At 36.3% G+C, this 125,555-nt stretch overlaps 3 protein-coding genes across 4 annotated transcripts; all 3 read right to left on the bottom strand.

The window, feature by feature from the left end:
* Positions 1-3,921: 3,921 nt before the first annotated feature.
* On the bottom strand, positions 3,922-64,752 carry LOC145684294 (uncharacterized). Its single transcript, XM_081756462.1, has 9 exons — positions 64,276-64,752; positions 52,298-52,867; positions 47,786-48,001; positions 25,651-25,843; positions 21,979-22,229; positions 19,150-19,272; positions 12,289-12,528; positions 7,349-7,429; positions 3,922-4,597 (listed from the first exon to the last, which is right to left on the bottom strand). The coding sequence occupies exons 1-9, from the start codon at positions 64,399-64,401 to the stop codon at positions 4,214-4,216; spliced, it is 2,184 nt and encodes a 727-aa protein (XP_081612588.1). The 5' UTR covers positions 64,402-64,752; the 3' UTR covers positions 3,922-4,213.
* Positions 64,753-81,600: 16,848 nt separating this feature from the next.
* On the bottom strand, positions 81,601-116,534 carry LOC145684279 (queuosine 5'-phosphate N-glycosylase/hydrolase). 2 transcript variants are annotated; one of them, XM_081756426.1, is made up of 7 exons: positions 116,391-116,534; positions 107,676-107,780; positions 99,852-100,079; positions 97,177-97,450; positions 91,377-91,491; positions 88,674-88,744; positions 81,601-81,975 (listed from the first exon to the last, which is right to left on the bottom strand). In XM_081756426.1, the coding sequence occupies exons 1-7, from the start codon at positions 116,424-116,426 to the stop codon at positions 81,743-81,745; spliced, it is 1,062 nt and encodes a 353-aa protein (XP_081612552.1). In that variant the 5' UTR covers positions 116,427-116,534; the 3' UTR covers positions 81,601-81,742. The 2 variants fall into 2 exon arrangements, with proteins under 2 accessions (XP_081612552.1, XP_081612562.1); XM_081756436.1 differs by lacking the exon at positions 116,391-116,534 and adding an exon at positions 115,392-115,529.
* LOC145684288 (uncharacterized) lies at positions 115,393-116,384 on the bottom strand. Its single transcript, XM_081756448.1, has one exon. It carries the CDS (start codon positions 116,225-116,227, stop codon positions 115,583-115,585), a length of 645 nt encoding a protein of 214 aa, XP_081612574.1. The 5' UTR covers positions 116,228-116,384; the 3' UTR covers positions 115,393-115,582.
* Positions 116,535-125,555: the final 9,021 nt, after the last annotated feature.

Raw genomic sequence — 125,555 nt, 5'->3', positions numbered from 1 at the left:
TAAATGAAAACCCGACAGTTGACAGAGGTCTCCAATTGGTCTGCTCCTCGAACATGAAGCAGTTCAATGAAAGGAATGAGACGAGTCAGAAAGCTGTTCAGGTGCATTGTTGTGGTGTTACATTTTGGATGACTTTACAGGGTGGAAGGATCATTGGAAAACGAAGTGTCACGAGTGTGGACCAGAAGTTTGGTATTGCCTACAGCGTTGTTTCACTTGCCTGAACAGCGTTCCGAACTACAGTTAATGCTGTGCGAAGGGTAAGTGGTAGTCGTTCACGGTCAACTACAGCAACGGACGACCGCTACAAATTGAAACAGGCAAGAAGGAACCGACATCAAACAGCGGATGCACTTGCACACATTTAGCAGAACTGCAAGACACCTAATATCACACTTCACAGTGGCACGTCGATTGCGTGAGGGTAGTGTCTTTGTCCGACAGCCATTACGTTGCGTTCCGTTGATCCTCGCACATCGACGGTGGTGCCAAGAACATCAAGACTGGACCAAGGAGGAGTGGATTCGCGTTCCCTTCTCCGATGAGAGCAGATTCAGTTTGAGTATTGATTCTGGAGTACACCTGGTGAGAAGTAGGAACACAATGAGCCAGAAACATTGTTAAACATGATCGTTTTGATGGTTCAGATGTTCTTGTATGGGGAGGCATAATGTTGCATGGGAATACCAACCTCCAAACGTTTGAAAGCGGTACAGCCTACTTATTGTGTCACTGTACTCCTTCTCCACATGCATCTTTTTAAAGATGCAGTCGGCCCCGACTTCATCTTTATAGATGATATGAGCGACCACATCGAGCAGCGCAGGTGGCGGAGTTCTTGGAACGAGAGGATAGTTTGCGAATGAACTGGCCTGCCGACTCCCCCGATTTGAATCTCGTTGAGCACGTGTGGGATGCTCTGAAGCAATGACTTCCAGCATGTCCAGATGCACCGAGGACTATCCAGCAGTTATCAACAGCGCTAGTGGAGAAACGGAACTTCTGATCAGCACGTCGCAGAGCACGCACCTTAGTCCGTAGTGCACAAACTTCTAAGGGCCATTCCACTTCTTCTGTAATGTCGGGAGGGGGGGAGGGTACAACATGAGTCGCAGTGCCTTCAGTATGGCTTATTGTCTGTATAAAAGTGTCATTTTTGTTCTAATCACGCGTTTTTTCTCTGTGGTTTTATTATCATATTGTAACAGCAGTTTCTGTGTATTGTTCGTTTCACCGATCTATGCCATTTAGGAGAGACACAGCATGCGAAATTTATTGTCGACATTAGATTTGCACACTAGTTTTCATACATTCCGTAAGTCAATTATTGTCAAGAAAAGTTTTTTTAAAAATATGATAAAATATAGTGTGTGTATAGAGTACAGATAGTACTGTTGAATGAAAAAGTATTAACTTTAGATCATTTCACTGGCATTACGTGCGCGCCATTACCAAAGTCGCGCTGGTCTAGTGGCTAGTACCTGCGCCTTTAAAGCATGTGATCTCGGATTCGATTCCCGATATAAAAGCATTAAAATTTGAAAACATCATAGTAATTTAGATTCGTCGTCTACGTCTGGTATAGTCTCGGTGCAGAAAAGGGACACTACACTCAAACAGCCATATCAAAGGCAAATGCACGAGGAAATCAGGTCAAAAGAGGATCATTTGAAGACAATAACACTTATAAAGTACAATCCTAACTTACTTTAGTTTTCACGTCCTTTTTACTCTTAATAATGACGACTTTCGAAATGGCTGTAAGAAAACAACCAATACAGCCAATAGATAGTACAGGGTGTCCATAAAGTCCTGCAGGAAAGTAAAACTCTATAACTTGGAAACTACGTAATGTACTAACAAATACTTTTTGGTGTACTCACGGAAAGGTTCAAAATTTTGTTTCAGCTAGTTAAGGTTCATCGCCAAACCTCCAATTGTGAACCATTCACGTCCAAACACTCTTGCCGTCTTTTTGGGAAACCAAGAATTGCGTGTTTGCGGTGCTCGTCTGGAATGTTCAACATCACATAAGTTATTTTGTTCTTGAGATCGTGCAGATTAGCTGGCTTCTGCGAATACACCTTGGTCTTCACGTGTCCCCACGGCCAGTAATCACGTAATCTGGTGATCTTGCAGGCCAAGGTGTGGGTCCTCTTCGGCCAATCCATCTCTTCTTAAATACTTCGTTAGCAAACTGTCGAACTTGAAGGACATAGTGAGACGGTGCCCTATCCTGTTGCATGTGGACCTCATTAAGGATGCCTAACGTAGTAAGTTCTAGCAAAAGGAATGTCTGTAGCATGTTCAGATAATTGTTACCATTTACCGTCTCTTCCTCGAAGAAAAAAGGGCCGATAATGTGGTCCATTGGAACAGCACATTACACATTGACTTTGGAACTACCCTGCTTGGGCTCCTCGAATTCACGTGGATTTTCCACCCCCCAAATTCGGCAGTTTTGCCTGTTCACTTTTCCCGACACATGAAATGTGGCTTCATCTGAAAACAGAAATCGAGAGGTCACCATCTTGTAAACGGGTAAGCATTGACTCACAAAATTCCATTCTCATGTCACAGTCTTCCTCTATCAGCTCGTGCACAAATTTTAACTTATAGGGCCAGACCTTCAAATTCTTGCGTACGATCTTGTGTAACGTTGACTTCGGTTTTCCCAGTTTCAATGACCTACATTTAAGCGACTTCATTGGACTCCTGGCTACGCTGTCCTACAACGTGTGAATCACATCGTCACTCGTTCCTGGCCTTCCACTGCGTGGGTAAATCTGACACACTTCCCGTTTCTTTGAACTTTTCGTACCACCTCTTGATACTTGTTTCTGCTGGGATATTTTCCCATATGTTGTTTGGAACTTTCTCCGCACTGAAACGCAAGGCACACATTGTGCCTTTTCTTTAATGGACGCCATCTTAAGTCATGTGATTACCAGCGCAAACGTCATTAAGCATTGTGGCCAGAACAAAATTTTAAACTTCCCTTCTTCCAACCCCCAAAATTTATACATTTAAACGTAACGGTTTCGGAGTTTTAGTTTCCTGCAGGACTTTATGGACTCCCTGTACATAGGTTAGGTTATTTTTCGACATAGTCTCCATATCTGCTGAAGTACTTACTGTATCAAGGGATGGGTCTGAAGATTCCCTTCTGGTAAAAATCCTCTCCTTGCGTATTCAGCCACGTTGTGACGAAGTGTTTCACCACCTCGGCTCAAGCGAAGCAATGGCCTCCTAGGTACTCATTCAAGTGCGGGAACAGGTGAAAGTCGCTCTGTGCTGTAGAGAGGGTGGTCGATTATGTCCCAGCGACACTGCTGCAACAGCGTGGTGGTCTTCTGGACTGTATGCGGGCGCGCGTTTTCGTGAAGGAAGATGATGCCCTCGGTGAAAAGTCTTTCAGTAAACCTCTACCAGCTGCCGGTCGATTTCAGCCACAGTTACATGTTTCGCCCACAGAAATCGAGTATCTGAGCGGACTTCTTCGCGAGACCAGTTTTCCAAACGAACTTACAACTAGCACCGCAGGTAGCGGTGGCTGAAACTGTGCACAGTTGCCAACTCCATGTATTACAATTACCGTCCACTCCTCATTCCTCTATAACAGACGAAACTCCAGAAATATCGGCCTTGTAACCCTTAGTTTCTGATCCTCTCTTGTATTTCCTTCTTTACTCAACGAAACTGTTCAGTGCTATCCTTCATCTTCGATGTCTCGTCCGCATTTTCTCATATAACAAATACAAGATATTTATATTTTGGTGACTCATTTTCAGCTGAAAATTAAATATCAAAGAGATTCTGCCAATATTTTGACAACCTTTAAATGGCTTACCACATCTTTTAGCTAAAAACAAGAAGGAAAAGTAGGATCATCAACAGTTTTATTCCACCAGTTTAAGGAATTAATAAACAGTGAAATTTTACGAATTGAGATCATTTAATGAACAAATATAATTGTTTTCCAAAAAATACGGCATTTATAGTACGTTTTCTGTTACAGTTACTTGTACGACAAGATCCATTATATCCGTGAAACTAACGTTTCTTGATATAATTTTGTAAACGCTGCAATATCTGCATTTCTTTATTACACAAACAATACTTTTTTTTATTCGACTTAAATTAATATTTTAGATAAATACAACAACGTTAAATATTGTCTCTGAACACTGATTCTGTACAAGAAATCAATAATCTATAATATGGTGCAAGTGCTTCTGGACGATTCCATTTCGTCGTCCATCTCCAAAGAATCTTCATCATCTGTGTACACATCCGCAGGTAGTGACTGATGGGGAAGTGGCCAATGGAAATCACTGTGAGATGAGGTTGGGAAACGTCCAGGGTACGGTGACGACTGCGGTATTATTCCTTGCCTCCACACATCGACAGACTGAACATAGTAAGAATGGTTTCGGCTTCCATCACTATGAAAATGTCCGCGTCCACATGGAAAGTTGAAGTGCATATGTCCATGCGAGTTACCACCGTACATTTGGAATCGTCGCTTCCTTTGAGATGCATTATGTAACCTTCTTGCTTCCGGTTCCCAGGGATCAGGGTCTGGTAGTGAATAATCCTAAACGAAAAAGTCAAGTAGATAAACTTCTTGGCGTTAAAACACATCAAACTTATGTATATTAACTGTAATCAACAGTTAGACATAGACACTGATGTAGTCAACTCAAAATAACCGAATTTCGATATGTAGAGTATATTTGACCAAGCAACACAAATATATATTAGAGAAAAGGAATCCCGAAAGGGGTTACAAAAATTACTTAGAAAATAATTAAACCATAATTACAAATATTCAAAAAATACACTTAAAAGTAATTCTTTAAAAATTTACCCCAAAAGCAATCGAATTCTCATTCTATTAAATCAAGTAACAATTACACTTTAAGTTCTTTCGCTAAACTCTTCATCATATAGAGAAGGAAAGAATTAAGGACATTCAAATAAAGAAAGAAATAACAAAGAAAATGCTATGAAGCGTTTAAGTGGGCGCCATGTGTTGGAATTTGGGGTCACCTAACAGTGTTACTAGGCTGAAAATAAGTAAAGTTTAGTAGAGGAAGATAAACTAATACAACGGGTGGGTCGGTAACAGTGCAAGAGAGTAAAGGAATAATAAATCAAGACGAAAAACGTATAATACAAGGACAGACTTGAAAAATAAGAATTAATGAAAAAATTAAATAATAATTGAAAATATAATGATATAAATGACAAATGCTGTAGAATGAAAAATATGTGAGAGAGAAAATTGTAAATAATAATACAATATGCAAAGATAAAGAGAAGATGGTGATTTGATAATTTCTCGGAATGACCACAAATGGCAGCATTAGTTCCAAACTGAATACGTTATTACTGTAGGCTATTTTTCGTTATAAGAACTTTGATTTTTGTCTGTATCAGCTGATATCACCTGAATTTCTAGGTAATTATGCAATTGCAGTGATTTTTTTTTTTTTTTTTTAATTATTCTTTTATGACAAACTTTGAACCCGAGAGGTCAATATTTGGTGAAGGACGCTATTAAAGCAATAGAAAGACATATGAAAAGTAATCTGAGAGACTTGTCTCCATCATTCTGAACTGCTGCCAAGTAAACATCTGGGTTTAAAAGCAGTTATAAAACCCTGGAACATGACCTGCGAAAAGAACGAGCAAAATTTGACACTATTCCAAATATTCTTGAAACAGTAATAAGTGAACTTCAGAATTATACGTTAGCGGTGAGTGACGCTGCAGAAGTTCTAGGCATTTCATGTGAATGAATATTTCATATTTTGACCGAACAATTATTGCTGTTTGTTGAGGTTTAACGTCCCTTTTCAGCAACGAGACTGTATGGGACGAGGTCCTACGGTTTAAGGTGGAATCCGAACACATGCGTACAATACTCTCCCACCGGAAATCGAATTCGGGACTATGTGCAGCAAAAGTGCACGCGCTAGCTACAAGGCAAGCGGAAAGGGACAAAGAATTCTTTATTAAGAAACTCTCTGCAGGATGGGTGCCGTGCTATCTTTTGCTTCACCAAAAATGAATTAGGAATGAAAATCTTCAAGGACAACTCCGTCTCCTAGAAAAAAAGTCAGTAATTTTATGCGTTTATTCATAACCATCGATGAAACATGAGCACGCTATATAGTTTTCAAAGAAGACCACATATATGAAGTCAGCTAGAAAGATCACAGGATTTTTTTTTTTTTTTTTTTTGGTGGAAAAATATCCTTGCCATTCTCCATCTTCTATTTGGTAAAACCATCTGAACATTATGCGAAACTTTTAGATCAACTACAGCAAAAATAACGGAAAAAGGGTGGTTGTCGAAGAAGAGACTCATCTTACATAACGACAATTCTCACTCCCACACGGATGTTGCAAAGATCACAATCTATGAATTGAAATATGGTTTGCTGTCATATCTCTCTTATTCACCATACATGACTCCATCTGACTGCCACCTATTCCCGAAACAAGAAATACCTCGGCGGAATTCGACTTTCTTCAGACGAAGAGCTTAAGCGTCAGTGGAGTATTTTTTTTAGACCTAGAGGAATCTCCGCGATGTCATAAAGGCTTTAAAACACCGATGAACCAAGCGTATTGGTCTTAGGGAAGACTATGATGAAAAATAAACAGTTTTCAAGCTGTAAATCAATATTTTGTACGTCTTTCCGAGAACTTTTCACAAGACCCTCGTAACAATAAATTTGTATTCAAGTAAAACGAATTAATGTTTGCCTTCCTACACCTATGTACACTCATGTCCAAAATGATTGTCTTCTTGTAAGAATATAATTTGATAATGATTTTGGAGGGTACTTTTAATACTGTAACTATGTGTATAATCGGGAAATGTATATTTGTGGTAAATTTCATAGGGAAGGAATTATAAATATGAAAATTAGAATGAGTAAAACAAAATATTGCTAAAGGACAAGAAAGTTTTATTTTCGTTTTATTGTTTTTATTTACTGCTCTTTTGACATGAAATTTACCACATACATGTCTTTGCCGATTATACACATACTAACATTATAAGAAATATCGGGCGAATTCGTTATCAAATTATATTCCTACAACATATCTATAGACACGCGACAATAATTTTAGACATGAGAGTGTACATATATTAAAAGGGTCGTTCACACGAAATGGAATTGATCAGAATATGAAGTAAAAGATGCACTTCACAGACTCTGTCAAAGAATCAATGATTGAGTTTAAACTTTTAAAAAAATAATAATAATTTTGAAAATTCTTAATGAATACAGTCTTATATGAATTCACAAAAGAATTTAAAAATACAAACCTTATTTCTAAGCTTCTGAAGCAGTGCTTCCATTGCTGGACTCCCTTTGGTATCTCTAAAATCAAGGGGTTCTTTTGCATCCTTAAAATATATAATAACAATATATGTATATGTAAATAAAATAAATATGTATTACATAAAGACATGTGATATTACTAAAGGCTAAAAATTCTAGCTTTATCTGTCAACTAGTAAATTTTCATCAGTGTGGTATGATGACGAAAAGAGAATACTTAACGACATACCTAATCCTCTAATAGTTGACAGAAAGGTATTAAATACATACCTATTAGAAAAACACATCTCATCCATTAGACCACACACGCCACCACAATTACCTGAATAACTCTTTCAGGTAGTGAGAAAAAATATGGAAAGGTCAAGAGAGAGCTCATTCGATTCGATAAATATGTTGGTGATTATCGAAGCTCTTCAAACTATCGGTATTGCAGATATAAAAGAGGTAAGAATGGAGAAGGGAGGAACTTCGGCCGTTCTATTTCTGACCCTGAAGCTAGACAAAGAAGGTGTACTGTCCAATTTTTCCCCTGTAACTAGTATTAATAATAATATTATAAATGTCTCATTATAAAACAAAGATATTTTGCAATTCAAACCGAAAGGTTTAGAGCACGGTGGCTCAGTGGTACAGTGCTTACCTCTAGTGCGTTGGGTCCCTGGTTCGATCTCCGTCCAAGTAAGGTTTACAACATCGTGTCCGCGGGTTTTCTCGTGGCACTCCCGTTTCCTCCCACATTCTCATTCCACCCAATTCTTTCATCATCATCATTCACTTGCCCTAATCGTCGTCTCCGTTAACCTAACGGGCGTAACCGTGGGACGTAAACTGAAAGATTGATTTAATTTCCTTAAAGAAAGATTTAGAGTGCTTTAGCGGATTACTTACTTTTCATAACCAGAAATACTGTATAGCAGCCACGTAGATTTCTTTTGCCAGTCTTTTTACAACCAGACTTAAATACGTGTTTCGATTTCTGAAGTTAGAGAATAAAAGGATAAATATAAAGAGGAAACATCTGAGCCAACTTGTTTCGCTGATATCATTGTTCTGTTTGCAAACATCATTAAAGCAGCAAAATATAGCAGTACAACTTAGTTTCAATAGGAACGAAATCGAGTAGAATTATGATGTGGAAAACACGAAAATGATATTGGACAACTTTGCAAGGGTATCAAGGATAACATGAAATTAGAGGAAGTAAATACCCACGTCTACCTGAGCTAAAGACTTACAGACGGTTGCACTACAGAACAGACAGAATAAGGTAAGTTGGATGGCATTCAGAGGAACAACTCCATATTAAAAAGTACCTGAAGACGTTCAGAATATACAAGATACACAACCAAAGTATGGAGATGTCTGGCAGGAATAACATGCAAAGATAGGGAAAGAACTACATAAATCAGGAACTATATGGCATTGCAAGGTAGAACCACCAAGTCGAAAATGTTTATTTTTTTGTTCCCCTCTAACAGTGTTGTCCTAACAGTGTTGTCGGACCTCATAACAACTCTTGCAAACGAAACGACACATTTCTTGTCACATTTCTTGTGAAAAGCTTGATTTACACTTGTGAACGCACAGAATTATTGATAGTAAAACTGATCTTGAACGAACCATGCCCTCTCATCTTGGGACGTCGTACCATAGGAATCAGCTGTGCTTGATAGAATAAACTTCACAGAAGTGTATCCAGTTTTCGCATTAGAAGAATATCAAATTACATTAGTTATACAGTAATTTTCTGGTTTATGAAATGAAGTATTTCAGTTTAATGTCCCATGATTATGCCCTTTTAAGCTAAGGGAGATGATGATTATGCCCTTTTAAGCTAACGGGGATGATGATTATGCCCTTTTAAGCTAAGGGAGATGATGATTATGTCCTTTTAAGCTAACGGGAATGATGATTATGCCCTTTTAAGCTAAGGGAGATGATGATTATGCCCTTTTAAACTAAGAGAGACGATGATTATGCCCATTTAAGCTAAGAGAGACGATGATTATGCCCATTTAAGCTAAGGGAGATGATGATTATGTCCTTTTAAGCTAACGGGGATGATGATTATGCCCTTTTAAGCTAAGGGAGATGATGATTATGCCCTTTTAAACTAAGAGAGACGATGATTATGCCCATTTAAGCTAAGGGAGATGATTATGTCCTTTTAAGCTAACGGGGATTATGATTATGCCCTTTTAAGCTAAGGGAGACAATGATTATGCCCTTTTAAGGTAAGGGAGACGATGATTAAGGCAAGTGAATGATGATGGAAAAAATGAGAAAATGGGAGGAAACGGGAGTACTCCGAGGAAGTCTACGGACCCGATGTTGTCCTCCACAAACTTATTTGGTCGGGAATCGAACCAACGACTCCAAGTACCAGAGGTAAGCGCTCTACTACTGAGCCACCGTGCCTCCCCCCCCCCATTCTCTGTTTTAATTTCGAGCAGGGCGAAGATCATGTCTTCTTATTACAGTATATCATTTCCACTTTACTGACACCACTTGTGCTTTTAGATCTAATTTAGAAACAGACTTAAAAAAAAAAAGTTCCCTCGTGGCTATATTGTTAGCACACTAACCTTTGGCGCGGTAGATCCAAATGCGGTTGCCGGTGGAAGTTCACATGGTTCTTAAACCTATTTTAAGCTGAACACAAACAAAAAGTACATTGTGATGAAGTGGGTTGGATATATTGAAAGAAGAAATGACAAAAGAAGTACAAAAGAAATCTCTTGACTAAATACCAAGGGACAAAAAGTGACCTACGAAATTATCATACATGATGGAGTGATAAAATCACGAAACCATGCATAGTAACGTGAAAAAGAATTGCCCAAGATGATTGGGGAGAAAAGTTGAACAGACCATTCAGCAATGTATTGAAATTAACTACGATTAGTAAATGTTGTCAACAAATGCTTGTCTGCGTGCCATCAACAATCACATGACACGGTTGCTAGCTCATGCTTCAAGTGAAATATTGGGAAGGAGCACAAAGACGAAAAAAGAACGGAAATTGAAGAATATTGACTTAAATTCGACTAACCTAAACAATATTTTTTCTTTAAAAAACTAATAACGGGGGCGATTATTCATGGTGTTGGTGATGCACAAGATATTCGTTGCATGAGAGCGCTCGTGCGATAAATGCCTCTTACTTTATCGTATTTAAATGTAGCTAACTTATTTATCATTATGTGGTATACCATTTTTGGAAGGGTTTTATTCTAAGGATTTGATTTTAGAGATTTGCTTCTTTAGCTTTCATCAATGTTATTAGCTTTTTTTCTCTTATTATTTTCTACTGGTTTAACTGTTTGCTACCCAATTCCTCTCAGATTTTACCTAACTGGTAGCGGGTTTGGTGGGTCTATCAGTCTGAGTACATCACACTTTCCTTTTATGTCAATATCTTGTAATGTTTTTCATATTAACTGGCTCTGTTTTTTATCGACTTAAATTTGGTTAGACTATCCGCTGGATAAAATAATGCTTTTTATTTAAAACCTAATAACGTGTGACTATTTTGCCAACTCTCATGCAACTCTCATGCAACGAATATCTTGCGTATCACCAACACCATGAATAATCGCCCTCGCAAAGTAATGCCTCAACTAAAGCGTGTGTGAGTAAATGACATGAAAAAAGGAATCCTATTAATAAAATTATCATTATAAGACCAAGTAGACTTAATGTAGATAATACCCACCATGAATATAGTCAAACCGGCTAATAGCAATAGTAAATCCCCACCATAAACATTTAATAAAACATCATTAAATCGAATTAATAAATAAACTCCGGCAGTTACAAAAGTAGAAGAATGAACTAACGCAGATACGGGACTTGAGGCAGCCATTGCCGCAGGTAGCCAAACAGAAAAGGAAATTTGAGCTCTCTTCGTCCTAGCAGCTAAAATGCTTATGAATATATGAATGGCATGAATTATTATTTCATTATTTCTTAAAACCGTATGAAAGTAAAAAACATAATTTCAACCATCATAATTTAATATTCACGCAACAGCTAACAGAATGGCAGCAATTTCTCACATTGTAACTCAAGAAAGTAGTAAAAAGGAAGCTCTCGGTGTACTAGTTTATGCAATCGGATATTATATTAATTTAAATTTATGCAATATTAGCAATCGTATTCTTAGGATTCATTGTATGAGCTCACCACATATTCACTGTAGGCACAGATGTACACTAATGAAGTAATCTGATATATTCAGATCACCGGTGAAGTCCTTGCTCTACTCAAGTCAGTGAGTATGTCCTGGTCCACTCAGAACCTTGAGAAATTTCAGAATGCATTCCATAAATGAATCATTAATGATATACAAAAAGTAAAGAAATGCACGACTGGATCAAGATTTGAACCTGTGTTTCCAGTCTGTCATGGCGATACGTTGATTACTACCTTACCCAGTCCGCTCGTTTTTCAGTCACTCAGACTGTATCGACTTCAAGAGTGATAAAATTTATGACTGTTTAGGGTGAATAGTGGTTAAAGCATCGACACATAAACTGGTGGCTCGGGTTCGAATTTTGAACCAGTCGTACATTTTTCACTTTTTGTATATCATTGAATTCACACCTATAATGGAATTGGTGCGATATAAAATAATATATTTTATCATACATTACGTGAATATTTCTAATTTATATTATGTTACTTTGTTTTATAATGCACAATTTATTTATTTATTTATTGTGTTTCTGCATTGTATATCACCTTGTACCCAATTGTATCTATATACTGTTTATCTTCGATAATTCTGAAATAAAACTGCTACTTGTTCTATCAAATTGACGTTCAGGTTATGTGTAGCAGAACAAAACAACTACGGTTTACAAAATATTTAGAAAAAATATCATATTGATTGAACTACTATATACTGATACTCATTTACCTTGTCCAAAGTATGCTCAGAGCACCCAGCACTTAAAAGAATGTTGCAAATTTTCCTCCCATCTGCCAATCCATAGGCATAATGCAAAGCAGTTCTTCGATATTGGTCCCGAATATCGTCTATAATAAGCCGTTTGTGACTGCTTATTTTCCCATCGGTCTGACATGACTGAACGATCAACTCAACTATTTCAGGCCTATTATGAAGCACAGCTCGGTGTAAAATCGGCATTCCACTACCCTGCAGAGAAAAACAAATAGCAAATATGAATCAGATGTCAAAGTAACAAAAATTGTACAGTCGTCAGCGAAAATCGATACCTTCTATGCAATTCTTTTCCTCGAAAACTTCAGAACCTTTTTAGTTTATCGTCCCATAGGCTGACTTGAACAACAACACTTTAACGTTAAAAAAATAAATAAATAAATAAATAATAAAAAAATAGCGTTTCAGAAGAAAAAAGTAACTCAAATCTCATCACCTATTTTGAACTTATTGGACACAAAATTGCATAAAAGGTATAGATATTTCTTGACGATTTACATCCACCTCTTTAAGAAGCTAACTCTTGTCTCTGAGTAGAATTGCAAAGGAACATATTCTTCGCTTCCTTAGAACTTGGTTTACAAGATCCTATCGTAATATGCTATTACCTGACCAGGATATTAGTGCGGTTTTTGGCGGAGACGCTGCTGTTGTGTTTACATCAGTTTCATGACAAGCGCGGTGGGACAAGGGGAGCAGACAGTGTCACTCTGCACGGTATCCAACTGTTTTTAAAACTCACACTCCTAATCTGTTTTCGCTTAATAAAGAACGCCATAAGTTATATAGTTGTTATTGAATGCAGGAATGGTTCCCCATTTCTGCAGTAATGCAGATGTATTGTGAAAATTAGAATGTATGAAAATCAGCAGTTTAAGAACATAGCACAATTAACAATTCAGTGAGTTTCTACCGTGTATTAAGCAGCTTATGTAAAAAATTGATTATGTTTTATTTGATTTCATTATAAAACAGAAGCAACCTGTAAAACGCAGGAATTACAATGTCAATGACAAGAAGATTAATGTAGGATTGATAGCTTAGCGACTTGTACAATGCTTTGTAACTGAAAGTTGAAATCAAGTTAAATCAAGTTAGGGTTAGGGCTCACGATGCTTGTGTTTATCTTAAGTGTATGTTTATCGGTTGACAAATAAATTATTTTCTCAAGTTTCGGCCAGAGAAGAATTCCAATATGTTTCCACTCGAGAATTATGGAGTCCTCTCCGTTGGTCTATTGGCTAGCGCATGTGCCTTTGCTGTACGTGGTTCTGGGTTCGATTCCCAGTGACAGCACAAGAATTAATTTTACAATCCTTCACTTTCACTACTCGTATTATCGAAATCCAGCCCTTCGGTAAATTTGTAATAGAAGTACAGGGTCTTCCAAAAGTCCTGCAAAAAAGTAAAAAGCTGTAACTTTGAAAGTACTATTTACAATTTTGTATTTTGTTTGTAATGTTTAGTGGAAACGTTAAAATTTTTGTTGGGAACAATGAGCGGATGTAAACGTTGACGTCATAACCGCAAATCACGTGACAAAGACGGCGTCTACTCAAGAGAAAGCGCAGTGTGTGGCGTGGTTTTGTGAGTTAAAATCTAGTGTTTTGGTGAGAAGAAAATTCCGACAAAAATATCAGAAACAACCACCTGCAGGTTCACGTATCAAGAGATGGTACGATAAGTTCCTAGCTACCGGAAGTGTCTTTGGACTTGCCTCGTAGCGGAAGGCCAACAACCAGTGTTGATGTAATTCAGTCCGTGCAGGAAAGCGTGTTGCGAAGTCCAAAGAAATCGTTGAAACGCAGATCCTTGGAGCTGCGAGTGCCAATGACAACGCTACACAATATCGTTCGTAAGAAAATAAAGAGCCTTAAAAGTTAAAGCTTGTACAGGAATTGACGGAAGAAGACTGTGACATAAGAAGTGAGTTTTGTGAAATGATGCTTCCACGGTTGAACAGTGATCCAGGGCTTCTTTCAAAGTTACTGTTCTCAGATGAATCCACGTTTCATGTGTCTGGTAAGGTAAACCGACACAATTGTAGAATCTGGGAAATTGAGAATCCACACGAATTTGAGACACATGTTCGTGTTTCTCCAAAGTTAAATGTGTGGTGTGCCGTTTCAATGAAACACTGCATTGGACCTTTCTTCTTTGATGAAGACACGGTGAATGGCGCCAACTACCTCGATATGCTAACAAACTTTCTTGTTCCGGAGCTTCGGAAGTTAGGCATCATCAGAGGTCCACCTACAACAGGATGAAGCCCCTCCACATTTTTCCCGAGACGTTCGAGAATTCCTTGATAAGCATTTCCCAACAAATGGATCGGCCGAAGAGAAGTAATCAATTGGCCTGCGAGATCGCCAGATCTCACGCCTTGTGACTACTGGCTTTGGGAACATGTGAAGACAGAAGTTTACAAGCAAAAACCGAAAGATGTTCAGGACCTCCGGAAGAACATATGATGTGATTGGGAGTATTATGGATGAAGCACGACGAAATGCCATTCTTGGATTCCCGAAAAGACTTCAGCAATGTTTGGACGTAAATGGTGCTCAGCTGCAGGTTTGGCGTTGAAAAAATGCTTGGAAACAAAATTTCAGACTTTCTTACAAGTCCACTAAAAGTTTTGTACAAATACAATAAATGGTTACAAAGTTACAGCTTTTTACTTTTTTGCAGGACTTTTTGAAGACCCTGTATTGATAAAACATCGGTGTGTGGGTAGCGTATCATTGCTTCAGCACATAATAAATTCACAACTTTTATTTATGAGGACAGGAATTCCCCTTTAACTTCTGAATTTCTCTCAGATTCTAGCTCTCAGGTGACAAAGAATTAATTCTACTAACTTCTTTCACACGCAACATAATTTTGAAACTTGGGAGTCTAGTGTTATCTTTGTGTCCGTAATACATAAACATTTGTCGATTGATTTCAGAGGACTGAGTGTAGTCTGTAAGCACAAGTTGCCTATAAGTCAAACATATCAGAGGTACGGTCTTGTTTAATAAAATCCAGCCCTCCCCTCCCTTATCTGAAAAGCCCTGTATTGTTATGAAATTCAAAGACAAAGGCAATTGTCTTTAACCAATTATATTTTTATTTCAAATCTAAGCATTAAAATGTGCTACGTGTGGTTTCGAGAGGTTGGGTGGCTTTATTTATTTATTTATTATTATTATTATTATTATTATTATTATTATTATTATTATTATTATTATTATTATTATTATTATTATTATTGTTGTTGTTGTTGTTAGTACTGAACTTAGGTACCTAATATTGCTACTCATTTTATTCGTGAATTGATGTAAGAAACGGCCGCGTGATTCCCAGCCAATTATTTTATCACCAGTATCTTTGAGCAATGAGATAACAGTGGAAAACAAACTTCGTTCTTCTCAAACTCAATCCTTTGAAAAACTTATGCAAATCGTTTTGTTATTCAAATATATATTCACTCTAATCAGTTTCAGAAGTAGCATTAATCTTAAAATAACGTAATGGCTATAAGAGTTACCCTGAAAATGTGTTTTGTATGTTTTTTTTTTTTTTTAAATACGTAGGTCTAATTCATTTTTTTCTGAATTTCACTGGTTATAAGGAACCTTCAATTGTCAGGTATCCCACTGCAAACTTTAATCGCTCCCCTCCCGCCCCCATGGAGCCGCGGTGGCTCAGTGGTAGAGCGTTCACCTCTGGTGCCTTGGGTTTCGGGTTCAAAACCTGCTCCCGCCAAGTGAACTTTGCGGTACACAAACACCATGTGCGTGGGTTTCCTCGGGGTCCTCCTGTTTCCTCTCATTTTCTTCATTCCACCATTTCATTCATTTCTCATCATCACCGTCTCCTTTAGCCTAGCCAGCATATCCGTGGGACGTAAAACTAAAGATTTCATTTCATTTTTCCTTCCGCCCCAAATGCAACATTGGGTATATTTCATTTAAATAAAGTTTTCAAAATGTAGCAGAAATACTGGAATTTATTTATTACCAAATCACGCTAAATAATGACAGGTTAGACATTAGAGAACGTTATCGTTATCTCCTATATCAATCAGAGGCGGATCCAAGACTCCATCGGAGGAGGCTAGGAGTGTGGCGGTGAAAGATTATCAGTTTCTCTCTCACCGGACTTCGCAGCACATTCGAATATGACCTCAATGCAAAAGCATTTTGTCACTCAAGACTACTTAGACAATCGATCGGGGTTCACATGGTCTGACTTGGTCGCAATTTCGATGACATCTTATCTCAAAACTACACTGTAGAACTTGCTTAAATAATGAAGGCGCAGTTGCCAAATGTATAACTTTGATTCACAAAGATGAATTTCGAGGTTTTGTTAATAGGAAGAATAGAAATTCCTACATTCGAGTGCTACAAAGTTCTTAGTTTCTTTGTACAACACTGAGGTTAGTTTATTCGCAAGTTATTGCCAAATTAATATGGAGGGTTTATATTCTTTTTTTTTTTTTTTTTTTCCACGTCATTTAAAATGTTCTGGAAATAACTTCCATAACTTTTGAGACTGTGTTTGTCTTAACTTGAAGGTATGCGAGAAGTGGTTTATTCTGAACAGGACAGAAAGAACTGCGATAGATTGATTACAAGTAACCCAGTTAGAAACACTGCTGCTTGCATTTTAGTTACAAAACCGGCTGCCCGCACTCGTTTGCTGGTCAGGTAATACTACGGGTAAGAGTAGAGCTCTTGAAAGGGAGGCGATCATTCAATTTTGAAAATGATTTATTTAGAGTTATATTTTATTAATTTATACTAATAAATAAATTAGTATAAATAATGTCAGATAATTTGAATATGCACGGAAGAGCAAAGCTGACCCAAAGTAACATAACTAAAGAGAAACCCAAAACAAAAAACGTCTAGGCAGTGAACAAAGTGAAAAATTGCAGAAGTAATATGTTTTACTAAAATTCTGCCTAGAAACTGGTGTATTCGAATAGAGGATTTCTGGGTTTTAATCCCCCTCCCCCCTTGAATAATATATGACAAAAAAAAAAAAAAAAACATTTAACATATTAAGATAATATACGAAAATCCTAAAACGATATGAACTTGGGAGTTTGAACCTCTACTTCACTCATAAATGAAAAAAAATGAAATGAAATCTTTCAATTTTACGTCCCACGGTTATGCCGGTTAGGCTAAAGGAGACGGTGATAATAAGAGATGAGTGAAATGGTGGAATGAAGAAAGTGGGAGGAAACGGGAGAACCCCGAGGAAACCCACGAGCACGGTGTTTGTCCACCACAAAGTCCACACGGCGCGAGCTGGGATCCAACCAGGGACCCCAAGCACCGAAGGTGAACGCTCTACCACTGAGCCACCGCACCCCTCACTCATAAATGAAATTCTATAGATACAGAGCAGATATGCGATACAGCCTCACTTCGATGTCTATATATGTGGACTTTCCAAAGTCAAAGCTGCTTTATGATAGCAATGTGTGGCATAATATACTCTCCAAACATAGTGCTATACATATGAATGCCAGTGTCCGTGGGTTTTCTCGTGGTACTTCCGTTTCCTCCCACATTCTCATTCCATCAATCCTTCCATCACCCTTCACTTGCCTTAATCATCGTCTCCATTGGCCTAACGGGCATAATCGTGGGACGTTAAACTGAAAGATTTCATTTTATTTCACATACGAATGTCAGACTCAGCACGCAAATGGCAAAGTAATAGTAATAATGATTAAAATAGAATAAAAAGACATTTTTAAAAAAACATGCTTTCCTTATAAGATGAAAGAAAATCATACTACAAAGTAAAAAATAATATAAATAGTTATAAAAAGTAAAAGAATAGTTCTGTTGTCAAAATCTATTTATGGGTAACTAAAGGAAAAGCATGGGAAGCGCTCTCATATACAATAAGTTTATAAATTCTCCAAATCTGACGTAATAATAATAGATTATTATTATTATTATTATTATTATTATTATACCTGATACCAATAAAAATTTTAAATCTTAGCACTTTGTTATATAACGTAGTATCATATTATTGACCTTATTTAAGTTTTTGTATATAAAATAGTTCATAGATACGTATCTTACTACACTACATAATACTATTATAATATACTGTAACATTCTTTTTTATTATTCTAACAAGTGATTTTCTTGACAAGAGAGTTTTTCTTTTTCTTACTTTTTACTACGATTTGTATTACTTTTTTTTTACTTTTTAGTACAATTTGTTTTATTTTTTAAGAATAGCATGTTTCTAAAAATGTATTTTTTATTTTATTTTATTCTCTACTTTTTGATCATAATTAAATACTTTTCTAGTTCGCTATAATCCACTACAATCAATCGCTTTATGGAATCGAAATCGTGAATGCTAGAAATACTGTATCAATGGGTGGAAGAACTTTGAATAAGTAACTTTGCATTGAAACATCAGTATTTGTAATCGATTACCTTACAAAGTCAAATACGGGGGGCGCGGTGGCCCAGTGGTAGGGCGTTCACCCCTGGTGCTTGGGGTCCCGGGTTCGATCCCAGCCCCCGCCAAGTGAACTTTGTGGTGGACAAACACCGTGCTCGTGGGTTTTCTCGGGGTTCTCCCGTTTCCTCCCACTTTCTTCATTCCACCATTTCACTCACCTCTCAACATCACCGTCTCCTTTAGCCTAACCGGCATAACCTTGGGACGTAAAACTTAAAGATTTCATTTCATTTCATTTTACAAAGTCAAATACGAACTTTATAAACAGAATAATAATAATCTAAAAACCTAAAATATACATGCAAAAGTTTATAAGTAAAATAATACCTTTATTTGCCCTTCTAGTATCATTTGGGGCATCAAATGGCTACCCGCTTCGAAACAACTGTATTGAAGATATTTCTCAACATCACCCTCTTCGGCTGCTTTTGTTAACTGGCTAATCTGTTGCTGCATAATAAAAAATAAATACATGTGAAATTCTGATGTTAAACAAATTTTAAATAGCAGGAACGGATACATCTCATTAACGTTAAGTTAGTCGGAAACATTTTCTGAGAATAAGTTGTTGATCCCTTTCCTGCATTTGCTCAAGCACAAAAGAGAAAAAGCTAAATCCTCAACAATTTTTATTTCTAGTACGTTTCAGACCTTTATTGGGACCTTTTTTTTTTTTTAATTATGCTGGAAACCATTTACCAGAATCCACACTGAACTTTTTTTTCCAGGCACTTGAAAAATGAGCTCCAATAAAAGTTAGAAACGTACAAAAAAAAAAAAAAAAAAAAAAAAAAAAAAAAAAAAATTATTGAGGATTTAAGTAGTTCTTTTTAACTAAACATAAACTATCTATCAAAAGTTTTCGAACACTCCGGATTTTTGTGGCAATCTACTCTGAACCTATTATTTTGGCACGAGAACTCTGTTACCGTGTGTCAGTGGTACTTCTGTCTAAACCATAGAGTGTGATGACAATTGAGTCAAAATCTGAAAGATACTGCAGATGATCTGCCTAATTACAATTTTAAAAATAGGAACAAAAAAAGAGCAATTTGATATAAATACTGCAAAGTACAAATATAACTGTGAAAGGTGAGGCAACATATTAATTTTGTTTAAAAAAAAATAGAGGGCAATGAAGTGGCAGAAGTTTGAAAGAAAAACAAGTTTTATATATTTTCTATTCTTTATACCTTTTAATATGTTAATGTTTATAAGGTCAAAATTACAATATTTTGAAAAGTATTTACGGAACTCTGTGCTCAATTTCACTCAGTGGGTGCTATATATAGTGCTCATCGTTGCTATTCCAACAAGGAATAACTGAGTAAACGAAACCAGAGTAAACACTTTTCAAAATATGATTATTTTTTACTTTTGAAAGCGGTAACATTTAACAACATCCGAATTTCTGTCGCTGCATTGACCTCGTATGTCTAAGTCTTTCAAACGCACGCGCGCGCGTGTGTGTGTGTGTGTGTGTGTGTGTGTGCTCATTTTAAGAATTATAATTAGATACTCTTATACATCTATATCACCTTCCCATTAGATAGGAAAGTTATGGGATGTTGAACAGCGAAGGATATAGAATGTTTTACTTACAGTAGGTAATGAAAAGGGCGGTCATAATGGTGAAGGAATAATTCTTGGTAAGCATTTAATAGAGAAGGTAGTGAAAGTAGAATATGTTGATGATAGAGTTATGATGTTAAGACTTAAAGGGAAAAAGAAGGATCTAGTAGTGATACAAACATATGCACCAACGACTTCGCATCCAATTGAAGAGATAGAGGAAAATTATGAGAAAATAGAAGAAATTATAGACAGGGAGAAGAGGGGCGCACGTATAATTGTGATGGGATATTTCAATGCAGTTGTGGGAGAAAAACAGCAAGACAGTATCGTAGACAAATATGGCAACATAGGCGAAAGGAATGAAAGAGGAGAGGGACTGGTAAATTTCTCTAGTCAGAATTCACTAGTAATTGGGAAGACGTGGCTCAATCAGCACAAGATAAGAAGATATACATGGAAATCCTAACAGACAGTAGAAGATATCAGATAGACTATGTTATGATTCAGGACAGATATCGGATTAGCTTGAAGAACGCGAAGATCCTTTCCGGGACTGACATTTTCTCTGATCATAAGCTTGTGCTGACTGAAATGGATATTCAATCCAAAAATGTAGGCAGAAGAAAAGTAGGCAACAAGATGTTGAATACTGAAAAGTAGAAAAACGAGGAAAGGACAAGTGTTGGTAGTAACCGATGGTGGGAACATATTAAATTTTGCATACAGCGGCTGAAGTAAAAGTAGTAGGTTACCGCGAACACAAAACTACTAACAAACCGTAGGTTACAGAACAGATGTTGCAGAAAATGAGGGAAAGGAAGACGTGGAAATAGGTTGATACAGAAGAGGGCAGAAAGATGTACAGGAAGTTAAACAACGAGTTGCAAAGGGAAACAGATAGAGCACGGGACGAGATTTACAAAAGAAAATGCGAGAACATAGATGCATTAGAACGAGTTGGGAAATATGAGGAAATGTACAAGGTGAAATCTATGAAACTTTGCAGAAACAACGGGGTATTACGATGGCAGTAGAAAATAAGAATGGAAAGGTAGTCAGCGAGAGAAGTGAAGTCTTAGAAAGATGGAAAGAATATGTTGAGGAGCTACAAAATAGTAGGAATACACCATGTGGCCATGAGCTGAAGTAGAAAATGAAATAAGCGAGGATGATAAAGGGTTTAGTATTCTTTTTAATGAGTCTGGGAAAGCTATATTCAAGATTGAAATGAAAGGCAAATGGGATTGATAATATAACAATCGAATTCATTAAGAATATGAGGGACAAGGGCAAGAAAGAATTGTTCCCACTCTGCAGTGAAATATATGAAACAGGAGAGTGGCTAAAAGACTTCCTGAAGATGATCATGATGGCTAAGAAACAGGTTGATATATACTGTATGTACTACATATGAAAAATATCTACTGTTAAGTAGCACTTCGTTCCTATTATTATTTAATTTCTTCTAACGGTGATGCCCATACTACTCGTAAATCTATCTGGCTAGACCATTAACAAGGACGAAGTAACAATTAAACTTAACATCGGTAGAATGTGGTGAGACAAAAATGTAGCACATACCTGATACAACGGCACAAGCTGCAAAAATTTGTGTGCCTCTTCTGACGAACTTATTTCATCATTTATGTAAATATGCTCATAGCCTCTAATCGCCAAGGTCTCTCTGTAACCTGGATAGTCATCTGGATTGTGTACCCACTTCATCACGTGGCTGTCTATCAGATCAACATATTCTTTTTTTCCCAAAGACTCAGCCATGTCACGCGCTGTCTGGTTACGAGAATTGCGATCACAAATAAGAGCTGGTCCGACTGTAATGAAACAACCATTATCAAAAGTAATCAGATCGCAAAAAAGCTAAAACTTTATATCTTACCTAAGAACTTGTAGTTATGTTTTACTTAAATACTTAAGTATTCCTTTTTTCTTTTCCATATGACTATAGGAGAACTAGAAATGAAACACAGTCAGAATCAGCAATGTTGCAAGTTCTACTGAATTATCTGATATTATTGCTCAACATGATTTTTTTTTCTTCACAAAAGAAGTGAATGCTGAACCTGATGCAGTTTGTTCTCCAAAATTCAAGAATGCAATCAGAATCTTTCCATCAGGCAAGGTTTTGTTGTGACAGTCACTTTCTTTTCACCCTTATAGGTGAAATGGAGCATATTTTCTTGAAACATGCATGTGTTTGGAGCTGCATAGCTCTCTTGTTTATTAACGTAGAAGAAAATTTAGGTATCAGATTATTGTGGAAGAATAAAGCTTTTGCCTGGTATCGAGTTTCTCGTTATCGATCCCATACGAAAGTGGGGTCATTGGATTTTGGTAAAATATAGTGAAAATTGCATATATATATATATATATATATTTTAATTGCGCAATCTCCCTTCCCCCTTTTGCCGCACCTTAACAAGGGGCGACAAAATTATAAAGTTAGATAGTTTATGAGACACACGTGTCATATAGGTATTCGATTTGCCGAACGCATTCTTCTTGCACAGTTTAAAAAAAAGTTTGTTTCTTTTTGGTGTAACCTGACAAAACTAAATATAGGTCAAGGTCAGGTGTGTTTCGCAGGCAGCCAGTGTTGATCGTGTAGTAAGTCCGTCAGGGTTTGTTTCTGTGGGAGTGTTTTTTTCTTTTTCTTTCTTTCTTTCGTTTCTCGTGTTGTGTAAGAACTCCGTAATGCCAAGAAAGTGTTTGAAACATCTGGACAATTTGTGTTGCATTTATGGTGGACTAATCTTTAAATACCAGAAGCGAAATTTTACGCCACTTGTATAAAAGTGTTACGAGCTTTACTTTAGCTCTGAAGTTGGTGAATTTTATAAAGCATGGGCTCCGAATATATCCTGTGTGTCACGTATGAGGCTTTTCACAGGAAGGAAAATTGACACATATTATATACCTTTTGCAATTTCCATGATCTGGAGGAAACAGAAAAACCATTTCAGTGACTGGTATTTTTGTTTAACAATCATCAAAAGAAACACATCTGAAAGTAAACATACTGTTACATATCAAAATTTGCAAACTGCAATGAGGCTTGTATTACATAGTGACGAGTATCCTGTGTCCAGATTTCGTAACCTTAATTGATGATTCTGACTACGACACAGTGCATACTGTGAAAGAAAGGCAAGACAGAAATGATCCTACATTTGACGCTTCTTCATCAGAACCGTACCTACTAACTCAAGCAGATTTCAATGATCTCGTTCGGAACTTACAGTTGTCTAAACAATAAGTTGAACTTTTCGGTTCGAGGATCAAAGGCTGGACAAAGATACAAGAACATGCATGTATTATAGTCCCGAGAGTAATTTCAAAGACTATTTCTTAATAGAGTATGATGTAGTGTTTTCTAATAATGTTACTGCAGTTCTGGAAGCTCTTGGACATGAACAACAGTCATAGGAATGCGATTGTTTACAGACTCCTAGAAAATTAGTTTGAAGGCGGTACTTCTGCATAATGGCAATGAATTACCATCAATACTTGTCGCTTGCATCTGACATGAAAGAGACATGAAAATATGCAATTGCTGTTAGATAAACTCTAGTACATAAAATAAAACTGGAAAACCTGTTGCTGTTTAAAGGACACAACTTTAGTGCTTGGCTTGCAACTTGGATACATCAAATTCTGCTGTTTCTTTTCTGAATGGGACAGGAGAGATAGTAAGGCTCATTACATTAAGCAATGGCCTAAACGAAACGTGAAACTCTTACTTCTGGTAGCAAAAATATCTCGCACCCCATTACTGAATCTTTACGTACCACTGCTGCATATCAAATTGGGCCTTATGAAGAATTTTGTAAGAGATCTTGATAAGAATTCTCCTGCATTCATTTATTTGAAATCTAAATCTGCGAAAGTTAGAAATGCAAAACTGAAAGTAGAAATATTTATTGAGCAACAAATCTCATCATTATTGGATGTTGATAATTTTGCAGAACTGTTAAACCCCCTGGGAGACAAAGCGTGGAAAGCCTTCGTAGTTACCTGTAGTGGTTTTCTTGGAAAACATAAAGCAGACAACTATCATAAAATAGTGAGTGATCTTGTGAATTCATACCAAACTATGGGATACAACATGCCTTTAAAAGTCTACTTCTTATACTTTCACTCAGATTTTTTCCCAGAAAACCTTGGCGCAGTAAGCGATGACCATAGCAAGCGATTGCATCAACAAATTTCTACAATGGAAAAAAGGAACAAAGGCAAATAGAGTTCTAGGATGCTAACCGACCACTGCTGGACATTGAAGAAACATATCCCAGAGGCTAAATATAGCCGAAATCATCATTTACAACTTTTTAGGTAAGCAACAATGTTGTTAATTTTTTTATTTCTTTTATTCTCTTTACTTACAGCAAGAACATATCCGGCAAATCGAATACCTATACGACATATGTGTCACTAACTTATAATTCTGTCCCCCGTTGTTAAGGTGCGGCAGGGGAGGAGGGATTGCGTAATTAAAAATACACCGTTTCCATAATATTTTACCGAAACTTAATGACTCCCGATCTTACTATGGGATCAATGACGACAAAATAAACACCACGTGAAAGATTTATCCTTTCACAATAATTTGATCCCTAAATCATTCTTCTGCGGTAATAAACAGGTGAGCTATGCCACTCCGAACACACGCATGTTTCAAGAAAATAGGTCCATTTCGCTTATAAGGAACTAAGTGAAAAAAATAACTATCACAACAAAACTTTGCCTAATTGAAAAATTCTGATTAAATTTTTGAATTTAGAATGAAAAAGATACTTAAGACTTGCAATTTTTTTGTAGACCAGTGTATTTTATTGTTTTTCTACTTTCAAAGGAAGATCGCTTCTACTATCATACTTATGACAAATTGTAGAAGGAAAATTTTTCTTAAGTCATCAAACTTTCGATCGGTTTGACGCAGTTTTCCACTCTTCTCTATCTCGAGCCAGCTTAGCTTTTTCATTTCCATGTACTTAACCGCGGTCTTCCTCTAGGTCAGGGATGCAAATAAGCAACAAAATTTTACTCGCCCAAGGAAAAAGCTACTAGCTCACATTCCACAATAGAAATAATTTACTTATCTTCGGTATGATATTAAATACTCACCCGCACCGATGAACCACTAGCCCCGAATGAGTGGTTATTTGCATCCCTGCTCTAGCTGCTTTTACAAGGAAAATATAAATTTCTAAAAAAATAAAGAAGGCATATACTTACCTGTATCGATCATAGCCGATACAGCCTTTAAGTCCAGTGAATTCTGGATTGCAGTATGAAGAATATTAATGCCCCTGTACCAAAGCTTCTCCAAGCATTCAGCTTGGTTAGAATTTTTATTCGGCAAAAGTTTTAAAAGCACTTCAGGATTCATATCTCTTTGAAGAGCCGTAAAAAACACTGGCATATCTGCCTATCATATGGAAAGAAAGAAAAGAAAAGAAAAAAATAGTCTTCAAAATATAAGAGTATTTTCCTTAAATTTTACAAATGTAAGAAAGCATATTAAATTCCTTATGTAATTAGAAAGAAAGAAAGAAAGAAGTGCTCGTATTAATGTACTATTTAGATACTTTCGTTTGCTTGAAGTTGATTTTATCGTCGATGCTACTTTATATATATACAGGGTGTTAATTAAATATACCGACAAACTGTAAGAGGTGATTCCTCACATCAAAATAAGAGAAAAAGTTCATATGAACCTATGGTGCAAAGTGCATAATTTCAGAGCTAGGGCTGTCCAAAATCGCGAAAAAGCCAAATTTCAATAGGCCCTCTTTCGAATTACAGAAATTGTGTATGTGGTTCTTATCAGCGTAAAGGAAGCCAAGCATACACAATCCAAAAGTGCATATTTCATCAATTGTCAATAGGTGTAGAGGGTATTCCCTACAGGGTGTAATTCTCAGATATGTTTTCAATAGAGTTTTCAGATATACCTTCATTTCAAGAATGGTCCAAAGTAGGCAGGTGGTAAGCCCTGACAACAATGGACGTCCAGTCCTTCGCAGGGAAGGCGGAAGTGTTGGAACCGGCAGCTTCATGTTTCTTTGTGTTTGGAATAACGTGTGATGATATGTATTTTGTCACGGTATAATTCACGTTTTCTTTACTTATAAGCGTAAAAGAAAACATCACACCATTCGTTTTCCCGAGTACGAGAGACCGTGCTGCTGACGATCCTTAACATTTCCGATATCGCGCCAAAGGATTCCGTGTTCACTGCTATCAAAGCTTATCGTTTGCCTACTTTGGACCAATCATAAAGTTAGAGCACATCTCAAAATTCGGTTGATGGCATGTTTGGGGATTTCAACCTGCAGGGAATAATCTGTACACCCAATGAACATTAATGACATATGCATTTTTGGATTGCGTATGCGTGACTTCCTTTACGACGATAAGGACCACCATCCACAGTCTCTTGGAATTCAAAATAGGGCCCCTTTAAATTTGGCTTTTTCGCGATTTTGGACAGCCCTAGCTCTGAAACTATGCACTTTTCGCCATAGGTCCATATGAACTTTTTCTCTTATTTTGATGTGAGGAATCACCTCTTACAGTTTGTCGGTATAGTTCATTAACGCCCTGTGTATACTTCGACAAAGTTTATGCTTTTTTTTATTATTTTTTGATGATGTCATAGAACTATTATCAGATGGGCCTGCCTCGCGAATGGGAAGCTGGGAATCAGTGAAACCGGAGATACCCTTGTAAGTTTGTTCGAACGTGGAGCAGGGGAGTGTCATTAGATTTCTGTTAGATCAAGTGCTCAAACCACTCGTAATTTACCGTCGGATAGCAGTGCAATATGGTAAAAGTTGTTTTTGAGTCGAACACAAGTGTACGAGTAGGCACATGAGATCAAACGGGGTTGTAACAAGTGTTGAAGATGCACAGAACGCTCTGTCTGTGCAGTCACAGAGAACAACACTGCGAGAGTTGATGAGTTGATATGGGAAAATAGGCGTAGGACACCACCAAAAAATAAAGAAGCACAAACTTTGTCGAAGTTTTGTTTTGTTTTGTTTTGTTTTTTTTTTTTTTTTTTGGTACAACTTTCCAGTTATTTATTGAATGGATCTTGTACAAAGTCCTTATAAAACAGGGCCGTGCCGTAGGGGGGTAGGTGAGCGGCCCCGTGCGCCGAAGTTAGGGGGCGAAAAATTCTGGAGAAAAAAGGAAAAAAAATAGGAAAAATTGCTTGGAATATATGTATGGGGGCGCCGTCGTATACTCTCGGCCCGGGCGCTGATTTTCCACGGCACGGCCCTGTTATAAAATACATAGTTTTAGAGGTAAATCATACGATTATAACGATAAAATATCAAGTACAATTTAACTTGAAAAAAGCTCTTAAAGAAAACCAGTAAATTATTACTGAATCGCATAAAATATTTAGGAAAGAGCACAATATTGTAATTATAAAAGTTCATCCAAATGCAGATTAGCTTAAGTGATTAGGAATCGAATTCCATTCTCTTGCTTGCCAAACGAGTGTGTAGAGAATATTCTACAACTTTGTGTTCAAACTTAGTTTTTATATTCATCTATAGGTAATCACTGATAGATATTTGGTTAGTTGAATAGGTGAATAAGCGATTCAAACAGGAAAGCTGACGTTTTGTGGCTGGTCAGTCGGTAATGAAGTATACATTTGATAAGTGAAAGACCAGGGCTAAACTGTCCGCCAGTAAAGGAATATTTCCTCCTCCTTCCCTCTATCCTCTTAATCTTTTCTCCAAATATTTGTTTTACTAATAAAATATTGTAGCTTTCATGAGTACAATGTACGCTTTTTCATGAAATATGCTAATATTTATTTCTATTTGTTCTGGATGTACATTGGAGCACAAACAAACAATAAAAAACAGGAAGTGAAGACAGTTCAATCTATTTTAGCGAGTACGCTGTATATTCCACTATTTCAACTGACAATCATCCTGTATTCAAAGAACGCCTATAAGCTCTAGAACTAATTACTGCAACCCGTTATGCAGATATATATACGCCGCTGTTTGAATATACAAAGCCCTTAAGTTTCCTCAACAGCTAGTTTACGAAGAGGATTTTTCTTTTCATTAAATAGGAACTATGGTCTCTCAACCTCGACCTAATGGCCTTTGCCTAGCGAATAATTGTGAAAATCCATGATATTGATCAATTTCAAGACAGGATAAATGCTGCAATGTCTTCCATGAATCTTTGCATGTGAAGAGAATTCAAAGAAGTATGGTGGAACATTTGAAGAAGTACACTGAAACTGGTAGTAAGCACATGGAGTGCATTTTGTTGCATGTTAAATATTTAAAATTAAAATAAAAAAAATCACGTATTAAATGTTTGAGTGGAACATGAGTTGATAACACTGAGAAGTTTGTAACAGTGCCATCTTGCGACTGACAAAAAAAAAAAAAAAAAAAAAAAGCTTATGCGTGAAATTTTGTCTGTACGAATTGCGTCAGATTTCAGGGAAAATTGGAACCTGGTCGAACCCTTCTTGACCAAGTGTTGTAAAAGTTATAATATCTTTAATAATGTTCATTCTTGATCATCAGATAGATAAAATTATTATTTGTGATATCGAGAAATATACTCAGTGTTATATGTCATCGAAATTTGTTGAGTCTGTTCTATGATTTTGTTATTAAACTGTAATTAAATCTGTTCATACTGTTAAAATAGGTCGCCATTCAATATAACTGGTCATGTGTATGCTGAATATTTAAGTGTGATTAGGGTCCACTTATTGTTCCAGCTTTTGTCTAAAATTAAGATATTCTGATATTATATAATTTTCAGAGATAGAAATCAGTACTAGAATTGTTAAAATTAATTCTATCTGAATTAAAAAGATTACACCTTAAAGCTTATAGGGTAGTCGATTACTGTGTTCGATTAATTACATTGTTAATTTTCTTATATGTTGTTGTAGTGTTCTATAATTATCTTTGAAAATAATTACTATTTAAAATATATATTCACGCAACTTGTTATTCAACCTTGCGAAATTAGAATTTTAGATATTCGTGAATATTACAGTATCTTGTGTAGGATTGAGAATTGGAAGCAATTTATTTAAATCGCCTTGCAGATTTATGCATATATTAATAAATTAGTTGTTTGTATCTGTTTAAACACACAATTTCTATATGTTGATTACTCTCTCACTATAACATTGGGGGTGGCGTTCTGTGACCCTGACCAGTGACGATGAGTTATTATTACTCTATTTTTTTTAATTTAAACATGCACGTTACAATTTTCCATTAAGATTATATCGTCGCTTCCATGACAGAGGGGCGTAAGTGATTTTTTTTTTATTATTTTTTTATTTTTTTTGAAAATGCATTTTTCTCTCTTGTTGAATCACTTATGTTACATTCTTGCACCTGGTAAATTGATGTACGTTAATTCCCAATAAAAACAGATTTACAGTTCAAAGTTCGAAAGACGTAACAGAGTGTTCCACTAAGTTGTTCATGACAGAAAGGCTTAAGTTTACTTACGCCTTTATGTCAGAAAAATAACATTCACATTGTAGTAAATATATTTCTGGGCATACATACAATGGATGAGCGTAAGTTGCATTCAGATCCATATTAAAGCAATTGCGACTTTAAAAGAAGCCGCATTACCTTATATATTTTTTCTTTCATTGCTTTATTGTTGGCGGTGAATAAGTAAACTAAATAATGTTGCAGTTTGTGGCATTATTGGCTTTTTCTTTAGTTTTGTAGTGTGTATATATATCTTGTAGTTGAGCGGAAGAAAAAGATCAAGATGGATGGTGTTTCTCTATCTGATCAGGAAATATCCAGGCTTGTGGAGGAAGACGACTCTGGACACTCCATTACTGATATTAGTGTATCGTACGACAGTGATGACAACCCGGAATTTAAGATGGACAAAGATTATGTGGAGGAAGACGACTCTGGGCACTCCATTACTGATATTAGTGTATCGTACGACAGTGATGCCGACCCGGAATTTAAGGTGGACAAAGATTAAAGTACTTCAATTGTTGAAATGCTAATAGAAACAAGTGTGGCAACAAAATCATCACGTGTACCCAAAGCAAAAAGCATACCATCGAATTCCATGTACAAAAATAATTGTAATTTGGGTAAGAAATACGTTACTAGTGCTGAAAAAAATCGTGAGGCTCGCAGTGTACGCAATGTTTCATGCAGATGTGTGTACAGTTGCAAACAAATTATTAATGAAGAAAAACCGAAATTTGTACTGGGAACTGGGAGATATTCATAGACAGAGATTATCTTCTGCGTCACATGAAACGTAGGTTAGTCACGCGGAAAACATAACATCACGTCCAGAAGACAGTATACAGTTGACTATTATTTAACTATCGATGGGAAAATGATACAAGTTTGCAAGCAGTTTTTCCTTTGCACTCTTGACGTTACTGATAAAGTGTGTTGTTTCGTTTTGAAGAAAGGGTTTTCTTCCGGAAGTACAGATTACGAGCTTCGAGAGAAACACAAACTGAAACACAGTTTAAACATTAACAGCCAGAAATATTTCAAAGGAGCATGTACTATCGATGCCCCGGGTTGAATCTCATTATTGTTGATCTTCATCAACCTGCTATTACTATGTTGAGCCAGGACTGTCTTGTGAGAAGCTCTACAACCTTTATAAGGAATACTGCAAGAAGAAAGTCTGAAAGTGTAACAGGCCGTATTTCATACTGGAAAATTCTGAAAGAAATGAACATCAAGATACACAAGCCGAAGAAAGATCAATGTAAAACTTGTGTCAGGTTCAAAAATTTGTCTTCGGAGGAAAAGGAAAGAGAGAAATTGGTTTATAAAGAACATTTGAAAAGAAAAGAAGCAAGATCAGAAAAGCAAAAAGACAAAGAAGAAGCAATAAAGGACCACACTCATGTAGCTATCTCTTTTGAGCTCCAGCAAGTCTTGATAACGCCGTCATATAAAACGGGTGTTTTGTATTATGTTCGTAAACTTAATGTTTACAACCTGACCATCTACCATCTAGCTACGCGCGAAGGGTTTTGTTAGATATGGGATGAAACAAGGGGTAAGAGAGGTCATGATGAAACTGCCACTTGCATTCTACTCTACTTGCGAAATTTGCCTCCTCGAGTAAAACAAGTTATGGTGTATTCAGACTGTTGTGGTGGACAGAATTTGAACAAGAAATTTGCAGCAATGGGTATGTATGCGGTCCATAATACAAGTGTAACCTGTATTGACCACAAGTTTCTTGAACCAGGACACACTCAGATGGAAGCTGATTCCATGCTCAGCGTCATAGAACGCGCAAAGAAAAACATAGATAATTATATACACCTTCTGATTGGTGTATAGTTGCTAAGATGGCAGGACGGAATCCGCAGCCATTCACAGTACATACGATGACAACAGAAGATTTCTATAATTTTGATGCCGCAAAAAGCTATTATAAGTTAGCTACAATCAAAGATCAAAATGGTGTTACTTAGCCATGGCAAAAGTTGGGATGGCTGAGATTCACATAAGACGAAAATAAGATTCTTTTCAAGGAAAGGATGATAGAGCCTTTTAGAAAATCCTCACATTCAAGATCATTACGAACACCTGCAAAGGGATACAATCTTCCTCAGCTGCACTCAGGACTGCTACCAATTTCCACGGAAAAGAAGAATGATTTGATGAAACTTTGTAACACTAAAGTAATACCGCAAGAGTATCAAATTTTTTCGAAAGTCTCGTTACATCCAATGACGCTAAGAACTACTTAGAGATTTCCTACTCGGACACTCAGTAAAAGCGCTTGTGCATAATCAGTAATATCTAATGAAGATTGGAATTAATTTTGTTATGGGTAAAAATTAATCAGCACTATTGAATCTCACTATTCCACCTCTATGTGTAAAAAAAAAGTATTGAATTCTCTTTCGTTATCTTGGTTGTGTACACAGAACGTGGTAAAGTCTAATCTAGAAAAATTACTTTTCCTCTGATAGAAAAAATACTGGCAAAAGAACTGCTGTTATAATTGCATTTTTAATTCATTATGTATAATCAGTAACCAGTTTTATACGGTTTTATTATTGCGTAAGTAAGCAACACTGGTATGTAGAAATTCATTTAAGTACTTTGTTGGAAATAAATTGTTTATGACATAAGGGCGTATGAACGACACTAACATGTAGAAGTTCAGTAAAAAATGTTATGTATGAAAATGTACATGATAAAAGGCATAATAAATCAGTGGCGGCTAATGTTAGTGTTGCAGCGTTGCGCAACGTCAAAGTATTTCAAGAAAAAAATATTATTAGCAATAGTAGTAAAGAACAGAAAAAATACTTTCTAATACTGTTATATATACTTGAAATAACATTTTTTTTTAACTTCTGCAACTGTCCGTTTCGTTAATCCGTTTTAAAAAGCGAAAAATAATCCGTTACAGAGTCTCTAATTTATATTGTGTTGCAGCGAGCATACAACGACAAGATTCCTTCAGCGCGGGAATTGGAACAAATGAAACAGGAAAGCTGACGTTTTGTGGCTGGTCAGTCGGTGATGAAGTATCCATTTGATAAGTGAAAGACCAGGGCTAAACTGTCCGCCAGTAAAGGAATATTACCCCCCCCCCTCCCTCTATCCTCTTAATCTTTTCTCCAAATACTTGTTTTACTAATAAAATATTGTAGCTTTCATGAGTACATTGTACGCTTTTTCATGAAATATGCTAATATTTATTTCTATTTGTTCTGGATGTACATTGGAGCACAAATAAACAATAAAAAACAGGAAGTGAAGACAGTTCAATCCATTTTAGTGAGTACGCTATATTTTCCACTAGTTCAATCGACAATCATCCTATATTCAAAGAACGCCTATAAGCTCTAGAACCAATTACTGCAACCCGTTATATATATATATACGCCGCTGTTTGAACATACAAAGCCCTTAAGTTTCCTCAACAGCTAGTTTACGAAGAGGATCTTTTTTTTTCATTAAATAGGAACTATGGTCTCTTGACCTCGACCTAATGGCCTTTGCCTAGCGAATAATTGTGAAAATCCATGATATTGATCAATTTCAAGACAGGATAAATGCTGCAATGTCTTCTGTGAATCTTTGCATGTGAAGAGAATTCAAAGAAGTATGGTGGAACATTTGAAGAAGTACACTGAAACTGGTAGTAAGCACATGGAGTGCATTTTGTTGCATGTTAAATATTTAAAATAAAAAAATAAATTAAAAAATCGCATATTAAATGTTTGAGTGGGACATGAGTTGATAACACTGAGAAGTTTGTAACAGTGCCTTCTTGCGACTAACAAAAACAAAAACAAAAACAAAAAAAAAAAAGCTTATGCGTGAAATTCTGTTTGTACCAATTGCGTCAGATTTCAGGGAAAATTGGAACCTGGTCGAAACCTCCTTGACCAAGTGTTGTAAAAGTTATAATATCTTTAATAATGTTCATTCTTGATCATCAGATAGATAAAATTATTATTTGTGATATCGAGAAATATACTCAGTGTTATATGTCATGCAAAAATTTGTTGAGTCTGTTCTATGATTTTGATTATTAAACTGTAATTAAATCTGTTCATACTGTTAAAATAGGTCGCCATTCAATTTAACTGGTCAAGTGTATGCTGAATATTTAAGTGTGATTAGGGTCCACTCATTGTTTCGGCTTTTGTCTAAAATTAAGATATTCTGATATTATATAGTTTTCAGAGATAGAAATCAGTACTAGAATTGTTAAAATTAATTCTATCTGAATTAAAAAGATTACACCTTAAAGCTTATAGGGTAGTCGATTACTGTGTTCGATTAATTACATTGTTAATTTTCTTATATGTTGTTGTAGTGTTCTATAATTATCTTTGAAAATAATTACTATTTAAAATATATATTCACGCAACTTGTTATTCAACCTTGCGAAATTAGAATTTTAGATATTCGTGAATATTACAGTATCTTGTGTAGGATTGAGAATTGGAAGCAATTTATTTAAATCGCCTTGCAGATTTATGCATATATTAATAAATTAGTTGTTTGTATCTGTTTAAACACACAATTTCTATATGTTGATTACTCTCTCACTATAACATTGGGGGTGGCGTTCTGTGACCCTGACCAGTGACGATGAGTTATTATTACTCTATTTTTTTTAATTTAAACATGCACGTTACAATTTTCCATTAAGATTATATCGTCGCTTCCATGACAGAGGGGCGTAAGTGATTTTTTTTTTATTATTTTTTTATTTTTTTTGAAAATGCATTTTCCTCTCTTGTTGAATCACTTATGTTACATTCTTGCACCTGGTAAATTGATGTACGTTAATTCCCAATAAAAACAGATTTACAGTTCAAAGTTCGAAAGACGTAACAGAGTGTTCCACTAAGTTGTTCATGACAGAAAGGCTTAAGTTTACTTACGCCTTTATGTCAGAAAAATAACATTCACATTGTAGTAAATATATTTCTGGGCATACATACAATGGATGAGCGTAAGTTGCATTCAGATCCATATTAAAGCCATTGCGACTTTAAAAGAAGCCGCATTACCTTATATATTTTTTCTTTCATTGCTTTATTGTTGGCGGTGAATAAGTAAACTAAATAATGTTGCAGTTTGTGGCATTATTGGCTTTTTCTTTAGTTTTGTAGTGTGTATATATATCTTGTAGTTGAGCGGAAGAAAAAGATCAAGATGGACGGTGTTTCTCTATCTGATCAGGAAATATCCAGGCTTGTGGAGGAAGACGACTCTGGACACTCCATTACTGATATTAGTGTATCGTGCGACAGTGATGCCGACCCGGAATTTAAGGTGGACAAAGATTAAAGTACTTCAAGTGATGAAATGCTAATAGAAAGAAGTATGGCGACAAAATCATCACGTGCGCCTAAAGCAAGAAGCATACCATCGAATTCCATGAACTGGAGAAAAACATAAGCCAAAAATAATCGTAATTTGGGTAAGAAATACGTTACTAGTGCTGAAAAAAATCGTGAGGCTCGCAGTGTACGCAATGTTTCATGCAGATGTGTGTACAGTTGCAAACAAATTATTAATAAAGAAAAACGGAAATTGGTGCATCGTTTGTACTGGGAACTAGGAGACATTCATAGACAGGGAGATTATCTTCTACGTCACATGAAGCGTAGGTTAGTCACGCGGAAAACATAACATCACGTCCAGAAGACAGTATACAGTTGACTATTATTTAACTATCGATGGGAAAATGATACAAGTTTGCAAGCAGTTTTTCCTTTGCACTCTTGACGTTACTGATAAAGTGTGTTGTTTCGTTTTGAAGAAAGGGTTTTCTTCCGGAAGTACAGATCACGAGCTTCGAGAGAAACACAAACTGAAACACAGTTTAAACATTAACAGCCAGAAATATTTCAAAGGAGCATGTACTATCGATGCCCCGGGTTGAATCTCATTATTGTTGATCTTCATCAACCTGCTATTACTATGTTGAGCCAGGACTGTCTTGTGAGAAGCTCTACAACCTTTATAAGGAATACTGCAAGAAGAAAGTCTGAAAGTGTAATAGGGCGTATTTCATACTGGAAAATTCTGAAAGAAATGAACATCAAGATACACAAGCCGAAGAAAGATCAATGTAAAACTTGTGTCAGGTTCAAAAATTTGTCTTCGGAGGAAAAGGAAAGAGAGAAATTGGTTTATAAAGAACATTTGAAAAGAAAAGAAGCAAGATTAGAAAAGCAAAAAGACAAAGAAGAAGCAATAAAGGACCACACTCATGTAGCTATCTCTTTTGATCTCCAGCAAGTCTTGATAACGCCGTCATATAAAACGGGTGTTTTGTATTATGTTCGTAAACTTAATGTTTACAACCTGACCATCTACAATCTAGCCACGCGCGAAGGGTTTTGTTAGATATGGGATGAAACAAGGGGTAAGAGAGGTCATGATGAAACTGCCACTTGCATTTTACTCTACTTGCGAAATTTACCTCCTCGAGTAAAACAAATGATAATGTATTCAGACTGTTGTGGTGGACAGAATTTGAACAAGAAATTTGCAGCAATGTGTATGTATGCGGTCCATAATACAAGTGTAACCTGTATTGACCACAAGTTTCTTGAACTAGGACACACTCAGATGGAAGCTGATTCCATGCTCAGCGTCATAGAACGCGCAAAGAAAAACATAGATATTTATACACCTTCTGATTGGTGTATACAGCCGAGTCTCTTTAATTCGAAGTCCAAGGGGACACGAAAAATATTCGAATTATCCAAAATTCGAATTAATCAAAAACACTCATTTTCAAGTAAAATCAAGGAAACAAAATAACTAATTAACATGCGATCCAATGTTGCCGCACACGAACAAACATTTACTGTACTCACATAAACTCTACGGTACTCAAACATATTTACTGTATTGTACAGTTTCCACTTCCCGTAGAATTTCTACTTTTTGCTCTAACGTTAAAGAAGTATATGCAGCGCGCTTCGACATTGTGCGTAATGCACGCCTAGATCACAAATGAAATATGCCTACCTTTCTGACATTGCTTGTAGTTCACGTAAAAAGAATTGCATAAATGTCTCGTTCTTACAAGTCATTTGCTAGTGGAGGAAAGGCTTCAAGATCGTTCACGCTTCTACAGAAGGGATGGACACTTCCAGGTTATTGAGAAGAAGGAGAGATGCATAACAACCACCTTCTGTCGGATTCCCTTTAGCGGGAGGGAGTCCAGCGGAGGTGATATCAATAAATATAAGTTTTCTCTTTCTCACGGCCACCTTTGGATAAGATAAGCGATAAACAAACACAAGTTGAAATTGCAATGTTCTGTTTGCAATCTGTCGACCACTGCAAAGGTTCCACTGTAAATACTTCGAATTATCCAAACAGGAGGTTCAAAAGTTCGATTTACCCACGATCTTTTACCATTGCTTTTAACACAGTTTTCAAGGGGAACAAACTTTTGTTCGAATTAACCAATAATTCGAATTATCCAAGTTCGAATTAAAAAGAGTCCGCTGTAGTTGCTAAGATGGCAAGATGGAAGCCGCAGCCATTCACTGTACATACGATGACAACAGAATATTTCTATAATTTTGATGCCGCAAAAAGCTATTATAAGTTAGCTACAATCAAAGATCAGAATGGTGTTACTTAGTCATGGCAAAAGTTAGGATGGCTGAGATTCACACAAGACGAAAGTAAGATTCTTTTCAAGGAAAGGATGATAGAGCCTTTTAGAAAATCCTCACATTCAAGATCTTTACGAACACCTGCAAAGGAATACAATCTTCCTCAGCTGCACTCAGGACTGCTACCAATTTCCACGGAAAAGAAGAATAATTTAATGAAACTCTGTAACACTAAAGTAATACCGCAAGAGTATCACAATTTTTTCGCAAGTCTCGTTACATCCGATGACGCTAAGAACTACATGGAGATTTCCTACTCGGACACTCAGTAAAAGCACTTGTGGATAATCAGTAATATCTAATGAAGATTGGAATTAATTTTCTTATGGGTAAAAATTAATCAGCACTATTGAATCTCACTATTCCACTTCTATGTGTTAAAAAAAAAAAAAAAAAAAAAAAACCCTCTTTCGTTATCTTGGTTGTGTAGACAGAACGTGGTAAAGTCCAATCTAGAAAAATTACTTTTCCTCTGATAGAAAAAGTACTGGCGGGAAGGACTGCTGTTATAATTGCATTTTTAATTCATTGTGTATAATCAGTAACCAGTTTTATACGGTTTTATTATTGCGTAAGTAAACAACACTGGTATGTAGAAATTAATTTAAGTACTTTGTTGGAAATAAATTGTTTATGACATAAGGGCGTATGAACGACACTAACATGTAGAAGTTCAGTAAAAAATGTTATGTATGAAAATGTACATGATAAAAGGCATAATAAATAACCTTTGTCCTCTAAATATCAAAATAACAAAAAAAGATTTCAGTTTGCTTCTAATCTGAGAGAGTACCGAGAGATTCAAATCAAGCAAAATCTTTTTTCCTCTCTAATGTAAAAAATTAAAAATGCAACTTACGCACCTCTGCCATGGAGGCGACGATATCATGTTTATCAGCTCAGAACAACTGGTTACGTTTGACAGAGTAGCACTGCTGATAACTTTCAATGAATTACCGTAGTTCACGGACTAGAAGATGCACCTGTATTTTTAAGTATTCTTTTTATACCGTAACATTTTTACCATTTTTATTATTAGCGGCAGGGAGATAGTGTTAGCAAGCTTGTGAATCCCCGCAACTCTTGTTCGTCGCATCGGTGCACTGCTGCTGCCAGTTGAATCCAATGTTGCCAGATAGAGATAGGTTTACCGCGGCATCAATATATGGCCAATTTTAAGACTTGGGGAATTTTAAATCAAACACTAACTCTAACTAACTCTATGGCCTATGGAACCCGGAGGTTCAATGCCGCGTTCACAAAAGCTCTCCACTGACTTCTATCCTTAGCTAACTGCATCCAGTTTCTACTTTGTATTCCTATCTCTGCGAGATCCATCTTAATATTGTCCTCCCATCTGCGCCTAGGTCTTCCTAATGGTCGTTTTCCGATGGGTCTTCCAGTCAAGACTTTGAAAGCGTTTCTACTTTCTTCCATTCTAGCTACATGACCTGCCCACCTAAGCCTCCTAGACTTGACGACCCTAATAATGTTGGGTAAACCGTATAAATTATGTAGTTCCTCGTTATGAAGTTTCTGCCATTCCCCATTCCCGTTCCTCTTAGGTCCGAATATTCGTCTCAGGATCTTGTTCTCAAATACTTTCAGTCTATGTTCTTCCCTCAGAGTAAGCGACCATGTTTCGCAACCATACAGAACAACAGGCATGATTATCGTTTTATATATTTTAAGCTTCAAATTCTTCGACAGAATTCGCGACGACAAGAGATTTTGAACCGAATAGTAACACGAATTCCCTGCTTTTAGTCGACATTTAATTTCTTCGTGAATAAGATTTTCGTCTGTTAATATCGATCCTGAATATTTGAAAGTATCCACTGGACAATGGACATTTTACTATTAATTTCGAGTATAAGACACACCTGGATTTTGGAGGCAATTTTTCGAAGAAAGAAGCGCGTCTTATAGTCTGTAAAATACGGTACTCATCTTACACTTATTTTCGCAATAAATAAATCCAATACCAAACCATGAAAATAAGTTGTTAATGGCCCCTTATCTTCATTCATTGCTAGTAATGTTTCTCTTGGTATTCCTTGCTAACATTTAATACGAAATTAGATACAAGTGACTTGTTTTTTCAAACAATAGACTTAATTCTCAGCAACAACATAAGACAGCTTTCTTGCTAATTAGATATCTTTAGTTATCAGTTCATAGCAAAGACGGGAAAAGTCCATCTGTAGAACCTTTTCTCACTCTGGTGTGTTTATTTTACTTTAGTCATTTATTAGTTTCCTACGGACATTGGTATCCTCTCAAAAATATTTATCGAAATGATCTTAGGGCAATTTTCATACCGACTCGTGGACCTCTATTCCACTTCTGCATCATCCATGAAATGTTTACCGAATCCTGAAATTTCCTGGAACCAAACACGTAAAAATCACTTAAGGTCGTACAGCGGCTAATGAAGTTGCTATTCGAAGTTGTTCTTCAGTTGTTCAGGCCACATGAGGCCTGGCATTGTCGTGATGGAAGAAGACCCCTCGATCCAGCAAAATCGGACGATTTTGGTGAAAGTCATTCTGAAGTTGCAACAAAACATCACAATATAATGCAGAATTCACTGTCTCTTCTCCCAACTACAAATAGATAAGCAGAATACTCTGTCAATTTCAGAATATGCAAAGCATAACTTTACCAGCGGAGGGTGTAACTTCAATTTTTTGCTGCTAGTTGAGACGGGTGTTTCCACTGCATTGCCGCATGCTTTGTTTCAAGCTATAATGATGTACCCAAGCTTCACCGCATGTAATGACACATCTTCTCCTTCCTCGCTGTACTGACAGAGATTCGAAAGCATTTGTGTTCCTCAATTAAATGTCTGTGTACCTACCATGCACACACTTTTCGGAAATTCAACTGTTTGCATACTACATTTGCATTCATGTGAACAAAGAACTTCAGATGCAATGCGGTCAATTGATACACGCCTGAGCTCCCTCGTGGATAAGTGGTTAGTGTATGTGTCTTTTGTGTGGGGCATACTTGTTCGATTCCCAGCAGGAGCTCACGTGGTTTTGATTCCACGTTAAGCTGTAGATCCACATCTCATATAGCTTCGCTGCTGAAGGGACGCCAAATTAAATACAGTCTATCTTCGCAAACCATATAATTGAATTGCCACAGCATTTCCTCTGACGCAAGGTTGTTGCTTGTCAGCACACTTTACACTCCCTGCGGTGGATTTCGCGACTTACTTGTGCACCACCTGTCACAAAAAACATTTCTCCTCGTACACAGGTAGCTTTCCTTATGGATTTCTTGACAGGAAGGTATTTTGCCCAGAAAACGCACTGCAGCCCACTATTTCTCTAGCGTATATTCTTCCAGCTCAAAACTAAGACTGTGTTAAAATCTTAATATTCGTGTTATAATAGAACTACTATTTACGTATTTATAACTATTTGACATGTTCGTTCTTCGCATGGTGAAAATATGTTTGTGAAATAGTATTTGAACCATTCTTCCTCTTTAAGATATGCATTTCAAGGAAAGTGTAATGATAAGACTCTGTAATGTCACCCCTTGTCAGTCCCACCCCTATGCTAAACTTTTAGACTTAAACGCCACGGCAAAGCCACTATCCATCTCAGTAATGCTGAAAATTTCAGATTGGAAACTAATAAAGGTCATTTTTAATTATTTTTACATGTCACCACCTTTCCACTCCCATCCCTCACTTCCTCTCCTCACTCATGCCGAAAATGTGACAAAAAAAACCAAAGTTAGGCCATGGCCCAGTCACGTACTAAAAATCATCGAATTCGCTGCAGCAGTCTGGGAGGAGATGGTCGTTTACCATACTTACAATTTCATTTTTATTTATATAGGAAATGCTCCCTTAAAATGGAAATTTTCAAAAAATGGTGGGATATGTATCTCCTTATTTTAAATGAGGAGTTTATATACCGAGTTTCGTCTTCCTAATTTGACAGCTCATGAGATACTCAATTTCTCGTATAAATGATGACCCCCCACCTTAGAAGTCCCACGAATTATACCAGCTGGGTTAACGAAGACGGTGATGATGAAATAATGAATGAAATGGTAGAATGAACAAAGTGGGAGGAAACGAGAGAACCCTGTGATAACCCACGTACACGGTGTTTGTCCATAACAAAGCTCACTGGGCGCGAGCTAGAATCGAACCAAGGACCCCTTGCACCAGAGGTGAAGGCTCTACCAACTGAGCGACCGCAGCCCTTCGCTCCCCCTATAATACGCATATTAATCAAAGTAACATGATAAAATCCCAGTCCGAGGTACCGGTAGTTTATAACTACATCCAAAAATATAAAATAAAAAAAAAATAAATAAAAAAAATAAAATAAAACGGTTCAGTAGTTTTCCCTTGATTACAAAAAGATCAGTTTCTCTTTTATACGTATTAGTTATTCAATATTCTCAAAAGCATTACTGCAGAAATTATTTTACTGAAAACAGTTACCAATTGAAAGATAAGAAGGAATGCGGCCAAGGAAAGCCATTTAAAGCTTCAGTTTTAGGATTAGCCTAAGACTATGTTAAACAACGGTATAAAAGTGGTTAGATGCGAATTTGAACCCAGGACCTTTGGATTACGAAGCGAAAACGCAAAAAAATAATCTTCCAGCTATATTATTATTATTATTATTATTATTATTATTATTATTATTATTATTATTATGCGAACACATACTTACCTAGAGATGCGAGGGCTCGGAAAAAAAACGGCTTTTTTTGGAAAAACTCGTTTTTTTCTGCTTCGCTTTTTTGCTTGGGAAATTTTGGGCTTTTTTTCAAAATTCTGCTTTAAATTGATAAAGTAAATTTTGTTTCGCTTCTCTATAGCACAAAAAGTCATTTAATTAGTGGTTAGTGTCGATAATAATATAAAACCTCGAAAATAAACCATGAATTTCGAAAAGATATTCGAACAATTTTACTTCGTCAACATATTTACATTATGAATTCCAAAGGATTAACCAATGTATATAATAAGATTTTTTTAACCTCCTATGTACAAAAGTAAGCAGAGTTGGCAAGAACCATGGTTGTTTTTGAAAATGCCAAAAACTCGTTTTTTGGAGGGAGTTTAAACTAGGTTTTTTGGGGTTTAGATATTTTGCTTTATGTATTTATATTACATATTGACAAATAAGTTTGTTTCGCCTTGGTATTGTTATGCAACAACGGGGTTATGCCGGAAGAGGTCACATAAGCTTAAACAAGTCCGGTCAGTAAATTTCTTAAATTGGAAACTCCCGCTCTAACCATCGGGAAAATCCCGTCATTACTCTAAATATAAAACAATAACGGAAATATCCTGTTATTGCTTTGCATGTAAAATTTAAGGGTCAATATATCATAATCAGTACGCTAAAACTGAGGTATTAAATTACAAATTTAGTACGTACATATCATTAAAAGTCCAATCCAAGCTAATGTTGGAAGCCACGTAGGCAATCGATAAATTTTGCCAATTTCTATCAATATATTTAAGCAACCTTGGCTTCTTTATAAAACAGGCATTCAGGCTTAACATCCTTACGTAATACCGAGGTTATCGAGGAGAAGACTTTCGCTTAAAGTTACATCCGAACCGCTACTTTGTGTACGCATGAAAGAAAGGTTGTGGTTCGACCGAGATTGAGCATGGAACACTTTGATTAAAAGGTGAAAAGGAAATAAAACTAATGCAGATGGTTTGATATGTGCAAACGTCACCATGAAGTTCACACGATTCGTATTTTTCGTTCTTTTTTTTGGGGGGGAGGGGGGTTAAACCAGTTATTAATAATTAAAAAAAAAAAAAAAAAACAGCTGGTGTAAACCAGCCAACCCTAAAAGTAAATACTTCTTTTAAAAAATACACAAATAACTAGCAAAATTCTATGTAGTATTTTTACTTCAAAATATTCCATACCCTCTTTTTGGAACAAAATAAAATTAAAATAAAACATAAGAGAAATACTTAGATTTATATGATACACTTAAAGGCTGCACATTTAGAGCTTTTGATTCAGTCCTTAAGTTTTCTGAATTTTTAACAAGAGGGATTCAACATATGAAGGGTGTGAGGCAAGAACATGGTAACCCACAATTTTACTATTTTAAGAAATTAGAGATTTTCTGCTGCACAATCCATTTTGAAAGTCGGAAAGCTGATTTTTCACATAAGACTATACATGAAGGATTAAACGAAGCGGTATGAGTTGCTGTCTATCTGGTGCTGCATAACTCAACAATTGAAAATTTGTTAGTTACTATGTTCTTGGCTCACACCCTTCATATCATTACGGAACTCTCCTCCCCCCTCCACCACCACCACAAAAAAGAAAGACTATGGAATATATTTAAGTTAAGATAAATACAACTGCACAGCAAACATGACTCGGTGGAGCTGTTGCGCTTCTATCCGGAAGTCCGGGATTCAGTCTAGCATCCGACCATTCTGACAAAGCATTTCTTCATTCCATCTGTGAAGCAGAAATAGTGCGTGTACTGTGAGTTGGCCGACTTCCTTTCTTATTGTTTTTAAATCGTTATTATTACTCATTACCAGCAGTGACGGTTTTGCGAAGGTTAGGGGGGGGGGGAGGTGGTCTTTCAGACTGAAGCCTGTTCCCCAAAATTACGGAATGTCTAAAACAAACGAAATATCTATTACTTATGCCTTTACTCATAAACTTTAAGCTCCCGTCAATAAAAATTATGAATGTTTAGTAAAACTAAACATTAGTAAGAAAAACTCCTCCCAAAATACTTTTCTAAATCCGCCACTGATTCTCAGTATAAAATGATCTTCAAGGTTGTATCCGGAAGATTATCGCTAAATATATCAACCAAACGAAACATTAGTTATGCCTGTACTCATAAACTTCAAGCTCCTCCCAAATAAAATTAGGACATTTTAGAAAACGAAACAATCAGAGAAACCCCTCCCAAAGTACTTTTCTAAATCCGCTACTGATTACACTGTTCAACAAATTTTGATCGAAAGTATGTAAATTCTTTGAAATTGCGACTTTACATTCATTTAAGCATAATATGAAAGGAAATGATAATAGAAAAATTTTCTTAGCTCAGGTTGTGAAAAAAAAAACGCCCTTGTACAACAGTAGCTGTATATATACAAATGTATTAATATTTATAGATAATTTAAGCAAAATCCTTGTAAAAACCTACATTTCACTTTTTTTTAAAATCTATTTCACTGTGATGTGATAAGCTGGGGAGTTAAGAAGTACCCTAACCTATAGCTTTCTATACCCTTGTACTTCCTTTTTCAAAATTGAGCAAATGCCAGTTTCACAGCGATACAGAAAATAAAGTAACCGTGGTCAAGTTAAACATTAACAATTCCGTAATAAAAATCAGTACTAACATCAAAACATGAAAAATATGTACAAATACCTTTTTGTGCAAGAACTACACTGCAATGTAGACAAAAGTTTCAAGTGATCCCTTGTACAGGATTATGTTTATTTTATTTTAAGCGTCTTCGCTTGGCTTGCCTTTTGTAGGTTACATCTGGAGCATCCCTTGCAATAGTCCAACAGTAGTCGACCAATATGTTAGAACTCCACTTTCCCTCATATCTCTTCTCCATGGCCGCAATATCTTGATGAAAACGCTCACCATGTTCGTCACTTACTGCTCCACAATCTTCGGGAAAGAAGTCTAGATGTGAATGAAGAAAGTGGAGTTTCAGAGACATATTGCAACCAAGATTTTCGTAGCACAATAACAACTTTGCTACCAGTTGTTTGTAATTTGTTGCTCGGTGTCTTCCCAAGAACTGTGAACAAACACTCTTCAAGCTTTCCCACGCAGCTTTCTCCTCACCTTGGAGAATTTCGTCGAACTTGTGATCTTTGAATAGTTGCCTAATCTGTGGCCCTATGAAAACACCCTCTTTAACTTTGGCATCACTTAATCGAGGGAACTGTCCTCTTAGGTACTTATAGGCCTCATCCTCTTGGTTCATGCTCTTAACAAAACTTTTCAAAGACCTAATTTAATATGTAGAGGGGGAAGCAAAATTCGGTTACGATCTACCAGTGGTTCATGCTGCACATTTTTCATTCCCGGCTGAAGAGTTTCTCTGGTACTCCAATCACTTTTGCGGTAATGAGATCCACGATCTCTACTGTCCCATTCACATATAAAGCAACAATACTTTGTATACCCTAACTGCATACCTAGCAATAGTGCTATTACTTTAAGGTCACCACAAATGAGCCACTGAAAATCGTAATATTTAATGGCTTAAAGTAAACGTTTCAAGTTTTCATAAGATTTCTTCATATGAACTGCGTAACCTACAGGAATTGAAGGAAGCTCATTTCCAATATGTAAAAGCACTGCCTTTAAACTCACCTTGGACGAATCTATAAAGAGCCTCCACTCCGTAGGTTCGTAATTAATTTTAAGTGCCCTCATGAGACCATTTACATCTGTACATGCCACAAGTGTGTCTTCCATAGTAAAAAATGAAGTGAACATCTTCTCCCTATTCCGATACACTGAAATATTTACTGTTTCCTGCAATAAATTCCACTGCTTTAAGCGTGACGCTAAAATTTCGGCTTTGCTTTTCGAGAGGTCCAAGTCTCTGATTAGATCACTTAGTTCCTCTTGAGTAAGTCTATGTGGTTCACATGGAGGTTCTTCTACAACAAACGTAGGGTCCTTCGAAGTACTTGATTCAGGAGCTTCAACTTCTTGATCATCATCAGAAAAAAGATCGTATTCTTTAGGTGGGTCAGGAACAGATAGTCCTTCTCCATGTGGAACAGGGCGCATTGCAGAAGGAATGTTAGGATAGATCAAGGCCCGCTTCTTCTTCGTGGAAATTCCCTTCTTGACGGAAGGAACCATACAAAAATAACAGTCTCTGATGTGGTCGCTTGACTCCCTCCAAATCATGGGCACTGTAAAAGGCATTGAGCGCCCCTTCCCATTAATCCAATTTCTTAGATTGCTGGCACAAGTGTTACACACAATGTGGGGTACCCAAGATTTATCTTGGTCTCCAATTTTACAACCAAAGTAATATTGATAGGCTTTTCTTATTAGTGGTGTTATAGTCTGCTTTTGTGAGGAAAATGTCACTTCCCCACACACGTAGCAGAAGCTATCCGCACTGTTTACACAATTTCGCGGCATTTTTGTTTATTGAAATCCTCAAAATGTCACTTGAAATAGTTCCGACACCTATTTAAAAATATACATTCGAAATACCAGTATTTTTGCGTACTTGTAGTTGTATTTTTATGTCCTGCACTACACAAACGTCACACCCAAAACGCTGATAACTGCACTAAACCTGTCTTTTCTAACAATAGCAGAACACTACGGAGATAAGGAACACAATGAAACCAAGCGTTCATATAGTTTCTCCAGTGTTGCCAGATCAGTGTAACATTTTACCCCAAACGAAGCGAATATATTTATTTTTAAAGTGTTATTATTAGACATGCCTGTAAAACGAAAAGTAGAGCTAATATTCGAAAATAACTTTCAAACTCGTGATCAGCACCACAAAATCAATAAGAATTAGCTGATTTTGTTCAATTTACATTTTCGTTGTTGAACAGTGTTATCTGTATAAATTAGTATTCAAGATTGTATCCGGAAAATTATTGTTAAATCGTTGCAGTTACAGTATAACAGAAATGCGGAAGTACGGTTTGACGGATATATTGAAAAACATACGCTTTGACAGATATATAGAAAAACATAAGTTTAACTTTTGGGCTAGAATATAGAGTACTAAGCTCTTAGAAATGAAACACGGATGAAAAACTACAATATCTATAGAAGAAAAAATGTCGATAACTTAAAAGTTAAAATGAAGTTAAATAGCCTCTAAAACTGCCCTCATATTCTTCATGTTAGCTTTAATTCGTAAACCATGTGCTCCATCCATCTTGATGGTGAATTTCAGAGCGAAATATGGCATTCAGATCATGGAATTCTTATCTAACTATAGAATATACTATAAGAAAGCTCTTTAGATAGAAAAATCATGAAAATGAAAAAAGCCAAAATTTCCAAAATTCTAGTTTTTTTTTTCAAAAAAGCCGGCTTTTTTATGTAAAAAAAAAACCATCGATTCAAAAAAGACGGCTTTTTTGCATCTCTACTTACCCCATCTTCATCTCTGACATGTGTAAAAAGACAGACGCCATGAAGGCTTAGTTCTTCAACCATTTCAACATGTTGCTTCATAAGAATGAAATAAAGAAGCGGCGCCCCTTTGTGACCTAGCTTCCGCATTTCCAAATTAATTTGTTCTCGAAGATCAGAATTCAAAAGCTTCCGCATGCCTTGGACATCTTCTGCCAGCGAATGATGAACCAGTCTCTGTGTAGGAGACAAAAAGTGTATAGCATCAGAATTTCATATTTACCAGCTCATGGAGTACGAAAGTACATCGTAAAACATTGAATACTACATAGGACATAATAATTTTGAATAAGCAAGTATAGAAAAAAATTAGGAAGTCTTTTGATCGCATTCAACTGATTCTTTCTCTCTCCAAATTTAAGTCTATACGTAAGAGTAGATGAGTCAGTATACTCAAGATTTAAAAAGGAACAAAAGAAAAGAATAAATTTTAACATACTACAATGTAAGGGATAATTTTCTACTTTAAGACAACTAACTCTATGTTTAACCGCTTAACGGTCGAATTTATTTTACAGAAACGTCTTAAAAAGGTCATATTTTTTTATTTCATATTTTAAATCTATCATAAATGCGTGCTAACACGATCTATTTTAATTGTCATTCAGAATCAAATTTCGAAAGTTATAACCCCTCAAAATACTACTTCTGGATTATCCAGAGTTTTTTCGGGCACAATTGAAAGTAAAATAATTGTAAGATTAAATGAATTTGCGTGCTGAAAAAATGTTTTATTTAAACAAAAGCTTTATCTGCTAAGTCCTGAACAGAATCATGGCAAAATTTCTATCGTCTTATAAGTTGAGGCTATTTAAAACGTGAAAACATTCAATCGGGATTATCCCGAAATATTTCGGGCACTGCAGGAGTAATACACTGCCGCCTGGTGTAAAAGTCAATAAACCAAAACAAAAGACGGTTAATTTGCTTCTTAAGATTTGCTGCCTGCAGTTTTTCTTCTCACAACGAAACATTTCGCTTAAATACAGATTCGAACGGAAAAATATAGTTTCAACATAATAACTCGGGATAATCAAGATTTACATATTACCCTTGAACGTAATAATTCGGGTAAAACCGTTAAGCGGTTAACCCTTTAGGGACGACCAACAGTCTTTCTTCAGAGATGAAAAAAATATGGACGCTCTAAAGCCATGCCAGCCTATGATTGGGTATTAAATAACTTACTTGACAAATGATGAGGCTTATAAACTATACTCGTAGTCTCCATCCAGATGTGTTTATATACCACACCCGTCCCGAAAGGGTTAAAATAACTGAAGGATCATCACTACAGAAACAAGAGTTCGTCATTGCATTTTATCATATGACATTCAACTCACCCAAAATTGTCATTACCTATCTCCCATACATCCTACTTTATTTTATTCACTCCTTATTCGTGGTATACACAAAAATTCTTTTTCTCAGGTTTCCTACCTATATTTTTCTGCACCCCACGTATACTTCCACGTGAACAAACATATCCTTCTCATATCTTATTATATGTGTGATATTCAACAATTATTAGATTTGTAAAGTTCCATACTATGTTATTTTCACCATTCGGTCCTTTTGCTAATCTCTTTCTGCACCAAAAATTTCCCTCAAAACTTTGGTTTCAAAAGTGCTAGCGTCTCTTCTCTGGAAGTTAACGACCCACTTTTCCGTCCACGACCCACTTTTCCATACAACGGGTAGATTTTATGGTTTTATAGTGTTCTACTTTTATTTTTTTCAGTTTCGACGAAAAAATAATAATAATACCGGCATGCTAAAACATCCTGGAAGATAATTAAGAAGTTCCATTGTTATCTTTCGTTATCTTTCTTCGTTTTGATGTGTTCTGGTTATACTTTCAAAGTCATACTTGTTAATCAGTGCTATATACAATCCTAAGTGCAGATTAAATCATTTAGTGTTATCTTTTGGTAAATTAAGGACATAAACAACACTATGAATATATTCATTTATATAATATAAACTGACATTTTAAAAATTTAATTTGGTATTTTGTCTGCAATTTTTGATATTTTATTTTGACACAACTGACAATCTTTAGTCATTATAAAAGGCTCGATGGAATATGCTGTTTGTAGTATAAAAACGTCTCGGAAATCCGGGATTGTCGCGGTTTATACTCTGTATTCAGGAGTTCTGGTTGTGTGAGCACAAAGGACGATGTAAGACCAGGAAGGCCGAAACCAATGAACGAAGTACGCAAATTGTGGCAGATGGACTTAAACAAGATCGCTGTATAACATGTGAGGAACTTTCTGACATCACAAGGATTCCATCTGCGTCAGTATACCGAATTCTAACAAGTGACTTACAGAAGAAAAAAAAATTCTACCCGATGGGTCCCCCACACCTTGACTGCTGAACAGAAGCAGACACGCCTAGTCAATGGAACGGTATTGAAACAAAGATTCAACGTTGAAAATGAGAACTTTCACCGTCACATTATTGCTATTGATGAAATGTGGATCAGCGACTTTGATTTGGAGTTGAAATCACAATCCAACGAGTTGAGAGCTCCATGTTCTCCAGAACCAAAAAAGTGTCGCCGATCTTAAAGATTAAGTAAACGATGATTTTTGCTTATGATCAGCAAGGCATTATCATAACGGACAGAGTTCCATGTAGAAGAAATGGCACAGCAGCGTATTATTGCGAATTTCTGCTGAAACTGTGCAGAAAAATGCACAAAACCCGATCGCATTTGCTCAGGGCGGGTCCACTGATTATCCTCGAAAACGCTCGTCCACACATGGATAAATGCTGTACGTACAAATCTCGGAAATACGGTTGGGAAATTTTACTTCATGCTCCCTACAATCCGGACATGAGTCCACCAGACTATGACCTGTTCCCAAAGTTGAAACAATGTATGCGTGGACATAGGTTTCCGAGTCTGGAAGAGCTTTCTGCAGCCGTTATCCGAACCATTCGACAGCTTCACAAAGATGGCGTCCTTGATGGAATACAGAAGCTACACGGATGTTGGGATTCCGTCTTTGCGAAGCAGGGCGATTATATTGAAGGTATGTAAAGAGATCCTCTCCAAACAATAAACGAGTTAAGTCACAAAAAATTAGTGTGCATTATTTATGAAATGACCCTCGTATATCAGTACATGAATCTTTTAAAGCAACTTAAACCTTAATAAAATGTCAAAGATATATTCACCTTAATTTTAGTAATTTTTATTGTCCCTGATGATACTTCAGTTAACTAGGCTTTCATTTGCATCTAGTCAGTTTTTAAGTGTAGAACTGAACAGGAAACATGTCTTCTATAAGTAATTAAGTGTTCCTTAGAACAGGGTTTCTCAACCTGGTGGTCGCAAGAGGATTTCATCGAGGGGGTCGCTGGCAAAGGGATGTAAAAAAAGGGGGTCGTGATAGGAATTAGGTTGAGAACCACTGCTTTAGAACATTCTTCAATTTGTAACAGTTTTCTGTTCAATTCTACACTTCACAATTGACCAGACGAAATTTGGAGCTTGGTCAACAGGGTCGCAATTATCGTTGTTTGAGCCCTCTGAAGTTCATTTTCCCACTCTTTCGGCAACTTATATCGCCGAAACTATCCCTCATTAATCTAAATTCAAGACGCCTATTTTACTTGTTTCGGTGTCAGCGATCAGCTACAGATATATATATATATATATATATACAGGATGGTAAGGAACTATTTGAACAAACTTTGGGAGCTGATTGCTGACACCGAAACAAGCAAAATAGTCCTCTGGAACTTTGGTCAGTGAGGGATATTTTCGGCGATATAAGGTGCCGAAAGCGGGGGAAAATGAACTTCCGAGGGCTGTAATTCAAAAACAACGATACGTAGAGAGTGCGGTTTAGAACATGACACTCAAAGTCATACCTGCTCGATTGAAAAATGTATGTTTCAAACCTCCGCAAGATGTGTGTGAGAGATTCCCCAAAGGAACGTAGAAATCCCCTGTAACCTGGCAAGTAATCCAATATATTAGCAATCCCAAAAACTATGAATTTCACACTAATATTCGGCGCTCCTTTTATGCATACATTTTGACACTTCGTAACTCTCTACCCATCGCCCGTTCCGAAATTCAAAAAACGAGCTTCGAAGTAATTATAAATCCGGTGAAAATCTATATGTATGCAAAATTTGGTGACTCTATAAGAAAAGCTGATGACAGAAACACACACACATTATCCTATTATTTTTAAATATAAAACCAAAGTACTACATCAATAATAATTAGCAGCTGCATTAGGATTGCATATTAGGTTCTATAATAGTTTTTTTTTTCTTTTCAAAAATTATTTATTTTCTGTAAGTTAGCCTCTTTCCCATGAAACTGATGATGGTCAAACTGCACTTATAAAAATTACGCAATAAGAAGGTGAGCAAAACTTATACCCTTCTTACAGTACTTAATTGAAATACAATAAAATCTAGATAATAATAATGTAAAGAACCTACCATTGTAGGCGTTATACCGACAATTAAACTTATAATCGCTTCATTGCCGGTCTCTTCTGCTAGCTTACGTAAAGATTTTCCATTCTTTACAAGGTCGGTTTTGCACCAAAGATTAACCAATTTCCGCACGTCTGTCACACTCTTCGTGGCTACTGCCCGCCACAAGCCAGGTTTGTATGTTTCAAATACTTGAAACATTGCTTCAGGATTTGACCCAGGACATGTATTTCCGTCTGAATCTTTCTTCAAATGCGCAGCATTTTTATGATTTCCTTGACCACAACAAGAACGATTAGATTTTTGGTAGTGTTTTCCTTGCCTCAGTTCATTACGCACTTCTTCATATATTGCAACGCCATTATGCTTAATGAACATATCAGCACCACACTGTAGCAATGCTTCACACAATTCTGCATCGCACCGCTTCAACGCATAATGCAGTGGAGTTCGACCAGATTTATCTGTCTGGTTAACGTCCATTCCAGCATTACACAGCATGTATAGGATGTCAAGTCGTGCTTTGGCACATGATGGAATCGCTGCTAAAGTATGTAATGGACTTCTCCCGGTCTGAAACAAGGAGAGAAAAAAATATTAGCAGAATATGAAATAATAAAACGGTAATAAGATAGATATGAACATCTAACAGAAATCTGCAGTATTAGTTATCGTTACAGGTATTTGTAAGATACATTACGAATAAAGTCAAAAAAGTTTACGCACATATATCCTTATCTGGCTAGGATACAATGTTATCTACAATTTCCGAACAGCTGAACACTTTTGTACAATCAAAATATCTATCTATCTAGATTTCAGATACAGGCTAGCTACAAAATCATAGAAATGGGACGCAAATAAAAAAACTGAATCACAAAATGCGATGTATCTATGATCATACATTATTAACGATAATGGTCCCCTCGAAAACCCAACGTTTGCCATTAGGTGCATCTCAATAACATATATCAATCCACTATGGACCACAATCCATATTACACGCTTTCCAATGCTAATGAAAAAATATATAGGAAATCACGACGAAAACTATATAGGAGATTTCGTGAAGCTGTCAAAAACCTTCACTCACACCATATTTCCCTATGTTATTCTCAAGAGTGGAAGTAGCAATACTACAAAAATATAAGAGGTTTCGTTAAAATGTAGGAAATATAGGAGTTTATAGGAAGAGACGCAAATATTTTAATTACCCAACAGGTGGAAATAAAATAATAATAATAATAATAATAATAATAATAATAATAATAATAATAATAATAAAAAATGGAAATTACACCAACTGTTATATGAACATACATTCTACTCTAACTACAACTAAATGGGTAATTATCTCGTTGTAAAATTTTATACGAATTTCTTGGTGTTTTCGTACGTAGCTCACCAGTACAAAGCAACGACCATAAGGAAAGTGTAAAAAAGGATCTACATCAGAAAATCAGTGTTTTAAGTATACGTCTCAAATGTGAAATAAAATCTAACCCTTAACGGTTCACTACCTTTTCTGTCTGCTTCCGGCACTGGTTCAAAACAACATATCCGCCGACTGCTCCCAGAGTAAAATTCACCAGAATATTCACTAGGGGGCAATAGCTGCTCTACCGTGGCGGAAAGTATGAACACAAATAACCACAACGAACAATACCTGAAAATAATACTCTTCAAACGCAATAGCCAAGATCAAAAAATGTGTAGCCAAATGGGAACGAGAACTCGTTAAGGGCTAAAATGTAAACATTCTGCATATGGCGCTTTTAAGGTAAGATTTGACTATGTATAACGTATTCTGTAATTATTTGACTACAGTCAGTGCAAAACGTATTGATACACCTAAGTAAATTATTTATAAGCCTTTAAAATCACTACCCTATAGAACTTTTTAATGAATATGACGAAACTAGTTTATTTTTTGTTCAATTAATTGTACGTGTATGAACACTTTTTGCGCTTACTGTATATTGTTTGGTGTAATTGTCTTTAGACAATAAGCAGGAAAGGACGAACAATTTCCATTCAACCATCCTACTGTGGAGACCCTCCAATCACTCACATCTTATTTCCCTACATTATTTTCACAAGTGGAAGTAGCAATGCCACAAAAAATATAGGAGGTTTCGTTAAAATATAGGAAATATAGGGGTTTATAGGAAGAGACGCAAATGTATAGGAAAAATAGGAGCATTGGAAAGCCTGATATTACTGGAGACTGAACTTAGAATCGATGACAAAGGAATAATGTGCACTTCGACATTTTGTAGCATATTAAAAATTAAGGGTCTCAATGGGTTTTCATGGATCACTAGCAGAAAATAAACCTTTAGCAGAGCTCCTTTTCTTCTCCCGTTGATTCAAGCTCTGGTAAAGGGTTCATATATTCCACATTTACATCGTTATTTCATTGCATTGATCCAGAAATATCCCTTTGGTATGTCCTCTTGTTTTTGCTTGAAATGGTAAAGAAAGGTAAGGCTTGGTTTACAACTTAAAAAAAAAAAAAGATAAAAAAATGTATTCAGACATTATTTGCGTACAATGTGAGTTAATAAGCGAATATTTGTGCGAAATTAAGTTACTTTTTTTTATTTCTCTCCATAAAAATGAAGTTCACTTCGTGGCTGTGTAATGCCAATTTCCCGTTTCTAGATGGAATTACCAACTCAACAAAAAGATCCATATCGACATATTTAAAACCATCTTCCACCAACGTAGGCGATTAGTATAATGACAAAGTTAGCTCTTCTTTATAAATACGACTGTCTTTACCTTTTTTTTTTCTACTTTGCTTTTCGCTGTCATATGTGTATTATTTCACGTTCACGTAAAACAGTAAAAATAAAAATCAAATCTTTATTCCCACTGCTGCCGAAAATGCTCTATAAGATTGCAAACGCAGTGCAAATCTACGCTCATTTTGCAAATTGCTACCAAAAACCAAAATCTAAATAAAAAAATCTGAAACTCTCATGGCCAACTTATAAAATAGTATTACTGTTATAAACTTTTTTCCATTACTCCTACAAAATTAGTCTATTTTCCATCAAACAAATGACACATGATAAGAAAAATCTTGAAACAATCAAAGCGAAGTTCCGACACTCATTCGACGTCACATTATCCCTGAGGTGTCCACCTGCCACCTCAAACATTTATTAACTTCGAACAACACATATGGAAATGCAAGAATCCATATATTTTTTAAAGTTTTTCCCATAGTACTTCTGATTAATTTTATATTACCTCCGAAGATTACTGTGCTTGAAGCTTCCGTGAACGATGCCGTGAAAGAACGGGACAACAAGTCTAACTCCAATCAAACAGTATAAGACTACGATTCAAGCAGTATTGGAATTTATCTTACTGAAACCACTTACTGGAAATTTGATGTAGATTTCAAAACTGGCGTAAAACGTATTAAGTAGTGATAGTCAATTTTGAAAGCGTATATACACATTAATTTACCAAAATCGCTGTATACTTTTTCTATTAGGATGTTAAAATATCGTTGGATATATGTTAGAAATCTACAGAGGCTATAAAGTACAGGGAGAGTCAAAAGTCTCAGCACATCATCCATTCTCCTAGAAGCAAGAGATGTGGGTCATTCCGAATTCTAGGAATAGGGATTCTTCTTCAAATTTCCTTTCAGTCTTACCCATATCTTCACAATACTAACACCTGTTTGCGAAAATTTAACGTTTGTGTTTGTTTGAACGTGACTATAGGATACAGAAGAGCAAGAATTTACGTTTCTTCATAAGATTGTTCTTCAAGTCGCTTATATGATAGTGGATAACTTTCTTTCGCTACATTTCCAACGTCTTTCTAGTGTCTATTAGTCGCCAAGTGCTTAAGGTGCATGCTTTCTGTGCGTGCGGTTTAGGTTTGAATCTTGCTGGAGCACTTGCCTCGGATATAAACTCAAATAGTTGATTTGGTTTTCAGTTTATCGTCCCTTTCATCAGCGAGGCTATATGAGACGTGGATCTTGAGACCGTGATTTGGGAGGCTCAAATTCAAACCATAAAGAAAATATATGAACGCTTTTATTAAGATTATTTTCTTCAAAATCTTATTTCTTGAAGAACTAAACATACAGCTTTTGCGTCTCACGACTTTCAGTAGCGACTACTAGGAGCCTTCATTTTGATAACTTCTGCAACACGTGCAGTGGAAAATAAAGACTTTATTGTTCTATTAGGTACTGAGAACTTTGTTCCCATCCGGATTCTCATGAGAACAAACTATAGTGTCACGCGTTTTATGAAAATTGATCAATCACCGAGGAACTGACCTTTTGCAGAGCGGGACGTGAGACTTTTGTCCCTTCAGTTCTTCCTGAACTCCGCGGACTCCTTCCGCTTGTTTCAAGAACTGACGGTTTTTAATGTTGTGATTAACGCATTGAACAATAAAGAAAAAAGAAGTTTACACAGTCTATTCACGGAAATTACATTCTCACACAAAGTGATTTTTCTGTTATTTGTGGAGTCACATAGTCGAAGCAGCTGGCCCGTTTGCCATTTGAATGTGAAAAAAGTATTTAGTAAGCAATACTTTAAAGTGCGTAGGCGACACAAGCTGATTGGAGTTCTTAGTAATATCGTCCAAGTGTGTTTGAAGCGACGGGGAATACTTTCGGATGGCAGTTGGATTGTCTGAGGAGCAGTCGGAAACGGAACCTTGCGCGGTAGAAAACTGAGAAGAGGAGATGCAGCCGATCTTAGTCCCCTTTCCCTCCCTCTGCAAGTGAAGTGTCAAACCTTAATTCGCGAGTATTGAATACTCCCTTTCCCCACTATCATAGGCGTCATAGAACAAAAGACGTAAGTAAAAAACAAAAATGCTATGAAAAATAGCTTTTCCTTAATCGAAAAAGCCATCAAGAGTATTAGTATCAAATTTTGAGCATGCATGCACAAGTACAAAGGTATAAGTTGTGACTGATTGTTAGTACTGTTGTATTTCTCTGTTTGGTATATTGTAAAAGTTCATATTACAAGCTTTACAATATATTTTTATCAATATCTTCATGCGCATAAGTTCGACTCCAGTCAAAATTTAACTTGCATTTCTAAAAAGTAACGCAATTTTAAACGATTCATATGTCTTTTACCTTAATTTAATTTTGTTCATTTATATATCTACAGTGAGTTCATTTCTCTTTCTCCGAATTATCCGGCTATTGGTGAAAGAGGAAGGTACTAATATGGAATATGACAATCCCTACAGGCGCCGGAATTTACTAAACTTCAGGTTGGAACAAGCTTAGAGAGAAGGAGAGGTAGTCGAGAATCAAACGTAACTACAATTAAACAAATGTTAAATAATCCCATACATGGGGAAAACTTGCAGAAATGGGTCATACCCTACAGTTAACGTGAGTTCCGAACAACATGAGCTCCAGCCGGGAATCTAACCCAGGTGTCCCACGCCAAAGACGCGTACGCTAACCGCTTAGGCACGAGGGAGTTCTAAATCCTAATAGTGTTTAGAATTCCCGCTTTAAACTGTAAATCCTAATTCATTTTAGTCCAGTGTTGAAAATGAATGTTTAATGCGAATCAATCAAATTAATGTCTGTGATTTATGGTTTCACTAGAAGGTTTATTGAGCCGCGGTGGTTTAGTGGTAAAGCGTTCGCTCACTTTTGGCGTATGGGATCCCTACTTCGAGCCCAGCTCCTGTCAAATAGACTTTGTGGTAGATAAATACCGTGTGCGTTGATCGTCTCGAGATTCTCCCATTTCCTCCCACTTTCGTCATTCCGCCATTCTCTTTCATCTCACCATTAGTCTCCTTTAGTCTCGGTGCATAAGCGTGGGATATTATACTGTAAAAACGAACTTCCAATTCCTCAGCAGCTTATTAAAAAACCTAACCATGAACCATTATAAAGATAAATTAAAGAAACGGCAGTTTTTAAGTGACATCAATTCCTAAATGAAAATATACATTTGAATTCACACTTATAGAGGAATTAAAATCATATAAAATAAGTTATTTCTTTTATTTATCATATAATGCAACTGTCAGTGGTGTTAAGTAATATATATCCTATTTTTTTCAAGTTGAAAAGTTGTAGTACAGTCACGAAAGAAATAAGTCACCCAGGCAAGAGGAGAAAATATTCCCAACCCTGTTCACGTGAGTTAACTTCTTCGAAAGACTTGCTGCTTTCACATGAGGTCTGTAAGCAGCTTTTTCAAACAAAGCCAGTGACTGCTGAAAACCAATGTTCTTTTCGACACTAAGCTTAGTGCTTTTAGACTGAGAAGGAAAACAATACTTGAATTTGTTTTCGAGGAAAACAAATAATTCATGCATAGTAGTTTACAAGTGCCAGATTACCTATTATAATTAATTTAGATATCTAAATACTCATGATCTACTCACAGGTAATTGAGGAGTGAATAATGAAAAGTGATTTCGGAAATTCAAGACTGCATTATTGGTCTAATACTATAAAATAGAATGGGAATTTTTAACATCGCACGATTATGTCCTGGAGGCTAAAGGAAACAGACGATGAGTGAACAAAATTATTAAAGACATTCAACACAAATTTACACAGCATAGCCTGGAATCGAGCCTATGACCTTGAAACCAAAAGTTAGCGCTCTTATCATTGAGCCACCGTAATCTAAAATTATGATGAAAAGGCGCTCCCGATTCCGACGTCGATTGGTTGGGTGGTGGATTGATTTGGGAACTTAGTATCCTGTTCAGCGCCGAGGCAATTTAAGACGTGAACCTATATCTTCACCTGAAATCTGAACCACATAAGCTCCCACCAGGAATCGATCCCGGGTCTCCCGTGCCGAAGATGAGTACTTTGTGATTTTTGCTAGTGTTGTTCACGAAGGGGGTCTCTTTCGTCTCGTGAAGTATCATGAAAATTCAATTTCGTTTTTAAAAAGGTTTAACTTTTTTATTGGACGATGTCATCTTGTCTCGTTTCCTCAGCACGGTACGTGACGTTTGGACGCCGCCGTTTGGGCACGGACGTTTTGGCCCCGCCGTTTGGGCGCGAAGCCATTTGGGCGCCAGACGTTTGGGCGCGAGTTAAATTAAAAGGTCATTATGTTAGGCGCTGAGTACTAATTTCGAATCAAGATATCACAAGGTGTCTACTGTAGTGGAAGTTCTTGAATTATACTGGATTTTGTTTTACATACTAGAAATACTGGTGTTTCAAAATTCTAAAAACTGAATTAACAAGTACATTTTGTAAATTTAAGTTTCAACCAAAGTTAAGTGTGCTTTTTATTTGATAACTTTTCAAGCCAAAGGTAAGTAGACCAGACTACATATGATTGATTGCATTACATACATAGTGAGCCTATTCCATTAAAAAAAAAAAAAACAGGCCTTCTACTGTAGTTATGCAATAAGTGTGAATGTCAAACACATTTCTAGTGGCTAAATGACCAATATATGTACACTTAACTATTATTTTTCACTTTGAAATCATTCTTTTTTTTTTCTTTCGCCACTTTCTTTAATGCGGATTAAATGCTTACAATGGGACGAAAAAAACGTGTTCAGTTATGATTTTTATATTGGAATGTTAATAAAAAAAAAAAGTGATACCAGAAATACGGGATACTGCAGATTCTAAACTCAATGTCTTGGACACCCTGTATTAACATCTTTCACTCAACTTGATTAGGATTTAGGATTTTTAGATTTCTGGGCTCTCCGCATTTAAGGCCATTTAGCCCGTCACGTTTGAGGGAGCACACTATCCGGGGAAAGGGAAGGAAGAAGGCGGCCTGGACCTATAAATTAGGTACCACCCCGCCCGGCATTTGCCTGGTGTGAATGAGGAAAACCCAGAAAGACCTCATTCAGGGCGGCTGGCCTGAAAGACCGTGTTACACTTTTTCGACCGAGTGCCCCCACCGGGAATCGAACCCGGGGCCGCTCGCACCGAAAGCGAGAGCGTTAGCTACTACGCTTCGCGGGGCCACTTCTCTTAACTCGAATACGCGGAAATCTTTTATTGGTAGTTCTTTATTGGACTTAAGGAAGAGAAGAGTTTGGCAAAGGTAATACGAAAGAAAATGAATGTTAATATTCATAAGTATGTAATTATTAACTTCTTTAAAAAATACAAAAATTAAATAAATATGTTTTAATTAACATTAAGAAAATTATTAACAGTTAGTCTGATTCCTTCATTTCCTAGCTTTCTTATATAATATAAAAATTAGATCAGAAATACAAGAATCGTGAACAAGCGAAAAATCAATCCATGACGAGGTTAGGCAACAAATGCCACAAACGCATTAAACTAGTTAATTTAGATGAATAAAATATAGATAGAAAATATATAGATAAATGAGGTGAGATAAAGATAGAAGTGTAGGAAATGTATATATCTTGATTCGCGCTTAGTTTTCAGTGCCTAGCTTACTTTATATGTCGTAAATTGTGATTTTGACTATGTACCTCGCGCCCAAATGTCTGGCGCCTAAACGGCTTTGCGCCCAAACGGCAGCGCCGAAACGTCCGCGCCCAAACGTCCTGTCCCGCCTCAGCAACATTACTTTCTGCACACAATAGCAGACACAAGAATAAATAGCATGTGTATCAGTTTTCATTATTATAGCGTTTCGTTTACTTGTCATACATTTCAATTAAAAGATCATATAATTGTAGCATCTGTACTATCGTATAGGTTGTGTTTTAAATATCCTAATCATCTATTGTGTAATTGCTGGTCGTGAAATTTTCACCAATATGTTTCAAGCGCTTAAGTCAACAGGTTTCATTATTTCTCTTTGTTAAGGGGTAAGTTTGGATCACAAATTCTTTATAAGTGAGATTAGGAGGTTAAGGAAGAATCGTGCTTAGTCTTGAAGTAGAAAAAAAAAATTAGGTAACAGGAAGAAGACCCTTAGGTTCTTTGTAGTTGAATATTATGCTGCCCACACTAAACAAAAAGTTTTATTTTCAGATGGACAATGACCCAGACATCATCATCTATTAAATAATCAAGAATCAGATCTCATATAAAACGCTCCAACAAAACTGTTGATTAAAAGTGTTGAGAAATAAGATGTTTCATTCACTACGTGTACGGGGACACTTGATCCAAAGGGTGTAACAGCTCTTTCAGTCCAACCATTCTGAGTGAGGTTTTGCTTCGGTTTTCCTCATTCATACCAGGCAAATGTCGGGATGGCACCTAGCATACAGGTCCCAGTCCACTTCCTTCCTTTCCTTTTCCTGCCTTCCTTCGTCACTAATTGATTCTATGCCTCGTCGAATAAATGCGTGATAGATAATCATAGTTCGTGGACAGGCTATTAGGTTTAAAATTATAACACGATTTTTATGTTCATTGAAAAGTGTTTTGTTCAAGACTAATATTACTTGGAAGATATGAAGTGTTCACGAGCAGAAAAAAAATACTTCTAAGCATTTGGAATTGCCAAGACAGACTGAAATATTTTCTTTTTTTAATAAGTGTAATTATATTTTTCTTTCTATGGGAATTAACAATTCCTTTCATTCCTTCATTTTTCTATTGGAATTAGGAAAAACATTCTGAGCAATTTTGAAACGCTCAACGACAACGCGTAGATAAGTAGAATATTTTATTTTGTTATCTGTGCCAAATATATTATTTTTTTCTTTCTTCCTATATATTCAGAACAGTTTTGGTTTCCAAACACTTAATGCCAAGAAGTAAGCATATCTCTATGAAATAAACATATCTTTTTCTTTCTTTCTTGACTCTTATCTATGTAGTCGATCGCCAGTAGTTCGCTTGAAGGCAAAACATGGCACAGCAAACAAGTTGATTCGTCACGTGCCAATGTACCTTCTGAACAGGGTTGGGCGTGAATTTTTTTATTTTTCGTGCTTTCATGAATATATATATATATATCTTCGCTTCTCCACAGTCCATGTGATCTGATTGGCTCAGCACTTTCTTTAAAAATGGAAAAAATGTGTAGTTGGTAGCGTAGTAGTTAAAGCAGCGCCATGACAAGCCGGAGACCCAGGTTGAACTTCATTCCAATCATGCACTTTTTCACTCTGAATATTTAACAATGAACAATTTTGCATAAAAAAATGACGTTAAAATGGTACAACTCTGAAAGTGAAAGAGCTGATGTACTTATTTATCCGGTAGCTAGCTGGATGTGTTTGATGTAGCATCACACAAAAACCGCTGACTAGCTTCAAAGATTCTCTTGCATGATTATAGGTCTCGCTCTGCAAATGTTAATTTTAAACAATATACCCTTCCTTGAATATTCACCCACCAAGGAAGAGTATATTGCAGTGCATTTATCATATTGTTTGTGCATATGATAGTGCCAAACATATGGGCACGACATTCGCTATTAGGAGTTTTTTTTTTCATTGATTTGCAAGAATTTAATATGAGACGCAGTAGGGGGGATTTCGGTTTCTTCGGACACAACAGTACGAAAATTATTCTTTGTAGCTTTTTGTTTCAGGGTATAGCAATCGGTCACCTATTTTTACAATTCAACCTAAATGACTGTAGACGAAGTGTTTTGACTGTAAATTGTGTTAGAAGTTTATTTTTTTATTTTATTTTTTTTTTTTTTTTTCAAATTAGTCGGTCCTTGTATTGTACAAGAAGGATCTATTCTTCTGATTTGCATGTGAAGTTATTTAGTATTTCATAGTTCACAGTCTGAGTGTAGGTTGAATGGACTTGATAACAATAAAACAACTGAGCTAAACTAATCTCAGTTCAGTCGTGCAGCCACCTTTAGAGGCCATGGGCTACAAGCCAGCTTGTGACACTCATGCTTTTAGGGTGATATTTATGATCAGCACATCACACTTTCGTAGTTTGTAGTAGATTCTAATTAAAAAGTGCCTTTATAACATTCCAACAGTTCAGCTTTGACTATTAGATTAGATTAGACTATCTTTATTGGTTTTCGAATTGGTATTTCTTTGGTGGCCAGCAAATGTAAGGGCAAGTCTTTGCTTTAGGCAAGGCAGTGACAATAACCAAGTCATCTGAACCGGTTCCCACAATTATAGTTACAGTTCCCAAGAAGGAAAGACAGAAAACAACGTGCCCTGCGGGGCTCTAACCCGCCTTTACTCGCTGACGCTCGTTCGGCACTACTATGTACTGACAGGATATCACTGCCTTGCCCAAAGTAAAGAGTTACCAATGGAAGTTACAACCCAACATATGACTAGAGTCGTGCTTGTAAACGCCATACATAGCATTTAGTAATTCCCCCAAATTCATCGACGGCTCCGGAGCCGGTACTGTGACATAGGGAGCTGTTGTAAACAACCACGTTTATCTGTATACCGACCGTCGCTGACGCGCCTGCTCCCTACGCACGCAACCCTTTACCAACACTTGGGACCTCTGCTCCGCTCGTGCCCTGATTTGGTTAGATAGCATTTGTGCTTTTTAGTAGCCACCTATCACAAATTGGTTAGTGTTTTATGCATTGTATGCCATACGTCCACACTCAAAAATAATTGCACTAAAATTTGTAAACGTCCTTACGAATGAAATTTTCTACAGTATTGTGATTCACGAATGATTCTATCATGTCTGTGGATGGTCATATGCCAGAGTAGTATATCTACCTTTTTCACCAATTTTCAGTTAATTAATGCTTGTTACATTTAAAAAATGCGCTTTTTCTTATGCCAGAATGAGCCAGGCAATATCAGCATTAATTTCAAAATAAAAGGGCCACTGGCTCATTCTGGCATAAGAAAAAGCGCATTTTTTTATGTGATAAGCATTAATTAACTCAAAATTGGTGAAAAAGGTAGATAGACTACTCTGGCATATGACCATCCATCCAGCTGTTTTCATGCAATAATATAGTGGATACCCTATTATGTTATTTTCGTTAACGTTATTTTATCACGCATGTGATGTTAATTTTTGAAAATACGAAGAACAGTATAAACAGGGTTATATGTACACATACCTTTCCATGTCCATCTACAACTAATCCTGCACATCTCCATTCATCCAACAAATATCTAACTCTCTTGGAATCTAGAGATAAAATAGCATCTTCGAGCTGCGTTGCCTGTTGCGATGTAACCTGCATGGCTCTCCTGTTGCACGGGCCAGCCTACTCATTAGGATCAATACAAATGGAATGTATACATTTTCACCACAATAAATTGTCTTTTTATTTTTGTATCTAACACTTTCATTATATTCAAAATTACGTGTCGCCTTCTTTTTCTTTATCAAAAGCCAATGGGGTTCTGTCATTCACCACAAGTAGGGTTGTATCGATCATGAACGATTGGATCATTATGAACGAATCATGGCGTGAATCAAATGAATTATGATTCTTGCCAGAAATAAATCGATTCTTCTAAAGAATCATTTGTAGTTTTCACTGAATTGCTTGCCGTGATCGAAATTAATGGAGAATCACAAACTGGCAGCTTGTGTGGCGCTTGCAGTTCGCGGGGAGTGAAAAATGAAAGAATACCATACGCGCGCTTTCTCTTCGTAGATACATGCGTTTTTTTTTTCTGCGTGGTAGGGTTGCTTCCTACGAAGAAAGGAAGTCGCGTTGTTAGAAGCAGACAGTGGTTAAATACAGCCGGGCCCCACCGGGGCTCGGCCCCGGTAATTTTTTGGGAGCCGGGGCTGAACTCAGGATATTTTCTCATTGCTTTTTTTTTTTTTTTTTTTTTTTAACTTTCTCCGCATCTGAAATAATGTTGGTAAAATCCGTACTTTAACTTTTCTTTGTCACTGTTTCGGCAGCTTGGTGGCTCACATAATGTCAGGGGCGTCGTTTAGGGAGGGCAGGAGGGGGCAATTGCTCCCCCAAGAGTTTGAGGAATATATATATACTTTAATCGAATGTCTGTTAATATACTAGTACAAAACGTGAAAGTCTTATGTCGCTGGTGCTCTTGCCCCTCCCAGGCGAAGTCTGAAATGACGCCACTGCATAATGTAAAAGTCAAGTGCATTATTGAGGCAACCGGAGAGTGAGAAAATAGCAGAAACAAGGTTCTTTCTCTCCGGCCGCTGCTGGTAGTTTTCTTTTTTCTATTTGTTTTTCAACAGGGGTATAGCTGAGCTATAAAATCCTTGGGGGGGGATAGAGACAGAAACTCTTTCTTCTGCTGTCTTCAAACGAACTACAAAATAAAAATAAAAAAGAAATAACAGTACTCATTACCTTTCTTCTTTTTCTGAAAGCTATCGAGGCATTTCTCTTCTGTCAGCATCCTATAACCCTTTGGGGATCCCATGGTACAATTTGTACCATACGGGGTGTTTCATGGTACATTGCGTTATAACTCTCCTATTTGAGCTTTTTCGTCCGTTTTTTTTTTTCAAGTCCAGAGGCATTGTAGAAGACATTACGTATAATTTCACACCTTCCTGCGTCGAGACATAGGAGGTGATGACGTCATAAGTCCAATATTTATATTTTCGTGTAATACTTTTTTGGGGGGGTATGTAAAATATTTTTGCACAAACATGCAGTCCACCGAGTAGTATTTACCAGATTTTTTTTTTAGATTTCTGCGTTAAAACAGGGGGGGATCCAGAGGGTCAAAAAGTTGAAAAAAGGGATATTTTTACCCAAAAACCCCGTTTTTCCTCATTTTTCCGCCTTAGATGCATGGTGGAGACAAGTGAATGGTACCGCCTGAAAGGCAGTTCTATTCTGAAGAGAATGATGTGCGACACATGGCCCTAGGGTAATTAGGGAAGTGTCAGGGAATTTTTATCAAAATATACTTCTGTATAGGGGAATTTTGGACATTTTCGGTATTATTTTTTGCGGGCTTATTTTTGCACCTAGAAGATTGAAATTGTGCACAAACATTCAGTCCACCGAGTAGTATTTACCAGATTTTTTTTCAGATTTCTGCGTTAAAACAGGGGGTCCAGGGGGCTAAAAGTTGTAAAAAGGATATTTAGACCCAAAAAATCCCGTTTTTCCTCATTTTCCCGCCTTAGATACATGATGGAGACATGTGAATGGTACCGCCTGAAAGCCAGTTCTATTCTGAAGAGAATGATGGACGAAACACGACCCTAGGGTAATTAGGGATCTCAGGGAATGTTTAAAAATTTCCATCTGTATACGGGAATATGGGACATTGTCGGTATATATATATATATATATATATATATATATTTTTTTTTTTTTTTTGTCGGGTTTACTTTTGCACCTGGAAAATTGGAATTGTGCATAAACATTCAGCCCACCGAGTAGTATTTACCAGATTTTTTTCAGATCTCTGCGTTAAAACAGGGGGGTCCAGGGGGCTAAAAGTTGTAAAAAGGATATTTTGACCCAAAAAATCCGGTTTTTCATTTTCTCGTCTTAGATACATGATGGAGACACGTGAGTCATACCGCCTGAAAGGCAGTTCTATTCTGAAGAGAATGATGGGCGAAACATGACCCTAGGGTAATTAGGGATGTCTCAGGAAATTTTTTACCTAAGATCATGGTGTTTTACGGTAATTTGGGGCATGGTGGGAATTCCTGATAAAATTTCTCCCGTCCTTGGTATTCAAGATAGAAACTTGAAATTTGAGCATGCAAGTGGTATCATTTGAAAGCCAGCTCTATTCTGAAGAGAATGAGGTATGACCCATGATCCTAGGATAAATAGTGACGATGCAGTAGCTGCTTGACTGAAAGTCTAAAATATAGCCCAAAAAACCGGGTACCGGAAAGGGATAAAACCCTTTCAAATATTCTATTAGCAAGATTGACTCAATATGCAGATTTATCAGTGCGAATTTAGACGAAATCGATCAACTATCGACCAAATATTTACCATTCGCCAAATACTCACAACAAAGTGGGAATACAATACCCCGGTACATCACCTATTTATTGATTTTAGAAAGGCGTACGACTCGGTTAGAAGAGAAACATTATACAACGTTCTTACAGAACTTGGAATACCGAGAAAGCTAATTCGATTAATTAAGATATGTTTAAATGGTTCCCAAAGTAAAGTTCGGGTAGGAAAATTTTTGTCCACAACCATTCACGTCGAAAATGGCCTGAAACAAGGAGATGCGTTGTCGCCATTATTATTTAACTTCGTTCTGGAATCTTATATATAAAAGAGAACGCACAAATCCTTTGTTCCCTCATCACGCTAATACGGCTGAACCAATTTCTTTCATTTTTGGGGGGTTATTAGGATTTGGACCCTAGATGGTTTTTATCATATCACTTTAATTTTTAATTACCAGTGTCTTGAGATAATTGACCATTCAAGTGTCCATAACGTACAAATCCTTTGTTAGTTCATCATAGGTAAAAATAAACGTATTTATATGCAACCCGCATGACCGTGTCACTCGGCGGGTTAACATAAATGACAGGCGATATAATGTTAACATTTACTGGAATCTACTATGGTTTTTATCATATCACTTGAAAGCGAAAAAGTAAAAATTATCTAAGTAACAAAGTTTATTGCGTTCCGGGGTGACCGCAGCGAAGCGGGGCGGGTTAACATAAATGACAGGCGATATAATGTTAACATTTACTGCAATCTTCTATGGTTTTTATCATATCACTTGAAAGCGAAAAAGTAAAAATTATCTAAGTAACAAAGTTTATTGCGTTCCGGGGTGACCGCAGCGAAGCGGGGTGAACGCTGCTAGTACGCTATAAGGAAAATCAAAGATAGCAACCAGAGCCTAGAGTTCACGGAATTCACCAGGTTATGGCATATGCTGATGATGCAAATTTAATACGGGGTGATAGGAGAGCAATAGAAAGAAATGCAGAGATCTTACTAACAGTAAGTACGCCAGAAATTTTTACTTGGGGGTGTGTTCAAAATAAAAGGGGGGGGTGTGCTCTCAGAATAGTGATATAATTTTTAAACAGACTCAAACAAGAAAACAGTATATTTTGTTACGCAACTATTGCAATACTACTACTACTACTACTACTACTACTACTACTACTACTACTACTACTAATAATAATAATAATAATAATAATAATAATAATAATAATAATAATAATAATAATAATAATAATAATAATAATAATAATATCAGCTCTTCGCAGTGGTAGGTTCAATAAAGTAAGTTCACACATTTGAGCATTTATTATTATTATTAAACTAAGTAGGCCTACTACAGTGAAACCTCTCAAAACGGACATCGGTGGAACTGATAACTTGTCTGTAAATGAGAGGTGTCCCTAAAAGGAAGGGTTCTCTCTCCTAACACCACACCACACATATTTATGACATGGAAGAATAAAAAAGTTTGTCCTCTTATGAAGATGTCCATTATTGAGAGATGTCCGTTAAGAGAGGTTTTTCACTGTATTGGGAATTAACCTCTACTATTTTACCCAATAATTCCCCTACATATGAATTGATTACATACGAATTATTGTAATTATTTTGCAAAATTCTGCTATTATTTCAATTTATTCACCCCCAGCAAGTTTTAGTGGATGATTTATTTTCCAAAATATTAATTGAGAAAAAATTCCCTCGACCCATGCTGAAATCACATTCGTTTAGTAATTAATACTGTACATAGTTCCAATTTCATTATTTTAATATTCTAACCCTGTAGTTAACGTTAATTGTTGTAATATTATTTGATCTCTTAATCTCCGTTCCTACCCTTCCTGACTACGTTATTCGCTCTGAATATCTTTCATAAAAAATATTCATTGATTTAGTTGTTTTCCAGAAATCCAGTTTTTCAATTTACAAATATTTTGTATCTTACTATTTTGTCTTCTTTAATATACCCTAATTTTAATAATCTCAGGGCTCATAGTGGTCTGGTCTCTTGTAAATATTTGAAAAAATGACCAAAAAATGGCCAAAAGCACACAAAATCTCATCATGTCCCTTTTTTCCTTTGTCAATTTCTCGCTCTCTTTGTTGTTTTGTTTCTTCTTCTTTTTGAGCTTCCTCCTTTCTTAGGTTTTCAAAAAATGCTTTGTAGTTACGGTAAGCAGACTTAGCAGATGTAAACAGCTTCTGAGTAAGTGGAACCAGTTCTGGCCTATTTCAGAATTTCTTCGTCCCAGACATTATATTTAACTTCGCATTAAGAGTTCTCAAAAACGTGAAATATTCAAATTCATCACCTACTCACCTACATCACCTACATCACTTGGCGTGAGCTGAGATCGAACCGGACACCCCATACACCAGAGGTGAGCTGTCAGAGATATCGAGTAATTTTCGGGAATTCATACAGCGTCTCAAGAATATATTATCTTTCTTCCCTTAACCTTGCATTCAAACCAGAAGTGGAAGAAATCAACCGTTTACGGTTTTAACATTGATCACCATAAAACTAAATTGGTAGTAGATAACGACAGTTTTCGAAAATCGATTGAGCATCTGAAGAAAAATACCATCTTCACCTGTACCTCTCTACTGAAACAGGAAATGGTAAAACAATTTCACTCTTCCGGTTTCAAGCTCCATAGAGCCCGTCGGAGCTATGTGGATAGTGTATGCGTCTTGTTGCGGGTGACCCGAGTTGAATTCCAAGCGAGTTGAAGCGAGTTTGCTATTCAGTTCACTATACAGTTCAAAACTATTTTTATAAGATGAACACTTCCCTCACTTGAAAGCAACACAGAGAGCTTTTCTGAAACTTTCGTACGTCGTTAGTTCCAATATGCCTCTACAGCTAACGATTCGCAGAGATGTTTACGCGGAATCAATGAAATCATTATGATCTATGAAGAGAGAGAAAACTGACTTTGCTCTTATCTACTGTCAATCTGCTCTTATCTACTTCCATTGGTATCTTCGTCTGCGGGGACAACCCAAAGTTCACGCACGTGACCTAGTGCGGGGAGAGAATGAAAGAAACTACCTGCTTAGCCTCCTATCTGCTGTTCTGCGTTGTTGCAACATAAAGACCATAAATTAAATAGCTTTTAAATGGAAGAAAATTAATTTTTAATTAGCGCACTTTAATATTACCCTAGCAAGAAAAAGTAAAAGTGAACACGCAATATTAATAGTAACAAATATTTGGAGGAATTTTGAAATGTATAAAATAAATAGTTTTCATAATATTTTGGAAAGAAATATGCCATGTTATTATATAGGGAAATCCCATCGCATTCCGAGTGTTGGACACAGCCTTAAGAAGAACATGCAAAAAGCTTAACACAAGATGAACATGATGAACCACACAAACACACACACACAACGTTGAACGGAGAGTTAACTATTGCGAGAGAAAACTAAACGATTATTATGATAAAAGAAAGAATAGATACAGAAGGGTTCTCAACCCCACCTTGAGAACTTAAGCATCCACCAACCGTCCACTGTGCTTTAGAAAGAATAAAAGCTGAAGTGAGAATGAAGCTGATTGTCTCACATACTGAAGTTTTCAGAAGAGTAATGAGTAACAAGTTTCTGCCTTTTTCCATTTGTTTTTATATTTTCTTAGAAAACTGCCAATGCAAAACATAAATCACACGAAAAAGTCACTTTACCTCTCAAAAAAGTAACTTTTAGTGACAAATTTGAAAAAAATAACTTTTAGTGACCAACTTGAAAAAAGTAAATTTCAGTTTAAAAAAGTGACTTGCTATGAGCCCTGTTCCGCTCAATGAATTTACGTGAATAAAAATATATTTTACAAAAAATTAAGCTAGCGCTAAATGTGTTCCTGCATAACACTAGACCCAGTCTAAAATATATATAATTCTTACTTCAGTCGATCTCTTCATTTCTAAAAATGTTTTGACTACACCCTTCTAACGTCCGTCCATTGATACACCACTTGCAGAGCAGGCTCGAAACCAGCCACAGAGCTTTGGAGGCCATGAATATGTTAGGAGGGGCCAAGTCATTAAAAATTCTCTTACAAATATCTACATTGTGCATTTTGTATTGAGGTCTGGAAAGGACATGAAAAATTTAGAGGGCCAGGGCCTCCCCAACCTCCCTCTAGTTGCGAGCCTGTTGCAGAGTAGCACTTATCAACTGAATCTGGTATAAGCTTATTACTATATTGTCACATTTTTCCTTATTGATTAGAAGATAGGTGAATGACCGCTCAAGACGTTGCCAATTTCAGTCATCTGCATCTGTCAATCAACCTCTTTTCTTGGAAATGACCGCGGAACCCAGGAGGGTAGGTATCAGCAGTCTGTTTTGTCAATTGTTTTGATCGAAATACCGCCCGAAACAATGAGGTTGTGTGGTTCTCGAAGCCGTACATGAGAACGAGGTCGCTTTGTATTTTGAAGTGAAATAAATAAATAAGAATATTGCCTTCTTTCCTAAACGCTAAACCTTTTTTAACTTGATGTAATAAATAAGCTATATGATACTGATTGATACAATTGGATTTGGGGGAGTATTCCTTTTCCATCCAGGGGTGTGTGTAAATAAATTTGGAGGGGTGTTAGGGGGGTGTTGGGGGGTGTAGATTACTCCCTGCTTACTAAACGCTTGCAGGGGCATGGGTTTAGAAGTAAATGCAGAGAAAACTAAATACATGGAAGTACGTCGGGACCGTAATACAGCAAATTATGGATGCGTTAAAATATTAAATAATATTTTTGATAAAGTAGATAGTTTCAAATATCTAGGATCAGTATTAACAGAGGAAAATCATATTCACGAAGAAATTAAATATCGACTAAAAGCAGGAAATTCGTGTTACTATTCGGTTCAAAATCTCTTGTCGTCGCGAATTCTGTCGAGAAATTTGAAGCTTAAAATATACAAAACGATAATCATGCCTGTTGTTCTGTATGGTTTCGAAACATGGTCGCTTACTCTGAGAGAAGAACATAGACTGAAAGTATTTGAGAACAAAATCCTGAGACGAATATTCGGACCCAAGAGGAACGGGAATGGGGAATGGCGGCAACTTCATAACGAGGAACTACATAATTTATACGGTTTACCCAACATTGTTAGGGGTCGTCAAGTCTAGGAGGCTTAGGTGTGCGCAGGCACGTAGCCAGGATTTCGAGAAGAAGGGGGGGGTTCGTGACATGAAATACTGTGGTGATCACAAAAGGAGCTCGATCACTCTAAACTATTTTACTGGAACATATATTGGTTCGTTTGACCAGGATTTCGTAACCGGGGGGGGGGTGAGGGTAGAGTGACATGAAATCTGAAGGCCCAGGAGCTCGATCAATCTAAACTACTTTGCTATCAACATATATTGGTTTGTTAGAACAATAAAATGAGGATATGTTGGCAAGTATTTTAATAACAAACTATGAAGAAATTTCGAGCAAAATAATAATAATAAAAAAAGTATTGAAAAAGATTTTGCAATATTTACGTCTTTCTCCTGTTTATTTAAATATAACAATTTTCCTTTCGTTATGACATCAATTATTATAAAAAGTACATACTGAATACCATAGGCGCCGACTTGAAGAAAATATTGGGGGGGGGGTCCAAAACAATGAATAAATATATAATCATATTCAGCCGTTTTCTACCAACTGCTGGATAAAGACCCCCTTCCCTCCAGATCTCGGTCTGCTGCATCCGCTCCGCTTCTAAATACATGACCTAAGTAAAATTTGTGTGAACGCATTAAAACAAATCCAAATTCAAATTCTGGGAACTTCACTGCACCACATTGATTTTTGCTTCTCATATCAGTGTTACCATAGTATTGGTTGAAGCTTCAGTGCTCTATTGACTCTTTTAGGATTTTTGGTAACTTTTGTTACCATGGCGTACTATGGTCTTTGACCTCTTATTTAGGTTCTATAACAGGTACTTAAGTCGTTCTTTTATTAGTCAAGTCAAATGGACCAAAGAATACCCCAGATGCGTTTTGGAACCAGATGGTCAACTTGGCTGTGCAAGGTGGGTGCGGAAGGGAGTGACTTTTTACTTTTTCTTAAGGCAAATTTCAAAAATTTTTCACGCCTGTAGTTTTCACGATATCAGATTGGAAGTGTACGTACCTTTGGATATTTCTCAAATTTTTCTGAGATCTCTACGTGAAGCTGAGTCCGGGCACGAGGGCCGCAAATGTTCCGAGGGGCTGATTTTTTTTTTTTTTTTTTAAGAAAAATCAGTTTTCCCGATTTTTCCGGTTCAGGAATACGATACGTACATGTGTGTGGCGCCGTTGGAAAGGGCTTGTTATACTAAAGAAAATAACGTTTAAGCCATGACTCTAGCCTAAATAGTAATGACGCAGTAAATTTTATAATAAGTATATACGTATGTGTGTGTATATAAAGAGAGAGCCTAAATTCAGAATTTTCAACAATTCAACACTTTCAACAATTTTTCTGCCTTTGTTTTTAAGATACAAGATTGGTATTTTGCACACGTATTATGTACATAACAATGTATTTTTAGAAAAAAATTCAGATCCCTACGTCAACCCAGGCATAGGCCAGAGGGGCAAAATGTTTTGGTTGAATTTGCAAAAATACTTCCGAGTTTTTCCCTAATTATCTGGTTTAGGTGTATGATACGGACATGTGAGTGATACCGTTGGAAAGGGCTTATTATACTGAAGAAAATGGCGTTTGAACCATGACTCTAGGCTAAATAGGAATGACGCAGTACATTTTTTAAAAAATATTTTATACCTAGGTATATATAGAGGAAGTTCGGGTATTATGGAATACCATTTTTGTTTCGCTTGTAACTCAGTTAATAATTGCACATTGAAACAAAAAGGAAAACAAGTATATGCCTTACATATTTGGCTTTATTTATGTATATCTTGATAAAGAATTTTCGTTACAGGGGTGAGTAAAATGTATAATTTGTAAAGAAACCACTTTGGAGGATAATATGAAATAGTCCGGTAATATGGAATACAAATGCTATATAGAAAAGAAAAAAGTTTTCTGTTGAACATACATTGAATATAGTGACAATATATGAAAATTCTGAATGCCAAGCCATAACTTATTGTGATTACTTGCAAAAGTCATAAATATAATACGCTGCTTCAGGATCGGCACAGTCATTGTGTGCTCACATTAAACATGATGAACGCTGGACCCAAGCTCACCCCTTGTATCATCAGACAATTTGCTGTAATAAAAAATACACTTAGCATTGTTATCATCATAAATGTGTTTAATTGCCCAATACCGATAGATATTTTTGTAATCGGAATACCATACGGAATACCATGCTTTTCTTGCGGGTATTCCATATTGCCCTCCACGCCAGCTTGGAAACGAAAGAGCTGTTAAATGCATTCGAAGGCGTATAGGATAATGGCGCTTATCAAACAACCACTCTGTATATCCAACGTCATTATAAATAAAGAATTGTTGTTCGATTACATTTCAATAGGAAAATACAGGTTGTAAACCACTTACCTGTAAAAGTATTCCTGAATAAGAAATCAGATTTTCACGTGTACCAACACAACGAATGTCACAATCACATGGAGACTGACTGTAGAGCATCATGGGGACGTGAGGTAGTAGTTTCTTTCCTCTCTGCTTGGAAGCAACACATCACAGGCGAGCTAATGAGGTATTCCATATTATCCGACTATTTCATAATACCCGAATTTCCTCTATTTATACACATATATGAAAAGATGGGTCACCTTCAGACTTTTAAAAATTTCTCCCGACCTCAGTTTTCAAGATACAAGAACGAAATTTTGCGCACGTATTATATATATAAGAAGATTTTTTTAAAGATTCAAATCCCTATGTGAACCCACGCCCGGGCCAGAGGGGCACAAATATTTCGATTTTGTTTCGAAAAATCTCATGTTTTTTTCTTTCAATCTTCTTATTTCTGGTGTATAATACGGACAAGAGAGTGGTACCGTTGGAAAGTATGATCTATCCTGAGAAAAACGAGGTATGAACCACGATCCTACAATAAATAGTAAGGAAGTAGTAGCTGTTTGAATGAAAGTCTAAAATTTACTTCAAAAAGTGGAAATCCTAAAAAGGTCAAACGCCGATTTGAAAACGGTGCTTTTTATCGAATAAGAAGGCTGTTCCTAATATTGAATTAAAGGCACGAAGTAACTTACGACAGAAATTCTTGTTCCTCGTTGGTAATTTTTCCTCAAGTGGATTATATTGGGGGGGGCGAGGACCCCACCTTTAAATACTGGGGGGGCAAAAGTGCCCTGCCCCCCCAAAGTCGGCGCCTATGCTGAATACTGTCTTGTAAACTATCTTCTAATATAAATAAAATAAAGAGTTTGTTTGTGTGTCTGTCTGTCTGTGTGCGGCCTGGGGACCAGACGAGTGGACCGAGAATTACCAAATTTTGGTCAGGGTGCCTTGGCCCATGCCCCAGATCAAGACGAAGCTTTTTGTTTTTTAATTTCGAAACAGTGAGGTCTCAGGGGGGCATTTACCGGAACCGGCTTGGGAACCAGACAAATTGACCAAGAGTTACCAAATTTTAGTCACAAGTACTTTGGTCCAGGCTCCAGACCAGAGTTAAATGTTTTTGGCGAAATTCGGACCAGGGGGGCGTTTACCGGGACATGTAAAAGTAGTAGAAAATGACCGATATTTATTTATTTAACAATCACCAGATACAGCCCAGAGGCCATTTTACATTGAATATCCAACAACATTAACAACAGAAAGGATCCGGGAAGGTATCGGCCAGGGCCTGTTTAGTAGATGCAATCCCGGCATTTGCCTGGTAGGACTGAGGGAAACCCTGGAAAACCTCAGTCAGGATGGTAGGCAAAGGGATTCGAAGCCACGTCCTCCCGAATGCGAAGCCAACGCTCTACCACTAGAGATGTTAGTGTCGAATTTATTTTCGCGGTCGCTGAAATCAATGGTGAAACTCCAGTCGCATTAACTTCCAAATTCACGCTATTCGACTCCGGGCTGGGGGTCACCGGAGGGGGGTGAGATACCAAGTAATCCAAAATGACCGATATTAGTGTCAAATCCATAGTTTGCGCAATCGCTGAAATCAATGGTGACACTTCCATTAGCGATGACTTGCAAGTATGCGGGCCGAGAGTCAGCGGGGGGTGGATACCGAGACATGTAAAAAAAAAAAAAAGCCCAAAATGACCGATATTAGTGTCAAATCCATAGTTTTCGCGGTCGCTGAGATCAAAGGTGACACTCCCACAGGCGTTGACTTCCAAATACAACCCCTGTGCGAAGCATGTGTATATTCAACTAGTTTTACAATATATGCGTTCCTTTCTCTGTTGAATCAAATGCTAACAAAACTTTCTTTCATCACGATTTTTTGTTTCTATTATTCCGTCAACTACTGTCGGTTCCAACTGACAGGTTAAAGGAGCAACAGAAAATTGTCCTTGAAAGAACATGTTTGATACTGCAAGAATGCGATTATGAAAAGTTATGATTAAAAATGTCCACGCTGTTACACAACGACACTTATGCTTTCGAAAGCTAGAAATCTCCCTGACTAGTAGCAGGAATTCTGAGAATTCCATAACTTTTCTTGAAATTTCAAATTCCCTGACTCTTCCAGAATACCTCGCTACCATATTGCAAGTAATACAAATCTCCTCATAACAAAGAGTAAGCAAAAGCTTCCTGTAGTTTTCTTTTTAATTTTTAACGCTGATCCTTATTTTGTCATTTCATTTTGTTTTATCCTTCCTTAATTTTTCATTTCTGGTCTCGAAGAGGGGTCCGGACCCCCCCCCCCTTGGCTACGTGCCTGGTGTGCGGGTCATGTAGCAAGAATGGAAGAAAGTATAAACGCTTTCAAAGTCTTGACTGGAAGACCAATCGGAAAACGACCATTAGGAAGACCTAGGCGCAGATGGGAGGACAATATTAAGATGGATCTCGCAGAGATTGGAATACAAAGTAGAAACTGGATGCAGTTAGCTAAGAATAGAAGTCAGTGGAGAGCTTTTGTGAACGCGGCATTGAACCTCCGGGTTCCATAAGCTATAGAATTAGTTAGTTAGTTAGTTAGAGGCGGAAATTTCATCTTGCGAACTCAATATTGACCCTCTATACTTTCTATGACAATGAAGTAATTCGTAATTCGTAGTGTTTGCCAAACGCTTGCTAATTCTTCTTCTTCCTTTCAAAAACCTCCTTTCTGGCTTCACTGGTGTTGTTTTCGCAAAGTCAGAATACAAGGAAGCTTCTTGTTTCTTTTGGTTATGTCAATTTATGTAGGCCTTTCGGTCTCTTTGTTCTCTTTTGGGACACGCTGAAAAGAGTGAGGGAGAAGGCGGGGTCATTCCGACAATTTACAATTTTACATCTTCCGAGGGCTATGTTGTAACATTTTTTCCCCTCCCACATGGTGGTGTGTGTACAAGTGACGGCAGCTTTGGCAAAAATTTCTATAAACTAACATCAAAGCCTGTCGGATGGAAAGGTTGACCCATGTGAGGCTACTTAATTTTTATAAACAAGAGGTCCAAGAAAGAAAGCTAAACACAGAAGTAGAAAACGAAAACCTCATAACAAATCTTCTTGATAGATGCCAAATGCAGGCTCCATTAAGAGAAGATTGTCCCTTATATAAACCGAAAAGAAAGATCCGAGATCCCTTATATTTATTTTCAATATCGGTTTGGTGGCAGGTCATTGCCGTGGAGAAGGAAGGATCAAGCACTTCTTCTCTCTGTTGCCACCAAATTTCCATGAGTTCGTAGTCGCAAAAATAGAAATAAAATGGCTATTCCCAAAGACGGACATACGGTAATTGAACCCATACACTCAAAATGGCGCCCGAACAGGGACGGGTGTTTTAGTAGGAGAAAATGATTCTTTCGACTGTGCTACTTTGTATATATTCAATACAATTTCATTACTTTAAAATACATTGTGTGTTTTCATAGCTTGATATTTAGGTTTTACTATGGCATCTAATAACGAATTAGAAACATTGCTTGATGCAATTGATCAAGTATCTGTTGAATTGCCCGAAACGCATGAAAATGTTGAACGGAATTTCGTGGAACTTTCAAATCAGTTAACTATTGTGAACAATGAATTAACCGAATTGCGCAATAAATCGGATAAAATTTGCCAAGAAACCTTGAAATCATGCTGGTGTCTGTAACCTATAACCTATTTTGGTTCTACGATCAATAATGCTATTTACAATTTTATGTCCTTTCTTTACAACTGACATTACTCAGCAAAATGCTCCCAATATCTAACCCGTTAAATTTTTGTAGATCGATCAATTTCGGATGATCTGAAAAATCACGATTGTTTTGCAATGTGATAAGTAGTGCGAATCACGCGACATGTGACTTTCTGTGCGGCTGTATTCTTCTCCATACCTATCCGCAGTGGATCATCACTCCTACTTTTAAAAAATTCTACCGCTTTTGTGTGTGGTTTTGAATCTCTATGCTCATAAATTTTCTTTCTGAGCTGCTTTTGCTGATCAGCTTTACAACGTTCCCCTTTAATGCGAATCAAGGCTTTTGCCCACTCTGGTGCAATATGAATACCCTGCTCAGAAAAACCCACGCCTAGAGTCTGTACTTCCTTACACGTCATGCATCCTAATGCTCCACTGTTATAAAATAACTAATAGTATTTACCTTTAAATTGTAGCAATTGCTCATGTGTCCAACAAGCCGGTATACACTCCATTTTGTTTGATTCGTTATCTTCGTGTTCACTACAACTTTTTTGAACCTCCCCAACATTCTTAGAAATATTTTCGGAAGCTTCAGAATTATTTTCACACATGAACACTGTCACTACACCCGTTTCGCACCACCCGCATTCGTGTTGTCCGAATTATTCTTACGTTTAAAAAATGTTCCAATGTACTTTCCCATTGTTAATGCGAGTAATTACACACACATATATATAGACACTTGTCTTATACACAAGAATGAAAGTACGAAGTTGACGAAATCTTTTTCACTTTGTTATTAAAATTAACTAGTTAAACTGTACTGTTGATCAGCTCCACGTCAGTACATGCGTCTTACGCCTGTATTACCGAAATCTTACTTAACCAAATAACTGCGGTAACGAAACCAAAATATTGCGAACAAACGCACAACTATCGCACCGGACTAACTACTGTCGTCTTATCCTGCACTAAAGAGCGCAACTAACCAACTTTTCGGGTTGAAAAAAGAAAAGTTTCTAAATAAAGTTGTCAAATTATAGGCATAGAACTCTGCAGCTGTCAAAGACTAGAAGTTGCTTCTTTATTTCAGAAAAAGGACTTTATTTCGGGACAGAACGAATTTTCACTTTAATGTTTTTGTTGGTTTCTATTTTTGCGGCTACAAACTCATGGAAATTTGGTGGCAATAGAGAGAAGAAGTGCTACATGGCCAATGATACCTCCTCCTCCACGGAAATGACCTACCACCAAACCCGATATTGAAAATAAATATAAGGGATCTCGGACCTTTCTTTTCGGTTTCTATAAGGGACAATCTTGTCTCAATGGAGCCTGCATTTGGCATCTATCAAGGTGGTTTACATTTTCTACTTCTCTGTTTAGTTTTCTTTCTTGGACCTCTTGTTTATAAAAATTAAGTAGCCTCACATGGGTCAACTTTTCCATCCGACAGCCTTTGATGTCGGTTTATAGAAACTTTTGCTAAAGCTGCCGTCACTTGTACACACACCACCATCAAGAGGAGAGGAGAAAAAAGGTTACCACATAGCCCTCGGAAGATGTAAAATTGTAAATTGTCGGAGTGACCCCACCTTCCCCTTTTCAGCGTGTCCCAAAAGAGAACAGAAGCCGAAAGGCCTACATAAATTGACATAACCAAAAGAAACAAGAAGCTCCCTTGTATTCTGACTGCGAAGACACCACCAATGAAGCCAGAAAGGAGATTTTTGAAAAAAAAAAAAATAATAATAATAATAATAATAATAATAATAATAATAATAATTAGCAAGGGTCAATTTTGAGTTCGCAAGATGAAATTTCCGCCTCTATAGCTTTCAGAAAAAGAGGAAAGGTAATGAGTACTCTTATTTCTTTTTTATTTTAATTTTGTAGTTCGTTTGAAGACAGCAGAAGAAAGAAATTCTTAGCTTCTGTCACTATCCCCCCAAGGATTTTATAGCTCAGCTATACCCCTGTTGAAAAACAAATAGGAAAAAGAAACCTACCAGCAGCGGCCGAGGAGAAAAGAACCTTGTTTCTGCTATTTTCTCACTTCCCGGTTGCCTCACTAATGCACTTAAATTTTACATTATGTGAGCCACCGAGCCTCAATAATGCACTTGAATTTTACGTATATGTTCGATGGTTTGTGGCGCGTTTTCACAAACAGCTCGTTTAATTTTTGTGCTTAAAGTGCCTGAAGCATTTCTGAATTTTCAGCATGATACTGGTCTTTAATGGCATCACACTAAACAAAAGTCTAATGGCGTTAAATCGCGACTCAGTGGAGGACGAGTACCATCTTCAAAACGGCAAAAGAGCGATTGTGACACGTGGCACCATCCCAAGCACGTCCACGTCCAATGCAGCAATTGCTGGGAACAAACCAGCGAACATGATTCCGTAGCGCTCTCCGTTGATCGTAACGTTCGTGCTATCTTTATTTTCGAAGAAAAAGAAGCCAATTATGGCACAAAACACTCGACAAGACACGCCAAACAGTTACACGATCAGAATGCATTGACTTCTTGACGACGATTCATACGCTTTCGAGCTCCGAGTACGGCAGTCCTGCTTATTGACATAGCCGCCGCCAAGATGAAAATGCCTCTCTTCTAATAAGATGATTTTGTGAGCAAATTTAACAAAATTTCTTGCTGTTCTTAAGCCCAAAGAAGCGATAACAAAGAAGGTAGTCTTTTTTCTTCAATTCGTGAATAGCTTGAACTTTATACGCGAATAATTGCGGTCTTTATGCAGAATTGGCTTCCTAGGCTAGTGCGGCATATGTTCCTGCTGTATAGGTTCGGGTTGAGCCACAAACTTTAGGCGACAGCAGCAATATTCTGTACTGAGCGCACTGGCCACACACGAAGGTATTTTGTCTTATCACTTAGCACGCCAATCTGACGAACTTTCCGCACAAACTTGCATACATCAGGTGAAGTTGGCGTGTTATTTCTACTGAACTTTTTTCAAATTACACTGTTTAGGCAACACAATACTCCTTTTGGAAATAAGTTTTCAATATTTCCCAACCTTCCTCACGTGTAAATCGATTCAATTCGTACCACCGGGATCTGATACTGTTTCTTGCACTTCCCAGATGGCTCACCCTTTACAAGACTTTCCGTATACAGTTTGGAAGTATAGTACAGTCAAAGATTATTCATTTTTCATTACGACGTGGAACAAATCTAGGTTGGTATGTGTTGTAAAAAATAAAACTAGTACTGAAATAGAATTTATTTCGAAAAATATCATGATTAAGAATTTTTTCTAACAAGTAAAACATATTACTTCATTGACATAATTATATTTTACATTTTATAAAAACTGGCAATACAAGCATAATTTTTCAATAGACAAATTTTCAATAATAAATGCATTTAACTTTGTGGAAAGGAATAGACTCCAACTCCTCTGCGTGAGCTCTCCGGTAGTCCCAGAGGAAATGATCAATCACAATAGAATTACAAAGAAGACTCTTCAGCTCTGCATCATTCTTTGCCAATCTCCTAATTTCATCTGCCACAAGCTCCACCGCGTGGATTGAACAGCCACGAATCTCTATTTCTTCGTCACTGCCATTTTGTAGGATTGTTTCTGTAGAAACACAAAACACAAAAGATTATCAGTAGATATTAAAAAAGTAAAATCTATTAAATGCATAGTTTATTTAGAAATTCGGTGACCAAACTTCAGAAGAGGATTCCTTATATGAAATGAAAGAAAAATGTTCTAATAAACACGATCGAGAAACGTTTCCTTCCAGAGTTATAAATCGCCAAAAATTGCAAAATTCCTTCTAGATAAAATCCTGCGTTGACAAGTTGTCCTGGTGGCACAAACTCGAAATGGATGATTCCTCGAACGTCGAAGAAGACAATGAGCATAGTTTTGATTCGGGATTTGCTCATGCGCGCCTTTTTAGGGCGGGGGGAGGATGAGGTGTGCCATTCCGCACTCCGCCTTTTGGATTCTGGATCTTATTCGAACATCCATGATTCGTCTCCAGTTACGACCGAGTCTAAAAAGTCCGGATCACTTTCACACAATGCCAACAACTCCTTGCAGCGCAAAACTCGAAGTTCTTTTTGTTCGTTCGTCAACACCTTCGGCACAAGCTTCGCACAGACCTTTCGCATTTGCAGGTCCTCGGTCATTATCCCATACACCGCAAATGTTGACACGTTTACGGTGTCCGCGATTTGTTGAATGCTCACACGCCGGTCTGAGCGCAACACTTCACGCACAAGATTAACGTGTCGTCGGTCCTGGCGTCCAGAACGGAGCTCGTCGGCGACCTCCTTGAACGACTTGTGCCATTTTCCGACCTGGGATCTTGACAAACACTCCTGCTTGTAGGCCTTTTTCAGCATCTGGTAAGTTTCCGTAGCATTCTTACCCAACTTGATGCAAAATTTTATGTTCCAGCGAACCCTCCATCGCGCCGTGTTACAACTTGTAAAAACGTGCTTCACGTGGATCGACATCCACATGCTGTCACTGTTCGCAGCAGACTGACTCCGGGCGCGTTTGGAAGGGCAGACCACCCACTTTTTCCGCGCCGGCACCGCGCGCTGCGGTGGATTATTGATTCAGGGTAGCATCATGCTCATTACTTTCTTAATGAACCCTATATATATATATATAACAAGGATCCGTACACCCACACGTACTATAAACCATACGTTTTTACTATAAACACGTTTTCACAATCTGTACACGTCAGACGACAGACGGAAACTACACTTCCAGGAAGAGACGAAGTGGACACGGAGAACCACGAACAAATCCAACAAATCCTCCACAGGATCTCTCGGTTCTCCTTCCAAAGGATGGCTAAAAAAGACGATGGGACCGAAAAATCATAGTGTCTTGCACTGATCATTGACTTTGGCCCCGAGACCGCCATAGGCTGTGGAGAGACTTTATCCTTCAATACCTACTCCTAAGGCCACTATGGGCTACGGAAACTTTATCCTTCAATACCTACTCCTAAGGTCGCTATGGGCTACGGAATACAAACTTTTAATACTTGGTCCCGAGGCCGCTATGGGCTACGGAGTACAAACTTTTAATACTTGCTCCCGAGGCCGCCATAGGCTACGGAAACTTTATCCTTCAATACCTACTCCTAAGGCCGCTATGGGCTACGGAATACAAACTTTTAATACTTGGTCCCGAGGCCGCTATGGGCTAATGAGTTCCGAGGTCGCTATAGGCTACGGAGAGTATCCTTCAACACCTAATCCTAAGGCCGCTATGGGCTACGGAATACAAACTTTTAATACTTGCTCCCGAGACCGCTAAGGGCTACGGAGTACAAACTTTTAATACTTGCTCCCGAGGCCGCCATAGGCTACGGAGACTTTATCCTTCAATACCTACTCCTAAGGTCGCTATGGGCTACGGAATACAAACTTTTAATACTTGCTCCCGAGGCCGCTATGGGCTAATGAGTCCCGAGGTCGCTATAGGCTACGGAGGCTATCCTTCAATACCTACTCCTAAGACCACTATGGGCTACGGAATACAAACTTTTAATACTCACTCCCGAGGCCGCTATAGGCCAACGAGTTACCTATACCGTCTGACGCCGCTTTAGGCAAAATCAACATTCTACCTACCCGATGCAAGATTGTATGCCGAAGGAAATTATCCTACACTGAAAACATTTTAAAGTATTTAAAGACTTATAGAAACTTTGTATAATAATTTTATAAGACATTTTTGTTATAATAAAAGGGTGAAAGATTAAAACTCCTGTGTACATTACTGACTCTACATAAAGAATATTACAATATACATTACAAGAATTAAGTCATTATTCTGTCTCATCATTATGGGAAAACGGCTGAACCACTTGAAATGAATTTTTGAACATTGTTAATATCAACCTTGAACTTTATTTTTATCATGAATAAATGAATTTGAATAAAATGGAAATCCTAAAACGAAAGGAATAGAGGATGGTTCAAAGTTTATGAAAAAAATAAAATATCTCAGTAACCCTTCAACTTAAGGAGATGAACCTCAATATATGAACTCTCAATGAAAATACGCGAACACGTGTCAGTACGTTTTTAAAATTCCACTTTTAAAGGAAAGAAGGGGACAACTTCCGTATTGTCAACGTTGTCTGTGACATTATTTCGGAGAAACAGCTAAAACCATTTTAAGTGGGTTTTGGAACATAGAACCTACCTCGAACTAGATTACCGTATCTGATTAAACGAATCTACTCAAGTGAGAAAATATACAAAATTTAAGCAAAAAATAAATAAGTAAAAAATAAAATAATTCAGAAGGCCATCAAGTTAGGAAGATAAAGCTCGGTATAGAAGCTGTTCATTAAATATAATTGGACAAATGTGTCAGTGTCTTCAAAACTTCAGCTTCTGAGAGGGCAACTGCTATATTTTAATTTAGAGTTTTATTTTTATAAAATGACAAAAGGAAACATTTAAACCGCTTTAAATAATTTTTTGAACATAGTTAGTATCTAGGATTTCATCATTTTACTTTGTAATGCGAATCTTACGCGATAAAGGTGTTTAATATTTCCAACGAACAACGGTATAACGGCTAAAATGATTACTGAACATAATTAGAGACTTTCTATTTCAAATGCGCCCTCGGAAAATATGTGAAACATACTTTGACTCCACCCCCGTCCTCCTCTTATGAAGGAAACCTTCCCTTTGCTTTGGGGAAAAAGTGAATGACCTCGACTATGTTGACAATTTGTCATTCAGCCGTGTGGTCTTGGCGAGTGAAAATCGTAGGCTACTTAGAATAGCTAGCAAAGACAGTGGACAGCGAAGCCAGTGAAATAATTCTTTGTGGCAACTCTGTTCGCATCCAACTATTGACAGATCTCGGCCACAGCAACTTGTCTCTCCTTTTTCCGCAACGAAGGTATGGGAATAACACACCAACAGCAGCGCCAGCACACTTGATATAGAAAGGGTCCAGCATTTGGGTTGAGCTAAGTTTTATTTTCTTTCTTTTTCATTTCCCGTTGATTCAAATATGCATCGTATGAGGGAAGGGGGTTCAAGTATTTTCCATTAATCTATTCTTCCGTGCGTAAAACGGGCATTTCAGTTAGTCTACCTAAATCTGAAGTGATTAGGGGTTTTTGACAGGAACACAAAAAGACCCTCAACATATAACTTTTTTTTTAGCGCAATGATATACTTCAGATCATAGATGATTGTTTTACGTTATCATTTTACTTTCGTGATCGAATCATCATTCTAGACAATTTACCATCAAAGTGTTCATAGAATTCCATGGACAGAGACGCGTACGCTTCGAGATATGCAACAACTGAAAATTTCATTGTTGGTCTCTCGTTCTTTCTTTTTAAACACATAAATCAGCACGTTTCTGTTCTTTTTTCTTTTTTTTTTCTTCCTACGTGTTCCTCTTCCTATTTATGAAAAGTAACTAAGAAGGTTGAATTTTCTTATATAGAATAAGTAGACCAAACCAAATCATAACATCATTTTAGATATATCTGGTTGCTATCCTAAACATGGTTTTGGTTCTCTTAAAGTCCAGATAAAACTAATTTTAAAAGCATAATTCCTGGAAAATTAACTGGCTATTTATCTGTTAATCTAATTATTGTAACCAAGAATTACATTAATTTTTATTTTCTACAACAATGAAAAGCCAGGCACTTCAACAACGGATATTTTAAGTAAAGTAGTAGTAAAAAATTGTTTTCATTCAAGAGATTAAAAATTTAATTGCAATTCTGTCAGGGACAGAGCAATAATTTAAATAACACTATAGTATGTTACGTTTAATGGTTTCCTCGTCGGTGTTCATTGTAAATAAGCACTTCTTCTTCAGTTCAGAGCTTTTCTACGCTTTACTAGATTTTGAATTCTAAAAGGTCATCTGACAAAAGAATATCTTGAAGCTCACCTAAAAGCTGCAAGTAACCGACCTCTTCAGGGTAAAGCAGATGAAGAAACAGAGTGATACAATGACTAAATTATCATTCTTAAGCACTGTTTTATTATTATTGCAATGTGTACTTGTATTACTTCATACTATCTTACAACCTTAAGTGTCATAAAAATAAATAAATTATAATATTGATAAACAAAATTTGATTTCAGTTTATTGCTATGTAAAAATATTATTATACAGACAACAAGATAAGGTATTTAGAATAATATTTGCGTTCCATTAGTTATGTTTGAAAAATTAAAATAAAACAATTTGCAAAAAGATACAGCGTAACTATTATAACGTTTACTCCATAGGATGGTAATCCAAATAGAGCAAACATTACATTAGATAGTCGTAGATAGTATGTTTGCTCGAGCGTTGACGATGAAACAAGTTATTATAAGCAATAGCTCCTTTCAACGCCAACTACACATAAGCAAAGATTCTAAATACAACCTTTAGAAACACCAAAAGTTCAGCATCATATTTTTCGAAAGATAATAAACTTCAAAAACAATAAGTAGGAAGTATTTTCTGCACCATGCACCTAACTGACTGGCCACGAAGCCCGAGGACCCAACACGCAAATCACAGACAACACTCGTGAATAGACTTAAAATATTTTAATAATTAAAATATACTCACATTGTCTTACACCTGGGAAAGGTAATTATGACAGAAATACTTATCGATGTGTTTTATTTTGTGTAGAATACAGGAATGTAAAGATGCTATATTACATATTATCCTGCAGCAGTGGACGTATGTATGTTACATGTATAGCAGTTCGGCGCCAAGTCCCCCTGCCTACCGCCAAATCTCTTCAGCTCTCGCTGTTCGCGTGAGTTTCACGCGTTGAGTGACGTAAGAGCGGGCAGAGCTGTGATTGGCTGGAGAAACGCTAGCCAAGGTCAAACCAGCTGTCTGCATCCTCTAAGTGAGAGAACGCACACATAGAAACGTCGTCTGCTAGTAAGTGACAGTCCTTTTAAATAAAGAGAGAATTAAACTGCTTGAACTGCATACAGTTAAAATAATGCACAAACGAGTTTATGACACTATTTAAAAAAAGTATAAGTGGGATGCTCTAATAGTAATAATAATAATCATTATTATCATTAGTATTAGTATTTGTAAAATGAAAATTATAGAAGGGAACATGAAAGCTTCACCTCGTCTGCTATTGAACTAGACTTTACACAAGAGGTGAGCACTTTATCGCTCAGCAATCACGGCTCTTGTATTAAAACACGTTTGCATTCCTGTGACAACTATGAAGTCGAACTAAACGACCTAGTGACCTTCGATCTAAGTCTGGTCGTGCAGTGGTCTCAAGAATGAAAAAGAAATCGTTTATATCAACTGTGGAATGGATTCGTGTCCAAGGTATGTGACTGAAATCAAGATGGTTTGATAATACATATTACAAGATTGTGGTGATTTGTTGGTTAGTACTGTAATGAGATAACGCAAGGAAGGTATAAATCAACACGTTCTTTGGTGAATGGAGGGAATGAAGGAAGGTATTTTCTGCTAGAAACATTTATTTTGTGGATTATTTCCAAAGAAGTCGTCCTATTGCATGACCGTCTTTCAGCGAATGTCCAAAATGATTCAGGACACAATCTGGTAGTTCTGAAGAACATTAAATATCCATTTAGATTTACCCTGTGAGGCTTTCATTTAAAACCGAAACAGCCTTTACGAGGACTCAGGTTTCAATACACCGATACTCTAATAATATTATTTCTTAAGCAATTACCCGATTTTTACCTGGCAAGGTGGCATCGAAGCTGCAAAGCACAGAACTCTTCTTTCTGTATCACCTGTAATGTTATTTAGCCTTTTCTTTTTTCTTTTTTTTTTTTTTGAATACAATAAAATAAAAAAAAAATAAAAAAAGATGGATTTTACAGTGATTTTTGGGAATTCCATAATAATTATAATACATCACATTTACTAACAAACTAATAAAGAAATTTAAATGCAGCAAGTAAAAGGGTTTTCGTCATAGTCATGTAGTTTATACACATTTAGAATCAAAATCCCTTTTTATATGTAAAGCGTATATCAAAATCTATATCTTCCCTTCCCTCCTGAAATTTATTAGAATAATTTAAATATTTCCATACAATTCATTATCTACAAGAATCCCAAACTTCTTGAATAATCGATAAGTTATTATTTACAGAAAGTTCGTAGAAGACACAAATATTTTATTGTCAACTGCACTGAAGTTTTCTCATCAAATTGAACAATATTTAATTTCCCAAGAAAAGTGAGAAGGCAAAGTAAACTATAGTACACTTAAGAATCAGATGGAAACCTACCTTGCTTCAGTTTATTCATTAGTTCATCGCTGTATTTCATTGCACCATAATGCACCAACACTTGAGGAATTCTGAAAATAAAAATTAACTAATGAAATTTGTTACACTCTGACAAGATTATTAAACTAGTATCTAAACTACGGAAATTTCCAGCCAGCGCATTAAAAGATCATTTTATTTGTATTTATGGACATTTTATATCAATCAATGCAGTATAACATGCAGGTTTATATTTCTACAGCGAAACTGAAGTCCCACTTAATTAAAGAACAGATTTTTATATTTTCAGCACTTTTGGCAGATTTATCATCTGGATATACTTCCACGAAATAATAAATAAAATCTTTGTTTTACGTGCCACGATTAAGCACGTTATTCCACTGAGCCATCGCGGCCTCTATACTGTATATTTCCAAGAAAGCTGGCCTGGATCGGTAGCGTGGTCCTGTAATGCACTCTCCTTAGGCAAAATGGTGTGGTTGGAAACAGCCTATACTGGAAAGGAGTTTGCACACTTGCAGGGTTCCTACTGATCTGGTGAAATCTATTTCCCTGACTTCTCCCTGACCTTTGGCAGGAAATTCCCTGACTTTTAGGATAGGTGTCGGATGACGTTTACACATAAATAAGGAATAAATAACGGTGAATATTTATATATGAGAACATTTATTCTATAGAGACGAATAATAATCAATTGCTCATACGCACATTCCACTTACCACCCGTAAAAGTCTGAGTAACGTTTCATACTGTGATCGTTAATGGTAGGCTAAGCTGGAATTGGTGTACAATTAATGTTAGAAAAAATATATTTTATAAAATTTCCCTATTTCCAGTCATTTTCCCTGACTTCTTTGACTTCCCTGTCCAGTAGGAACTGGTGGCTCGTGGCTCGGACCTTATGTTACTAGATCCTTCATAACCTCGCTAAAACAAAATTGAATTCAAAATTTCAAACGAAACTCGCTTCTGGTCTTTGGGCAGCGACGATTCGCGATTCTTGTCGCACTTAAGAAAATTTAGCACACATGAAACGAACAACTGGCATTATTCGTTCTTTAAGAGTAATAATAGGGCTAACAGAACAACATGAAACTATGACCCACATCTGCAAAGACACCATGTTTAACACTAGAGCATTTCTATTTCAAGTGTGCCCCTTCTGGCGCTGCTGTCGATGTTTTCCCGTACCTCCCTCAAAAGAGGAGGGACAAGTTGCTGTGGGCGAGATCTTTCAATTGTTGGATACAGTGTTACCACAATGAATTATATCACGGACTTCATTGTGCACTGTCTTGTTAACCATTCTAAGTAGCCTACGATCTTCATTCGTCAAGACCAAACGACTGAATGACAAACTGTCAACATAGCCAAGGTCATTCACTTCTTTTCACCAAAGTAATGGGACGGTTTCCTCTGTAGAACGCTGACGGGGGTGGGGCGAAGTATGTTTTACATATTTTCCGAGGGCACACTTGAAACAGAAAGGATCTACGAAGTAAGCAATGCATAAACATAGTCTGTTGTTGAAAACAAGGAGGAAGATTACCCATTGGACTACAGGATGAGTGAAAAATAACTATTTGCTTTTTAGTGCTCTATAAACGTTAAAATATTACTAATTTTATATTGAAAAAAGTGCCATAATATAAAGTATTTACCAAGATTTAACACTGCCTCATTTAGATCAATCGTTGCCCGCTGGAAGTCGCACATGCAATGTAAAGAAAATGGCGGCCCAGTTATCTGAGAGCTTCCTGGACGTTGGCATGGATATAGAATTCACGAATAGCCAGCAAGAAGACCACATTTTACTCTGTGTGTTACTTTTTCTTGTGGAGCTGCACTGAGGAGGAAGTGTACAAGTTCAAACCTCGCACAGTGGAGGAAATGAAGGCATGGATTCAAAAGGTTGTTCTCATCCCAATTGACTTCCTTCAAGAAGGTACCAATTGTATCCCTGGCCGTTTGAGGAAGCTGGTTAACATATTTGCCTGTGTTGAGATTTAACACATTCATCCTCACATACAAAAGAATATGTACATGTTTGTTTTTCTAATAAATAATTATCAATATTACAGAATTTACAAGTTTTTTAATATCTAGTTATTTTTCATCCACCTTGTAGATTACTCTTGTCCAATTTCCGGTGTTCGGATTTATGTTTTCAGAATCATCTGTTCCGCACTACCGTGCCAGTCAAAGGTTTCGAAAAAATTCCAACTCAACTGCAAATGCTGAGATTATACAGCTCTGGTACTTCATCTCGCGTACAACTATCACCCAACACAGCATTACCATATAGTATAGCTTGACAATCTCCATGAACAGAAGTTCAGTGTTGCTACTCCACAAAAATTACATGCTGCAGTACAGGAAGTTCTTATTAACTAACTGTACTAAATCGTGATATAAAAGGTACTTTGAACTTCCAAAACATACCAAAAGTTCAGTTGTAATTGGTTGCATTCGAGGATGTCTAAAACAATAACCATTATCTCTGGTAAATGCATTTTTCGAATGAGTGTTCATACCCCTATGAAAAAAGCCAGTGCGCATTATATACACGTAAGTTCAGTATTCCATCATCATCAAGATAGTATGAATTCTCGCCCGTTCTACACCATCTTTCTTTCTTTTGTTTATGCAAAATTAATTTCTTAAAAAACCGAAATACCAGAGTATCAAATTAACAGGACTCACCTGTAATCTGCAAAAATTGTTACAGAATCTATGTCGGAGAAATATCCCAAACCTTCTCCTCTGTAACACGACCATATATCTCCAATCAGAATCTGTGCTCTCTTATAAAAGGCCACTGTGAAAAGCAAAAATGAAAAATGCGAACAATTAAAACAAACAGCCCAATAATAGAAATTTTCAATAATTTAAATTTATTTTTATGAATTGTTACACTGGGTAATTTTTTCTATTTTATTTGATTAAGTAATGATTGGAGAAGAAAAAAAATGTTGACTCGTGCTGTAGAGTACGATTCTGAATGACAAAATTCAGAAGTTAAACTATCAAAAAAAAAAAAAAAAAAAAAAAAAAAAAAACTACTGCCAAAGATACATGAAAAATACCTAAACAATCTACACGATGAGCTGGCATATCTTTCTTCGGAAAAGAAAATTCATGTTTATGAATACTCGCGTATTGCCCGTTCATCGAGCAGTTTGTTATAAATTCATGGGTTGGCAATCGCAAGAACTGAGAGTCGTGGGTTCGCATCTCACTCGCATATATATATCTCGCGAACGCACTCTCGTGGGTTCGCATATATATATACACACTTTGACATTTAACAGATATAGTACATATATTCAAGTTATGCCTCTAGAAATTTGTCAATAATAATTGATCATGCTTCCAGACCCCAAAGAAAGAAATCTTTGACCTATTTTCTATCTCAAAGTTAATCTTAAAATTCTGTATTATGTGAAGTATCACCCTATATGTCATCAACTAAGTCGGGAAAAAATTGCCAATATTAGAGGAAGAGAGGGGGTTATGGAATACCATTTTTTTTAATATTGCAATCATTTCATTAGTGTTCATGGAAAAGAAATAATTCTTATATGACAACACAAGTAATATAAGTGTTTATTATATAGTAACAAGACACTCTAAGTACACGTACAAAAACTAATTTAAAAAAGAGTCCGAAGAGAAAAATGGAGGGGTTATAGAATAGAAGGGGCTATATGGAATACCATTTACTGCAACCTCCCAATAGGTTTAGTTGAGGTGAGTTGAGTTGATTTTAGTTTAGCGTCCCTTTCAGCAGCGAGGCTATATGAGACGTGGACCTACTGATTAACGTGGAATCCGAACCACATGAGCTCCCGCCGGGAATCGAACCCGGGTCTCCCACGCCAAAGGCGCGTACGCTAACCGCTTAGCCACGGAGGAGCTCTCCCAATAGGTTTATTTGCAGAAATCGCAAATGTAGATATCTGTTTCAAGCCTGAACAAGCTTCATGAGCTCACATGTGACACATAATACGTTTTACCAAGTTTTTCTACCTATTTGTCTAACGACCTCGGAAAATTTGTATTCGCAGAAGATGCACGATGCGTCCTCATTATTACTTGGTTGGAGATGAACAGGAGTTTCCTCATCACTTGAATCCTGAAATTCTCTTTAATGATAATCATTAGAACAAGCGGAAGTAGTGACTGCTACTATTTGGGTGGTCTTTTTACTTGGAAACTATTTAGTTAAAGTGTTAGTGAGCCACTTTTATTCTCGTTTTTAACGTGTACATTGCAAAGATAGCTTATACGGTGAGGATGTAAGGAGTTGTGTAGAGCCCTTGGGACGTCTAAGCGCTGAATTCACGCCATCTGAAATTTTCAATAAGCAAAATATCTTGGTATCATTTCAGCAAATTACAGAGGGGGATATGGAATACTGCTTAATTTACGTATTCCATAACCCCCCTCCCCTTTCCATTTTGAATTCCAGCGTCTACTATGCAATTACTTCATACAACAGCATCAATTCCTTTCATTCTTAAAAACTTCAGTCTCTATACATACAAGTTGTACCATCTTATTGTACTAATGTCTTATGTGTTTTTCATGATGCAATAATTAAAACATGCTTGTACAACTTTCTCGAAGATGCAAAACACCTTTCGACCCTGTACTGCAACACACAAACAAGTATCAGCACGCCGCTATACACAGAGGTCATGAACCTTTTTCAGCAATGTGGTATAGACGGTCACCACAAACCTCTAGCACATATCAGAGTAGTTCTGGGGGTATTCCATGTACCCTACCTATTCCATAACCCCCTCTTTTCCTATATTAGAAAACGAACACAAAAATGGCAACTTAAATACTTTTTCTTTCTGTCTGCGATTTTGTAACTGAAAGGTTCGAATTTAAGCTGAACTACGTAAATTTCAGAGCACTAATTCTGATCTTTTAAACATATAATGAAAAATGATGCAACTATGTTATAATGGATAAATTTTCAAAACACTATTACTTAAGGTATTTTGTTTATTTTCTGAGGTTATTAGCGTTTAAGGGGGTAATAACTTAAATAAAAAGAATTCAGATGATTTCTGATCACAAACTTACAAAGATTTCGCTGTTACGTTACGTAGACAAAGCAAACAATCAACTTCTTCACAAAATTCTGACCTAGGTAGATAAATGTTTTAATTTTCCAAGAATCCATGAGATCAACTACCCTAGTCAATCTCAGACACGTAAGAGATGAATACCTTAATAACAAATCGTGTTCGGCATCCACCCAGCGTCGTCAGGCAAACTGGAGAGTCATGTGAATAAAAGGTGTAACGGTTACTAAGTCTAGGAAGCTCCTGGCACACCTGTTAGGGCGACGCGCATATATATATATATATATATATATATATATATATATATATATATATATATATATATTGTGTGGGTATGTTCACACACAACTTTCAACACCAATCTTTTTAAGAGTATATTATTCCGGTGGTCCCTTATCAATTTCATCAGGATGTAAGAAGTCTTCAGAGCTAGACCATGAAATACCAATTTCAATGTAATTAATCGATTTCAATTTATATTCACACATTATTTTGACATAGATGCATTGATGTTGATGATTTTGTTTGTTTGGAAGAGCATACTATCCTGGTGATTTCGTGTAAATTTCACGAGGATCTAGCAAATTTTTCAGAGCTAGACCACGTAACTTCTCAAAAACTGACAGTATTAACACCAGCACAATTGTTTATCTAATCACGCCTAGCTTTAACATGTACGAATTTTGATTATTCTTTTTCAATTTCACAGATTAGAACATTCTCGCTGGTTCCATATAAATTTTATCGGGATCTCATGACAGTCTTTGGAACCAGATCATGAAAATTCTCTACAGCTGATAGTGAATACTGTGTGTGTAGGTTCACATATAATTCCGTAACGCCCACACTTCGTAGGTCGACCAATTTTATAGGAAATTAATATTCTACTCTTAGTTTGGGTATCTAACTAAACTACTCGCATAACGAAAAAGTGGAAAACTTATAAACTCAAAAGAAAAATAAGACTTCAAGAACTAGCAAGCAGAAAATAAAAACCTTTTTCTTTTAAAGAAAAAATTAACAGACTTCAACAAAACATCTAAAAAGTAGTAAAAACTCTTAAAACCAGAAAATAATTGATTACTTTTATTTTAAAAAAAATGAAGTCTGTGTAAAGCCAAATTAATGACTAATATAAAATGAGTTTGGATGGTAATTTCTTTGGCTTGGCACAGAGTTCATTCAAACAAAATGCATTCAATATAATCGTCTGGATAGGAAATCTAATGCGATCTTATTTAATCTTGGATATAATTTATGACTTATCAAAATAATTAAATATGTTTAAGACAGGGATGCAAATAAGCAACAAAATTTTACTCGTCCAAGGAAAAAGCTACTAGCCCACATCCCACAATAGAAATCATTTACTTACCTTCGGTATGATATTAAATACTCGCCCGCCCTGATGAACCACTCGTCCCAGGCGAGTTGTTATTTGCATCCACTTGGCGTAAAAGCCCAGCTTGAGGGCCTGACCCAATCCAACGCCATCTGTCAGCGACCGGCTGGAATACGTCCAGCCTAGCGACGGGAACATGGTCAGCGCGCTGGGGTCGCTAACAGGCGCATCACGAGCTTTTTTGACCTAGTGGCCGTCACTTTTTTCATTCACGTGACTCCTCAGTTTGACTCACGACGCCAAAAATTGGAAAGCACCGGTCGGGAATCGAGCCCAGGACCACGTGGACGTAAGTCTAACGCTCTAACTACTAGATTACAATGTTCTTTTTTATGCTTACGCAGTCATCTTGCCCCCACTTAATAGCAAATCAATAGAATTTAGACTAGGGTGACCAACCATCCCGTAAAAACGGGATTGTCCCGTTTTTTCACTACAATTGCATGTGTCCCGAAAACTTCTCCCGGGACGCTAAAATGTCCCATATTTACGTACATTGGGTACAAAAGAACCTTTTGAATCGCTAAAATTTCCTAACTTATATTATTATTTTCTAAGCTATGTGATTATATTGGAAAATGTCTAATTACTGAGCTACGTCATTACGACGTTTGCAATATTGGATGTGGTGGCTGCACTGTTTTCCCTTCTAGGCCTCCCCACTCCACAGACAACAGTGCAAGGGACTGAAAGTCTTATGGAGAACAAATGCAACCTGTTTTTTCTATCTGTTTCGGGCGGTGGAAGATTGAGGCGCTGTGATCAGTACAGTACAGTGTTTCCGTGATTTTGATTAAAATGTAACATACTTCCATTTACGAAAGGTGACCAGAAATATAGAACTACAAAATTGAAAGTGAAAAGAAAACTAGTTGTAAACTAAATAATGTTTAAAAGTAAGAAAATGCAAATAAAAGGAGTTGGAACCCGATGCTGAGAGTAGTTATAAATCCTGTCGGGGATAGATTTGAGCGCTCATATATTTTTAGTAATGTTTTCAAATATTTCATTTTTTGTTAGCTGTTGATAGTAACTTATTATCTAATTAATTCCACAACCTTTTCAATAGGTTTTAAAACAAAAAGTGGTGTAAAATTTGCCCTTTTTTGTGACAGATTCAGAGAGAGAGAGAGAGAGAGAGAGAGAGAGAGAGAGAGAGAGAGAGAGAGAGAGAGAGAGAGAGAGAGAGAGAGAGAGAGAGAGAGCACGGAGAGGTTAAAAAAAATATATTTAAGGGAGCAACCTATCCAGAAATAAAAGGTGTCCCGTTTTTTCTAGTTGACGATTTGGTCACCCTAATTTAGACTCATTCAACTACCATGTACTAATATGTACTGAACTAATCACAAAACATGCAATCTTAAACCATGGGATTAGACATATGATCTGGCTCTCACCCTTATGTTTGTATGAATTTAATGTTAGCATTACTGTTATTTTCACTAAATTACGCTCTTAGGCGATGTTTAAATTAGGATAACGGGAGACCTCTCAATGGACTATATAGAAAAAAATTCACTTGGAAAAATTGTAACACATGTTTATGCAATTTTAACTTCGTTAATCAGTGAAGTAAACCAAATTCAATTTCTTGGCGTTACAGTTCATGGAGGACTATGCCCGTCGGTTAACAGGCTGTTAGTTGGGTGACGTGTGGTCAGCACATCGGCTAACGTCGTAGTAAATGTCTTACTTTCTAAATCGAAAGTAGCTACCTTTAGTTCAAATATCTCCTTAGTTGCCTCGTGATACTAGGTCATAAAAATATAAGTATCCCACCGGAAATCAAACGCGGAAAACAACATGTTTGTTTAATTTTATTCGCCAGTTATTTATAAGTAAAGTATTAAACAGTTAGGAAGTTGGAGAAAATTTATGCAGTATTACGTATCAGCACTTTCTTTTCGGTAAAAAACGCGAATTAAAGTTTTCTTCTTTGCGAATAGCATGTAAGTCTAAGAAATGTAGCATTTAGGCTGTATATATTTATTGTAATACATACCTTTCTCACCATTGTACACAGCTTCATCTCTAAAGCACGGAAAATTTGTGACAATCAACGACAATAACTTTTGTGCCGATTTATCACATTGCTTGATACAATTGACAAAGGAACCATCATATTTGTCCAACAGCACAGTTCCTACTTCATGCAGGCATCGGAGCCTCTCTTCAACCAGGGGACAATCTACACCACTGTCAGATTTCAGAATATCCTTCAACTCCTCCAGAGTGACTTTGGAATAGAACTTCGGATCGGTAATTGGAATTCCATTCTATATGAAAAGAAACGAAAAAGAACTCGCATATTACTGTACTTTCGTTCTAGAATGTGTAAAATAAAAAGCAGGCAAATAACCATACTAGTATTTAGATTAGGATAAGGTAGACGCAAAAAAAAAAAAAAAAAAAAAAAAAGTATTACCACATAAACTTTACCACCTCATTTATATCAATCGTTTACATAAAAAAAGGAAATGCCTCCTACCTAATGCCAAGAGATGTCGCTAGCGTGTAGGCAATATGCAGACGAATCGAAGACTGAAGGAACAATCAGTAAAAATTAGTGAGCTTATTTGAGCAATTTTTAATATAACACTAATACCTTCAGTTAGAAAAAGTGTTAGTTATAATAATATACTATCATACTAGCAACTACTATTACTCATAATTGAAACATGTAATAAATTACATACCTAATATTTTCTACTCTTAAGGGTGCTCATTACCTTGATAAAAACACAATCAAAAAGATCAATTTTTAAGAGTGAACCATAAAGAACGAAACAAGGTATCATACTCTAGTTTCATTTATTGTTTGCATAACATTCATTTAAAGAAATTTTTGCTTAAAGACTGAAACTGACACATTTTTAATTCATGTGAGTACCTTAACCTGTTACAAATCTCATAGACGCAATCAACAAAATTAGAGTTTCCAATGGCTATTTTAAATAACCTTGAAGAAATCATTTAAAGAACTGTTAGTATACACAGTGTAAACAGGAGAATTGTTAAGTCTTCAATTCTTTCCAAAAAAAAAAATCGCCAAATGTGTTTTGAACTTTAAGAGTGCCTCACATTGATGAACAATGTTGTCATACAGTGAGTGATTCAAACTGTTCAGAAAAACATAGACACAATCAATGAAGTAGGTGTTTCACATTTTTTAGTACGTCGACTAAATGTACGTCAATTTCTGTCTTTAGGTAAACAAATATTCTTTGGAAGTTTGTATTTGCCTGTCAAATAAATTCGCATCGAAGAAAACGGCAAGTACCTTAAATACTAGTTTATTCGTGAGAGTATTTGTTAGGCTGTTCCAAATCACCGATGCATATCTAGTTTTGATCTTGCCAGTAATTTATATAAGAATACATAGGTACATGGCTGACAAAAGGCAGACAATTGATTAAACAAGTGACCAATTATTTTTCTTGCTTCATTATATATATTCTGTATATAACCACTAAAGCATAATAACCTGTCAGATGTTACATCTAAATTCTTCATAGTGTCAACTTACTGTAGTATAGTACTTTGCATTTCGTACTCACTCACGTAGTATTGTGATTTGTTACTGTAGGTTATAAACTTATATATTTGTATATTTGTTACTGTAGACTTAGTTTTTAAACAATTGATATCCATACCGTTATCTTTGCATTATATAATGATTCTACTTTCTACTTAAGTCTTCTTGTAGTCTAACGTATATCCTCAATATTGTTTACTACTCTAAAAAGTTTAATCTCATCAGCATAAAGTACACAACTGGAATGATCTAAAACTGTTGCTAAGTCTTTAATAAAAACTGGGATAAGTAATGGACCCAGAGGAGATATTCTTGAGGAACTCTGTTACTAACAATAGATGAATCTGACAGGACATTTCCAATTTTAATTTAGTATGTTCTAGCAGTCAAATAACTTTACTTAAAAAAAAAAAAAAAAAAAAAAAAGAGTAATCTATAATTAACTGAATTGAAAGCTTTACTCATGTCAAGACACGTAACATCAGTTTGTTATCTACTTTTTATTACATAGTAGGCAAAAAAAAAAAAAAAAAAAAAGTTATTTCACAGAGGTTGGTTAGAACTGATTTCCCTTTGTAAAAACCATGCTGTGGTTCTTGTAGAGGTTTGCACGGGCTGGAATTTTTAGCCCGAGCCCGGCCCGACCCATGAATTTACAATGTTGAGGCCCGACTCGAGTCCCTTTATAACATTTAAAGCCCGTGCTCGTGTGATATTCAAATGAGCCCGAATTACCGAAACTTAATAATTAACTCAAAATTGTATTTTTATTTACAGCAATTGGAGGTTTAATTCTGAAGTTGTGCTTTAAAAGTTCTCCAGAAAGAACGGTGCAATAGATATCGTTGTATATTTACAAAGTTAGGCCCGAAATGGCCCGAGAAATATGGTTGTATATTTACGGCCCGAGCCTGGCCAGGATCCGAAGTTATATATGCGATGTAGATCCGAGCCAGGCCCTCGGGCCGGATCGGGCTTAGGTCCGCGGGCTCGTCCTGAGCCTGTGCAGACCTCTAGGTTCTTGCAGCAGTAATATTAATATTAATAATAATAATAATAATAATAATAATAATAATAATAATAATAATAATAATAATAAATCATCTCATTTTGACGACGAAGATAATTTTTAAAATACTTACAGCTAATGCCCTTCTAATGGCCGCCACAAGACTAAAATAACCAGTGTACGTCTTTCCTTGCCAAGCAACTTCCCATTTTGGCTTCCCACTTAACGTCCAGAAGCAAAAGTTCAGTGTATCTGTGAGGAAAATGAAGTCAGCTGCCGAGTCGTCATTTTTATTTGGATGAAGCTCATGCTGGGAAAACCCATGAATACTCAGCGACTTGTTTTTTAGGCGAGTGACAACCTAAATAAATAAATACAGGTTAACACACGAATATTCAAGACAAAATAGACCTGAGAATTAAAAATAATTTATCACTCAACCTCCCTCATATGTACCATTATATTCGGTGAAATCTTACACCTCTTTCGATCGGAAATTTGAAAGCTGAAAGGACATATTGCGGATAACTTAATGTAAGAACAAAACCTACTAGTAATCTTTATTAATAGTAATACACGATTTTCCAATAAGAAGAGCATTGTTTGTAATAATAATAATAAAAAAAAAATCCTGGATTGATGTTTTACTAATTCTTCTAAGATAGTTCCACAGAAGGGGAGGAATCTAACAGTGTCCAGATTAGTATTTTAAACAGTTGCTGAAGAAAATGACAGTGTACACTGAAACTGTATACGTAAATCACGTAACCTGAGACACAATGTAACAAGGTTATTTTTGAATTATGCATTCCGTAACATGTATCAGCAAATATTACACAGGGCTTTGCGCAAATTTAAAAAAAGTTGACAATAAGGCTAGAAAAATGCAAATTTAGAGCTATTTGTCTCATATCGGGGTATCCACTAAAAGAAGGCGAAGGAACTTTCAAAGAAGAAGTGAGTGAGTGAGTGGGTAGGGGATTAATGGGGACGTCAGCAACGACGCTATATGTCCCCGTCACGATTGATTTGGTTGCTCAGAACTGCACGATTAAAAATGGAAAAGACTAAAACCAAGAGTGGTCAGCGAGACGAAAGTGCTGCTAAAGAATTCAAAGAAGAAACTTTCAAAATCACTTAGTGAGAATTGTTAATCTTCACTGTAAAGGTTTCAGTGATCGGCTTGTCGCTTTCTTGAGTACGACTTCTTTAAGGAATTTTTACGTTGTACGAAGAGCCACATTACCGATAACATTTGCAAAATAAATTATTATTAAACTTATCTATTCTCTCACTCTGAATTTACTTCTTTACTTTAAAATGAACACATTGAAAGGTTTATGATGGAATCATGAGGTTTCTTTCGTCTCTACTTGGTGTACAGTTTAAATATACAGCTCTCATCCCTGAGTCTGAGCTCAGAAAAAAAAAGAAAGAAGACGAGGATAATTGCATCATAAATCCTTCAACGTGTCCACTTTAACCCTTTAACAGGCAACACTCCTTACGTTTTATGAGGACTTATAAAAAGTTATATTATATATATATATTAGGGTGTATCGAAAAAAACTTTTTTTCGAAATCCGGTTACGGCTAGTGCGGATTTTTGGCCAAATGGCATCAATAAAACGTATAAAAAATTTCAACTCAATCAGACAACTCCTTCTGCTGCCGAGTAGAGCCCAAATATTAGAAAAATCAACAAAAGATTCACTTTTCAACTGATTTTCCAAAAAATATTTTTTAAATATTTCCTATATTTTTCGGTCTTTTAAATTATTGAAATAGCATTGGAAAGGAGGAATAAATACATAAAACAAATTTATTACGGTTATTTCTGTACACCATAAGCATAAAAACCTAGTTAATTATTTGTAAAAATGCACTGATTTTCTGGCGTATCGTACAGTTAAATTTTAATATAAAATTATTGAAGTCTCTTGAATAACGAAGAAAACACTTTAGTGCTAACTTCTAAGAGCAGTAATAGTATAAATAATTTGCTCCCAATGCCGTATGCATCTGCTTATCACACTAGATCACCTGCCGCCCACCTCTCCCCGAACGCCTTTTCTCTTGTACTTGCCCAGCTGAAAGGATCTGCCTTATCAGTCGCCAGTAGTCAACCAGCTGTGTCAAACGTGATTGTCGCTGCTTGAGTTATTTATTAGTGCTGTAGGAAATTTTAACTAAATAATTTGTTTTCGTGTGTAGTGCAGTATGTAGAAGTGAGAACAGTATTTCAGTTGTGTTAAGTACTTTTTATTATGAAGAGAGTGACAGATACGCTGATTTTATGGCATCGACAAGTTTGTTACGATCTGACGTTAGAAATAGCATTATTGGGACACCCAAGGAATTGGGTAGAACACAGCTACCAACCGTTGAAATGTATTGAGACAATACCTAGGGAGCGAGAAGAAAAAATGAGAATTTCGGCATCCCGGAAAGAGCCTTCAACAAAGGATTTATCTTCTATCGTCGCCAGGAAGATTGTAGAAAATTGAGATTACGCCTCAATCTTGTGGTTCTCTGATCTAGAAGAAAAGGTGCCTCTAGCACTGGTACTTTTTTTTCCTTTTTCGCAGTTGCAGGCAAGAGGATCCGAACACTTACAAAAGGCTATATCAAATGAAATATTTGTGGCAGACTGTTGAAAATCAGCAATTCGTTTGGAAGAAGTTTGGAAACCGGACTTTGCTGAGTTTTGCAAGTCACGGACAATATTATGGTACTTCAATATCATTGCAACAATCCTTCTGACACTGAAAATTGCATCGCCGCTGATTGAGGCGTAATCTCAATTTTCTACAATCTTCCTGGCGACGATAGAAGATAAATCCTTTGTTGAAGGCTCTTTCCGGGATAACGAAATTCTCATTTTTTCTTCTCGCTCCCATAGGTATTGTCTCAATACATTTCAACGGTTGGTAGCTGTGTTCTACCCAATTCCTTGGGTGTCCCAATAATGCTATTTCTAACGTCAGATCGTAACAAACTTGTCGATGCCATAATGTCAGCGTATCTGTCACTCTCTTCATAATAAAAAGTACTTAACACAACTGAAATACTGTTCTCACTTCTACATACTGCACTTCACACGAAAACAAATTATTTAGTTAAAATTTCCTACAGCACTAATAAATAACTCAAGCAGCGACAATCACGTTTGACACAGCTGGTTGACTACTGGCGACTGATAAGAAAGATTCTTTCAGCTGGGCAAGTACAAGAGAAAAGGCGTTCGGGGAGAGGTGGGCGGCAGGTGATCTAGTGTGATAAGCAGATGCATACGGCATTGGGAGCAAATTATTTATACTATTACTGCTCTTAGAAGTTAGCACTAAAGTGTTCTCTTCGTTATTCAAGAGACTTCAATAATTTTATATTAAAATTTAACTGTACGATACGCCAGAAAATCAGTGCATTTTTACAAATAATTAACTAGGTTTTTATGCTTATGGTGTACAGAAATAACCGTAATAAATTTGTTTTATGTATTTATTCCTCCTTTCCAATGCTATTTCAATAATTTAAAAGACCGAAAAATATAGGAAATATTTAAAAAATATTTTTTGGAAAATCAGTTGAAAAGTGAATCTTTTGTTGATTTTTCTATATTTGGGCTCCACTCGGCAGCAGAAGGAGTTGTCTGATTGAGTTGAAATTTTTTATACGTTTTATTGATGCCATTTGGCCAAAAATCCGCACTAGCCGTAACCGGATTTCGAAAAAAAGTGTTTTTCGATACACCCTAATATATATATATATATATATATATATATATATATATATCCGTTTATTTCTAACAAATGTCCCCACGTGTCACTGAGGGTAATATTTTGTGTTCTTCCTTTTGTACTGTTCATACAGAATTCGTATGAACTTGGAAGTCTCGCACAAAATTCAAAGGTCTCGTGTGGACATCTTAAAGAATCGCCTACCCTGTTTTACTTCTATTTCTGGTCAAACATTTAAAAACACCGTTTTAGTTATTTTAGATGAAAAATCCAAATCCCAATTTTCATGTCTCTAGCCTTAAGAGGTTCGAAATATGCAACCATCAATCCTTTTACTACTCAGATATTTTCTTCTGTTGTAAGGCAAATATAAAAAATACAGTGAAGCACGTATTTAATTGTTTTTAATAATAAAAAGGTCTAAACATCAATTTTCATATTTCTAATGTTAAGGGATTCTGAATTATGGCCACCTTATAAAAAAAAAAAAAAATGTAATTGCATCCCCTTTTTCCTGTACACGCCACTTCGTTCACTTCTAGATCATGAAATATATATATACACATATATAAACGCTTAAACATATGTCTTATTACAGGGGGTATTTTAAATGAAAGTCCAAATACCAAATTTAATCTTAAGAGATTCCGAGTTACAGATTCTTATTATTATAATTGTAATCCCCAGCTCTTTTCCTTCCCACTTTCTTTTTATCTTTTCTAGATGAAATGTGAAAAAGCGCTGAAAAACGTATCAAATTATTTTGAATGTGAATACAATTACCGAATCTCATATCTGGGCAGTGTTATGCAACAACTAGTCAACCCACAAAATTTAAAAAAATGAATTAACCCTGTTGGAGGGTTCGAACATATGTAAGGAACATACTAACAAAATTCTGGTAACAAGTTTGCGATCGGTTTGATATCTATGAAGAGAAAATTCAACCCACATACGGTAATATCTTATGGGGTCGAGAAACTATAACTGCGATTTCCCCAAAACTGATTCATTGTGGGTTGAATGGTTGTTGCATAACATCATCCATCTAATCTTCAGAAATTCCGAGATATGGTAATTGCCACCCTTATTTCCCCTCCCTTCCTCGTCAAATTTCCAAAACCTTCCTTAATGGTGCCTCACGTCACAAATCCTATGTAGTGGCAAATTTGAAGTTTCTAGCTTAAGCGGTTTGTCCTGGGCGTTGATCAGTCAGTTAGGACTTCTTTTATATAGGTTTCTGAAGTCAAATTGACTATTTAGTTAGCCGTGTGTCGGAATGAGTGGTAAATATATTTACCGCCGTCCACTCAGAAATATATGGTAAACATTGTTTACAATATGTACAGTGGTATAATAATATACTCTTCTCTCAAAGAATATTTTAAGCTATTTCAACGTTAATTTTCTGGGGTAAAACTAACAAATGGAAAGCTCCTCATTCATGAAACCACGCCTTAACATTCCCAGCACTGGGATATGGCGCTTAGTCATATTCGAAAATTGAGTCATTGTCCGGAAATATTTGGGCCACACGAGTCATGCAGTCCACTTAAAATGTTCACATATGAGTAGTAGTAATGGGTTATGTGAACGTAACCATAGGATCCAAGGTATATAAGTGCTGCATACGGCATCATAGAGACGAGCCAAGTTTCACCATAGAGAAAAGACAATTAAGAGAATAAGCTTTTTTTGGGGGAGGGCGATGTTGTTGGAAATACACAACCTATTATTGGAAATAAGGTGAAACAAGACCATATCACTTAAACAACTATTTGTATCTATAAAAAATTATTAATTTCTGTAAAATAACTTCATCATTAGTAGAAGTATTGGCTTCTGCCCTCCTTAAATAGGGCAGCATCTAGGAAGCACGGTCTCTACTTCTTCTGCCGCCCTAAAATGTCGAGGTCAGAACGACATTCTTATTCCCGAATTGTTGGATTGGGCTTGCAATACTTTCTTCTGTCTTCCCTTAACTTTTGAAAGGATGCGGATCTTCGCCGAAATATACCATTATCAAACATGAACCATAAATTGCGTGTTTGGTGGTCCATGAGCATCCAAAATTTGAACTATATATAAAATATAACCTTACTGTATTTTCACACTTAAGTCAGATACCGAAGTCTGCCAATGAAAGGCATATTATAATGTACATTATCTTTGCGCTAGACATTTCATAACAGTATATATACCACTTACGAAGGGTTTAATTAATAAACGACATAAAAGAGTTAAACCTCAAAGTTGATTTATTTGCAGATGACAAAACAATACTTTATGTTGAAATCTGTCCAAGAACTATTGTGTAATATAAAATACGATTTAAACATTCTAAATCGCTGGCTTTGTGAAAACATATTGGTGCTGAATCCCTCCAAAACAGTGTGTTCTAGTGTTTCATAAGCCTTCATTTACAACACAGATCCCTGGCAAACTACAGGTAAATGAACTGACTATACTCAGAGCAAGTACTGTAAAATACTTAAGTCTGGTACTGGATGAAAATATGAATAGTATACTGCTCTAACACTTGAATTTGGTGCGATATTACGTAAATGACTGAGAACATCCACAATTGGTGATATCTTCTGTGCTAACATTAAGATATGTTTGTCCCATATCTTAATGTTAGCACAGAAGATATCACCAATTGTGGAAGTTCTCAGTCATTTACGTAATATCGTACCAAATTGAAGTGTTAGAGCAGTATACTATTCACTCATACAATCCCACCTATCTTACTTATCGGTAATCTGGCAGAATGGTAGGCAATCAGACATAAAGAGATTAGCAATTCTCCAAAAGAAAGCAATGAAGTCAATGTATGGATTACCTTCCAGATATTCCAGCAAAAGCTTGCACATGACCTCAGGAATATTACCACTAAATTTAATTACAAAAGTTCAAACAAGTATTTTAATCTACGAAATTATAAATTCCCAGACACACATTAATCTCAAGCTTCAAAAAAATAACGAAATTCATGAATACAATACTAGACGTAGAAATGCATTAAATTTGAAATTAGAATAAAATAAAAAACGCAGGTAGTGAAAGATAATTTAAAACATATCCAAACGCAATCACTATAGAATTCCTAATGAATATTGATCGTTGTATCTAGAATACAAACACATAGGTGCGTAACACTTATTTTCAACACAGAAAATGAAAATTCGCGAGAATGTGGTCTTCCAATTAACATTGGAATACTTAAGACAACACGGATATCATCAACAATCTTATTCCCTCTCTACAAATATACAAACAACTAACAAATATAACGCATTGCACCAAGCAAGACTATTAAAGATACGTACGGAAGAATACAATACGTATAGATCAATACTATCCCTACGAAGAACGTCGTAAATATACATACCATGACGATAAAAGGGTTAAAGTAAATTCAGATTAAGAGCTCATTCGTGGCTAAGCGGTTAGCGTACGCGCCTTTGGCGTGGGAGACCCGGGCTCGATTCCCGGTGGGACCTCATGTGGTTCGGATTCCACGTTAATCAGTAGGTTCACGTCTCATATAGCCTCGCCGCTGAATGGGACGTTAAACTCAAAATCAACTCAACTCATTAAATTCAGATTAAGAAGACAGCTTTGATAATAATTAAATCTACAGTGCAGGAATGGCACCGGTAATGTTAATTCTTCACACGAAATAATAATAATTCTTAAAGAAGTCCTACTGACGAAAGTGACGAGCAGTCATTGAAACATCTACAGTAAAGTATAATAAAATGAGTTCTGAGATGGGTTCTTTTAATACTCGATATACATACTCAGATTATTAAATAATAATGCTACTAATTCACCTGAAGCTTAACAAATTATGACGCCAGTTTGAGTGCTATAATGCTATGAAAATTACACCCTGTTCAAATCATATAACCCCCGACTTGAATCCATACTGTGATTACTGTAATGTAAAAATTTCATGACAATAAATTCTTCTGAAACGGATATAAAATTAAGTCTACAAAACCAAATACTCAGAAAAATATTCTGTCTCCTTAGGAGCGTGAACTTTAAATTTCACCTAATTTCAATAAAAGTTTTGTGTTTAAATTCCTCACAAATGTTATGAAAATCTTTGCAATTCAATTATCTGTTAAAGTAACAATACCTTACACAATACTACAAGTTTTAACTCATATTTATTTCCTCTGCTGAAATAAAAACAATAAAACTATTACCTCCTGCACTAACACTTTAATTCCAGCATCTGAAATGGTCACTTGCTTAGCATGCTTTGCTATAAATGCTGCAGATTCCTTTGGAGATAACACAGACATTTTTATCTGCAAATACAAGAAAATTTGTAGAAAAGAAGAAGATACAAGATCCAGGATAATAAATAAAAACTACCGCAAATAACAAAACAGTAATATAACATCGAACTATAAAGCTGTTGCCAATGGGAAGACAGAATTAATTATCTTTCAGTTTAACGTAATGGTTATCACCTTAAAAGGAGAGGGACACTGACATTGAAGAAAAACGCAACTGAATCATCAACAAATTGGCGTAACAAGTGATGGCAGGAAACGGAAGAGCTACGGACAGAAAATTGTCTTTATGATCTCAATTCCTATCAAACCAGGACCACTTTGCATCACATATGAGCAATCTATAAGTAAGACCGTTCTCTCAGGTCGATTTTAGGTCATACAGAATTTAGATTAAATCATTTACAAGTGAATTTGTTACCAGGGTTGGCAAAAACCATGGTTTTTATTGAAAAAACCCGTTTTTTTTTTTTTTTTGGTTTAAATAATTTGCTCGATGTATTTATATCACAAATGGACAGAAATAAGTTTGTTTCGCCTTGGTGTTATTATACATCAACTGGGTTGTGCTGGAAGGGGTCTCACAAGCTTAAACCGGAATCCAAACCGCTTCTCGGCTTACATCCGAGAGAAATTGTCCTTCATTTGAACTCGAAAGCAGAACTATTAATAATTAGCCACAAATGCGATACATCTGCCGACTCACTCACGAAGACTTCTGATAAATATATGTTGTACTGATCTTTACACATTTGTTAATACAACTGTGAAGAGTCATTTCAGAAGGACAAAAAAATAAACAGTTGCACAAATGAAACCATTGTACAGAATTACATATGAACAATTTCAAAATACTGCAGAGTACAGAACTAATTTGTCCAAGTTAAAGAAATACGACGACTTAATTTCCATATCAGTTAAGAAAAGTTAATAAAGATACGAATTATTTCAGTCCACTTTGGTTCTGACCCATTTATACATAAACAGATACCAAAGGTACTTCTGATTTCAATAAATGCCTCTCGTTGGGTTTGTATGACCTTCCCCCCTTCCCCAAAAAAGTACGGCACTTCGATGTAGTTTATCAACAGTATACATTATTAAAATGAAACAATATTTAGAATTTTTCTTTGATTGCAACTGCATAACAATAATAATAATAAACTATATATATATATAAAAAAAAAACATTCATAAACTAATAAGAAGAAAAGTTAATTTTGTAGAATAATCTCTTTGAGTACTGACTGGGGAATTTAGGTCTGAATATAATACGAATAATATACGTGAGTGGAACGTGATAACCCACTAACGTGTGTTCATCAAGATTTTACAAACACTTACACCTTTACGAATATTTTTCGATTTTTGGTTTAAACCAGCTGGTTTGTTTGAAAAACCCAGCTGGTTTAAACCAGCCAACCCTGTTTGTTACCTAATCTAAGAACCAGCTGTCTTTTTGTTTTTTTTTTTTCAAAAAAAAAAAACTGGTTTAAACAAAAAAAAAAAAAAATGCTTTAAATCGTGTGAACTTCATGGTGACGTTTCCACATATCAAACCATCCATTACGTTTATCTACTTTTCACCTTTTAATCAAGGGGTCCCGTGTTTAATTCTCGGTCGAACCTCAACCCATCTTTCAAGTGTAAATCAAGTCGCGATTCGAGGTGTTTCTCTAAGCGAAAGTCTTCTCCGTGATAACCTTGGTATTTCATAAGGATGTTAAGACTAAACATACGAAATGAAACCAAATTATATATTTCTACTTGAATGAATGCCTGTTGTTTTATAAAGGACCCAAGGTTGCTTAAATATATTGATAGAAATTGCCAAAATTATCAACTGCCTACGTAGCTTCCAACATCAGCTTGGATTTGACTTGGTTTTAAATTTTATTGAATGATATATACATACCAAATTTGTAATTTAATACCTCGGTTTTACCGTAGTGATTATGATACATTGACCTTAAAATTTTACATACAAATACATCTAAAGTAATAACAGGATTTTCCCATTGGCTAAGGCGGGAGTTTCCCGATTTATGTATAATTCTGTATAATGTTTTTACTTGTGTAACTGTTTATCTTTTTGTCCTTCTGAAATGACTCTTGACAATTATATTAACAAAGATCAGTACAACGTATTTTTACGAGTCCTTCGAGTGTGAGCCGGCAACAGCATTTGTGACCAATTAGTCCCGGTTTCGTGTCCAAATGGACAATTTCTCTTGGATGAAAGCCGAGAAGCGGTTTGGATTCCGCTTTAAGCTTATGTGACCCCTTCCAGCATAACCTTGTTGTTGCATAATAACACCAAGTCGAAACAAACTAATTTCTGTCCATATTTAATATAAATACATAGAGTAAATTATTTAAAGAAAAAAAACGATTTAAACAAAAAAAAAACTGGTTTTTTGGTTTCTTTTCAATAAAAACCATGGTTTTTGCCAACCCTGGTAAGAACGCTAAATCGCTCCCCAAAACAGCTCTTTGCTACTCCTTACTTTCACTCTAGGGGCTCTAGGCGAGAAACACAGTGTGCATGGGTTTTCTCGGGATTCTCCCGTTTTCTCCCACTTCCTTCATTTCACCATTTCAATCATTTCTCATCATCACCGTCTCCTTTAGCCTAGCCGGTATAACGTGGGACGTAAAACTTAATTATTTTTTTAAAAAAGTTTTTTAGTTTACTGTACAGAGATCAATATCGAAACCGGATGTTCTAGTAGAATTCTGTCACTTCCGATTTTAGTAGTAAAGAATATTCTTGGGACGCTTAATCGATTGCAGAAAACAGTTTCTCCTTATCTATTATAGTTTTTAGTCTACAGTGATCAATGTCTACTACTTCCGGTTTCAATGTTATCTCCATCAACAAACCTTATTCCTGACTCACTCTCCACATCCTGGCCAAAAGTAGATGGTGATCCAACAAGTATCGCACCCAGACATAGAAAGAAAGACAGGGTAAATATATAAAGAAGTTTCGGTAAACTGAATTCCCTAACAATAAAAATGGGGAGAGGTACGGCTAATATTGCAAAATTACCATTTCGAAACTGACATAGACCTTACTCGGTATGACTGACCATCAGATTCAAATTAGGAAACATTGAACTGTAGCTCAATAAGACCATTCGCAAGAAACTAAACTAGATTTAGTTTTACTACATATTAAGGACAAACATTATTTTTCTCTGAAACATAATTTACAAAAACAAACCCCCAAAGATTCAGAACACGTAATCGTAAAACTTATCACAACATAATGAACATTCTTTTCGTGACGAAGTTACACATGGTACACAGACACTTCACATTGAAATAAAATATTTTAATACTAAGGGGAAAACTACTTTAAGGTGAAACTACACACAGGACCAGTTGACCTATTATTAGCAAAAGCATTATGATCATGAAGCATAAACGAACATAATCTCGTCATATACAGTATATAGCACAAAGATCCATACTTAATGCATTTTTCCTTTCCGGAGGGGGGGGGGGGGAGAAACAAATACCCTAACTTCACCTACTAAATGTGTCGTAGTTAATTTTAGTATCAGCGACAATTAAGTGATTTTAATATTAAAAAATACTGCAACAACAAGGCAAATACTATTTACGACAGTCACCCTTTTTAAGAAACTAACCTACTCTAGAGCATAATTATATACTAGACTTATATAAATGTTCCTTAGTAACTCAGGAACGAGAGCTGATTGTTCTTTGGGATAAAGATGAACATAGCTGTATAGAAATTACTGAAAAACGCAATTAACTTGGTCCATTTGCTCCAATTATAACTGGAATCGCAAGCTGTCTCGATTTTATCTTTGAATGTTCCATGTCCCATGAATATGTACTCCTCACTAAATCTAGCTTTAAACAAGTTAAAACTTGATGGATTATTAATAAAACTTGCAAGATTTATATAATAGCACCTATACTTAAGATCTACTGATGAAAAACTATCAAACTTGTTTCTGTCAACCAGTCAAAGCAAAACTGACTCCAGTAATCTCAATTTTAGTAAGTAAAGAATTTAACATAAAAAAGTCAATTACAGTTGCTACGGCTAATTTCCCTTCCCTCCTTTCATTCATACGTTTCAGTTATATTTGTTGCACATACGAGTTACCTCCAATGATGGTAGTACACAAAATGACAACTTTCGGGAAATTAGGGGGTAAAACCTTTATAGAATTTATAAATAAAATATGAAAATACTAACTTCGAAACGGACAAAAATCAAGAAAGTCAAGTCCACACGATGATCTGCTTCGGCGAGGTTGTTCGTTCTTAACTGGTCATTCAGAACTCTGTCATACTGCCATAAAGATTCCATATCCTTATTGGAAATAATGCTGTTTTTCTTTTGCCGCCCAATCGTATTGTTCCTTTACGTTAGTTATTATAAAGGACAAAAAGTTGTTTTGGGGTATCACAGACTGCCTACAGTAAATTATATTTGGCTTATTCTTCCTATTTCAATATATAGCTAATGCCTATAAGTGCCTATTTTTATGAAATCTGAAATAACTTTTTATTAATACAATATAGTATCAACTATCCGGCCTAATGGGCAGATCAAATAACAAACAAAACAAAAAAAAAAAAAAAAAAAATTCAATAAATACTTGCTGAATCACCCATATCATTAAAAAAATACAATTTTTATTCCAAAAACAGCTCTTATTCGTTTCTTCTGACCTCTTGATACTTATTATATTGGTGTAATTTATATGGAAAATGAAAATATGTACAGTATTGTACACATTTTACGGTAAATTTAATAATGTCTGTCTCAAAATATCAAGTGCACAGTGCAGTATGAATATATAGTCACATCTTTAAAAAAAACAAAACATTAACGAAAACCGTGCGGTTTTTTTTTTTTTTTTTTTTTTCCACAAATGATGTCTTTATTACATGTGTCTTATTTTCTTTAAAAAGCTAAGCCGTATAGTATGGAGACGGACAGACAATAGTTTGCTACAGTTTCTTCCCATTTCTTTTCAACTACTAGAGACAAGCTGTGTATGATATGCAGAAACTTCGCTGTTTGCAAAATTATTTGCGGTCGTTTTTCGAAATTTGCAGTGCTTAAACATCCAGGCTCTAGTTATGAAATACATCATAACATATGTAGGTAGGTAAACCTATTTGGATAAAAGGTTTTGCGCCCAATGTCATGGACCTTATTGGTATTTGGTGAATTTTCTTCACTGCTTTTATATTTCCCTAATCAAACCATTATTGTAACTTAATACTCAATTATATGAAAATAAACGAAGTAACCGATTTTATATAACTCCAGTTCCTCTGTAGGTCCGAATCAATAACACAGAAAGAGTGAAAAAATGTACAACTGGACCGAAATCGAATCCGGGTTGAAGGAACTGCTCAAAGAACGGACCGAGTACTGTAGTAGTAAAAGCATCGGCACAGTAAAGCAATTCACCCAGTGCAAGCATATAGGCCTATAGTTAAAATTTCTCAAATTGAATATGAATCTTAAAGGTAAGATATAGATTTTTTAAAAAAGAAATTACGTATGTCACTTTGTGGTAAAGTGTGCAGGAAATGGTAGCAAAATGTACTGTAAAGACATTAATATAAATAATTTGAAGACAGTAAAAGCAAAATTTTGGAGATAACGCTACATTTGTAGGCATACTATGTTAACTGAATTTAAATTCACAGCCATAATACATGCCGACCCATTGTCAGCATGTACGATAAAGCACAGAAAAAGGGATAAGGGGGCTAATAGAATATACGCCTATAAGGCATTTATAAGCAGATTCTTGCTTATACCAGAACGCTATGTAATATTGACTACGTGATCGTCAATCTTCATCCGAATAAACCTAGTAAAAAATTAAATCTCTTGGAAACTTTTTAACATTTTTCTCATGGTACTTTCCAAGAAATTGTACAACATAACGTCATTTGCTACTCTCATAGTAGGACCTCTCCCGAAAGAATAACCACGTAACAAACTACACATACGAAAACAGCATCCTCAAACTTTCTAAGGTTGAAACCAGAGTACTTGAAATTGATGTAGTATAATTTTCCATGGGTGCAAATCATGAGAGAGATAGCTTTTCACTAATCGCATCACAAAAAACAATATTAATGAAAGAAATAAACCAAGAAACAGAAGTTTTCATATAGAAATAAATAAAAAATAAATGACATTAGACTAAGTAAAAAGAAAAAGACCTCATATGACGTTATAACTGAATCTCAAAGCTAACATTCTTTTAATAATAACTCAAAAGTTACACTTAATGACATCACATTTTAGAAAATTTGCAAGTAAAATTGATTACCCGGTATGGAAAGACATACCCAGATCAGAAGTAACAAATACTTAAACTCAGCTGAAAGAAGTGCGTACTAAATAATAAGGGAGGAAATGACATAGGCTCTAAAGGTGCGGACTGATTATACGGATCCATAGATTTGTAAAATTTACAGGAAAAAATCGTTACAATATTTTAATAGAGTAGTGTGTAAGTAACCAAAATATGGTGTGTTCTTACCTGTGAGATGTGGATTTACATGAATGTCGAACCTAGTATGCACGTTTTCGTCCATAAGTAATGGTTAAAGGACAATATGACGTGCGACGAATGTAACAACCAGATGGCTTTAACAAAAATATACCTTCCTGGCGTGCAAGCAGTGCTTTCCACAATCTTCGTTTACGCGTATACCCACCATCACTGACACGCCTTCTCCCTACTTGCGCAACCATGTGCTGCCGCACTCCTGCCCTGGGTCGATGAGATAGCAACGTGACTAACCTAGCACAGGATGGTTAGTGTTCTTTCAGAAGACCTCTTAAAGTTAATCTGCACCGAAGAATGCAAGTGCACACCTCAAAAATGATTGGTAAAGGTACAGAAAGTGGACGCAGAGAGCACATTTATTTCATGAATATCTGTATGATCCGTATAATCAATTTGCACGTATATAAAACTGATTTTTCACAGAATAGAAGACGACCATTACAACAGAAGAGCAGAAGTTACGATTTTCGCAACAGTCCTTAACTAATGCTTCACAAATCAAGGCAAAAAACAAATTAGGAATATGCAAAGCTGACAGGGTTCACTCTTTACTAATCATACCTTCGAGAACAACCACAAAGACTCAAGAACTGACACATCCCGAAAGAAGTTCCCGAACGAAAATTTGCGATAATTATAACAATGTGTGAATCCCCCCTTCAACTTCGTCTGTACCTTGTTCCCTTAACCTCCGCCAGCTTTTCAACGCGACAATAATGGGACTTATGGCGTGGTGAGGCTTCACAATACGCGTAATGTCACGTTCCCTGGTGCAATCCTTTTTATAAAGGAAAGAAAAGGTGGGTATTATGTAGTTTCTCGGAGTGCGCCTGTACGCAGTAGACGCGTCAGTGATGGTGGGCACACGGATAAACGTTCGATTACGAAGGCTATCAATCACAGTACCAGATCCGGAGCCTACATTGGATTTTGAGGAGATACTAAATGTCATCCGAAGAAAAATTTAGTGAACATTAATTTTTCAAATGATGTCTTAAAACTTAAGTTTCCAGAAAAACAAAGATCATTTTCTTACCTACATGAAAAGTAATGATGAAATCTGTGAGGTAAAATAACCACTGAACAAAACAGAACACAAATATTCAAACGAGTTCCTAACTTTTTGTAACTGGGGAAAAATCCTTAAAACGTAAATAACTTTTAACAGAACAAATTTAGAACATCAAATTGTTGGCTCGCAGTATCAATGACACTCAATTTCATTTTCTAGCTATCTTCCCCCTCCTCCAGTTTTTCATCAAAAAAATCTAACGTGTCTAAATTGTCCTTCGTATCATCATTTGGAGGATCCCAATTATGTAACTTCTGACGCCAGACACGAATCATTCCATCCCAAGCACGCCTACTACACTTAAGATGTTTTGGTGGTGTTCGGGGATGCTCCTTTGATCTTTTGTCTCTGGGAACCATTTCTAAGTATCTATCATATCCAACTGTGTTCTTTCCATAATCAATTTGCTTTTGCCTTCTCTCTAGTATTGCAGGATCTGTTTCACATTCAACATTGACTTTTCCTTTCTTTTCAGAAGTATGTTTGGGCACTCCAGGTTGATCAGAACTTCTACCTGATCTGTTATTTAGTTCCCAACTGTTCTCTCTGTATCTTTTTCTGCTTTCTTTGACTGACTCAGAATTCGATTTTTCACCTTCCTTAGACGATTCTGCACGTTTTCTTGAGTCCGTGTTTCTTTTAAAACTTGCCAATGATAATATTTGATGGTTTGACTCAGATTTCGGTTTTTCACTTCCTTTAGACTGTTCCGTATGTTTCCTTGCGTCGGCGTTTCTTTTAAAACTTGCCAATGATAATATCTGAGGTTTCGACTTATTAGATGATCGTTGCTCGCTCATGACGCACTCTCACGCTCTTAGATTAAAACTGTACACACGTTGGTTTTTACTATTGATTCAAGCACGTAACATACGACATTTTTAATCACTACAGAAAACAGAAACAAACGAACACAACAACAACAACATTCAAACGATTACGCAATGCCACAGATTCCAATACCTTTTTCGTATTTTTGACCACCAATCGCGTGATCATTCGCGCCCTTTTCCAAACACACAGAGTAAATTCTTTCGTCGTAAGTATGTGCACTTTTAGGTACGATGTTTTTGAGAAACCTAAAATTGTGGATATTTCGGTGAACAAAGAAAGTTTGTAATGTTTTGGTATGATCCTTGATAAAAATAATGACTACAACTCTGTCAATGTAAAAAAAAAAAAAAAAAAAAAAGAAGAAAGAAAGAAAGAAAGAAAAGACTCACAATACTGAATTATAGTTTGAAAAATAAGCATAATGATTTACCACGGGGGAAAACAAGTGATTGAGCTTTCTTCTCTGTGGGAAGAAGATCAGTAATTATAGAAAAAAAATACCACCGTATTTTATATTTACAAATACAGTAATATATATGTGTGTGCCGCGAGAATTCAAGTTACACCCATACTGTGCCGCAAGTTGAAAAAGGTTGGGAAACGCTGGATTAGAGAATCTAGGAAATATAGTAGTGCTCACAATTTTATGAAGTTAATATATTCTTGTACCGTACATTCTGACCTATCTACACCTCTGTTTAAGGCCTATATTATTTTCTTGGTAGGATATAGCTACGGTGACTATATTTCTGTTAGTGAAAATCGGGACATTTTTTAGTCAGTTCCTTCAGCCACTGGCGTCGTTAACTTTTTAGTTCTGCGGGGGCAGGGAGCTGGATGAATCAAAATTCTCTTTCTACCAAAAGACCAACCCCCGCTAACGACGCCCGTGCCTCAGCCACTGTTCTTATCGCTTAAACTCTCAACTCTCTATTGCCATGAAACATTATTATTATTATTATTATTATTATTATTATTATTATTATTATTAATAATAATAATAATAATAATAATAGTAATAATAATAATAATAATAATAAGTTAAAATCCAAACCTGTTCACATGATAGTAATAGTTTGTAATTTATTTGCTATGTTTAGTTACTCTATTAAACAATAATATTATTCCTATTATTATACCGCATTGACTTGATCCCTAGTCTTCCGTTGCAAGCACTGCTATCGTTTGAAGGAATTCCACTCGCTTTCTCTCGCTTAGCAACAGCCGAACCCTTATTGGCTCAACGCGAGGGTGTGTGAGGGTGTGAACTTTAGTTCGCATTTTTGCCACGGCTCAAGACACTTTGGCAGCACAATAGTGCTAATTATTCTAAAGAATGAACGTTGCAATAACTGACTGACAGAGTAAAAGAGAAAGAAATGCATATTAGATTAGATCATATGTTCACTGTACTACTCTTTCTCAGCGTTCATAGAGGAAGACGGTTTGGGCTCCTTCCAGTCATATTTTTCTGATGAGACCAGAGCTTTTTATAAGATTCTTGTTGTTTTTTTTTTATGTTCTCGTACATTTCTGTACACGTTTGGGAGCAGTTCATCTGTATTACTAAAGTTGATTTTACTCAATCGATGGACATCACGGACAATTCAGCACCCCAAAAGTTGTTTATCATTCAATATGCCCGCTCGACCGAAACATTTGTTCCCGGCCAGCAAAGAAGAGACTCAACAAACATCTTAAGATTACGAACATTTATATCATCTTTCTTCAAGTCTTGGAATATGGTTAACCACCTTTGTTATGATGAAAGCTTCTGGTTTGTCCACTCTGACAAAACAGTCTCTGTAAGATATGAGATCAGCACACTTAGTTCGTTAAACAAATCGTCAAATGAAATAGGCGGCATACTGTCTTGAAAAAGAAAAAAAAAATGAAATGAAATATTTGAGTTTTACGTCCCACGATAATGCCGGCTAGGCTAAAGGAGACGGTGATGATGAGAAATGAATTAACTGGTGGAATGAAGAAAGTGGGAGGAAACGGGAGAACCCCGAGTAAACCCACGCACACGGTGTTTGTCAATCATAAAGTTCACTTGGCGGGAGCTGGGATGGAACACGGAACCCTATACACCAGAGGTAAACGCTCTACCACTGACCCACCGCGGCCCCTATCTTGAAAAAAGAGTCCAACTTTCTTCTACTTTTCCCATTTTAGCTGCCTCTTTAAATCTATCCAAGACAGTTGACTCAAGTTATCTTCATTTGATTTCCAAAGATCTAAATAGGTTATGCAATGGTCATAAAAAGAAGACACAGTCTCCTTCACCTGTTGTAAGTCACAGCCTTGTCCTGCAGCAAAAATTTTTCTTTGAAGGTCTTTAACTTTCGTCGTAGCAATGAGGATTGTTTTCTGTCAATCAAGTTCTTATATAAAATCAAATATTCACGTGCTGCATCTGTTGCTGATACTTTATCCCCTGTTCCCCTTTTTAACAACATCGTTGAAAAGAGATGCAAAATCGTGTAAAAACCAAAGCCACAATTCGCCATTTGGATCCTCAAAAAACGATTTTAGAACCACAGGAGGACTTGCTTGGGCAGAAAAATAGTTTCTGAGTGGCTCCATAATTTGTAGAACACATTGTAAAGCAGGTAAAAGTCTGAGGCATCGTATGTTCGAATAAGACAACAGTTTCTGATACTCCCCAGACAGCACAATGCACGTACAGTATCTGTATAGTACATGTACAATTGCACGGATGCAACATGTGCATCATCTGTATAAATGCACGCCTGTACATGTTATGCACATATACATGCCAGGTCCTATTCAACATCTTCACGTGCACAGAACATGTGCAATGCACACGTATGTAATGTACCATTACAGTTGAAAGTAATGGCAACTTTTTTTTTACGTACCCTGTACCTAGTATTTTTTTTATTTCGGTTTAATTACACAATTTATTTACTCTCTTTACTTCAAATTAAATGTAATGAATCGAAAGGTTTCATTAGTAACCATATTCCCACTGAATAATATATTTATTTATATTTTGATTAAGTGTAAATCCCATTTTCCCATATACAAGTTGAATAGTAACAAGGTTTATCAGGCCGACGTCATACCAAAAAATAATTCCGTCATTGGATATAAATTTTATTAATTTCAGACCAATGTAGAATTCAGTCAGGTACCTAATCTTTCCCTCACCCCCTCTCACTAGTCCATAGTCACTTTCAGATCCGGTTATATCTGGATTTGCCAAATTTCTATTTGCTTTGTAATTTCCGCGGATAAAGGTTTCGTCCTGATTGGTGGAATTTTCCAACCCTTGTAGTTTTCGGCGCAATGTTATTAGAATAATCGAAGACACATTAAGAGGAACACCACTGTTCATCCATTGTTCAATTTCCGTTTAAAAGGACGGACATTTTCATTAAATCCAGGTAAAATTTAATGTAATTTAATAGTTAAAGACTGACAATGATTTAGGAGCTGACAAACTTCCATTTTTCGTCAAGTGAACTGTAAAAAAAAGGAGAAATAGGAACCAGCTTTTCAGACGCCATATTCCTCATCATCCAAGCCGAAGCATAGACAGTTTATAAGAGTGATTTTACTTTCCTTTTCTTTCAAACAGTCAAATTCAGTTAGGGATTAGGGAAATACGACCTGGTTTCGTACCTTCTATAGTGTATATTGTAAATGTGATTTCTTTTTTTTTTTTAATCAGTAATTCCATGTACACAGTAGGTTTCATAGTTGCAATGTTAACTTTCGGAATGGCAGCTTAATTTAACAAAAAGGGGCTCCTATTTCTCTTTCCAAATTGAACCAGTTCTAGCGGGGGAATGGGTTAGTTATTGTTTGTTTTAGGGCCTTTTCCCCTTTCAGGGGAAGGGTCCCTCAATAAACCTCGTTAAGGTGCCTCCAGGGCATCAATCTTTAGTAAACATGTTTCAAACAATTGGCCAGGTCAATTGGACCTAGGGTTAACTCTTCTCATTTTGCCCCCTAAAGTTTGACAGAGCCAACTCTATATACCAACAAGGGAGTACTTTTCCTCAATATGCATGTAATTAAATGGTGTTTGTTTAGTTAGTAGTTTTTATGTGTAGTATTTATAGTGGTGTGTGTAGTTAGTAGTTCTGAGTGAGTGCGTGATTTCTACTATTAGGACAGTGTAGTTCACATGCGTTAGTTTAATACCATTTGTCTAACTCAAAGCACACTAAACGAGAGTAAATATTAGATTTCTGATTCATAAGTACAAGTATATATTTCAGTACACGGTAAATTATGTCTCCACTACAGCGCCATCGTGTCCGTTTTCGGTAGTCAATTGTTTGTTGACATTACGACATCGCATGACTTAATGATCTAGATTGTTTGATTTTGGCCATTTATTCTCAAATTACACCCCGTGGACATGGTTTTCGGTTCAGATGAGTATACATTCATATAAGATAGCATGAGATCTTACTGTACTGAAAATTACAGCTTGCTAGGTCAAGTAGCAATCGAAATATCCACTGAAATAAAGAATGCCTATTTTCTTAATAGAGGTAAAGTCCATATGCTGCTACTATTTGTTTCAAAATGCAGTTTTAAATTCTCTTTTCCCGTGGCTGTAGAAAATTTCCATTGTTGCTTTAGTTTTATCAGCAAATCAGCAATAAATTAATCGTTGACAATTTAACTTTCAGTAAATACACGTATGATTTTTTTTAACTGCGAAGTAAATACGATTTGGGTGCTTCGAAACAAAGAGTCCGTGGTTCGATGAATGTTATCGTGTGGTAGTTTGGCAAATCACTAATTAGGGATATCTTAACTATTACTTTTACTCTAGTTTCTTTACTGTCCTTGAGCCTTCTTAGTTCTTCTGAGGGGTCGAATATTTTTTTTACTTAGAGATTTCAAAATAGGGGACGCAGTTACCTGGTCCCTTCCCCCTCTCCTTTTATCCTGCTGGTCTGGGCCGGATACGGGGCTCGGATTTCAATCTTACAAGCAAACTCTTGTGGGATTGGAATCTGATGGACACAGACTTGCATCCTTGGCAGCAGGACCCCCTCCTAGTTTACGTATTTTAGGGCCGTATGCATAATTATTCTGCGGCTTACTTAGGGGCTACGTACGGGACACGTGATAATTTGCGTTGCAGAGTTCTTCCGCAGGGTCAAACAAGCCCGCAACCTTCCCGTAAGTCAAGACGATAGCTAGGGGTGCTTCAACGCACCCTTTGCTAGCCCGTAGCAGTTTCTGTTGTTGTATGCTCCATGCTGACAAAATATTTGAGTATGTTAATGAGTTTACCGAATTCGTTGAGCTGATTAAGCGATAATAAATGACATATTTTGATGGCAACCAATTTAAAAATATATACCAATTCCTGAAAGAAGATTGCAGGATATTTTGCTTCCGCTCGTACAAATATTGAATACGAGGTCAAAGAATGGACCAACAACTTCTACCTGAAATAAAATAAGCGAGAGATACTTGTTGTTACAGTATTGGTACTGAAGTAGATTTTAGATTAGATTGTAGATTAGCTTCAGAATTGATTCTAGCGCTCCAGTGGTGATTTCAAGGATCGGCCGGGGGAAGGGGGGGGGGAGAAATTTCTCCCCGAGAACCATGACATTCCCTCAGGACCACATAGCCTATCGTGCTCAATGTGAATTCTCAGTATTTTCGTTACTAATACATTTCATCCGCAGTAAATTGAAATCGCAAAAAAAAAAAAAAAAAAAAAAAAATGGAATCATCACTAATGGGAAAAATTGACTCAATAGTTACACATATTTCATCGTGAAAATGTTATTCTAATGTGTTTTACATCCTTCTCCCTGTTGGTGTTTTCCTACATTTCTCAGTTAGCATAGGTAAAGTTGAGGAGCGCTAACATCCCTTTTTTTTCACTAATGATCTAACGTCTTCTGCATTCTTGGTTTCTTACCTGACCACCAGCTGCGTACACATTTATAATATGCTTGCAAACTTATATATTATAAATAAATAAGTGCGAAAAACCATGCCCAACACAGGATAAGGTTGCATTTATTCCGATTCCAAGCTGGGCACAATTTGAGGGATCACGCATGATTTTGTCCGCGGAAGCAGGCACATTAGTGCTGGTGATATGCGTATAAGGAAAGACAAGTGGAAATCATCGAACTCCTGTTTATCGACGCGCTGTAATTGCTCAAAGTATGCATCGGTTCACGTGATTATGGAAACAGTGTTAAGAAGTATGGCTCATAATTATGCAATTATAATGGAAAACTAGGTTCTAGTGACCACCTACTACAGTTAGATGCATATTTTTTATACTAATTTGATCATTATTCGAGTAAACAGTTCTATCAAATTTTTACACATTTCTTACATTTTCAGGTTAGGTTAGAGCTTTGTATTTCTGTTAGCAAAGTATGTCTATATGAAGAGCTCCATTACTACTTGCAGATTAACTTCAGGAGGGCTCAGTATAAATACAGTGTGGGCGTATAACATAAAAACTACAGTACATAAGATACGAATCAATTTGTGCTATGTGGCTAAAAGCACGAATGCTACCTAACTGAATTATGGTAGGAGCGCATCAGGCGGCTCCGAGTGATAGTGAGCGGGTGCGTCCATAGGGAGCAGGCGCGTCAGCGATGAGGGTATACGTATATACGAGGATAGTGGAAGAGCACACTTACACATACAATACTTTCATTATCACTAAAATCATTTCAATATGCTGCCATTGATGGTAATTACTTATATTTACTCTTTCATTCCTTCACGAAAAATGTAGGGCTTCACATCGTATTTTACCTATAAATTTTCTATTTCGTAAGTGTCTGCTCGAGTGAACCCCTAATTCGTTTACACACCATCGCAAACTCGCCCGTTCCCTACTGACGGACCTCGACTGTAGCCCTCCAGCTTCACCTTGGCATTAAACCGTAGTAGATGCAAAAATTGCTTGTAATAAGCAGCTTGCAAAGTTTGGTATGTGGTTTTGAGACGTCTGGCTTTCACTATATGTATGTATGTCTTATACAATTGTACGCAATTAGATGATAACACTCTAGGAATAAGTAGATAAGAAGTTTTAAGCTATTTGCATGGAATATCCCCCCAAAAATACTATATTTATAGACATAACTTTTATGCCCTCCTAAGGTTAACTTTTGTTGGCAAATTGTTTAGAAAATACATTCACAAAAATACTATGGGCTGATTTTGTCCAAAAAAATTACAGTGTATATGTAATTTACTTCTAGTGGGATCTCTATTGTAAAGCTACAGCCTCACACGTTTTCTAGCTACATATCCATATTTCTTTTTGCGAGTTAACAGACTTTACCTGAAAATTAAAAAAGAAATGTATTGCTAATCTACACCGATATTTTTCCGCTTTTCTATATCACTTTATAACTATTTTCAAGTTAACAGACTTTATCTGAAAATTAAAAAAAAAAAAAAAAGAACTGTATTCCTAATCTACACCATTATTTTTCCGCCTTGGCAAGAACAAAGTTCAGAGCATTTATTTCATTTTTTTGATATAGCATACGTTGTATCCATGCAGTTGCTGCTTCGATGTTAATTCTTTATCATAGTAGAATTGAGTTTCGGAGTTCTACCTTCACCTTTTTTTTTGACAAAATTTTAGCCTCGCTCGAGGTGTACTAGACCAATCAGCTCTCAGTGTTAACCGTACCTGAGGGATCACTTTGGAAGCTTTATGCATTGCACAGTCAAGGGGAAGGTTGAGGAAGCCCACAGGTACGGTTCGTCTAGGGGACCCCTACGTGGTCGACTATGCATATGGCCCTAAGTAAACCACCCTCTTTCGGCATATGTGAGTATTTTTGGCTATGAGTTGTTATATATTTAAATTCGATCACTCTTCTGTGTAGTGAGTAGTACTTTAATCTTTCTCCTTTCGTTGGCGCCGCCTTCTCTCTCTTGTCTCTTTCTTCCTTCTTACTTCGAGATTTTCTTTTAATTTCAACCTTCCCCCCCCCCGGTTCTGAAACTCATGAAAACATACAATGTTCATATCACTTATTTCGATCGTATGTACTAACTGAGACATCGAGGAATGCAATTTGTGGAGGTATTTCAGCACAACTCAGGACCATTTTCGCGATATTCAACCCACCATGGGAAGGGGCTGACGAGAATGTACACTATGCTTTCAGATTCCCAGAAACTTACTTCGCTGATTACTGATTTCTTGTTTTCTTTCTATTGATTGGTTATATGGTGTATGTATTAGTAGTTTGGGCCCACTAGTTTCGAATAACATTGATGTTTTTTTCTTTCTCTGTATATACATCTATATATGTACTTACATAGTTTAAAGGGTTACGTGCCTGCTCTATTTGTTGTATTTCCACCTCCTGTGTCAACTTACTAAATAATATCAACCATTCCTTTATACGCGGATCTTAGTAAATTGAGAATTATTACTAATTATCGGGTTTATACATATACATTTCAATGTTGCAACCTTATGAAAAGAAAAAGAATTTTGTTAGTCAGGGGTTTTGTTTTGTCTTTGAGCCAATAAAATGTGAATATTTATCGAATATAAAAAGGTTATGTAGAATTTAAACGTCGACGAAATACTGAGATTGATATTAGAGTGAAATTGATTATATTGAGGAATATGAATATATATATATATATATATATATATATATATATATATATATATATATATATATATATATATATATATATATATATATATATATATACGAGTATGTATGTAAAGGGCTCGGTATTTACCCTGGTTGTTTTAGGTTGCCATAGATTTTTGACACCCGACACTGACCAACTATTTGTGATATACAGTATTACCGCGTAAATTGTAATAAATGACTCCTTATTGAGTTATTATTAATGTTTGTGACTATTAAATTTGAATATCATGTTAAATACTGCATGTAAATAGAACAAGTAGCAGGTCGTAAGAAAAGTAAAAATAACCCTAATCCTTATCCAAATTTATTTTGCGAGATCATAGTGAACTCAGTAAACTACGAAACAGTGAGCCCCACCAACGAATCCTTCTATCAGTAATCTATGAAACAAATCCTCCCCTACGACTGGCAACATAACTATTTGGTTTTCGTCAGTTCAGTGACTACAATCTCTTGACTCCACGATCTATACTGAAAATAAAAATTTAGTGATCTTAAATTGAACTGATTTTGGTTAATAATTTAGTAATGTGAATACAGGACCTAGATAGGTCCAAAGACATAGCTTCATTTAGATATAGTATAATGGAAATAAGTTCTCAATGTCTGTGACTGGATC

The sequence above is a fragment of the Thermobia domestica genome, chromosome 1 (assembly GCF_964235325.1).
Source record: "Thermobia domestica chromosome 1, izTheDome1.hap1.1, whole genome shotgun sequence".
Classification (NCBI taxonomy): domain Eukaryota; kingdom Metazoa; phylum Arthropoda; class Insecta; order Zygentoma; family Lepismatidae; genus Thermobia; species Thermobia domestica.
Note: the sequence above shows the minus strand (reverse complement) of the source record. Positions and strands in the feature narration are given on the sequence as shown.

Bases quoted from the DNA above. Each gene is read 5' to 3' on its own strand.
- LOC145684294 (XM_081756462.1), bottom strand. From the start codon at position 64,401: ATGCAGGTTACATCGCAACAGGCAACGCAGCTCGAAGATGCTATTTTA. The intron at 19,273-21,978 runs GTATGTGCTACA...TTTATTATGCAG, and splicing joins AGCTTGTGCCGTTGTATCAG to CAACAGATTAGCCAGTTAAC. The intron at 4,598-7,348 runs GTTTGTATTTTT...TTTTTCGTTTAG, and splicing joins TTCAGAAGCTTAGAAATAAG to GATTATTCACTACCAGACCC.
- LOC145684288 (XM_081756448.1), bottom strand. From the start codon at position 116,227: ATGAGCGAGCAACGATCATCTAATAAGTCGAAACCTCAGATATTATCA.
- LOC145684279 (XM_081756426.1), bottom strand. From the start codon at position 116,426: ATGATCACGCGATTGGTGGTCAAAAATACGAAAAAG. The intron at 88,745-91,376 runs GTGAGTCCTGTT...TTTTATTTTCAG, and splicing joins ACAATTTTTGCAGATTACAG to AATTCCTCAAGTGTTGGTGC. The intron at 81,976-88,673 runs GTAGGTTTCCAT...GTGTTTCTACAG, and splicing joins AATGAATAAACTGAAGCAAG to AAACAATCCTACAAAATGGC.